Below are 144,179 nucleotides of genomic sequence, written 5' to 3'. Positions count from 1 at the left end.
TAGGATTATCCCAAACTTACATAAATCCTACTATGTATGCATGCATCTGTATAGGCTATATATTACATTCCTACCTAAACTCATTGATTACTTAATGAGGCTACTAGGAGAGGAACTGTACAGAAGATGTTATAGCTAAAACTGTAGGAATGAAAGACAAAATATGGAATTTCTTTGAGTTAATCAGCCTTGTACCTTGTCTTATTGCATTATATATAAAATGCTCAGTGACTGCTAGAGAGAAAAACATTTTTTTTTTTAAACATATTACCTGTAGGCTCAAGTAGCCATTTCTAGAGAGAGCTTTCAAATATAAAGGCAAATGACTGAAGACAACCTCAGAGCTGTTCTCTAGAGCTAAACAGATGAGTACTCATCTGTTTACAGTTACAGAGTAGTAACTCATGAGCAGACTGTGCTCTGGGGTCTGCCCACTTCATCCCCTGAGGGAGGCAGTGTGGACCTGTCTGCCTGCTTGTGCACACCCAGCCACAATGGGTGCATCGTGTAGAGCTGGTCCATGTTCAGTGTTGGGGTTTTGTTACTCATCCTAATGCCTAAGGTCCTCATCATGACGTGCTCCAACAGGTTACACAGCTTCTTACCCCATCACGCTCTACAGCTTAAAGTAACCACAACAGTTACTGCACCCAGGAGCATTTACAGGCTCCTTCTTCTATGCCTAAAGAGAGTTTGGAAGAAGCAGGATTGTGCTGTGGGTGGGTGATTTTTCTTCATCATTTTGTTACGTTCCAGTAGTTAGTCATTGCATCAGTCAAGTAGGTGTAAAATGAAGCTGCACAACCTTAAAGGTGCTGTGGTGCCCAATTCCCTACGAGTATGAGGGGACTTAAACACCGACCTTGAGAAGACAGAGGCTGAAGTGAGGGAACAGGTGATGAAACAGCCTACATTTTGTTATTTTGTTTGTGCTTTGTTTTGTATTTATTCCTCACTTAATGTTAATCTATTTTTTATCTCCATTTTGTTTATTCAGAATGCTCATTTTGATTACATATGATTGTGTATAATTATTCAAGCTGGAATTGTATCTTGGTATTTTGACTTCCAGGTGGCATTGCATTACTACACATGTAAGCTTCCAGGTGCAAAACTGGACACAGTTTTACCAAGATCTGGTCTTAGACGATTGTTTCCCTTCCACCTTTGGTGCCTCCCGAATTGCTCTCTGCCTTATTGTCATCTTATGACTGATAATCTGTCTTTTCTTTCATCTTTATTCTCTCTGGTAATTATTCACTATAACTTGTATTTCAGGATCAATAGCTTTTTGCATGTATCTAAGACATTTTTGAGCTTAATGCCATTTTTGGAGATAACTCTTGGACTAGAACTTTTGAAAAATGTTGGCAAATTTATTTGTGTTCTTTATGCTCCTAAATGCCTTTAAGAGTTTAGCATAAGTTGTTTTGAAAATAAGTTTTTCATTCCTATGTCTTAACGGCTTTGGAATATGATGAATAGAGCTGGAGAGTTTATTAGTTAAATTATACTTGCAAAGACTAGGGAAAAATCACTGTACTTACACAAGCTAAAAATTAATAAGTCAATAGTGAATCAGTTCCTTTGTTTACCAATTTATTGGACCTTCTATCATGAGTATTATGTTGTTATTTACATCCTGGATCATATCCAAGCTTCTTACATAATGCCCTGTTGGTTGTTGAGAAATGGAACAACTGCTGGCACACATCAAAACAGTAAAATCAGGATATCAGGTTCTCCACCTGGTACACATAAACACTGCCTGCATAGGAAAAGCTCTGCGGGTGTTTCGACAAGCACATATAAGAAGATTGGTGCATGACTTTTGATTCAAGGACTGCATGTGAGAATGGCTATTGAGAAAACAATTTGACCCAAATATCCTTCCTTGTGTACACTAATATTGCTTCACAAGGCTTTGAACTAGGGATAGATCATGCCTACAATGGCTTCTGCTCTCTCTCTGGGCTGCCAGAGAGCAGTTTCGTGTGTGAATGAGGCCAGAGTCACGGTTTCTATGGTGACTTCACCCGCTTGTCACCCATCCAGCAGCCCCTCTTCCACAGCCTTTGGCGTGTTTTCAGTGCGATCGCGCCCATGTGGGGGTAGGGAGAGGAGGAGGAAGCGAGGAAGGAGCCTTTCCAAAGAGCAGCCAGGGAAATCACAGTCAGTGCATTACCTTTGCAGGTGCTTTGATAGTCTCAGATGATCTGGAAATGGGAATGAGGGAGCTTGTCACTATGGGACAAGCTGCAGGGGTCTGCTTTTCTTCTCCACTTTTACCCCCTGTAGCAGAAGTGCAGAGAGACAAGGCATCGGTAGCCTGATATTTATTATTCTGAGTCCCAAGAGGGTGATGTTACTCAATGCAGCGCATTTACTCTGGTGTAATTCTTTTAGTGGAGAATTAGCAACCCGGTTCAGTGGCATAGGGGAAGGGCAGCTGAGATTGGCGCCTAGCCACGAGGCTCTGTGTCACATTGGCACAGCGGTGCCTAAATCTGCACAGCTGCCCACAGGGAGTCACAGCACTGTGGGACAGATCTGAGATAATCGTTTATTGATCCAAGGTACTGGAGACCATGATTAAAGTACATGTATACCCTTAAGGATAAGGCAATGCTTGGGCAATGGGTTGAAAAGGATGCTGAGGGGACCTTTCTCTCCCCATCTCCAAGCCTTAACTGGGGGGTTTAGGTTGGTATCTGTCTTAACAAAGCCAGTAATAACTACAAGTTATTAATTAATTAATATTAATTTATTTTATTTTATTATTAATTTAGCCGTTAATAACTCCAAGGTCCATTGCTGATGTCCAAGGAAAGCACAGAAACCTACACTTCTGCAAACTCATGCTTGCTCAGATCCTATAATGCGCTCTTTCCAAACACACCCTCTAGCCCCATGTTCCAGTTTACCTTGTAATTGTAAAAGAGGCATGTGTAGGAAGCAACCAAACCTTGTATTACAAGGATCTTCGACGTTCCCTTAAAATCCTCTGGGATTAAATTCTGGGTCCACTGAGGTCAATAGCAAATCTCACACTGTCATTAAAAAGGCCAGGCCAAGACATTAGGTTTCATTGGCCATTTTACTTATCTCTGGTTAGCTGGCACAGGTTTGTTCACAATGATTTGAATATTAAAAGATTTTATTTATATATATTTTTTTTACTAAATAAGCTTCCATATAGTTAATACATCTTTTCATGTCACTGATTATTTCTCCCATGACTAAAAAAAAAACAAACAATATTCTGTTTACTTGAAATGCTTCATATAACCTAGGAAACTCTACAAATCATAGTAATTAATTGTACTATAAATTCCCAAAATAAGTTTAGAAACAAACTTTATTAAAGCAGCAATTGTCTTTGCTATATTTGCATGTAACAAATTTTTGTATGACAGTAAAAAAAAAAAAAAAAAAAAGGCAAAATAAAACTCACTTAACATGGTAAAGCAGATGTTCCAAATTTTATTATGAAGCTTTTCTTTAAAGATGAAATAATATAGCTACTGGACACAAGAGGCCTCCATACTCACTTGGGACTGCTGAGGCTTTTGCACAGAGCAGAGAAAGGCCTTCTGCTCTCCTGCTGGGTGTACGACACAACTTTGAGTGTCACAGGCTCCTAAAGTCATCATAATATTTGTTACCATCTCTTCCCTTCCTACCCTTGAGATCTAATCCTTGAAAGAGATATGAAAAACAGGTTAATTTAGGGAAGTTAATTCCTTGCTCTCAGACTAAATTGAGTTTTTTGCTTGTTTGTTTAAGTTTTTAAAAGTATTTTTACATACTTTTCTTTTACATATACTTCCCACCAATCCATAATACCAACAACAAAAAAAAGCCACCTGAGTCAAAGCACAATACTGTCTTTCGGTTTATCATACTTTTAATAGCTTGAAATACTGAAACCTCTAGTGCTGAAAGCTTCACTATAATTAAAGACCCCTCCCCCCCCCCCCAAAAAAAAAAAAAGACACATGGAAACTTCTCTTGAACCCAGAATCTCCCTCTTTCAGCAAGGATAATTGGCTTCTTCAGCTACCACTACAGCGATGGTCTCTCTCATTGTAGGATGTTTTGTGAGCCATTGGGAGTCTGAGCACTGAAGCATGAATCTAATTTGATTACATTTATTTTTATAGACTTTCGTCTGCATTTTCTAGGGCATATGTGAGAATTTCATAACTATAATAAAGCAGTTATATTTGTTTGCACATTGGGTACTCTCTGTCTAAGGCAACAGAGATATATCAAAAACAATGTTGCACTCCGGCAAAAAAAGAGAAATTGAGGAGTTATGGAGCAGTCTCATTTTATGACTTCACAGAGTAAGGAAAGTTCCTGCTAGCATCATTCTTGGCATACTGGCAAAATCTAATAGTTTCCCCACATGCACAAAGGAGGGTGTTGATCTCTCCATAAAGCACTTCAATGCACACAAAGAAAACTCTAAGGCAGGTGTGTACTGCTATTGAAGTAATGCTGAAGAAACAGAATATGATGGCCATAAGTTCAGGGAAGCTGTATTTCCTGTCATGGGAAGCTGAAGGTGCGTAGAGGGATTAAGTGCAAAAGTTCATCTGTATATTAAAATAGTCTTGATGAGAATGTGAGTTTAATACACCACAGGTAAAAAAGTCTTGCTGACAGCGAGGGCATCGTACATCAGAACTTCTCCACTATGCACAACAGGTAACAGCTTCTGTTCCTCTGCTACACTCTTATAATCTTATTTATGATCAGGTTCAATTGACAGAGATCAGTATTGCTCTCATGCTCAAGGAGAGCATTACAAAACCCTGTGCTTTAGGAGTGATAATGCTAAAATTCAAGTACTCTTATTGCTACAGATCCCTCTTCTCTTTACAACAACAGCAGCATCCTTCCCAGCTGCTCTGCTGTATCTAATCTCAGAACGTGCATCTTTTCTTTTGAGGTGATTGCCTCAAACAAGATTGCTCCATTATGTTCTGCTGAACTCTACCCAGTATTGGTTTTTAGACACTAAAAATATTTACTTTATTTCATCTCTGTCTTGATTTTAGTTCAGGATTAAGGCTTACAACTCATTTGTTCACTTTCCTTTATTTATTTATTTATTTTTCACTTCTCTACATACAAAAAACATGCACACCTGAATTAAAGACATTACATATTTTGTGACTAAACACATTAGAAGTAGTTAGCAACCATGATGACCTCAGGTAAAAAAAAGCTGAGCAGGTATCCAGGTGATCATAGAAAACCTGAGCAAGGAGTCCCACAGAGAAACCTTCCTCTGGCCCAAACAAAAAGAGGAAACAGCAGAGCCAGCACTTGTAGATTCATGATGTGGAAAAGGAAGATAGCCAGCAAGAACCAGCAGAGTTGGAAAGTTGATGAGAACAAAATATATGTTTTCACGTTTGTGAAAAATTTGACAGCAGCAGTGCCTATGAGAAGTTCTGTCTGGTGTACAATCAAGCAAGTACCATATTAAATCAATATCAAATCCACTTCCAAAGAGATCAGTAGCTCATACAATTCCTCCTTTCTCCCTAGATATCCTGGAAGAACAAGCACACTCTTTGTATGAGGACAATAAAAGAATTTCTGTGGGCTCTTGTAACGAATGTACAGCAGCAGCTATTCACCATAGGCTGATGCTTGTGTGACAGAACAGGGTGCTAGAGTCTGGTTAAAAATATGGAATATTTTGATTTCCTCATATCAGACCTGACATAAAACTGTGAAAGAACACTGTGATTACTAGGTCTTGAATTAATGACATACCATAAGACTTTCATCATATGCAAAGTATTTCTTGTACTGGCACAACTATTTTCTTATGTGTAAAGCAACAGAAAAATGCATATAGATATTGCTGTTTTAATGACTAAACATTGGAAACACTTTCTGTCATTTAACTGTAAAATATCAGTTATGTTAACAAATACTTTTATTAATATTATATTTTAGTTATTAGTATTAATGCATGATTGTTTTCTTTGGTACAGCAAGAGAAGAATGAAGCCATCTGTCAGATGCCATTGTTATTTAGAAGTGGAGGGCTCTTGTGTTATTTGCTCCATCCATCCTTGCTCTGCCAATCAAGAGCTAACCATTGTCACCCAGCTCTCCAACACCTTGGTGAACAAACCTTACACAGCAATGTTGGAGCCATGGTGATGAGCCTGCATGAGCACAGGAAAAGAAATGCAATCCTTGCAGAAGGGCTGGCAAAGCCCAGCACAGCTCTTGCCTACTCCAGGTGTGTTTTCTTCAGTTCTTGCTGGGGGATTTAGAAGCTGAATTCTTCTTCAACCTCCCTCTGTTCCTGGCTGGGGTAAAAACAGCAAAGGAAAAAGGAGATATTATGGAGATTGTCATCTTTGTCACAAAGGGGCAGCACTGAACAGAGGCAGAGGGATCTGGGCAGGAGCAGACTCACTCCTGTCTCCTTTGAGGAGTGGTCTGCAAGGAGCAGGAGAAGGAAGATGGAGCAGGTAATCCTGGAAACAGCACATGACAAGCAGGGTGTAAGGATGCTGCTATCCTTGACATGTTTTTTGGTGTCATTTGAGAACAGTCACTGGGTAAATTATGCAAGCAAAGGAACTGTAATCCAAGTGCATTAGTGTTTTTCAACCTTAAGCAAATGAGCAGATTGGCTAAAAATATTTACACATGATGGAGCAGGTCACCTCTAATAAGGTCACCCAAGACCTCTAATACTCAGTAAGTTCTTTATAAAGTTTGGCTCAGTCACATTCCTGAAAATGATGAATTTGTTGTACATCCATGTAGTGGAAAGAGTTTTTTTGAGCAGTGGCTTGTAAAAGTCTAGAAGGCAAATGAGACTGTTTTTCTGTAGCGCTCACACAAGCAAACAAACAAACAAATAAATAAATAAATAATGTGGTCAGACACCAAGTCTTTTGGAAGCATTTTGCAAATCTTGGTGAAGAACCTTTTAAAGCTATGTCTTGTAATAACTACCAAAGCATTGGAGAATAATCAAAATATTTTTCCAGCAAGTCTAAATCATAGCTCAAGTCCATGTGCCCTCATCAATTAACCTTTCAGTTAGTCTGATTCAGGACATTCAGATAATGGAGACCTTCACCAGTGATGTGAAATGAGTCCATCTATGACGGCAGAGTAATTTTTATGACTGCCTGATGAACACATTAGTGCGCAGGCAATGTCCCCTGAGCAGGGATTTCTGGAAATTGCATAGATCAATACCTCCCTGAGGCAGGGACAGTTGCTAGTCCAGTTCCCAGACAGCAAAATTGGGGATTGTTCCTTTCAGCATTTCTGAAAATGCTGAAAGACTCAGGTGGAGAGGAACTTGTCTGTATCTCTATCTATAATCATCCTGAGACTCAGATTCAGTAACTGGATAGTGCTTAAATGGTGATGCAAAGATGTGGAATGTGTGAAAGACACCACACATACTGTCTACCCTGCAATGTTTCTCTGTCCTCTTCTCCTGTAGCCAAAATCCTCCTATCTTGATTTATAAAGAAATGTATATTTACATTTATATTTCTGTCTATATATTACATAAAAATATATATTTTATATATAATATTTTATAAATATATTATATACAATGTATATAATGTATATAATATATATTATATAATGTATATTATATATATATTATAATATATTTATATTTAAATTTGTATATTTTACATACACTGCTGTGCTCAACTGGAAGTGCAAATCATGCTGTAGACCAGCAGTTGCATAGAGCCTTTTGGACACGCTTTAGGACAAGAGTACAGAAAAGTTGCAGTGTGAATTTGGCCATTAGTTCCTTTCTGGCAATAATAGAATATTTATTAATACCGATCCTGTACACCACCATATTACCCCTGGCAGTACAAGTTTCATCTGGACTAAAGAAAGCTGACTTAGTTGAAGCACGCGATGTTTATGCCAGTTTAAGGATTTTTTTTTCCTGACTGCAGGAGCAAATAACACACCTGATCCAGAGGGGGGAAAAAAAATGCTGAGAAAACTTAATTTTTTAACATTTTTGAAAGAACTTTTGCTGTCAAATGTTTGTTAGAAATTGTTATGTATCACATTGCTACAATATTTCTGATCTGGCACAAGGATCCCTAAAATCAGATGCACCCTCTCATCGCATCCATCTGTTAACAAATGCTAACTGGGAGTGGAATGAGGATATTTTTTACTCAAATGCTAAGATTTTGCTTATGTGCATGTTTACCCGTGTATTAAAACCAAGTTCTATTTCAGTCTTTTTTTTTTTTTTTTTTTTTTTTTTTCCAGTTACTTCTGAAAGTAATGGAGATGGAAAAGTTATATAGCATCATCTAGTGGACATGTGTAAATGTACAGGAGCTTGCAATTCCACTATCATTCACTCAAAATATCTGGCATCAGTACTAACTACAAAGGAAAACGTAAGTTAAATTCATTATTTGCAGCTGTCAGCCTGTAAGAAAAAAAATATAGTATTAGGCTAGAAGCTGTGTCATGCTCACATTGTTACCATTCACAGTTGTAGAACAAGGATATCAAACACCTTGTTGCAAGGGCGTATTTTTTGTTTGTTTGGCAAATGAACTTAAGCCAAAGAATTTTGGTGTGGGGTTTTAGTGTAAGGATGGTAAAAGCCCATGATCAGGGCCTATATTCATTCTAATGTACTCACTTGGCTTTGACAACATAAAATAAAATATTATTGAATTATCTGATTAAAGGTACAGAACCGGGAGAGGAATGCAAGTTTTCTGGCTCCAAGGCTGAGATTTTGCAATTAGATTAATTAGAAGAAAAAGCCACATAAATCCAGGAAGGAGTTGCAGACTTTTTATATTCACTGCTCTGCAACTGTCTTCTGCCTCCTTCTCAAATGATAAAGATTTCAAGGTTTCATGATTGTTTGCATTTGACTGTGTGCTATGTTAGTATGTCCATCCATGTTAGTCTGTAGTGAGGTAAATACCAAGGCCAAAACTAGTGCCCTGGTCTGTCATTTAAATCTTGGTACGATGTGAGACATACACCAGGGTGCAGGATAGTTAGTCTATTGAGGTCACGTTGGGCCTGATGACTATGTCAATGACACTCCTTGCCATCTCTGCCTGGTATTGTCATTCCCCAGGAGCCACAGCCTCTGTCGCTGAGGAGATCAGCAGCTCCCTTTACCACCTGGATGCATGAGGAATTTGGCTCATGGCTTCCTGTATGATGCTGCCGGATGGTTTCCCTCAGCCTGGTACTCACTGTGGGTAAGCTCCATGTAGCTCCTCACAAAGGCCACGGTGCAGGCAGGGAGAGGACAAACTCAGCTGGGACCACAAGTCACAGTGGCAGGAGGACAGAGAGCTGTATGCGAGGCTGAAGAAGAGCCAAATCTTTTATTTTAACAAAGATTATGACAACTAAACATGACAATTAAATATGACTCCAGTTGAATAAGTTCATGTGTCACATTTGTTTCAGGAAATGGCTCTAAGGGGACGCCAAGGATATTTTGGAAGCTCGGCACTTTTCCCTGTGAAGTGAGCAAGTCTGCAGAGGTTCTAGTTTGATAGCACTTTCTGGAGACTAAAATTAATTCTTTTCAAATCAATTTAAAACACAACATCTGTTCCTCTTGTGTTGCTTAGAAAATCCAAGGCCCAATTTTGGGGTCTTGGGCAAAATATGGGCCACTGGATTAGAAAGTCATGTCCTACGACAGTTGCCCATGTGTGTTCCACAGTGTTTTTATTCATTTTCATTATTGTTCCAAGCATGGGGACTTCTGTGGCACTTACATTTATGTTTCCCGTGTAATATAAACAGATACTAGCCAGCTACAGTAAATATCATGGCATTAGTTCTCACAGGGCGGTATGTGTATCAGGTACCTAGCATAGACATGAGTATATTACCTATATTTCACAGGAATCTTTAAGCACTAGACACCTGCTTTATGGAATTGATATCAGTGTATATGAAATCATGACATATGTAGAATCTCAGAAGCAGAGTTCTTGGGAGCATCCAGGTATTGGAGTTTGGGAAGTGATCGAAAAAGAAATGAAAGTGAACTTAAGTGAAAAAAAAAGCATGAAAAGAATGGAGAAAATAAATAATTATAATATTTTCCAGAAAAACATCTGGTTCTAAAATTGTGTGTTCTCTCATCTTTCAACTAGGTGATGTGACGTCACTCCATATACTACCATTTTGTCTCATCTCAGGATAATACTAGTACTGTTGTGCAAATATCTTTCCATACCCTATAATTTCTCACTTTTAATATCTGTCCATGTATATGTTTGCTCCTTACACATCTTTTCTAGGTATTATAATAACATGAGAATGTTTCAGAAATTACTGATTTGATGTAGGAAGTATATATTAAATACACATCTTAATTTAAACAGATTTCAAATTTGTTTCTAGTGAGTTATTCACGCTTCTCTGAACAAGTCTAAAATCTATTTTTCTTGAAAATCACCCTTATTTCCTCTGTCATTGCAAATGAAACAGCAGAGCCAAATTACTGTGTTCTATACCAACACAGAATATCAATTAGAAACAACAAGAGCGTTATTCTTTCACATGAGACAAGTAGAATTAGGCAATAAAGTAAGGATGATTTATACATCATGTCTGTTATTTTACTGCATTTCTTTAGAATTGTCTTGTACCAAAATTTATTTTTCCTGCTTACACAGTAAAACCTAATTTATTTCTTTGAGAAATGTTTTTGCTAGCTCTACTTTCCTTTCTTGCAAGAAAGCTTCTCCCCTCCCCCTCCATTTTTTTTTTTCCTAAGGAAAATGGCTGCAGCTGGAAGAAGATGAATCACAATCCTCTGTAAATTTTCTCTGCAGTCTTTGAGTTTCAAGAGGTGAAAATATCTCCTGATTTAAATTTCTGAATTAATTGTTTACTCCTTCCAACTGGCAAAAAGATAAAAACAGGCTTTGGTCCAAGTTTCTAATTGATTCTGTCATTTTGCATACTTCACATCAGATAGTCTGGGTGCTAACATTTAGCTAAAGATTTACTGCTTTGGATGTTTGTGCCTTTCTTTTAATGAATCTTGCCATTATGCTGATTTTTTCTAATTAGTTATTCCCACTTATTCTCATTTTCATCTAATTAAAATGCCATACTAAAAATATAAGTGAGGATTCAGTTAATTTGTCTTATAAATGGATGCATAATTAATGAAAGATTGAAATAAAGCCAATTCAGAATGTAATTCTGTTACTTTTTCTGCAGTTTGCTTTTTCCCTAGTGATATACAAACAAACCGCCAAAAGATTTCCTTGAGTTTATAAGCAGATTTAGCTCTGCATTTGAGTAACTCTCTCTGGACAACGTAGATATATATTATATTGCCTTTAAATTCACCCTGAAGTTAGTAGGAAGCTTAATTCAAAATTTCCTCTTTTCCTGTTTGTTTGTTGTTATATGTGTATGTATATATGTATGTATGTATGTATGTATATTAACATTGGTCCTGAAAGCAGGCCTTGTATGTAGGCTTGATCCCATATCGTTATTTTTACTTTGCTGGAACTACGCTTTCTTTTAAAATTAGCAATTAGAACACTGGAAATGTTTCATTTACACTATTTTTTGCAAACGCTTACCCAGCCAGCTGTTTACCTAGCCAGCCTCATGGAAAAATGACAGTTTCATCAGGAAAAGATGAACTATGTATGGCACATATCCCACCATAGCTATGAATCTGGTACATATATATATTTTAAGAATTGAAGTGTTTGGCTTAGATTGGGAGCATTATTCATTATAAGTTTATTTTCACTTAATTTTAATTTGTGTATTTGTGTGTTACTGTGTGATCAATTCAGTAGATATCTCCTTTAAAAAGAAAAAGTGATTATTTTATTATGCCAGTACTTCGTCAGCAGAGATTATCAGAGCAACTTAAAGCCTGAATTGTCAGGATCTGCAGTACAGGTTAATTCTTCTGTTGAACTAGGATCAGCAGGTAAGATGAAAAGACTTTTGCAGATGGTAGAACAGGAGAAATAGATAACATAAGAATGATGTTTTCCAAAGGAGGATTTATGGAGGAGCCATGATATGAAGGCACAGCACCTACTGTTTGCTCCACCACACATACGATGCAGCTTCCCCTGGGATTCCTGGTACTCTTAGCACAACTTGTATTGCTGCATTAGTGGTGGAGTCCACCCATGTGGCCATGGGCTTTGGCTGATAATCTTTCCTGGCAGCCACACCCAAGAGAAGTGAAGTAGCAATTTAAAAATCCCCTTTTTTTAGCCCTGTCATGGGGTTTTGCTGGAGGACACTGAAGCTAGAGACATCCTCCTTGCCAAATATTAAAAGTGTGTGACAAAAGGAAATAGAATATCTGTTCAAAGCTGTAACTGCAGACTATAGCAACAGAGACTGGTGAGACTGGTAAACAGACTAAATATATTTACTGCTACAGGTTTACCCGATAAAATATATGAAGAATAACTTCAACTAAAGTGTGGTCTTCTTTTCCTTGGAAGCACTCATAACCACTGGTGCTAGTGTAAGTGCCACGGCAAAGTGTGCCAGGTGACTGCAAGCCTTTTCCCTACTGATATTGCACCTAGAATAAAACTCATTCATCTTCCCCTTAGGATATTTGCCCTAAATGAGAGTGAGTTAACCCTACCTTTCAGTGCTTTCTTCTGTGACTAAAGAATGGTGACATCCCCAGCTCACCTAAAGATTTTCTCACCTGCAAAGCTCTGCATCAGTTCTGAGTTCATTTGAATGAGGGTAATGATGCCTCTTCTTTACTGGCTTGCAAGTTTCTTCCCCAGTGTCCCATCAGGAGTAAGGATTGGGACCAAACATGGACCATAATTTCTTCTTATAGTCCACTTCATTGGAAGATACCCAGAAGAAAGGCTGCTGGACAAAAATCCTGCTGACTGCTCTACTTTGCACTCACTATTTTGATATTTTACAGCCTTCATATGCATGTTTTTTTTTCTGTTTGACACACAAACACAAACATACATACACACACCAAGTACTGTTATAGTCCAAATAGCATACTCTGTAAGAGTAAGAGACAATTTGCTTAACTTTAACTGTTTGTAAAAATAAAATAATTAAAAAAAAAAAAAGACATAACTGTTTAAACTTTATCTGCAGTGAATGCAAAGAGGTTGACATATCCAGAAAGAGATTCTTGTTACATCTCAGGAACCTTTAACAAAATGGGATACATTACCTACTGGAAGTGTTTGTCTCTCTGCATTGACTATACAAGGAACCTATACAACTTAGACATGATTCTTAGCTGTTATGTGACTAACATTAGGATAAGATAAATACCACCATAAATGATGGTATCTTGTTTTATAAGCTTCTTTTCAACAGCTTGGTTTTCTCCATTGACACAGAAATAGTGTAGTAAATACATCACCTCAAGTAATCTATTTTAGTATTGATGCTTATCAGCAGTTCTGCAGTTATCTTGAAGAAAACTCTTCATTCCAGCTGAAAAGTATGTTGTTTTCTCTTGAAAATCTGCTAACAACTACACATCAGTTCAGCATACCACTATCCACAAGATTTTCCAGGTCTTTCTCCTACTGCAGTGTCTGTAAGGGCACAGCCATACCGAGTAACTAGTGGAGTGGTTATTAAAACAATGGTGAATAAAACAGTGATGCCGACATTACCAATAGTCTTCCTTAATATTCCACTCATTTAAAATGCTGACATACCCAAAGTAATGGTTATGATTCAAGACCTGCCAGTGGCACCACTCAGGTCCTGTTGACACCACGTGAATCCTCTCCTCTGCTCAAGGCAGTAAACAAACACGACTGGATTCCAAGCTTGAAATGCCGGTGTGGAGACTTCTCAAAGGCAAGCGGTTGCTCTTAAGGTATTACAAAAACCATTGCAACTTATTTGCCCATGATAGTAAGTGGGAAAATAGTGCAAGATCTATAAAATTAATTGTAATATTTTGCAGGATTTTTTTTTTTCTTTAAATTGAACTCATTAAAGGTCAATTGGATTGTTGAAGTCCTGTTAGCAAAAGACAAAAGGTTCGGACTTTAAAAGATGAAGGAATTCAGCAGAAGTTAGTAGACATATTTGTATTTTACAACTTATATCATGTAGTCTATAACACAAATCTTTATACGTTAGCTCTAAAATTGGCATAAGGCAGGCATTTACGTCATTGATTTACCTTAATTATTTATTATTTATATAATTCTTCATTACTATATTAAGTCTTTTGAGAACTTAAAGTCTTTGCATCCAGATTAATTCATATTTGTATTTCTGCCCTGAATACTGTTAACAGGGACTGCCTTTCTAGATAACAGAGTGGAGGACAGGCTTTGTGCCACAGTAAATGTCCATAGAAATATGGAACAAGTCAATTTGCTACATGCAAATCTGCCATCAGGATATATATATATATGGAATTTCTGTGAAAACTGAAGGCATTTTTTCACATCTCTTTTCCGTAAGCAATGAAACTGAAATCACTTGTGTAGTTCTCACTAGGAGAGCTCAAATTCTCTACTTTGATTGTATAAAGGCATAGAGAATTTAAACTCCCAAATAAGGCACTTTTGTAGTGATGGTAAAAATAATCCCCACCATTAACCAGTCTTTCATATTCCCAATCAAAATTTCTATCCTAGCATGATTATAGCCTTTACACCCTTTATTTCATAGAATCATAGGTTTCCTTTATATATCTTGCACTTCAGATAATGCCTTTCAGCATCCTTGCTTTTCAGGTGAGATCCACTGCTCATTACCTCAGTCAAAGCCATACATATATATATATATAGTGCAGTTCTTGGCATTTACCTTCAAGATTATTTTATAGAATGCTTTTTTTTCAAGAAAAACAACTAAATTTGAAAACATTTCTGAAATTATTACAGAAAATTAAGTAACAACAATATTAATTTCATTTAATATATTTGTTTATGTCTGAAGCTAAGCCTAAATTTCAACTCCTTCTACAGTCAGCCAAGAATAATACACCTCTCAGTGATGTATTTTAAATGAGTAATGTTCTGGACATGCCTGATTCTCTGCTTTGGCCATCAAAGAAGTCTGCATAGTTAGATTAATCCTGAAATGTTCACAATTAGCTGAGATAAATTCACTTCATTTGAATTTAATGAAAGGAAAAGTTGGTTATTTAAAATCTCTATAAGGGATCATGATTAGGCAAAGTGTTCTCAAGTTTATGCTGATCTCTGTTTGGTTGAACACGTCATTTTTCATTGTTTGTTGTTGTTGGTTTTTTTCATTAGTAGAGCCACAAATAAAAATCGACCATTGAAAAAAATTACGCTGTTTTCTAGGAAGCATCCTTAATACATAGAAAAGATGGAAAATGTTTGAACTGAACTTATACATTTCTTTCAAGTCTACTGTTCAAATTTGCAGACAATTTTATCTTGCTCTCATCCATGTTGTGTGTTTAGGGTACTTTAAGCACATAATGACTGACCAAATCACAGAACTGCTTCAAAGAAAGTAAGCATTTGCGATTTTTCTCATGTGAAAGTATGGCTACAGAGATAAGAAATACATTTGTTTGCTGACTACTGTTTTGCAACAGTTCCTTATCTGAGAAAAAGCAGCTGAATATTATACAATCCTAGAAGTAGATGAGGTGAAGGTAGCTTGACAATTTCATTTATGTTGAAGTGTAACTAATTCAAATACCAATTTTATCAGTGGAGGGGTGGCCTTTGTATTGCATTTGGAGTCTGCAAGACCATAGAGATTTAACAGGAGACTTCAGGTCTTTATGGTGATCGTTTTCACACAAAACAAACTAACACTAAAAATACAGGTAGCCAGTTGCTAGACATCAGCTAGGAACTTACAACATTTCACATCGGCCGTGGAAAGTTGTCCCAAGACCAAAATATAAAGATATCAAAGGCAGCACCTGGCTTATGCCACTGCTGCTCCTTGGTGGGCACCCAGACCCTCCTCAAAGCACCTCATTTGGAGTCACTCAACCCTATGTCTGATTTAGGGGTGAGCTCTTTGATACTGCTGCCTGATCTTCATCTGGAGGAACTAGGCAAAGAAAGGGGAAGATGGCAATTAGCAAAAATCACAGGGACAGAAAGTTTCATAATACTACTGTGCAAAGCAGTACTGCAGCATGGCTGTCTTTCAGAAGGGTGGGTATAAATTGTGGGCATACATTTCTTGTCAGGCTGATCCCCCTTAAATGTCTGCTCTTGCACCCCACACCTCACCAAGAGGACAGAGGCAGAAGCATTACTCACAGCTTGCTCACCTGGAAATGCTAGGTCAGGGTCACAGGAAAGAAGGAAGGGAGACAGGAGACCTCTGCAGTCTGAGTCATCCTTTTTGCCCAGCCCTCACCTTTCATGATAAAAGCCCTGCAGCCACAAACACCTGGGTCACAAACCTCCACAATGTGGACCTATGGTGGCATATGTGCTCTTCTTCTCATAACAACTGTTACCCTGAATCCAGCAACTGCTGCAGCAGCACAGAATGACAAAGATGCCACTGGAGAACAGGTCTATCCCCCGCTGTGGGACATTGTCCCTGAAAACCTGCTGAATTTCCAAGTTAAGGGCAACAAAATTGTCATTGATCCTTGGAACTATCGGGAACGACTGGGAGTTTATAAGAACTTGCTAAATTCTTCAGCCAAATATTTTACAAACTTTGGATCCCAAAATTTTGGCAATATTCTCTGGGGACTACCATTGCAGCATGGGTGGCAATTCCGTACAGGTATGAACTGTGTCCTTAAGTGGCTAGAACAGCTAACTGTTTACCAGACCCACTTTGGGGAGGGGGTTGTTTTTTCCCAAGGTTTCTACCTTGCAAGCCTCCTGTAGCATCATATTGTAAATTTTTACATACAGTGCTAATCTGGTGGTTTGAAGGAGAAATTCTTAAAGAAAGCAACCCTTTGCTTTCTTGAGTAATATCTATTGGATTTTCTAATAAGAAAAGATATTATTAAACATAGAACTGATCAGAATCCAGAGGGACTGTGGTTTAGAAACACTAATATCTCAAATGAAGAGGGCAGTACCTCAGGTATCCAGAAATCTTTGAAAACATATTCCCAGTCTTTCAAGCTTGTTGCAGGTAGATATTCAGGTCCGTGCTCTGCAGTACTCTTCATAAATTGTTAACTGATAGGCTTTCTTTGGCTGCTAATGTTATGATCTTTTGCTGGTGGTTTGAGTTTAATATCTAATACATACTGTTGAAAGCCTGCCTCTCCCACCAAGATTTTTTCTCCCTCTTTGCCTTATTTGATCAGATTAGAAGTAGCCTTGATACATTTTAAAATAAATATTTTTTACAAGAAGTAATTTATTTATTTATTTATTTATTTATTTATTTATTTTCAGCGGGTTGATTTTTGGGGCAGTCATTCTTGTTCTCTAGTTGGCCATGCTGGGAAAGCAGAGACAGAAACATGTGTAAAAGGTCCTTTGAGGCTTAAGCTGCAATATCTTATCAAAGGCTTTGTTAATGAACTTGTTCTCCCACGTTGCTTCACAGGCAGTCAGCATGCACCGAAACCTTCCACACAAAGCCGATGTTGGCTTGTTTTGTTCTAGCAACTAGGAAAGGCAGGAAGAAGGGAATACTAGGCAGTGTTGTTTGTAGAAACTGGTGCCTGGTGGTAAATTCTTTCTTGCCATGTGTAAGCAAATGCCTGACTTTTTTTTTTTGTTTTATGGGTTGTGCTCTATAGTTTCTTGGTTTTACTGAAGGTGTATGTTCACCTGGAAGAAAACAGAGGCATTGTAGCTGGTGGTGAAGAAAGGCTGCCAGCATTTAATTGCACTTAATGGAAAATTAACTACTAAGTCAAAATGAGGAAAAAGAGGTAGAGCAAGCAAAATCTGAGCAGGTAACTAGCTGGAAAACAGAGAGCAGCAAGGAGAATTTGGTTGGATTTTAAGCAGAAAAAGAAAGAGAAGATGAAGAGGATGGCTGATGCAGCAGGAGAGTTGATCCAATGAGTGGCAGAGACAAAGGTGCCTGGATGCAGAAGCTACACTTGAGTGGGGAACTGCTGGAAACAATCTAGTTATGTAGTGTGGCCTCATCTGCAAAGTGAAGCTGTGCCTGGTTGCAGTGACAGTTCCCAAATAGAGATGAGGGACAGGGTGGGAGAGAGGAAGATTTGCACCTGGTTACACAGACAGGTAAAGACTTGCTGTCATACAATTGGTCCATAGACAAGGAGATAAATTTTTGAAATTACATGAACAAAAGGAGGGAAAAAATAGTAGGAGAAATATTACACAACTAGAAAGTGGTTTATGGAAAGAAATGTAAGAAGTATAGATGGATTAGGGGAGATTAAAGGTTTAAATTTTGGTGTGTGTAGTAGTAGAGTTACCAAATATTTAAGCCTAATCCAGATAGGCAGCTGGGTGAGATTAGTGAAGAATGACTGAAGGATTTGTATATCAACATAACAAGCTTGGGCAATCAAAAGGAGGAAATAAATTCATGGTGCGGGAGAACAGATTTCCGCAAGAGCCACTAAAATATGTTGCATTAACAATTCTGCCTGGTCATGAAGGTTATATGGCTGAGAAAACATTTTTTATGGATATGGTTCTATATAATCCATAAAGAACAAGTGAAGCTACTACTTTAGTAAGAGTGGTACAAATATTTGTAATGACCATACATGGGCATAAAATGAAATCGTTAATTTGCCCAAGTTTATGGGAGACGCAGTGTTGGCAAGGCAGGATGTCTTGATGGGCAAGCCAAAATAGCTGATAAGAATGAGACTATGGAGACAGAAATCATTACTTTGGAGATGGAGATAAACTGAAAGAGTCCTGCCTACACAAACTGAGGAAATTGGGTACTCCCATTTGAACGAATTGTCATACTGAAGTACAAATCCAGGAGCAAGGATTTTAAGAAAGTTTCAGGTTCTAAAATGTCTGAAGAGCGGGAAAAATACTACCTGTACTGAAGAAGAAGGAAAAACAGCACAAATATTCTTATTCTTACCTTAACAGTAGGTAAGACATTGGAATAAGCATAGAGAAAATAATTTTAAAAAGACATGGAGCTAAATATAAAAATGGATAGATTAGTTTATGCTAATCTAAAATGGATTCTTCTAGACTAACAGGGTATTTTCTTTTATGATATAATTGATGTTTCACCCAAGTCTAGAAATGCATTTCCTTCCTCTATAGAATCAAAACATTGAATGAAAGTTGTTAGTAACACTCTCCAAAATAAAACAGAAAAAGGAAATTGTAAATCTGACAATGGAACACCTAAAGGAGAGTTTAATGATGAGTGTTGCTAAGGGACGTTTACAGCAAAGTGAAGGATACACTCAGAGTTCTTCAGTTATCGTTCTTGAGAACAACTTCTCCTTTATTTTTTTCTGTTAACAATCTTGTTACAAAAAAATAGCAAGGAAATCTTGCTAATGAGAAATCATGCACAAACTTGCTAATGATGTACAGCTGGGAGGCACTGTCAATATACAAAGAAAGATTGGGATAGCTTGGATATACATGAAGACTGAAATAATCATGTTAAACACAAGAAATAAGGGGGAACGAAGAGGACAAACCTGGAGTGTAGACCTGGAAGTGTAGTTAGTGCTTCAAGATACAAACAATTCAGACATATCCCATAATTATCACCAATACTTTCCAGGACTTTCCAGGATTTTTGTCCCAAAATGCCCAGGTTAATTAATGATCTTTGGTAAATTTCATGTATAATTCTTCTGAAACATTTTTTTCCTTTACCTTTGTCTTTCTCCATTCAACTTCTTTGCACACTAGTGAACTACTGATGCCTAGTGATTGCCTGTGTGGAAATATGGCCTTGCCCAAAAGAAATAAAGAAACAAAAGATCAAGTCTTTCTGTAACTCTTAAAAAATAAAAAAATAAAAAAAATCACATTGAACTGCATTCTTCTCCATTGCAAGTTCCTGCTTACTCTTGATGTTCTGCTACTGAAAGGCATGGGCTTCAGTTGCTAGTGTGCCCCAACACACATCCTCTGTCCAGTCAGATGGAGAGGATAATTAGGATAATCTTAATACAGCTGGTTCATGATTCCATTTTCTCTTTGAGCAAAACACATCAGGTACCTAAAAGAAAATTTGTTTTGTCTTTTAAAGAATACGATGAACTTCACTTCTGATCTGACAGAAGTGACAATGTCTGTATTCAGCTGACTTGTCAGAAAGTAAGTGCTTTGCAGGATAGGGGTTGAGAATTTCTGGAATTGCTCATGTCATTGAGGCTGACCATGGCAAGTTCACATCATGTACTTAAAGCAATTTTCCTGACTCCCTATCTGACTACTCAGCACATGAAGTACATATCCAAGTGTTTTAAGGAATTCCTCTATGTCATGTGCTCAAAGTAAAATACACCTTACGTGCTGTCACAGAAAATTGTGAAATGTCTTGCATGTTTGTTATGGTATAGATGCTTGAAAACTCTGCTAATCAGATACAACAATGTTTGCATGCTTAGCTTAACAGGAAGGCAATGTTTGTATGCATCATTAAACTGGAAGGAATTCTGTATCACACAACCCAATTAGGTGACACAATTACTAGCACTTTTAATTTGTGCTATTCTCCTCATTAAACAGCTCTTCTGCACTAGCAGCCTTGCAGCTACTGAAAATGATGCATCAGCTATGCGTGTGTTTATGTCTGTATGCACATTCATATTTATATCTCTATAAAAAATCATTGTGATGTCCTAGTTTCAGACAGTTCCATAAACTCTCAGAATACATTTACAGTGAATTTTACAATGTGAAATGTAAAACATAGTCAAATTACTAGGCATTCTGTGAAATATTGACTGAGAAATTCAAATACTGTACCAACAGTATTTTAAAAAGCAGAACAACAGTAATTGTTCTGCCTCTCTGAGCAAAATTTTGCACGCTTTACTGGTACATTTTTTTTTCCCTCTCAGTGGGATTTCTCATGTAAAAAAGGATGAGAAATATTTGGTGCATTCTTTCATTTTATTCAGGCAGACTAGCAGATCCTTCCAGTGTGACTTCCTGTGGCCATGAAGATGGAGACCTGTGCATATCTGTAAGAAGCTGGTGGTCCTGTAAGTATATGCTATTACACTGTTACTCAAAATATGATTAGTGTCCTAGAAGGCAATTCAGAGTCTTTCTTCCTCTTGGACTTCTCTACTACAAAGTGATTGCAGTGTTACACAGTTCTTCAATGAAAACTTGCAGCAAAATATGAGTGAAAATGTGGGAAACACCATGATGGGTATCTGTGTTTGTAGGCACTTGTAGAAATTACCTTTTTCAATCACTCCTGAGCAGATTTCTTCAGTTTAAATGCTAATTCTTCAAACTAAATCTTAGTGTGAGAATGCCAACCAGGAATCTTTGTGGTTCGGTAGGCTACAGAGAATAAAAGAAAGGGAGATTTTTTGTCCACAGTGTCCAGATAACTTTGCTATCTTCATCACAGTGACAACATTTTTTCCAGTGGACCCTCAAATATCCAGCAAAACCAGTTATCACTTTGATGTGGCATACATAAGCTGCAGGATAATTTCTATTCACTTTAATATTGGCTTTGGACTTCTAGTAGGCTGAAATTGTATTATTATTATTATTTTGTTATTCCAGTAAGTAGAAACAAATTGAAGACAGAGAGAGAAAATGTAAAGATCTGAATTTCCAACATCAATGTCACTGACACTCTCAATGTTTTCCTCAACATGTCTGAAAATGCACATCTAGATTAAAAAAAAAAACCAAACAAACATCCAAAATCCCAGGGTTGTTCTGATAATTCTGTTAATTCATAAGTTGCCCCTGTCAATTCATAGGTTGAACTGAGGAGATCAAGTAATTGTTTTTGATAGTCTGTGGGTTTTTTCTTAGCATGAGACACACAAGAATTTGATTTGTAAAAATATCTGTCATAGGTGTAACTAAAAATGGGTCTTTCCATTGCACCTAAGAAAATATTGGACATAGTAGGAAGCAGTGATGGTGAGATCAAATTATATTTGGAAACACCTTTGTGTAAGGCAATGCCAATAAAAAACAAAGCAACAAATGTTACTGAAGGAATAGCTGTGAGCTAACTCAGCCAAAGTGCTCACTAAATCAGTGGTATTGGCACCTCTATTGGTAGATGTGGCAGAGCACCTTACTTTTATGTGGGATGTAAAGGTAGGTATACTGCATCCTCTGAAAGCATCATGGGAGAAATTATGATGTGTGGCACAGCAAACTGTAACCAGGTATTTAAATAGAAATGAAAGAATAGTTGTATTCATGTCTAGCTAAGAACTTTGCAGAACAGAAAAGGATGTGATCTGCAATGCGTCATGTAAGTCAAAGGTAACCATTTATTGTTCTGTAGGACAGCCCAATGAGTAACACTTTAAGCATTAATAGAAAAGACTCCAATACTACAATGCTCTTTGTCTCAAGTGCAAGTATTGAGAGCAGCCCTGAGGAAAAGGATCTGGGTGTGTTGGTGGATGAGAAGCTCAGTATGAGCCAGTAATGTGTGCTTACAGCCCAGAAAGCCAACCATACCCTGGGCTGCGTCAACTGAAGCATGGCCAGCAGGCCAAGGGAGGTGATTCTCCCCCTCTACTCTGCTCTTGTGAGACCCTGCCTGGAGCACTACATTCAGCCCTGGGTCCCCCAGCACAAGAAGGACATGGACTTATTAGGGCAAGTTCAGAGGAGGGCCGTGAAGATGATCAAGTGACTGGAGTACCTCTTTGATGAAAACAGGCTGAGGGAGTTGGGGTTGTTTGTCTTGGAGAAGAAAAGGTTCCAGGAAGACCTTATGGTGGCCTTCCTGTGCCTAAAGGGGGCCTACAGGAAAGCTGGGGAGGGACTCTTTGTCACTGAGCATGGTGTTAAGACAAGGAGTAAAGGTTTTAAAGCAAAAGAAGGAAGATTTAGCTTAGATATTAGGTAGATATTCTTCACTCAGAGGGTGGTGAGACACTGGAACAGGTTGCCCAGAGAAGCTGTGGATGCCCCATCCCTGGAAATGTTCAAGGCCAGATTGGATGAGACTCTGAGCAACCTGGTCTGGTGGGAGGTGTTCCTGACCCCTGCCAGCGGGGTTGGAGCTAGATCATGTTTAAGGTCTCTTCCAATGCAAAACATTCTATGATTCTAAGTACACATAGAATCATTAATGTTGGAAAAGACCTTCGAGATCATGTGGTCCAACCATCCTCTTATTACCAATGTCACCCACTACACCATGTCCCTAAGTATCACGTTCAACCTTTCCTTAAAACAACCTCAGGGACGGTGACTCCACCACCTCCTTGGGCAACCCATTTCAATGCCTGACTACTCTTTCTGAGAAGAAATTTCTCCTAATTTCCAACCTAAATCTCCCCTGGTACAACTTGAGGCCATTCTCTTTTGTTCTATCACTGGTTATCTGCAAGAAGAGGCCGCATGTGTTATTATTCCCCTCTGCTCTATTTACAGCCAGTGTGCTATGTGGAAATAGAGTTCTCAAAAAATGCATTCACAGATTTTCACAGAGTTGGACTTAAAAGGTAGTTTTTTATGAGCCCATAAAAAAACAAAAAACAACATAACAATTACATTTTCTCATTTGATAAAATAGAAATATTTAAATAACTTGCCTGCACCCAATCTAATATATTCCAAATGGTCTGAATAGAATGATGGTTTTATTTCCATTATAGAAAAGCTGAATTAACACATTCTTTAATAATTTAAGTAATAAAATTTCCTTTTTATCTGATCTGAGTCAAAGACAATAATTTTAAATTTTTTTTTTGTTGTTGTTCTTTTGTTGTTTTTTTTGTTTTTGTTTTTCTAAGACTGGAACTCTGACTCTTGGAAAGATTACCTACTTTTTTTTTTTTTTTCAGAAATGGAACTGGCAGGTAGGACAGAAGGAAAAAAAGAAAATGCCTGACCTATAGCTTATGTATAAACTTAGTCTTGATTTACTATATTGCAACAGCAACACACAATAAGTGTTTCAGACTGCACAGAAATGCCTCTTACTGCTCTGAGGATGTACGTGTTTTTGGTTGGCCTTCAGGGTGACCCTGTCTGGCATGCATAGTCATACCAAGCCAGGAATGAGCTTAAACCAGAAATTTATATTTAATATGCCCCAAGGTGTGTGAGACTGTCCTTGTCACACTGCTACTTAAGCATGAGCAAATGACTTCTCAGCTCAATGGCTCAGAGCTACCCACCCAGGAGGGAAGATATCCAGGCTTTAGCTTGTTCTTCACTGAAAGTCATTAAAATATATTTCTACAGAGAAGGACGCAATTAAGGCAAGAATTTAAAAATTTCTTCCTAAATGAAGGACATCAAATATCTGTATGGGCACTCTCACAGGAGATGTGGTCCAGCACAGGAAGGAACTGAATCTGGGTTTTCTACATACTGGAACTGACTGCTCTAACTTATAGATCAGACCACAGGAAGCCATCATCCTAAAATAAATCATACCAAATCAACTGAGGTCATTTCCAATAAGTTTTCAATGAATGAAATGTCTCTTTTAAAAATAAAATCAGTTTCCAGGAAAATATTGCTAGGACTTGCCTTTTCCTTTTTTATATTCTTAGGATGTATACAGAGTTGTTTTTTTTTATGAAAGCAATACTTGTGATGCCATGTTGGAGGATCTCTTCATCTTTCACCCTGATCATCATTTTCTCTGCTCAGTTTGCAACTAGCATTTCAAAGGCTTTTAATGTTCTATCCATAGTAACCTATAAAGATCTAATTTTACCTTTAGTTTTTCAATTTCTGCAAAGTATAGCACACTGTCAGCTCATGCAAGACTATAAATGGGCAATATATAAATCAATATTGCAAATCATATCAGAATCAATACAGATATTATCACTAGTGCATTTCAGCACAAACTTCTATCTCACTGCTGAACATAGCAATGGCAATTTGAAATGACCACATTTGGTGTTGGAGAGATTCCATTTCTCTGTGTGGGAACTTTTCATTGCTAGTGGGTAGTGCCTCTGCATTTTTAATTATCATTACAGGTATGAATTACTACTTGGCCATCATACCCTTTCTGGGGGCAGTGGAAGCTGGCCTCTTTCGAGAGGTGCCATATGAGATAGAATTACTGCCACCAGAGGAGCGAAGAGATGATTTCTGCTATAGTGTTGCCGACTGCCGTTCTCGCATTCCTGAACTGATGGATAAGTGGAAGGCATATTTTGAAGTAAACAATTTTACTTTTTTACTTTTCATGTTTTGTAAGAGATGATATCAGAATATTACTTTAAAAGTATTATTATTAAGATTTAGGGAGCTTGATTTGCTTTCAATATCAGCTTGATAAAAAAGTAAGAAATAGAAAAGTGGAAAAGCATGACATAGAGTGACACAATTATTTTGGTGTCTGTCCTCAGAGACTGTTTCATTAACAGTTATACTTGTAGTCTTAATATTAGCATGTTAAATTGCTAACATTAGCATTCAAGATAGAACATTACCCTTGAGAAATGGCCTCGCGTTGGTTTTGTAAGGATCATTTATTCTTCTGAACAACTAAACAACTTGAAGTTCTGAAACTTCACTGAGAGGGGTATTTATTTATGCAAGTACATACTCTCTTTCCTCCTTATACAGTTGCTCTCTAATCCCAAAGATATCAGTATTTCTTATTTCATAGATTTAATAATTATTTTTAAAGATAGACTTCTTTATTCAATGTCTTTGTTAGTAGTCAAGTAGTAGATAACAATCAGAAAATTAGAACTGTAAGTTCCTCTTGACAGCTGTGAGCAGAGGGAGAGGTTTTCAGAGCAAGACTGGATTTGTTTTCTTCAGATTCTTTATTGTAAACAGTATGTTTATGAGGTCATTATAAACAATCTACTTCTCAAATAGCCATAATGATAACCATTAATACTCATATTCTTATTTTTTGAAAACCTGCAGCAGTTGCAGCTGAAAGAGTACAAACAATTTTTCAAGGAATCCAGTATTTTAGCATGGAAGCTTCAGATACACAAGTCAGATAGACTCAGATACACAAGTCCACTGAATTCTGACAGAATGCCTATATTATGTGGGAAAAATGATCTATTGAAGTTGAAGAATGGCAAATCCCTTTAACTTCAGTGGGAACATTAATTCACTTTATAAATCTATATTAATCATCCTTTTCTTCCTAGGTCAGATATTACAGTTACTTACAAAGTAGAAGCAACACATGCTAACTACTCAAAAACAGTTTTCCTTATGTTGCAAACTTACTCTTTTGTGTGATCTGTACATAAATCTGAAAAATTTATTGGTTTTGAATCACCTTCTCATTTCTCTGCCTTTTTCCCTCCCTGCTGTTGTAGTATCTGCAGTTTACAGAGCAAAAAGCCATAGGCCCTGAAACGTTCTCCTCTTTCATACTGGATGACGCTCTCCATTACATGTGGAAGGCGCACGTTGCCTCCATTGCCTACGCGCTGCCCAAGTTCCAGGACAGGTATGGGAATCAGAGAGCTGGCCAGGGGACCTTCCCACCCCCATGACTATTTGTAAGGATAATGTCTGAACAAAGACTGTATGAGGTTTTGGGCTTCCACTCTTTAGGCTCTACCCTTCCATGCCCTTGGTGTGCAAGATAATGGGTGAGAGATGATGCCCTTTAGGCTCCGCTCATCCACTCTGTAGGAGTATGGGATATCCAGTGAGACATGAAGCCCCTGTGCCTCAAGCTGCAAAGGGCAGGCAGGCTATGGGCTAACAAAAAGATGGTGATTCCTCTCTGGGAGCCAGGACCTGAGCCAGAAGCAGTGTCTAACCTGACCAGAGGCAGTGATGCCAAGAGAAATTAGGTATAAAGTTCTGAAAGAGACTTTAAGTCACTGTGACACCAAGACCACTCAGGATTTTATAATGAACAAAACACATTTGGGATAAATGATAAACAACTGTGTTCTACGGTGGATTTCAATTATCTGTTACATTTTTATATTGATTTATTTCAGCTTAAGATATCTCCCTGATCCAGAAGCAAATTTTGGTGAAGACTGGGCTAATGCTGTAGATTTCATTGCAGCCACACATTTCTGTACAGATTTACAAACCACAAACAACTTCCAGCTTTTCTTGCCTCAGAGGATGCTTGTTGAAGGGGATGTCTTGCCATCCATCAGTGGCTTCAGTCCACAGCAAAACAGAGTCCTGCTCTCAATGAGAGCACTCCACAAATCAAATCAATTAACAGGTAAGAGCCCCACCTCTCGCACGGTGTCTGTAGTCCATATGCACTTTGTCTTATTCTTTGTTTCAATAGTTTCCTCCACATGAATGCAGTGATTTTCTATATAATATAATCACTTCCTGGAGATAAAACAGTACAGCTAAAAATACAGCCACAAGTAAACAATGCACCAGAGAATAAATGCATCAATGGGATAACACTTATGGTATGTGGTAAGGATTTCACATGAGACAAAGGCATCATATATTGGAGCAGATGACCTTACTTTTTTTTCTCTCTAATTTGCACATGAAGTTTACAAACAAACATTAGCTTGCATTTCATCATTTAAATTTGGAACCATTAAAAATGTAAATGAACTTACTAGATCAGTTGAAGTCATTACAAAAAATGGAGAAAATATCACAAACAACGTTTTGTGTCAGCAAGTGTTCTGTTGTTTTGTTGTTGTTATTTGTTTTATTTTGATTTCCTCTCAATCTTTTGTCTAACAGAAGATACCTCCCCCAGTAAAACAGTTATTCTTAGACAATCGCTTCATCTAAAATAAATTCTGCATCACCATCCAGCGGTGAGACATAGAATTACACTCTTCCGAGGTTTCAATTCATTCGTAGAGACGGCTGGGCTGAACGGTTTCGTTTTGTTTTGTTGTTTGGTTGGTTGGTTTTGGTTTTTGGCCTTTATGAAGGAAAGCTATTTTGAATCTTTAAAGGAAAACGGCATATAAAAATATAATGTAAAGCTAGTATCCAGAGCCATAGCACTTTTTTGAGATCTTTTGTCTATACACTTCAGTGAAAATTTTCTCTCTCTCCATATTTTTAGCTGGAAAAGGCTGTTTGATGAAGCTATTCAGTGTTACAAAAGAGCATCCCAGAGTTTTGCCTTGCATTTAATGTGAGGGTTGCCTCGTAGTTTGAATAAGGAACTTTACAGCTCTGTCCTGTGCCTCGTAGCTTATGTCAGTTCAGGGTTTCTTTACCTATCTCTAGGTCATGTCCCCGCAGTGGGAAGGGAGGAAAGCACAGAAAGTAAAAGCAGGACCAACAGGGCAGGAAGCAGGGAGCAGAGAACCAGGGCAGTGGAGCAGATGAGGGCAGAACTGGAGGGAGAGAGGATAAAAAGCATGGATGCTGAAGGCAGTAGGGAGAAGGAAAGAGAGGGATGAAGATATTTCATGTGGGTGCAGCCATAAACTGGAAAGTATCTGGAGTTACTGGCTGTGCAGGCTGGAGATTTCCCTGACTGTCTTGAAGGAATGGGCTTTGGATTCATCTGAGAGTTAAATGCAAGCTATCTCAACCTGGTGATAGCTTTGCAGATCAGAAGTGGAGCTCTAAACTATATTTAACTATACGTGGGTCTGGATCCACAGTCTCAGAGGGGATCTGAAAAGCTAGACCTTGTTGCTACAGCACCCAGATGACAAAAAATGACATACTGTTGTTTTTGTAGAGACAGATTCTTCAAACTTTTAAATATGTTCTGTGAGAAGTGGAGTACTTTTGTGGTGCTGCAAACTTCAGCACAAGAGAGAAGGTTTCAGTAATTCATAGGATAGGACCCTGTCCAGCACACAGTGAGTTTTGATTTCTTGATTCAGTCTGGCTACCCTTTATTTCCCTTTAGCTGCCTCTCCCAGTTTAGCAGGGAGCCATATGGAAACAGTGTGACGCTGCTATGGTGATTTCATATGAATTGGCAGCTCAGCACCACCATGCTGCTCTCTCATTCCACCTCCTCAAAAGGATAGGAGGAGAAAATATGATGAAAAAAAAAGCTCATAGGTTGAGATAAGGACAGGCAGATCACTCAACAATTATTGTCACAGGTAAAACAGACTCAGAGTAGGAAGATTAATGGAATTTATTGACTACTGATAACAGACTAGAGCAGTGAGAAACCAAAAGCAAACTAAAAATACTTCCCTCTCCATCCACCTCCCTCTTCTGTTACTTCCTCCCAAACAGCACAAGGTAATGGGGGCTGCGGTCAGTCCCTGACACTTCGTCTCCTCTGCTCCTTCACAGTCACTCTCTGCTGGAGCAAACTGCTCTAGCATGGGTCCCCCACAGGCGGCAGGGGAACTGCTGATGTGGTGCCTGGAGCTCCTCCTGCCCTCCTTCCTCATTTGGTGTCTGCAGGGCTGACTCTCTCACATTTTCCAACTCCTCTCTCCCAGCTGCTGTTACACAGCAGGTTTCCACTTTCTTAAATCTGCTCTACTTGACATGCAACAAGTGTCACTGCCTGGCCAGCAGCAGGTCCCTTTTCAAGCTGTCTGGAGCTGGCTCTGAGCTAACATGGGGTAGCTGCTGGGCTCTGCTCTCAGAGGACAACCCTTCTGCTCCATCCCCCTCCCAACCTTGGCAAGTAAACCCAGAACAGCTGCCTGTTAAGTTTATCCACTAACAGACAGTCAGAAGAAGCTTTACTGTTCGTGCTCTGCCCCTCACGGGTATCTGAAGGCAGATGGGCAGCAGCCATGTTAGCTGAGACCTCTCCTGCTCTCCTCACAAGACTACCTGGAGTATGGCAGGATCTCCATGGCTGCCAGGACAGGCAAGAGGACAGACAGGTTGCTTCCTTCTCTTCTTACTTCACCACTTCCCTGATAAAATATGGTGGGAATCCAATTCTTCATGTTTTGCAAGTGAATAAGGAGAATAATTAAACTCCTCATGGTTTTCTTGTAGACTTTTTTTTTTTCTTCCTTCTCTTAGATTTCCCCTCTGGCCCCTGTTTCCATCATAAAGATACTGGTGCTAATGCTGGATGGGTCAGGCACACTTCATGGAGAACAACTGGTTGTTCCCTGGACGAAAATGTTGGGGTCATTTGCTTCTTTAGCTTGAGGCTTAGCTGGGCAGAAGGGCAAAATCTTGGTAGATTTAGAGTGAAAACAGTGATGAGCATGGTTGTAACCACCAGGCCATTGTTTTGTAAGCTATGAAGCTATGTGCAATTGCAGAACAAGACCCTAACATGCATCTTCAATCATTTTGACTTGCAACACTGGTGACAAGGGAACAAGCCAAGTTGTCTATCAATACAAAGGAACCTGAGCTGAATGAATGTCCTGTGTCTCCCTACATAGCTGTAGGCAATTATTACCCCATTGGCGTGTTCCAGCTTTGTCTACATTTCACTATCCACAGGAGAGTGGTAGGTGTTTGTTGCCAGACAGGCACGTCATCCCTTGTGTGCCGTGAGCTGCGTGTGCTCCATGTTAATTTGACAATGTCATGTTTCTTTCCAAGGAGGACTGCTGTTGAAGTTCTGGAAAAAGGCTATGTCTACTGAAGCAGGAAGAAAAATAGGCCGAAAACTGATTGAAGACTTGGCTTCTGGCCAGAATTATGACCCAGTGGGAATATATAATGATTTGAAAAGAGTTGATTTGACAGCACGCAGTTTCCTGAGAAAAAGCAGTTTCAACATTGATTGATTTAATCTTTTAGCAGCTATGTATCTGGTAAACTGGTCTTGGTATTCTTAAAGCAGGATTTCCTGAGTAGCCATGTGCAGATCTCTCTCATATTGAATCAATATTTTTATCCTTAATTTTCCTAATTAGCTCATTTGCTTAACTTGTTTCCTTATAAATAAAATGCCTCACAGAATATCTGACTTTATTACTTTTTTTGACTTCGGAAATAATGTATCATTATTGGAGAAAAAAATAAATAAAGGCAAATTACATTCTGTTTGACTGTTGTTTTTATATTTTTATTTTATTATTATTATTATTATTATTATTAGCAGTATTATTTTTCCCTATATACAGGGATCTCACCAGATATGTAATTACTCAGGCCCTTTGTGGTCTAACAGATGATCACCCAAAACTTTTCTTCGAAGTTATGATCAATGCCTTGACAGTTTCTCACCAAAGTTATTTTACAGACCAGCTGCAAGTAACTTCGAACCTATCAGACTTTTCAGATTAAACACTTGAATGCAAGTGGATTTCCTTGCTATGATGCTATGTAACAAATAAGTGCCTTACCTGGTACTCAGGAGCCAGTCCTGAGAAGTCCTGAATTCAATAGCTTATTCTGCAGAAGTTCTTACATGACCAATAAAGATTTCTGTTATTAGATTTGTTACACTTACCACGAGAAAACATCAATCTATCTACCAATTTATGTAATTATGTAGTCTTTCTGTAGCCACAGGTGGCTTTTCCATTTGTACATTAGATGTGATTATTGAGAAAAAAGGACTGAGTTTGCAGTATGCATTGTCCTGATATCTAGCACACTCAGACCCAGATGCTTTCCCAGTCTTCTGGGTGATAACAGAATACGAAAAAATAATTATAAAAACTTAGTGTCAGAGGTTGAGGAAACTTCATCAGAAGAACAGGCATAGCTGGAGATCCCTTTCAATGACGGAGGGCACAAGATGGTGGCACAGCCACTGCCAGCTGCATCCTTTCAGATTACAGCTTGAACTATATTATAGTTCAAAATAACACGAACCTTAGAATCATGTCAAAATAATGGAAAGCAGCTTTGCTTTGCCACCATTTAGGTCTGCCCTTACTCTTTTGGTAGTACCTAGCATCTTGGTTAGTAACTGTGTCCCACTGGCCTCTCAATACACCCTGACTTGGGGTGAGAAATGCACGTAGCACCCTCTCTTTAGCTTTCTGACACAGGCACAGCAATCAGAAGTTTTCCACGGATCTCAGGAAAGAGAAAAGCTCATCCTTTACCTGAGACGCAAGCTGTACGCCGGGGAGAGAGGAGGATGCTGCAGGTGGAGCCACAGCACACGACATCTCAGCTTGCAAGCATCTCTGGGATGGGGAAGCAGCCCCCAGGGCTCCTGCTGCAGCGTGTCCCCATGCTGCAGGAGCTGTGCCAGGCAGCCTGGAAGCAACACTAAAACCGCAGCATTTCCATACTAAATGGGCACCCGCCCTGCTCCCTCCAGGCACAAGCCCGAGTGTCTCTTTGCACCTGCGCTGCAGCTCCAGAACACCTGAGAAACAGCAGGTTGTGGTATTTCCTGGGAGTCTCTGCACCACAGTGGCAGTCCTGGATTATTTGCTGGATACCGGGTCAATGAGAAAGAAAATATTTGTGTCTTTCTAGGCCACTTTCCCAGTTTGATCAGTTCTTTCTCCCCAAACTTGCATGATATTTGCACTGTAAATTAAGAAATAATCATCAAGACATTGAGTGGTTAAACACTGTTCTGTCCTTTAATGTCCCAGGATAAAGGTTTCAATTATTCATTGTCATTTTATGGATAAACTCTTAATGTACCATCATTAGCTAACAATTTTCAAAGGAAATAAATTAATGAGGTCTAAGAAAATGCAGGAGTTTTTACCTTAATTACCTGGTTCATAGATCAGAGTAATTAGATTTCAACAGACTTTAGGTATAATCTTAAAGTAATTACTGCAGCTGCCAGCTGTTAAAATATTAGGTTAATTGTGCTCCAGAAAAGTTTGAAAACAATTTTCAATCTTTTCTGTGGTTAACTTAGATTTAACCTCAGGTGACTGTTAAGAAAACAAAAATAGCTATTAATACAAATAGAGAAAAGAAACTCACAAACTTGCAAACTTGCTAACTGCTGCACTTGAGGGGATATTGGTAAAACACATGTTTAAAGAGCTAATATTTTACTACCTAAATTCATGACAGCACTGGGAAATATTTTAGTGTTTTGAAAAAGAACCAACTTAATGAAACATCAGGCATTTATGTATTTCAAACACTTTGTGCCTACCAGTCAGGTAAAGTCCTTAGGAATTGGGCAGCAACTGGGTTTCAGAGATTGAAGCACACATAAAAGTTTAGACAAAGCACAGGTTAGTGGGTTTCTACAAGGAGAGCAGATCCAGATAGCTTGAAACAGAACAGATGCACCCTAGTAAGAAAACATACAGGTGTCAGAAAGTAGGGAGAGAGAAAAACAAGAGAAGGCAGTACAGATGTGGTAGGATGTCTCTGGAAGAGGACAGGAGAGGACTGGAAGAGTCTGCTCACTCTTTATGGCTGGCAAAGGCTGACAGGGTTTGCCAAAATAATAATAACAACAAGAAAAAAAAAAAAGAAAAAGAAAACAAACAAACAAACAAACAGGGGTTTGCCCAGCAAGGCAGACTAGCAAAGCTTAGGTGTTCTTGCTCAGCATTAGCCTGGCATTTTCAGCCCTATTCTCATGCTTTTCACATATGTAATCTATTTGCTGAGGGCTGCTTGGCATTAAGCAGGGCCAGTCCCTGTTTCAGAGAGGTGCTAATAGAAAAAACTGCAAACACATCTGGCTGCAGCTCCAGAAAGCCAGGAAGTTCAGCTCCTTTACACACTTGCAAATAACGAGCCTCGGGGGACTGAAACAAAAAATGTTTGGGAGGCAGGGAGGGAAAGGCTAGAAATGGATATCTGCTAAAGAAAGAACTTAGGGAAAAAAAATCCACCAGGAAAGAGCCTTGTCATTCTCAAAGCCTGGTCAGTGGTGCTGAACCCTCCTGCCCTCCCACAGCTGCACGGGGCTAGTGGGAAACTTTCCTCTGGAGTCTGCTTTGCTCACTTGCACTATGCAGGCTCACATTAGGCAGATCAGTTCTGTATTTCCCAGGTACGTGACATTTCCACTGCCTTTCTTACAGGGCTGACCGCATGTCTGAGGGAAGGTCAGAGATGAGGCTGTTGTCCTTACCTAGGTGGTTGCAATTGGGAATACAGCTGGTGCAATTAATCCAGCCACGTAACAGACCTGAGCTTTAAGAAATAGTGTCCCGAGTCATCACATAATGGACATATATAAGAGATGACCTCTTCAACGATCTCCTTTTTTATTTCATGAAGGGAAAGGTTCTTCTCATTATTTAGGATAGGTACTTCTGTCTTCACAGAGCTGTGAGCAGGCACCAGCAGGCACTTTAGCTTTCTTAGTCATTAGGGCATAGAGCTTACAGGGCTCACGTGCAAAGAAGTCATAAGCAAAAATGTAGAAAAACATTTTTTCTTTCAAGCAGGAACTGGATTCTTGATTTTGCCTTTCCCTGTGATCCCTAATCTGTGCAGAATGATTTGGGCTCTCTTCCTTTCCAGCCTATGCTTGCTAATGCATAATTAAGTGCTTTTTGCTAGTGGGAGAAATCTCTCTCCTCTGTTTGCTAGGTATGGAGTGGTGAGAGCAAAAATGTTCTTGCTCAGAGCAGCCTTTAACCTGGCGGCTACTGGGCTCTGCTGGGAGGCAGAGGAGGTCGATTTGGACCCAGACATACAGAATACAGAACTGAACCCTAGTATAAATACTCTGACTGCTGGTGCACAACATAAAGACCTGCATTTTCCCAAAGCAAACTGTTCAGTTACTTTTTCAGACAAGGATGTGTTGACTCCTCCCATTGCAAAGGTATTGCCAGCTGTGGACCTTCAGTTCCTGCTGCCAAAGGGGGTGAAATTGAAGGCGATACACTATTTTTACAACATTTCTCTCACCTTAGCCTCACTGGCTCCAGGAATGACATGTTGCCTTTTTTTGATCTCATGTTGAGCTTTCATATATGAAGTGCAAAGAGCAGGTACCTGTAAAAGTTCTGAAATCTACTTCAGTTTAATTTACAAAGAAAAATCCTGGCTTGATACCACCTCTCCCACTGCCATTTCATTTTTGCAGTAATGCTCGCCATCAGAGCACTTGCTGAGCTTTGTTCTATTTAAGTCTGCAGTGCTTACAGTCCATATCCACAAAGGCATGGACTGGCTCCTCTCACCCAACAGGATGTTTTCAATATGATTTCACAGTGTGAATATGCTTGTAGATCTGAACCTGGACTCATGAATCTTTTCTTCCGTACTACAGAGGAGACGAAATGGGCCATGAGGTGTTTGGAGAATGACTCACTCTGTGTGTGAGGGCTGGGCTGGTGAGGATGCCTGGGAGAGTCTAAGGGCTGCAGAGCTGTCCCACTGCGCTGGCAAAGGGGGATGCTCCAGCTGGGAAGCACAGGCAGCCACTCAAAATGGGGTGCAGAGGGCAAGGAGAGAAGGTAGAACCATGTCAAAATTAGTCATAAGGTCATAAGGTATTTATACCTACTTAAAATGACTGAATTTCTGTAATATGTTCACCTAGAAAAAATAAAACTTTCTTTTTCTTTTTTTTTCTATTTTTTTTTTTCTGTAATTCATCACTAGCCAATGTCTTCAGGTTGAAACTGCAAGGAAAGCAAAACTTTGATGTCTCCTCCTTCCATCTGCAAACCATTTGTGACTGTGGAAGAATTGCAGGAGCTATTTGTGTGAATGTTTGCAGGAAAAGACTGCATCAGGTACAGCTGGACAGATAATGGCTGTATAAGCCAGTCTTGGCAACTGGAGAAAAGCTTAATTTCAGAAAGAAATTCTGCTTCTACCTCTCATTTTGTGCAACATTAGGTCCCCAGGTAGTAACAGACCTAAGGCCTATCTGGTATGGTAACAGTGGATTTGGAGCAGAGTGATAAAGAAAGGGAAATCATGAGCAATCCTCCCTCCTGCGCAGCCTCCAGCAGCTGCCAGCCAGCATGAGCATCAGCCCCTCCTGATTCCTCAGCTTGATCTGCAAAGGGTGTCCTAGGGCATACAGAAACCCAAGGAAAGCAACCACCTGCCACTAATAGGTGAAGCAGAAAAGAGAAAACTCTTTTCTCTTCTGGAACTACTAGTTTTAATATGGCATCAAGAAGCTGTAAATTAGCACAGTACAGGGGCACCAAGGTGAAAAATGTTAGGAAAACACTTGAGTAGACTTAGGAGAGGTAGGAAAAGTACCAGATATGTTAAGTGAAGAGATAGCAACAATATATAGCGGCTTATTGGGAAGAGTGTCGTAGATAAGCATTTGTTTGACACATTGTATTTAAACAAAAGGGTTTTTGGCATTTAAAGGAGAATGCTGAGGGAAGATTCTTCTTATCTTAACAGACACAAAGGCTGGATACATAAAAAGTGTGCATGTTGATCATCCAAACAGAAAATACCATCTCACTAAGGGCTTATGAACACATGGAGTGCTGCAGAAGCAGCTGTTCCTGAGTAGGCCTTCAGTGAGAGCACAGTGGAAATACTCCTTAGTATTAAAAGAGATAAGCCCTTAAGCTAACAGGTCTGTGCAGAAGCTTATGCCAATCTTTTGCAAAGCAAATATCTTATTATTTAAATATACTTGTATTCTCTTCAGGTATAGCGAACACGGTCTGTGTTCAGGTGAAAATGGCTTTTCCCTCTTCAGCGCAGTCTTCCTGAGCAGCAATGTCTGGGAGTGATAACCAGGTCCCTCAAAGATCATGGTGACATTACAGCTTTGTCAAACACGTAATAGCAAACAACATGAAATCACTGCAGTCATCTGTACAGCATAAGGGAATCTCAACACTTACCAAGTCTTAAACATTGAATGCAAGCCTTCTACGACAGTCTTGCCTCGTGCCTCCTCCCTCCCCTGCGTTTTGCCCAGCAAGACAGTGTGTCCTCTACCCGCAGCACAGTACCACAGCCTCTCTTCCACACCACTAACTTCATGCAAGTGCCACTGCCCCTCTGTGTTATGGGAACGGAACAGCCAGGCCTGTTCTCTTTCCTGTGATAAGATACGAAGTTGACTGATGTGCCTGAGGAAGAGATACTGGAGACATCTCTGCTACTAACATATTTACAAGGTTCATGAAATCCACCGCCTTAACTCACATGAACAATACTCGTTGAGCTCAATGAAGTTGAATGTGCAAGACAGGATTGTTGCACATGACAGGGGTGGCAGGATGAGACTCCTTATGTGACAGAATCTATGCAAAGAAAATAAATCATTTCTTTGGAAGCATTTTAAAAGAAAGAAGCTGCAAAAAAAGGGCTGATATGTATTAGTTGTGGGTTTCGTTTTGTTGATTTGTGATTTGGTTTGGTTTGTTGTTGGTTTGTTTTCACAAACTAAGTCCCAAATGCTGTTAAAGAATGTCTGAAAGATCTTCGGTTCGTCAGTAAAGTACCTGCATCTCCCCTTATTCATACCCATCCCAACACCTAGGAAAACTAATGAGAGTTTTTTTGTTTGTTTTCCCTAGGCTCTCTCAGCCTTTTCTTGTATGTCAGGTGATCCAAGCCCCTGATCACCCTCATGGTCCTTTGCTGGACTCCCTCCTGTGTGCCCATGTCTCTCTTGTGCTGGGAAGCTCAGAAGTGGACCCAGTACTCCAGGTGTCTCACCGGTGCTCAACAGAGGGGAAGGATCACCTTCTTCGACTTGCTGGTGACACAATGACTAGTACAGCCCAGGGGGCTGTTTGCTTTTCCCTCTTCATTTCTAGGTACAAAACTCAGGCTTCTGATATTTAAGGGAAAGAAAATTGTGATGGTAATATATTACGTCTTTCAGAAATCTAACAGAAGACATCACATTCAGAAGAGAAAAAAGAAAGAAAGAAAAAAAAAAAAAGAAAAAAAACACAGTAAAGTACACAATAAATGCTTTTTATTCACATACCAGACTATGTTTGCTGGTATTAAATATAAAAAATGGCTGTTTTGAGCTGCTACAATAAGAAATATGGATTTTTGTGCAAAATTCTTCAAAAGTATTTCAAAAACCCACAACTGATAATGTCAGCCAGTTACAAGATCTGTACAAAACTGCAAGCCCCCATAATAGCAAGTGATATTCAAAATGCTGTATGCTACATATGCATAGAATCAAAGCACTCTGAGATATTAATACTTAAATTGCAACAGATTTTAATGAGCACAAGCATTTATCTTGAATAAATTAATGTAAGACAATATTGAGAAATCCTAAATTAATTTGCATTAGTGAAAATGATTCATTCAGTAGAATTTTAATAGGAAATTCTGAAGATACTGTACTGTCTGCTTGAAAAGACTTCTTCTTTAAAGCATATTAAGGCTTTTTTTTTGTGAGCATTTGCTTTTTAACTTATCAGTGGGATGAAAAATATGGTATGTCTAGGCTTTCTAAACATGTTCCCAATCTCCACCCTAAAACTGTCTGGGAAGTTTGACTATTCTGTGCAGCTGTCTGGCATTTCTGGATATGCCACTCTGATCAAGCTGCTGTGAGTCTGGAAACTCTTGGCACATCAACTGTGTATTTACACATCAGTTCTCAGTAATTTTTTCCCTTGAGAGTTAAAGCGTTGCCAGAGGTGTATATGTTTGCCCCAGATCTAACACATCCGGATACACAGCACTCACTATGCATGTGCTGCCCTGTTCTTCTTTTATATGCCATAGGTGGTGGGCATCAGATTCAGTCTACAGGCAACTACACTCCTGTTCTCTGCCAGAACATGAGGATTAGGTCCAATGCCACACAAAAATGTTAATGCTGTACCCATGCAGCTTTGGGGTGATTGCACACAGGGATCTCAGACAGGAATACGACATCTCTAATACCAGCACTGGTTATGTGCTCTCTGCCAAGTGCACAGAGATACTCATCCATGTAAGCAGACTCACTGCTGCTGCTCAGCATTCGCAGGGAGGGGAAGGGGCTCACAGGAAGCTCCCTCCTTATGGGCTCAAGAGTTTTTTTACAGATACCATGTAAGCATTTGGCTCTTGTTTTTATTTTCAGAAGTATAAGCTGAAAGAAAATGCTTTCCTGAAAGCAAAGCCTCTTCTTCCAGGTGCTTCCAGGTGCTTCTGTGGGAATGCAAGATTCCAGAAGGAACAGGAGAAGCTCTTCAGCATTGCTTTTCCCTGACCTCTCAGAGGGTAGAGTCTTCCTTTTTCTTGGTTACAAGCACTGGCATGGACACTACTCCTTCAGTGTCAGCTTCTGTTCTTCCTTCCTGGCCAGGTTTTCAGCAAATTGCTGAACATAATAACAAAATCTACAGATCTAGTGTGATTCTAGAGAACTATGGCTGTGCAAGGAGCCATGGAGATGGTGGTATTGCCTAGTTTAGGGAGTACCAGTCCTACTGAGTAACACTTCCCCCCTGGGAGGACTGGCGTTGCTTTCCAGGGCGAATTACTTGTGTTACATTACTACTTGTGCAATAAAGGATTGCTCATCATCTGAAAGAGTGGAAGAATCTTGCCTTTTGTAGTTTTGAGCCTTAACATGCAGCATATGTGACCCCCTAAAGAAATTTAAATTCACCTTAGACAACCCTTCATTCCCTTTTCTACCTAAAAAGGAAACAACGAAACAACTGTGCAGCTGTTTCAATAAGGAATTTTCCTTTTGCATATGCCCTACAGTAGTTCAGAAAATCAACTGGTATTTCAGGTGCAATAAGAATGAAGGATTGGACTTGGCATCATTACCCAAATTCATGAATAAATATGTACAAGAAGAACTTTGTCCCTTCAAAGGGTCATGAGACATTATCTGGTTTGACTTCTTATTTAGGATGAGTAAGCAGTTTAGTTTCTCAGGAGATTATTATAGTTAAATTATAGCCTCATATGCTCTTCATGAGACAAGGACGCTTTCATGAGCAGCTTTTTCATACAGTCACGGTTGATTTTATTATGTGAAGGATGCAGCTTCCTATTTGTCTCCAGATAATTTCAGAATTATTTTGCTTCAGATGTCTCTGAAAAACAAAACAAAATGACAGGGTGAAACAGGAAACCTTTACATTTGGGTTTAAAAATTACACAGGGAGTGCAGGTGAATGAGCTCTTGAGTCAAATTAGTGGCTGTGAGTTAGGGCTCATCTGTGCCATAAAATGGTTTGTCAGTGCAATTATACCAGTAATCCCAAGACTGCAGCAAAAATAAAGTTAATATATGACTCTAACACAGCTATGCCAGCAACTTAGCCTAAGTGTGCAAAACTCAAACCAGTAAATTTTTCTTTTACTAGCATAGTTTATGCAATTTAGGGAAATATTTGACCTATATGGGTAAAATAGCTCATTTAGTCAATACAAGCTGGGACTCCAGCAAAGATTTTTTTTCAGTGTGTCTCCAATGTGACTATGTTCAATGTGTCCATGTGGTGTTGCTGGTTTAAGAGACATTGGAGTAGAGACACCACCATCTTGGTGAGGACTCCAGAGGCTGTGCTCTGGGCTGGGGTAACATAGCCACAGCTCTGGAGGGAAGTTAATTAAAAACTTCATCACAGAATCATACATGTATAATCACAGAATCACAGAATGGTTTGGGTTGGAATGGACCTTAAAAGACCATCTAATTGCAACCGCCTGCCATGGGCAGGGACACCTTCCAGCAGACCAGGTTGCCCAAAGCCCCATCCAGCCTGGCCTTGAACACCTCCAAGGACGGGGCATCCACAGCTTCTCTGGGCAACCTGTGCAAGGGCCTCATCACTTTGCTGTTAATATTTAACACCCATTGTTAACATTTAACAGCAATATGCCAATGGGCTAAGGCTTCATCAGTGGGCTGCATTCCCAGCTCTCCCACACCACAAAAATGCACATTTTAATCTGTCCTCTGGAGGAATAGCAAGGTCAGTGTGTGTTAGATAAACATCTAGATAATCATGGTAGGTGGCTAGGTCTCCCCTGCCCTTAGGGTCTTTAAACCTACAACTGCTTTGAGATGGGCTTCTTGAAGTCCTGCTGTCTTTGAATTGCAGCTCTCAGAGCAGCACCCTGTTTGTTCCCTGTCAACTCCTTCTTTCTTCTGCAATCAGCATTGATTGTGCCATGGAAAATAATCTTTGGTTCACACATTAAGAAAAACTGAAAACACCAAGCAGAGAGAAATTACCAAAAAACAAAAACTGTCAAAGTAGGTGATGCTCCTAAATCTGCATTGAAAATCACTTAGGAGTAGGAGTACTTTCAAAAGTGTTGAGAACATACTACTCCAGTTATGGATTTGTCATCCTAAAATTCCAATGTCCCCAGTGCTGCAAAGTTTGCCTCAGCCACTCAGCTAAGAGCAAGGGATGCTAGGAAAGGAACAGCTATCTTGGCGGAACACTGGTTTGAAAAGTCCAAATACATGTCAGAGAAAGTCAGTACCAAAGGATTAATGAAGATGCAGTGGGTCAGAAAGGTTGGTTTTAATTTCTAGCACTGACTCTAACCTTCTGCCATACAGGAACCTTCATCTTATCATAATCAATGCAGAAAAAAGTTCCACCTCAATCTGTTTCATACAACTGCTTAAAAATAAAGTAAGTCCAAATTTAAAATAATAATAAAGAAGCTTTGTTTAAACAAAGCCACCTAAATGTTCAGCTTGTGGCAGAAGAAAAACACAGCTGTGTAGATTTTTCATTCCCTGCTGCATTTCTCTCTTTTCTACTTTTTGTCTCCCATTTAAAATGCACCCAGGCTTAGTCAACTGAGACTATTCCTTTTGCAGCACTCGTGTGATGTTCAAGTCCAGAAAGCAACATCCCAAAATAGCCCGATGCCAGTGTACATTTTCAGCTCTCCAGGTGGCTGGACTGTGTTGTTTCTGTCCTTTCCCAGCCACGAGACTACATGCAGCTATCAGCACTGGAGGCAGAAGCTCCCTTCACTTTTTTTTGCTATTCTTTTACATTACTCCATGCCTCCATCTGATTTTGTTTCCAAGAACATGGGATAAGACATTATAGCAGCATCAGCGCTATTCCAGCTCAGTTCAATGAACCTTCTCTCTCTCTTTTTCTCACACCCAACAAAAACAGCTATTAACATTTTTAATGCCTTCTAAAAGACTGCCAAACCAAGGAGTTTCCTTATTAAAACCAAACCAAACAAACAAACAAAAAACCCATGGCAGTAAAAGGAAAAAACTTGTGGTGTCCTTAAAAATAAAGCCACACATTTAAAATTCTTTTTGGGGTTTTCCTACTTTCTCTTGTATCTTTAATGAGAGGGCAAAATATGTTAATGGTGGCTGTTGCTATAGCAAGCTAAGGCATCTGTACTCAAGTCTCTTGCTTAATTGCTAATTGCTCTGGAGTGATGAGGTCATGTTAACATCATTGACCCTCTGGGCACATTCATTCTATCAAAATTAACATAGAAATGACCCAAGGCAAATCCCTGTTCTTTCTTTCTCCTTCTTGCTTAGGGTGAGGACTAGCTCTAACTAGTACCACTCTGGCATTCTTTGGCCCTGACTGTGGAAGAATTTTTTTCTGGCACTGATGAAACACTACAAATAAAAAATACTGATTTTTCTCACAGAATTACCGACTGTTGAAGATTGCTTTTGAATTTCATTAAAACACTTTTTTGTTTGTTTGTTTGTTTTTTTTCTTAATAACTATATACTGTAGTAATTTGGATCACTAGATTTCATTTTGTTACCTCATATATCCAAATCATTAAAAGAAGATATTAATAAATAGCATAAATGTCCTGATAGAGAATGAAACCATGGGTGGGAAATGGCTTACTGCTCAGTTCTTGAAGTAGAACTAACATGCTCAAATATTAGGCATTTGGCAGAGATGCCAGACACAACTAAGTTTTTTGTATTATTTGTCTGTGAGTCCCATAGTAATCTTTTTAATTACACCCTACATAGAGCTGTGTAGCACGCAGCTCAAAAGCTGATTTTTAATGTCCATCAATCATTTTACCTGGCTAGAAGTTTTATAGTCTTTTGCCCACACTAAATGTTAATTTCACATGCCTATGTTAAATCCATATTTCTTAAAATGCTCACAAGTGCAGGTGAGGAAGCCATAATGGAAGATTTCTGATGGTCAGTGGGAGACCAGCAGGCTGGAGATGCTATGTGCTTCTTGGCTAGCTAATGATTTCAGAAGGTAGATAGTTCTGTCATCCACTGAGGACGACAATTTAAGGGACTGCTTCATAATTTAAGACAGATAGTGATCTCTCTCGTAGGCAGCAAAGGTCTTTTCTTTCATGTTTTGCTAGAGCCCTCAAATAAAGCAACTAATAAAGTGAAGCCTCATCTCTCTTGATAGTGAGTTTAAAGGGCAGATGGATAAAGACTTAAAGGAGCTGATTTAACAAGAGTAAGTAGAATAATTACAGGCTGATTTTATAGGCTGGCATTGCTTCTTGAAACTGTACTTCTGCTTTCATGCAAAAGTCCTGACATTCTATAGTCAATAGGACTATTTTAGACAAAAACTTTCATTCTCTCTTTCTCTGTACTACAGACAAAGCTCACATGCTCAGTGGTATGTGGACTGAGGAAGTACGTGAAGCACCCTACTTTGTTTCATTTTTCAGTCTTTCCTGTAATTTTTCAACTTCTTTGGCCGTGAGCAGGAGAAGAATTGGCCACACAAATAAGGTAATTGCCCTGGAAGGCATGAAAGTTACTGGGTAAATCACAAGAAGCTGCAATGTACCACTGCCAGTGCTGGAGGAGGGGGCAGACGTCTCCTGCTCACCCTCCTTCCTACTGATGCATGCAGAGCCTGGGAGAACCTCCACTGCCTTAAGTCCTCATTAAAAGCCACTCTTTGTGCCGAGTTTAGAGGACAATCTTTGTGGGGGAGGGTGAGGAACCAGTGGGATAACTGAGAGAAAATGTAAGAAACCTTCTTTGGGAAATACTGGATGGGGAAATTGAGGGTTTCTATTTGCTTTTGTGTCATATTTCAAGACAATTCCACTTGATTATATATGCTTTCTGTCATGCTCTGGGGGTTTTGAACTTCCCATAAAATAAAATAAAACAAAACAAAACAAAATAAAATAAAATCTTATTTCAGATTCAGTATACTGCCCAACTCAAATGCAATAGAAATGTTGCGGGCCATTTTAAAATAAAAATGAAGTATATTTTGAAATAAAACAAAAACAAAAGATAATAAAATGTTTTTCTAAATCATTAAAACAAATTTCAAACTTTTTGGGGGAATTGTGTTTGGCTGGAAATGATTCTGGAAGTTTTTTAGAAGACAAAGTCCTCTTCATTAGCACTTTAAGTCTTCTGCAAACTGACAGAGCAAAAAAACAAGAACTTAGTGGAAACAGAAATAATTTCCTGGAAGTTTTGAAAGATTGTATTTGTATCAGTATTTGCTGCACCAAACTGACACAAATCAGAAAAAATGACAAGCTTTTTTTTTTTTTTTTTTTTTTCCCAACTATAAACGTTGATCTAATTAAGGTTTTTTCTCCACCTGCAAACCTGATCATGCCTGTGCACTTATATCACCAGAACAACCACAGGTCTAACTTTGACAAAAGGCGACATTGCTAAGAGCAACAGTGGGTCACCAATAGTTGTGTCGACCTCCGAGGTGCACACTGTTTACAGAATATATGTGGCAATGGTGGTGGCTCCCATGGAAAACGTTTCCTCATTGTGAAGTATGATGGCTACTGGTAAGTCTGAAAATCACTCTGAATGCATTTGTTTGCATCCATTTATGATCATAAGGCTCACTCACCTTCTATCTTCAGAGAGTATGTCCTTATTTCTAGTGGTGGTGTCTTGAAATACTTTTCTTATGTTTTCAATTACGTTTTCATCCACATACTCATAGTTGTGCTCTTCTTCCTGTTCCTTTTCACTCTCCCACTTTCCAAGTGGGTTATTTGTTAGACCTGAGTAATCAACAAATAAATAACTGTAAGGAAATGGAAGATACTGCCCTTGCCCAGAAAAATGTACAATTCACACACTCAACCACAAAAGTCAAAAACAAAGGAAGCAGTGTTCACTTTTCACATTTTCACAGAGATCTAAAGAGACTTGCTCAGATTCCCAAACAACATTTGTACCAGATCAAGAATGAAACCCAGATGAGCATTTTAGAAAATTGTCTTCACTCTTCTAAGAATTCCTCTTTCAGATTTTGCAAAATACTTGTGCTTGAAAAATCTGTGGACAAAACAGATAATCTGTTGTCCACTCCCTGATAGCTATCTGTCCACAGACAAATCTAAGGTTTAATAAAATGGTTATAAAGCGCAGTCACTGAGTGTAAAAGCAGACATATAAAACTGTCTTATCATATAAAGAGATGAGTAGTCCACCTATCTCATGCAGCACCTACCAACCCTATTGTAGACTTGCTTCTGTGCTCATGTGTTTCTTTGCCTGAAGAGAAGAATCTGTAGCTAGGAAACTGTGATGTTATTTTGGGATTTTCTAGAACTAAAATCCCTAATTTCTTATTATTCAGAAGGCAATAAAACAAAGAGAGATGAAGGCTTGGAAGTGGTATGAGGTTGAAGTGAAAAGATTTGAAGTAAATTTCTTTGTGTCCACTGAGACCAACCTACAGCAAAACTGAGGACAAACCTTTCAGAAAGTGGTGGTCTTTTCCCACTAGGGCGGAGACCCTCACAGAAGGCCTGTTTGCAGCTCCAGCTCCTGAGTGTGCTCTGCTCTGATTCGTGGCATCGCAGCAGCTTGATGCTATCATTCACATTGATTGAATCCGCTCCCAAAAGGCCCCGTGGTCTCCTGCCTTGCCCATGTGCTCTTATTGCACCCTTGAAACTTAAGGTAATGGCACGGGACACGTGGGACTGTTCATCACACAGAGAAAGACCTTACAAGGATCAGTCATTGAGTGCCCCATGTCCCCTCTCTGGACCCATCTTGTCTCTTGGCATTTGCTGTGGTGGGGAAGAGATGGGTCAAGACAAGAACATGGACAAGAACATGGTCAAGACAAGAGATGGGCAGGACAAGAACAGACCGCACTTTGGGTTTGTCCACATTTAATGGAACTGGGAGGACACTCTTTCAAAAGGAAGAAGTTTCATGTGAAGTGGCAAAACAGTGTGAAAGGCTGCTTCTGGAACAGCTGTTTCTGTCTGGTTAATTTGCTACAACATAACCTGAAACAACCTGCAAATGCGTCAAGCCCTCACAGCCTATCTGACGTATTAGCAAGGCCATGTTTATCAAATATATCCTTCTGTATGGCACTGAGTTTCTCAAACAAGAATTCTCCCAAGCTTGTTCTTGGGACTATGGTGCTCCCCTTCACCAAGAAAATACCTGTATATTCATTCTCTCAGCAATCTCCAGCCCCCACTTGTGTTTGTCCTAAAACTCTCCATTGCCGACGTGTCTCTCCCTGAAAAACTGGGCAGGAGTGATGACTCCTCTTTCTGAAGTTGTGATCCACTCCCTTTTAGAAATTTGAAGGCTAGCAATAACCATTAAGTTCATCAAGTACACAATTTACCATGGACCAGTTTACTCACAAGAACCCCTGCTACCAGATCTTGATATCAAAAGGGGGAGAAGAAAAAAACAAAACCAACAACCACCACCCTGTGATGCAAATTTAATGAAGATCTCACTCAAACATGTGGCCACTCTCTTATAAATAAACATTTCCAGGTTTGCCGTTCATTTGCAGGTTGGCTGTGTTTGATATCAGTAAAAGTAAACTAATGAATAAAACAGGCACCGAAGGAATAAGCTAATCCTTGTGATTCAGCAAGGGAAATATTGTTTGTGCACTTAGACTTGCTAATACGGATATAAAGTACAGGTTGCACACGGATGGCATAGCTAGACTTTCTTCTTTCCCAAACATACACAATCAAAATGATATGCTTCTAAGCAAGACATCTCAAGGAGAAAGGAAATTAATGTCATCAGGCCAGACTAAATCACAGCTGTCCCCAGTCCAAATCAGTGTAGGATGCCTTCTGAAATGTATATATTTACACTTCAATAAAGCATTAAGCAATGAATGGAACAAGCTGAATGATCCCAACGGGATTCTGAACAGTGAAATCAATGCAATTTGCTTCCCTGCTTGAAAAAAATCTATTAGCCTCAACACTGAATTACTGAATCAGATACGCCATCTTAGCCTGCTAAGAAAACAAGGTTTATGTCATCATGCTGTCTATCCATCCATCAATCTTTTCAGTACTTTAATTTTTTTTTTTTTTTTTTTTTTTTTTGCCAATTTCAGTCAAATTTGAAAAGGGGGCATAAGTCACAACGTGGTTATAACAAAGAGAGTTGAATTAGTTCCTCTATTGAAAGAAAGGCATGCAGAACACATCTGTTACACACTCCACTTGGCAGCAGACAGCAGGATAAATCAGCATGTTCGTATTGGTTGGCCACTCAACACAGACATAGCTCCAGACCTGCTCTTTTTCATTTGATAGGAGTGCCATAAGGAGAGTTTTGGTTATTATCAGGGAACGAAGGAAAGGAGCAGTGGGGGACAACAGACCTGAACCCTTATTAAAGCAAATTTCATTAACTCTGCTCTTCCTGGAACAATTTGTATAATTATGTTTGGCTTTATAGTGGAAAGGGAGTACTCTGCAGACAAATAATTTCCATTTATCTCACTCATATCCTCAAGTGGGTAGTTGTTTTGTTTTGTTGATTTTTCTTTTTTCTCTTTCTCTCTCTCTCTCTTTATTTTATTTTTTTTTACCCCCCTCTGAATATAATTATAATTCTTTCACAGACTTCAAGATCACAAATAGTTGTTATAACTCTCCATTCTGGCCTTTTCCAAAATGCAAACAACAGAAGTAACTTAACCTATCAGCCCCACTGCTAGAATGCAATCAGTGCTAAAAACGCAAGTTCATACAAGGCTACACAACTAAATATGCCTTGCTATGACCATAACGCAGTTTTATAGCTGTGGTAAATATCTCAGCCCATGATTTATGCTGCATAAATTAACATTCAGCCACATTAATAACATGTAATGTTTATAGATATGCCTAACCTGAAAACAATAGTTCTGAATAATTATACACAATAATACTGTGAATTAAACAAGGTGGAGCTATGTCCTTATTTCTGAGCATCACTTAAGTGAAAAAGCTCAGAAGTGAAGAGCATATGCATAAGCCAAAGTGTTTTTATGAACAGTAGTTCTTTATTTGCTGTGGGCCTGGTTCCGATGGTCCTCGATGTTAATGAGAGCTAATTCCTTAGGGAGTGCTACTGAAAGCTATTGAGTGATAGCAGAATCAGAGCCAATAAAAGTAATGAACTGTTCCCTGGGCTGGTATCCATCAGTCATTCGTTCATTTGGTGATTTAGCATGTCTTTAAAAACTGTTAAGAATCAAAATATTTCATATGCACTGTAAGGTTAAAATTTAATTTATATTTAATATTTATTATTTAATATTTATTATTTAATATTTATCTGTGCCTGGAACTTAATAGGCCATTGTTTGGAAAAGATAAATCTTAAAGTTTGTTTCTTAATAAAAAATAGACTTCCAGAAAGATACAAATGTTGACTTCTTTCACTGTCCTTTATTTCCAAGTATTCTTCTTTGCCACTGCTTCTCTAGTCTATCCTGCTGAATTTATTGAATCTTTACAGTCACTGATGTCCACTATTCCATTACTGCTTCTTTCTTGTAAAATAAACCCTCAGTATATCAATAACTCAATATATCAACAAATAAATAGATAAGACCTGGACAGGCTATAGAGATGAATAGGAAGAAACCAAATGAGGTTTAATAAGAGCAAGTGTAGAGTCCTGCACCTGGGAAGGAACAGCCACATGTATCAGTACAGGCTGGGGGATGACCTGCTGGAGAGGAGCTCTGAGGAGAAGGACCTGGGGGTCCTGGTGGACGACAGGTTGACCATGAGCCAGCAGTGTGCTCTTGTGGCCAAGAGGGCCAATGGGATCCTGGCGTGCATTAAAAGGAGTGTGGCCAGCAGGTCAAGCTCCCCCTCTACTCTGCCCTGGTCAGGCCTCACCTGGAGTACTGTGTCCATTTCTGGGCTCCCTGGTACAAAAAAAGACAGGGATCTTTTGGAAATAGTCCAGCAGAAGGCCACAAAGATGATACGGGGCCTGGAGCATCTTCCTTATGAGGAAATGCTGAGAGACCTGGGTCTGTTCAGCCTGGAGAAAAGACTGAGAGGGGATCTTACCAATAAATACCTGAGTTGTGGGAGACAGAGGGATTTGGCCAACCTCTTTTCAGTGGTTTGCAGGGACAGGACAAGGGGCAATGGTCACAAGATAGAGCACAGGAAGTTCCACACCAACCTGCAAAACATTTCTTCATGGTGAGGGTGACGGAGCAATGGGACAGGCTGCCCAGGGAGATTGTGGAGTCTCCTTCTCTGGAGATATTTAAGACCTATCTGGATGCCTACCTGGGCAGCCTGCTCTAAGGAAACTACTTTGGCAGGGGGGTTGGCCCCGACGATCTTTCGAGGTCCCTTCCAACCCCTTCAATTCTGTGATTCTGTGAACTCTCACAGATGAGAAACGTTTACCACAGGTTTTAATGAATAGCATGTTTTGGGTGTCATTGTACCTCAGCACAGGAGGGTACAGAGAAGGTCTCAGTGCCCTACCATGCACCCCACCCGCTCTCAGCTGCTGCTCTGCACAGCTGCTTCCTCCCAGGGCTGCTGCAGCTGGAGAAATGCCACAAAACTGGATGGCACAGGCAGAAAGTGGGAGAAGTGACTCATGCAAAGTCCCCCCCCCGGTCACCTGGCATGTAATCTTGCAACAGCTCCTTTTAACTGCTTCTACATGCTTCTGGAGCCTCTGCATATTACTGCAATTAAAATCAGTCAGATCTAATAAATGAGGGAAATACAAAAGGATGCAAAGCACTTTCTGTCCCTGTTGTATGTTAGATTTTAGTGAAGAACAAAACAGATTGAAAATCTTTATACATAATCTACCAAAGTGTACTCACCATCCTATTAAATGATTCAATCTCTTTATTTTAAGTCGTTTTCTTACTTTTTTTTTTTTTTTTGGCTTATCTCAGAAGATGCATCAGCAATGAATATGTTTTTTGATAATGGCTCAAAAAAACAGGGAAAAGAGTACAATTATTTTTCTAAAGATAGTGGAGCCAAAGGATGTAATAACAGTTTTGCCCTAATCAAATATAGAATTAAAGTATAGAAGCTGGAGGGAATTGTCATACATGTACACATGTACACAGTATAGAACTCCTAATTCATATTGCTTATCTTTATACATTAATTCAGAACACTACTGTAGATTTCCTGAGACAATGTGAAAGAAAGAAGAGGTTTTGTTTTTTATTTTGGTTTGTTTTCAAAATAATTCAGAATTCTATGTTTTGCTTAAAGCTTTTGAAAATATTAAGTTCAATTCATTGTATTATTTGTTTTAAAGTATAGCCACATAACCAAATGTATTGCCCTAAATGATAGAACAGCAAGCTACAGCACAGGGGCAGAAATTTCTTAAACCATCTTCATGCCAAAGCTAGTATACATTTTATGTGTACTCTGAACTGCAATCAGAAGCCCCCTTCCTTTTTCTTTTTTTTTTTCCAGCCCACTCGCTTCCAAAATCAAGTGCCTAAAGTCAGAAAAGCATAAATAGCTTCCCTAAAATATCTTGGCATCAATAAACAAAATCAACATAAATATTATTTTTTTTTATTGCAGAATGTAACAACTCCAGAAACCTAAGGCATATGCAAGAAGATTAGGTGATGTTTTTAAGACGCCACTTAGAATAAATTTCAAGGTTAAAGCAAAACAAACTGATATAGCAGATTTCAGATGAGAGTTATGATCCTGGAGAAGTGCTGCTATTTCTAATGAATTCAAACTCAGTCAAATCTAAGAAAATAAGATAATATCTTTAGTGGCCAATTCAAGTTTAACTGCAACACAGGAAAAAAAAAAAAAAAAAAAAAAAGTTCTATTTCTTAGAAACAAAGATAACAAATCCTATCTTCACTAACATGAACTCTGCAAGGAAACACCATAGAGGCGTAGAGGCCTTAAAACTGAAAGAAAAACGTTGCCTTTTCTTTTCAGATCTGGCCTATGGTAAGAAGTAGTAATTGTGCCTGTAAATGTTTTTGGTTTTTTTTGTTTGTTTTTTTTTTTTTGAAAGCACAGATTCATTATCCTTATTAGGAATTTGAAGCAGGTTGGTGCTTTGGAGGGTGGCTTAACATTCACTAGTAGAAGTTTAAAAATTAGTCAGTGAATGGTGCATTTCCTCCCACTCAAAATCCACAGGAGTGTGTCTGTGTTATTAGTCTTGACATATTTTCTAATCCATTATCCTGTGAATTAGCAGAGCAGAGAATACTCTCTGGAACAGACAAGCTTGCTGCACGCAACAGTGGACTCCTGGGGATCTCTTGACTGGCCAGGAAGAACTGCTTTATCATCTAATCCAATCTCCTGTATAATTTTGCAGTTATCTTTGAATTAAGCCCAGTAATTAGGGCTATACTAACACACAGCTTTCAGAAAAACCTTTAGCTTTGATCTGGGTATGTCAGTGTACAATCCATCACAATTCTTTGGTCTAGGTTATTAAATCTGCCTATCTCCAACATTTAACTCACACTATACTCAAATTTAGGTACTTTGAAAAAGGAGGTACTCTAAGGCGGTTAAACAAGAAGCAGTTTCATAGCCTTCTAAAAGAAACTTTATGACTCTTGATTTTCAATGGATGTGCTGCACAGAGGTCCTAAGAGTTTGTTTGAAAACCCTCAGAAACAGAGGCTATTCTTTATCTGATCTTAAGTGAGTAGTCTAAATTAATGTAGTTTATAGGGTGAGCTTAAAAACTAACTGCAAATTTCATGAGGAATAAGGCAACAGATATTTATGTGGTTTGAAATCAGAAGCATGGGTAAGAACTCGGCCAGATGGGAAGAAAGTGATGCAAATCTTTGCAGCACAGGGGCAAGCAAGCCTTCAGCAGCCCTGACACCAATGTTTTCTCTAGTACACTTGGGCATACACCTAGGACTATTTGCAGAGTACAGGTGTCTATCTATAAATTTAGGGAACAGGAAAAGAAAAAATAGAGGTAGGAAATGATTAGGGAAAAAAAAAAAAAAAAAAAAAAAAGAGAGCCTGACTGATACCTGAAGTTTGAAATAAATGTTTCCTACTGGAAGCAGGAAGAATTAAGTCAGTAATCTACCATTGTCTTTTTGTTTGAAACATCAAACATCTGAGCACTATTCTTACAGTTCAAGCACCCCTAAAAGTTGTTTGGAAATGGGCTGGGAAGCCTGCTTGCTGAGGATGAGGAGAGCAACTGGACCTCATTAACCATGCACATCTTAAAGTCAATATGCAAGCCTCAAAGAAAAATGTATCTTTAAATATTTTGAATTGAGATCTCAGATGGTATCTGGTCTGGGGCCATCTCCCTCCTGACGTAGATCTGTTCACTGTACAGAAAGACAAACCAGTTGGGCAGCAGCCGAAGTGATCACAACACCTGACAGTTTTATGGCAATATACAGAAACACAAGCTAGTCCCAACAAAAAGAATGGAAGGAAACGGCCACCTCCAAATGCTGTTGTTGGACAAAAGCCTTAGCAATGGTAACTCCAAACTTCTTTTCTCAGCCAGGGTATCTCAGGTTAGAAACAACTGCATAGTTCCTGTAAGAGGCACAGGAAACAACAGCATGACACTGCTCCTCGCTACAGGAACTGAGCTGCTGAGTTCAGAAAAATCTCTGAAAAATCTTGACTATAAAGGCATTATGTGACTTCAGCCTTTGTGGCTTTTCCAGTCTGTTAGGAGGCTAAACCCACCAAGGTAAAGCACTTTCATGAGCACTGAGACCTACACTTGTGGAGAAGCCTGTCATCATAATCTTTAAGTCTGGCTTACTTCAGTAAGGATGCCTTTGTCATGTTTTCTTCAGATGTGTCCCTCCCCACTTCTTGTGTCTGACTCACCCCACAAAGACCAACCCATGCAAGTGATCCAACTGATCCTTGCATGGACAGAAGTGATATGCAGGTAGTTTCATTGACATTAGAGAGTACATCATTAACCCATCCTGGTAATTACTTTGTTCTAGAGCTTAAACAGAGCATGTCATTCTCTTCAACTGCCAGTGTGAAATCTTCACTATTTACCACTATAAAATCTAATCAGATCATTAAACAGTAACAAAATGGATCTTACAGGGAGATTCTTCAAAGCCACAGAATAACAAATATGTGACTATCTTTCAAAACAGCCAGATACCTAAATACCTTCAGAAAAACGGTCCCCAAATAATCAGCTTCCACAGCAGTACAAATCAATGGATATTCAACGTGCTACAGTAATCTTTCAATATAAAAGTTATGTTGCATTTGTGTAGGTTGACCTTTTTAGGAGTCTCACACACTGAATGAGAAGACAATAAAGAGAAATTTTGTGGGAATTATTCTTACAATGATATCAATTATCATTTAACAAATACTGTGGGAATGAGTATTTGTGCCTTAATCTTCCAAATGTTCCACTGTTGTAATTAATGTGAGGTGTTCATATTTCAGTTATAACCCATGACTGACAGATCAATGAAATCAACTGATTTTTTTGTATTAACTTCAAACTATTTTGTACTTGTCCTCATATCATCTAGCTTCTCAACTTCAATATGTTCTGAAAAAAGGAAAAAGTTGAAAGATAAGTAGAAAACCTAACCAGTTATTGAATAGTCTTGGGAAATCCAAGCAAATGGCAAATTTTAAAGCAATTAATGGTCAAGTAATTTTCTCAACATTATTTTTTCTTCAAAATACAAAAGTATGAGTAGAAGACATCTTCATATACTTAGTGTAAACTGCTTCCTCATCCTTAATACCTGCTAGAATCAGCATTTTTTGTCATAAATGATATAAAGTTTCCCAAAGGAAAAGGAAAGTGCATCTTTCCAAACAAGTCTGTTCCTATAAACTACTGAATATTTATGTTACAGTGTCAAACAGAGTTTAACACTATGCTGCTGTTGAAAGCTTGGATAAATTTGCCCTATAGCATTTATGGAGGAAGAACAGAAATGTTTGCTTTTTATTGGTTTTGACAAATCCACAGATTCCAAATGAAATCACACAAAATAATCCTGCATGCAAATTATTTATTGGGGTTAGGGTTAAGATTTGTTGTATTAATAACTTAAACCATAAATCTTAACTGACCTTTAATCACAGCGGCTTCTACTAATGTAGGTTTCTCAGTCATGTCCTTCACATTGTCATGATGCACCAAATCATTTTGACAACTAACTTGTAATTCTGAAACATCAGCAGCTTGATTTGCACATGATTTCTTGGTGGTGTCTACACAGAAATTCTGAAATTACATAGAAGAACACATTGACTTCACATGTAAATTGTTGCTCCAAACTGAATACTTTCAGAGATGTGACTCATAAAAGCAACATTCTTTGGGCTGCTTTTATGAAATTTAACCACAAATTGTCAAAGCAATTCATTAATCACATTTCCCGTAATGCTTGTCTTTACGACAAATACTTCACAAAATATCATGATTAGAAGACACTCTTGGTGAAGAAATTACCTTTAGAACGTATCTCAAGACTGCCTTTTCTTTATTTGTGTGTATGGACTCATGTAAACACATTTACTTATGCCTTTTGGTTGACACAGGTTTCTTTCTGATTAACTACTTTTATTGTATTGATCTTTCATTTGATGGGTTCTGATATATATTGCATCACAGGTTCATATGAACTCTGACATTTCAATTACATTTATACAGTGGCATTCATAGCATGGTGAGTATAGTTAGATGATAGAAATAGATGATTAAGACATAATTAACTGTAGTATTATAACATTGTAGAAAGTAAGTTATGTGGCAGTAATACTTTACTCCTTGAATTTCATGCCTGATACATATATTTTCATAATTCTGTTTTTTTTTTGTTTTTTTTTTTTTTGTTTTTTTTAATTGTGAGTTATTAGTTATAAATTCTTTCAGTCAGGAAAAATAAAATTACCTGTGCAAATAAGTGTCAATTAAAAGTGTCAAAAAGTGTATCTTCATTGAAGCTATACAGTAGCTGCAGCATTCTTACAGTCCAATTATAATCATTATACTAGAAAGTCTGCATTTATTTTAAATAATAAGCATAGATTTTTCATTCAAAAACATTTGTAGATTTTCCTCAGCAATGATAAAATCATTTCTATTCAGAGACAGAAGGTTGCATTGGTAAAACTGACAGTAGTGACCCAGCAATAGTGTCTGATCTTTTCAGAATCAACCCACAGTTTGTGAAAGCACAACATGAACTCAGTTTTTATGACAATCTGCCCCTTCTGAAAAGATATCAGCTAGCAACAGGAAAGTCTCTGGTAATTGAAATAGAAAATTTGAGATAGCATATTAAGTGGAAGAGCTCAGGATGAAATCTGAAAAATGTATGGACAATTTTCCTCGGTAGGTGAGTCATGACATGACATAATTGGAAGACCATCATTTTTCAGTTAGAAGAACCCAAGGTAGTTATCTCCATTTTCTGAAATAAACACTGAAACCTCAGTCTGCAGGGGCTGACTGAGTTACAGTATTCAATGCAAGTTTGTGCAGCACAGGCTGTACAATGCTGGCTAGCGCTCTTCGTGATTACAAAAGAACCTCTGATACTAAGCAAAGCTTAAAGTAGTGATGTAATTCATGGAAACATCAGGGATTTGTACAAAAAGAAACACAGCTGAGGAATATTTTGCAAAGAGGACAGAAATGTCAGAAGAAGTTCTTAAAAGAAAAATAACCCAATGGAAAAAATGCTGTTCAAACTAGGATGATACTCCAGCGTATTGTAGAACAGCTTCACTGGAGTTACAGGACCTTTGTCTTTCTTCCACCACCGAAGTGTGGCCTTTGTTTTATTTCTGGTTCTTTTCCTGACCATCTGCACCTAAACACACCTATGTGTTGCCAGCCTACCCTGGCAATATGAATACATTTTACAATTACTTAATGAGAAATGTCCTCCTTTTGCTTGAGGAAAATACATTCTTAAGTAACAATTTTTCAAATGCGTCACTGAATTTGTACTGTCCTCTGTATCATTCATATCTGTTTGTCACAAATGAAAGGTCTTGGAAGAGGCAGGGAGATATTTTTATTCATTGGCAGATTGTTCCTGTGTTCAAGTTATTGAGGATACTGGCCACACAGAATGCTTTCACTCAAAAGACAGTTTTCAGGTAACTGGGGGACATTAATTTAAGTACTAGAAATATAAAAATAATGCTTTCAACACGATTTCTCTTTTTTTTTTTTTTTTTTTTCCAGTCAACTCCCTGTTTTTTATATTAATCCTAGCAATCAATATCAGGAATGAGTATGTTCAGATTATTTGTTTTGTGTTACCTTAACTAACTTAAAAACAAGCCATGCTATCAAAATGGAAAGATTCCCTCATTAGGAAGAATGTAACTGAAGTCTGTGCTAACCTTATCAGTCATCAGCAAAACCACACACTGTGATACAATGGTTACCTGGGGCACACTGCAAATAAATTTAAATATGCAGAACTCAAACATTTAAGAACAAACAGGATAACAGAAACTGGACTGTAACTTCATTATATGCTGAAATCTGATATCCCTTCAACATTCTTAATGGAGCTATAGATAACAGTTATACCAGAGACAAACAGAGATAAGATGCTTTTTAAAACTACACGCACACACACACACACACACACAAACAAATTTTTTTAAAAAAAAGGCAGAGCAAAGTCTTACAGTCATCTTCCAAATAAATACTAGGCAGGCTTAACAGTACAGGGTTTTCATCTACTTGGAGTCATTGGTCTGGTGATTTAAAGAAATCAGGATACCAGCCTTGCTTTCAGTACTGTTACTGCCAGAAGAAACACTGAATCAGTTAAAAACTTTATTTTTTCAGTCACTTCTTTTAACAGGCTACACAAGAGGATATCCCAAATCTCAACAACTACAAGTGTGCGAACTAAAAACAAATTACCTCAATAGCTAAGCATTGCCCATTACATCTCTAGGTTCACTCACTGTCCAAGAACACTGTCTCAGAAGACGGAGTCGTAAAGGTAAGGTAGCGTAAGACTTCTCAGGAAACAAGAGGTGTTAATTCAAACAGGATACAACAAAGTGTGAGGCTCATGTGAGAACTAAAGATCTGGGGATGAATCATCCTAGTAAGAACAGAAGTTGCAGCATTCTGCAGAAGCTGTAAATGAGTCCAGAGTTTAACCAAGATACATAAACTGAAAACACTGAAGTAGCAAACTGAGTTTCAGAGCAAACAGTTTGAATGAATTTCCCTTGATTACCTGAAGAGCTTAACACACTACTGCTTGTGTGCATGTGCATGAACTCATATTGTATAACAGTTTCCCTCCCCTTGCCTGCTCCAAAAGCAGTGACATCTGACATCATTCTTGTTCTTATGAACAGCATCAAAGAAATAGCAATGTTTTGCCCATCTACAGCACTTGTCACAAAAAAAAAAAAAAAAAAAAAAAAAGCTTTCAAAAATGTCAATTTCCCCTGAAATTTAAGCATGTTAGCATCTCCTTCTCACAGTTACAAGGTATATTCTGTCTTCAGAAAATCAGGCTATAAATAGTTGCCTCCCTGCAAATATTTCTTTCATTACTATGTGTAATTGTTTTCGAACTCGTTTACGTTTCTGATATCAACATCATGTGGCAATGAGTTTGAAAATTTACTTCTGCATTTCTGCATCTTGTAAATTGTCCTTTATAAAAAAAAACAGTCCTACCAAATAATTTCATGCAGCCATTTTATTCACTCTCTGTTTACCTTCTCACCGCATTCAGGTTTTCACAGACATATTTAACCTCTCTCCAGAGTCTACTCTTGCTCAGGCTGAGGAGCTCTAGTCTATAGCATTTTTCCTCTTAAAGGAGCCAAATTGTAATCCATGATGCAATGGACCCTGAAATATCTGCTTCTTTTCAAGATAGCAGCCTGAAAAACTACTGAAGGCAGTTCAGTATACTGCATATACTGCTGGCAGCACTATTTGGTCACAACTGCTCAGTAAGTCAAGGAAAAATACTCTGGAGGAGAGATCCAGGAAAGCTACTATAACCTCTGAGACAGAATAGAAGAAAGTGAAGCTCTTAAAGTACACAAGGTGAAAAAGCTGTTAAATCTGTTTATAAGGAAAGGAAATTATACATGTGTTCATAATACACATTATTGTTTTGGTTGCTTTTTTTTAAGGGAAAAAAAAAAAAAAAGAAGAAGCCTCAACAGTATCTAGAACATTCAGAGTAAAGAAAGAAAAGCAACATTTGTTTAAAGTGCAGAAAAATGTGGGAGTAAATATGAAACCAACAGCTGTCATAGTCTCTGAAAATGCTGTGAGAGATATAGTGGCATAAACCAGTCTGACAAAACTATGCCTTTCCAGACAGAAAGTCAAGCTGTTATATGATTACAAATGACTCTAGTGAAGAGGAGTACTCATTTGTCGGAGCAATCAGTGCTGGACATGGCACTACACCTTTGGAGTACATTTATTGTGAGTCACCCATGCTAGCAGATACAGATCATAAACCTTTTACTGCAATCTTTAAAGACAGTTTGGAGTGGCACTCTTGCTGCCTTTAGAAAGTCAAGCCAAAGCTATAGACATATATCTTTGCTTTGGCATATCTTCCACTGTTATATTTACTTGTAAAATGCTTAATTGCTGCATGTACCTTTCCAACAGAAAAACAAAACAAAACAAAAAACCTGCATATATAGAAAGAAAGTGTGATAAATGGTTTTGCAGTCAAAATACATTGCACTCTTTCCAGACAAAAAAGACAACTTATCAGAACAACCTACAAACAAACGTTCTACAAGAGAGTCAAACAGCAGAATATTCATGGGGAAGCCCAAATCATGGCAAACAATACTTTAGTTTTTAATATTTTGGAGAGTATTTTAAAGAAATTATGAGAGGGAGGCACAGAGAGACACATCAGTACAAGTATAACAGGGTAGTCATAGTTGCTGATATAGAGAAAACTTGCTGCTATATAGAGAAAACTTCATGAGTTTCAGAGCAACCTACAGAATGAAAACCTACCTACAGCAATACAGATAATCAATAGAGATAAACTTTTTTTATACCTGCATGATTTTCTGTAGAGACAATTAAGAACTGCAGTGAATCAGAGAAGAATCCCAGGTTTTGATTCCCATACTGTACTGATACAGAACCAGGATAAATGCTATCATAATCAGAGCCATAGACAATCCTGAGACAGAGACCAAAATTCTCTCTCAATTTACAAGACCATAAACTGGAGTAACTAAATGTCTTTAAAATTTTTCAATCCAGATTTTCATATTAGTCAAATATTAGTCAAAATAAATAAAATTTCACCAACTATATAAATAGAAGAAGGAATGAGCACTTCCATGTAACAGATGGGAAACACAAAATCAAATAATAGAAATACACAAATGGAAATTGCTGACACCTCTTAAGAAATTTGCATTATTATGTCAGACAGTCAGGACTGATTTATTCCACTTGAAAGGAAATAATTACCTTTAGATTATTACTCATTTGTATCCCAAGGTAGCCTTCTTACATGATCTATTGGTGAGACAACTAATCCTGCAGATCAAAGTAATTTTTGCAAGGGCACAGTGTACCTGTGGTTAAGGGTACTGACAAGGGTCTGTGATTTTGTAGTGAAGAATTTTAACAGCCTTCCCCATTGCACTGATTCCAATACATGATATCAAACCTTCATTTTCCACAGTCCAATGGAGTGTGGAAAAGGAGAAGAGCTAGTTAGAAGACGCTTGAGAAAGGCCACGGGCAATAAAGAGGATCCTCATTTAGCCTCATTAACATACAGGACAGGAACACTTTGGAGAATTATTATTTGCCTCCAGAACTCGTAAGGTACTATAAACTACAGATGAACTATTTTTGCCAAAGAAGGGGTCAAGGTTATATCATTTCAAAGGCAGGAACAAAATTACATTAGTTTGTGAGCTCTTTTCTGCCTAAAAGGCACATGGAACCTCTGGTTAAATTACTGGGTTTTGATCAGGGTTCGGAGCCTTAACTAGTTTCTCCCTCACCAGGTACTTTCTGTATGCACTTACAATATTGCAATTAATTAGATGTTCATTGTCAATAGTCCATGTTTTCCCAAGAGTTACAATGAGGATGTTACATAATAAACCAATGATAGACCATAGGCAGATGCCACTGTAGGCAAATTCTTAGGGTTTAAAATGTGTATTTGAAATGCAGTACTTTCCTGAAAGTAGGGAAAGAATTAGTTTATCCTTGCTCAAAGCATGAATAAGAATGTCTGGATTTCAAAAACAAAACAGAGCAGAAAGTCATGTTTTAGCTATATCCGTTTCTAAATAAATAAAACCAACATATCAGACTGAATGGTCTTCCAGAAATCAATGGCACGTAGAACATGCTGAGCTTGCATGACTATTGCGATGGCATACTAACAAAGAATAAACAGTGAAGGAAAAGACATTTCTGTAAGACGAGAACAAACTCTTCTCTTCTGGTAGGCAAGGAGGGTGCTTGCGGTGGACAGGAGCCTCGGCAGCCGCTAGATGGCTGTATTCCCTGCCTTATGCCAGCCTGGGCACGTCAAACTTTGCAAGGGTTTACATTTCATCGGTAAAACAATAGGTAAAAACTTAGCACACCCTCTCTCGCCTGAGAAAGATTTCTCCTTCTGGTCCACCCGCTTCCCCCCATCTAAAACCAAAAGCAAAACAAATGTCGCAGTTGTATCTGGGGCTGGGCAGAAAGAAAATATTCATCTAATTTGATAATTTATTTTGTAGTGTTATGCATTGAAATGCTAAAACCTGGTAACTAAACAGACTGAGGTTTGATCATTTAGGGGGAGCAGAAAATGGGGAAAAACAAGCGTTCCAGACAACAGGATAACTTTTAAATTAGGGCTGTTGTATGTGCACGGCACAAGCTTTACAAGGAAATCTCATGATGGCTTTGAGAAAGTAATGAAATACTGCTACTCTTCATGGATAGTTCCCACACTTCAGGTAGAAAATTGAGCTAAAATAAATTATTGAGCTAAAATAAATTGTATCATGTTATCAATAAAAAATTTGCAAGTGTGTACCTCTATTACATTCTACTATAATTCTTTGCTTGCTCCAGAATTTCAGAACCCCAAGATTTCTGTTCTTAATCTAATTACTTTCATGCACACATTCAATGTTCTCAATACTTATTTAACCATTTATTGCTGATTAAGATCTTTTTCTTTTCCAGAGTCTGTCCAAGACTGGCACAGAGTATATCTCAAGAGATTTTGAAATGAATCTTTGCTAAAAAAAGGGTCCTTTATGCCTGTGGGTAACTAGAACTGTCAGTCTCATTCCCAGGCATTTTTCTGCTGTTCCATGTGTATATAATAATAATAATAATTAATAATAATAATAATAATAATAATAATAATAATAATAATAATAATAATAATAATAATAATAATAATACAGGGCATCCTTGAAACAGTCTTATATAGTCAGCACAAAATCACCAGGCTTACGTTTTCAGATATTAGTAATACAAATCATAAAGGGTATTTTAAGATCTTTTTTTAGCAATAGTTTAAACGCAAAATACAGAACTCTCTTCATTATCCCCTTCTCATGAAACACATAAAGGGATAAGGAGTTGTTCCCCAGAGCCTCACTGCAGAGAACAGACTTTTCTCATCTTTATGTAATGTATATGATGTCTGCATTACATTTGTTTTTGCAGATACACCTGCTCATCAAGGCCTGCCTTTTTTTTCCAAGCATTTAGTCTTCAGCATCATTAGCAATCAAGTATTATTTTCCACATTTTATATGCTGGCAAAGTGAAACATGCTCTTGTCCACAAAAGCCTCAAAAACTGAGTGGGAACCAGTGATGTCTACCCAGCTGCCTCCTTTCCACCCATCCCACCTCCTTGCCATGCTTTTGGTGCAGGTGGCACTGCCTGCCCACCTTGCCTGTTCATCTTAGCCACAATAGTGAGTGCTCAGATACAAAAAAGAGGCCTCGGTTGTCTGAGGTTGGACAAAGAAATGCAGTTAGCAGCCACCTGTGAAAATTCCGGTTTCCATGACACTCACTGCATGAGAAGGCATCTGTGAGCTGAAGCAAGAACAGGACCCTGTTTTTGTTCAGGTGCCTTAGCCCCAAGGCAGGCTCTGCTCTTCCCCTGGCCAACTCATCCACTGAGCAGTAAACTTCTTGGGAGGAATAAAAAAAATTCTGAAGGTGTAAATTATTAAGATCTGCTACTGTATCACAAATACATCTCACCTCAGCAAATGGAAGTGCTTGTTTGTTCAAAGACTATGAAATGTTGTATGTTGTGAAATCACCACTTAAGCAGAAGATGCGAATTCTTCTCATTTATCTTAATGGGACATTAACTGGAAATTTAATTACAAGGGAGAGCTAATTATCTGCAGGTTTGCCAAACTGCAGATGGAATCTACTCAACAGAACGAAATCTGAATGCTGAAGTCAACGCGAACAGAAGTTCAATTTAATGTGGGAAAATTTGAACTGAAACCAAATGAAAAGAAGAAAAAAAAATCCTGTAACTCCTCTCAGAGAATCTCAAATGAGACACCCCTCACTGCACCATTCTCCTGGCTGCCTCTCCCTCAATCCTCTTATCTTCTTTGCCCTATAAAAAATAAAAAAATAAAAATAAAATAGTAATAATAATAATAATAAACACACTAGTCCAGGTCAAAATACATCTCAGTATCTTTTCTTCACCATTGTCATAAACAGACACAATGGAAGAGCAAGGACAGAGCCAGACTATCTGTTCCCTCCAAACGCATTCTCGGCCTCTAACTATATTCAGCTCAGGGAATTTCCTGAGTTTGATGTGGTTTGTCTATTAGTAACCCTCAAACAGTCTCTCTTCTTAGTTTTTGTCCAGTCTCCCCTTGAACTCCTGATCCACTTCCAGCCTTGTTGTGGCTCCCCTTGGTCTGAATGCATCCTGCCCCATTTCCTCTAATTGTGGCCCTGCCGAGACGGTTGGGGAGAGGGAGCAAGGGTTTTAAAATAAATTGTTTTCAAGTTCTTGCTGCTGTGCTGCCCTCCCTAGCATTAGTCTGCAGGTCCAGCTGCAGAGCTCACACTGTGCTTCCTCTTACTGAATGACAGAAAATGCTGTGTGTGGCAGACAGCAGCCTCAGTGAAGCAGCAGGGCATCGCACTGGTAGGAATTAAATACTTCAGAGCAGATTCTGATCTCAGAGTCTGTGTGTAAATCTGGAGTCGCTCCGTGCAGCTCAGAAGCATTATCCTGGATTTACTTACTCATATGTGAGTTCAGAATCAGGCTTCTTGTTTTTCAAAATCATCTGGTTTCCAGGCCACAGTGGGGAATATAACAGCAGGAGTGCGGGAGAAATGGGTTATTTTATTAGTAAAATGCATTCCTATTCTAACGGGTATTTCTGTAACATTCAAATCCCTTCAAGAATTTACCCTCTCACATACTTACATACATATAAATGTACATAGAGATATAAGTACATAAATGTTTCAGGTTGTCTACTAGAAGCTAAAATGTTTTGTCCGAAAGAAACTATTCTGCCCCATTTCTACTTCCTCATTTACTCTTTGTCATCTGATGTAATTTTAGAGCTCCAAAATGGCATTCACTCACAGCTGTGTTAAACTGCACACTAGTGGTTACCAAATTTGGATAAGTCACTGGGGTTTTGGTTTATTGTTAATATTGAAAAACATACTAGGGAGCAGTTGGATTCCTTCTCATGAGAAAGAAAAGTTTGAATCGTGACATTTCTAATTGTGAGTATTTATAAAATATATTAAAAGGAGACATTTCAGACTCCTGCAAAAAGTGAGCTGTTATCAGTTTGGATTTTGAATTTCCTCATTTCACTCTGGGGAATGAATGTAAGAGGAGAGTAAAGCTTCAAGAGTATGTTGTCTCTGGTATCAAAATGAAACTTTGAGTAACACAAAATGCCCATTTCTGCTTCACACATCCCTCCACAGACCATCCTCCTTCCTGGGCACTGGAGCTGGCTGGTCCTACAGAGGTCCAAGAGCTCTTCCCAGCTCATCTCCATGGCAAAGAGCAGGCCCTGGTCACCAGCTGGCTTCAGAGCCAGGCTGTGGGTTCAAACAATGAGCTGCCTCAGTACCAAGCTGTGAGATAAGAATTACATATTCTCTTGTGCTCATAACAGTTTTCAAGTGTTTTTGTTACATCTGTTCCGTTTCTGTGTTCTCTCCAGAGGGATGGGGTTATAGGACAGACCTGGTGCTCCAGTGATCTTCAGAGCTACACCTCTGAGGCCTTTTAAGCCCATCCAAAAAGCCAGAAGTCAGAAGAGAGGATCTGGACAAACACCAGCCTGTTATTTCTTGCATCGATGTTAAATATTGGCTTGCAGAAAAATAACTGGAAAGCTGTCCTAGTAAGGGTCATGGAAAAAAGTGACGGCAGTACTTTGCTTGTACACTAAGAGATCTAATGGCAGAAAATGTGTCATATTCAGTCACTGTATGACATATCATGAAAAGCCTGTAACACATGTTCATGTTCATATGTAACAGGTTAGTTCATAACTGTTCATAATACATAGATGAACTTGCCATATCACTGACTTCCACCACATCACAACTGTGTTTTACTTCCCTTTTCTTCTTCATGGTTATGTGGCAACTACACATTTTCTTCCCTTGTGATTGTAACTGTGTCCTTGACAGTCTCTTTTGATGCTCCTAAAGGAACCACTCTGGAGATAGTAGTTACTCATTCTCAATGTATTCTGTTTATTTAGGATACTATTAAAAAGATGGAAATAAAAATGTACCCTGTGCCTGTATTGCAGAGCTACGGCTTAAGTTACAGATACAGCTCAGGTGAACTAAAATTTTCCAAGTATTGCCTCTTAAAATTATACTGTCTTTCACACTGAAACTGGAACTAAATCAGATGAAAAAGGATTAAACACAGTTTAAATCTAGAACTTTTCCACAGCTGCAAAAAAAAAAACAAAAAACAAAAAACAACAAAAAAAAAACAATGGAGAAACTATATGGGAGAGTAGAAAGTTAGTTAAATAAGATAAGAGGTTTTTTTTTTGTTGTTGTTTTTGTTTTTTAGTTTGTTTTTTAAACAAAACTCCTCAAAGTTTTTTCACTTTGTGAAACAAATGGTATGTTATTTTAGCGAATGCTCTTGTGGAAACCAAATGTACATATTACCCTTTATTTGGACTTGAATGTTTAAGGGAGCAGAAGAATGACCTCTGAACTGTTCATCTTCTCCTCCTCCTCCCTCTTTCCCATTGCGAATGCTACATATGTATTATATGATGAGTAAACACTATGCCTATCAAGGAAACAGTGTAGATTCTAGTTAGACATGCCACATGCCCTCCCCCAGTAGTGGCACAGAGAACAAACTCTCCAAGATTTTGAGATGTAACCAGTTTTCAGCCTGCATCACTTGATCTTTCAAGACTGACTCAAAACAGTATGTACAGTGGTGGGATGAAAGTGTACCCCATACCATTCAGATGATACAGGTCATCTCCCACACACAACCAAGGATTTTAGACAGACTTAAAGATAAAAGCAATTCATCTTCATTGCTCTGATCTTATGGATGTATCATACAAGACAGGCAAGTATTTACAGTTGAGACAAAAGGCCTGGGTGAATCACGTCCAGGTGAATGTAAAGTCTGTATTTGATGATCTTGGAAATGTCCTTACTCAGCCCTTGGGGAATGTCAATCTTAAAGCTTACAGGAAGGACCGAAAGATCTTTCTTTCATTCTCAGTCCCTGGGGAAATCTATTGCTTACATTCTCAGTTCATGCCATTATCAGGATCCACCTTGTCTCCTGGTGAGCTCTCCCAGCACTGATCACAAAGATGACAAAACTGTGTTCAAATCAGATTTCAGCCAACTAATTGCCACAGACTGTTTTCCTTGTGTAGTCATGCTCCCAGACATCTGTCTTGAGCAGCTGTCTTCTTTATAGTCTACCTACAAAAGGCATTGTTCTTACAACAGCTATGGTAGATTGGCAGTCCATTAAGTAAATATGCATTGAAAGCATAATTAAGGGAATCCTGCTCTTACAGGAGTCCATATCTGGTTTATGGACATAGAAAGATCTATGATAAAATCTTGTAAGGTATTTAAATATTTAGGTTATTTTTAGAACTTTAAGACATTTCTTTTTTTCACAGTCGTACAGCATGTTTGACAAATAGGTCTCCTTTCACTGCTTTTCTCATTCTGATACGGGACAATTCCTTCATTATAGAATGATACTTCAGCTATAATAATGCTTGGGTTAAAAATAGGAGAATCAGGATTTCATTAATCTCACTGAATAGCTTTTTCTCACATTTGTTCATTGAGTGCACTAGCTCAAAAGGAGAGCATGAAACTTCAGCCATGTAAAGTGTGCATTTGTCTTAAAAACTAATTATACCCCAATAATGCCTGAGTTGTTAGTTCCGCCATTCTGCAGATGACACTAGTGATTACACAGCCTTGAAAGTGGATGTTGTTTCTCCCAAGTTCACGTTCATTTGTATTCAGTATATGTCCAACTTTTTGAAATATTGAATTTTGCATATAGCCTCAATGTGCTAAACCAGGCCTTTTAAACAGCTTGCTCAACATCTTTCTGGAAGATCCCATGTGCAGAAAACATTCTAAATGATAAGTATCTGCATATCCTGACCAAAATAATGAAGTAAATAATTATTAAATTAACAAAACCCAAGAAGACATTCACACTGGTATTTTTTTTTAATACTGTTGCAGCTGATCAATGTATTAACACCTGTTGGCATGGACAGTCCTGCTGTGTCCTGTCCTAATGGACACTGCTGTTAAATTTTGAGCTGCCAAGACAACTAATACTTCAGAAGTATTTGCCAAAGTGACCACAGACACATAACAAATGGAAGATTCTTTGACCAAATACCTAATTGCTTGGTGGACAATGCTTGGAAATATTTCTTAACAGGAAAGCACTTTTCAGATTGCTCTGAGGTCAAAGTTGTAGATCTCTCATGAGTTTTATCACATAGAACTGTTTTGGTTTCCTCAGTCAATTGAATTACCTTGGGAATGTAGAAAAAGTTTTATTTCTGCAGCATAAAATTTGATTTCGTTCACTCTTTGAACAAGCTTAATTGTTCATTTTCTTTTCAGTTGAGCAACCATCCTATAATGCTGTTTTCTCCTGAGACTTCATGCTCAACATTCAAATGGTCAGCCAGGTCTTTTTTTTTTTTTTTTTTTTTTTTTTTTTTTTTTTTTTTTTTTTCTGGTGTGAATACTTTTTTCTTAGGAGATGGAAAATGAGATGACCCCACGCAAGCTCACAGATATTTTAGAAAGAGATTATGCCATCAATCATGAATCAGTCTTGAGAAGTAACATTTGTAGTCCTATTACTTACCCAAGTGAGACAACTTTCGCACACTTATCAACAGCAAGTAGTTTGAACATGTAGAACTGACCTTCCCTACGTGATAAGTGTCACAGATTATTAGTAGAGCTTTCATCTGTAACAACTTATGGGCAAGTCCAGATCTGACATATGCACTGATTTTGGCTGGTTTCACTCTCCTGTAGGTAATGAGATTTCATTCAGCTAGTCAAATGCAGCAAGAAGAGGGAAGCCCTGCACCTGGGGAGGAACAACCCCAGGTAACCAGTATATGCTTGGGGCCCCTCACCTGAAAAGCAGTTTTGCAAAAATGTTGAGGGATTTCTTGAAACAGCAAAAATCCCATGGCTTGCTGTAGCTGAGCAAACCAAGCTACCAGGGCAACTATGAGAAGTTCCCATGACAGTGTTCCCACATCGCCCAATTGAGGAATTCAGAAAAATATTGTTACCAGCAGCTGGCTTCAAGGACAAGGTTTATGTGACTGCTAATCACAAGGGGTTGTTTTCTTGCAGGTGGGGTTGTTTTCTTGTAGTTGTTTGTCTGAGTGCTTTTGACCAATAATCTTGTGTGAAACACTGTCCGCCCCTGTTAAATTGAAACACTGTCCGCCCCTGTTAAGTTCACTATAAAAGTTAGGCTATTCGGGCAATAAAATGGAGCATGATCTGACTCTACTGGTGTCTGTCGTGCTTTCGGTCATGCTTCCTGCAACACAAAAAGAACCTAGGAGTCCTGGTGGACACCAAGGCCCCTTGTACAAGAGAGACAGGGATATACTAGAAAGAGTCCAATGTAGGCCCACCAAGACGATGAAGGGACAGGAGCACCTCTCCTATGAGGAGAGTCTGAGAGATGGGACTGTTCAGCCTGGAGAAGAGGAGGCTCAAGGGTGATCTTATCAAAATCTATAAATAACTGAAGGGAGGGTGCAAAGAGGACAGAGCCACGTTCTTTACATTGGTGCCCATTGCCAGGATGAGACAACAAGCATAAACTGGAACACAAAAGTTGTGTCTCAATATCAGGAAGCACTTCTTTACTGTGCAGGTGACTAAGCACTGGCACAGGTTGCCCAAAGAAGTTGTGGGGTCTCCTTGTTGGAGATCTTCAACAGCCATTGGGACATGGTCCTGGGCACCCTGCTCTGGGTGTCCCTGCTTGAGCAGGAGGTTGGACCAGATGGCCTCCAGAAGTCTTTTCCAACCTGAACCATCATGCGATTCTGTAATAGTCTGGGAAGGTTCATTGAGGGACATTCTCGTTTTCAGCTTGATCTAACAAGGACAATCTGAGAAAACAAGCGATGCCAGTACCAGCTAAACTACATATAGAACTAGGTATGGAATTGTCAAGAAGCTATGGAACTGGTATTTTCTGAGCTATTAATACTTTTTCACATTACTTCCACGGCTTCCATTATAAACCCATTTCAGACACTAATGAAGTTTTGCAGTTTTAAAAAAATCTACCTGCAAAACATTTCTTTCTTAAAAGGAGCAATTCATTCACTCTACACAAGCCAAACAGATTTGTGTAAAATACTCTGGAAAAAACAGCAACCCCCAAACCCTGCCATCATCCATCATGCCTAGCATTCTCTGGCAGAGGTGCAAATAAATCACATCACTACAAAACTGACCAAGTGGGACATAATATGCGTGTATTACATGCCAAACCACTGGTCCTGTATGCGTGGAGCATATGCCAGACCATTGGTCCTGATCATCATCTGTCTGTCTCTTTTTCCTGTCACATAAACTGCACAAAAGGTATTCTACCATAATTCACAGTACAGCACAGAAACTCATTAGCACAACTTTAGTGGCAGCAAAACCATATGACTTCTGAAGACCTTGCCTTTTTCAAAGGAGAAAATTGGAATAGGCAAGCACCTCTATGCATTGAGACCAATGTCACAGCTGGAGGGTGTACACATCCTACATTGGCCAGCTCTGAAATCCATCCAGATCCCAGGGGAGTCCATTGACCTATGCTTACTAATCAAGTTGATTAAACTGTATCAAATATTATTGGTGCTGTGTGAGTCTTCTGCTTACCATCAAGCCTTGTTTACTTTTCTCAAGCCGCTGAGGAGCCTGTAGGCAGCATGGTTGTCTACCTGGACCTGGACTGCTCTCCAGGCCCACTGGTTCAGCTCTCAGATGCAGGTCCAGGAGCAAAAAGGACAGCTGTCTGACTGAGCTGGCAGCATTGCAAGCAATGGGACTGTGTTTTCTAAGCTGAAATGAGTGCTGATCTCCAGCATCCCTTCATTTTCTCTGTCTAGATTGCAAAATGGTGGAAGGTAGGAGAGAAGGAGGCTTTCTGGCTGAGGTAGAAGGAATTAATTGTGGCTGTCTCAGGAAACTACCCAGCTCAGCCATCTGTAATCGCTTGCATCAGGAAAGAAAGATTTGCCACAGTCAGACGTGACAAGCAATATCTCTCTCTAGAGCTGCTCTTTGCTGTTTCTTTCACCAAAAATACAGTGTTGTAGATGAGCACAGAATTGAGCAGATGATTGATAGAAAAATACTCCAGTATTGGAAAGGCTGGACTGTCCAAGCTCTGCCTGTGGCTGGCTACAGAGAGCAAATGAAGGCTGCTGTAGATCATGCATGCAAAGAGGTATGTGGCAGAGGTGAAGTTGCCTGAGCTGAAACAAAATGGCAAACCTGAAATGACTCCCACCAAGTCAAAGGGAGATGAGGTGCTTGCTGATTTTTTCGAAACTGTTGAAGAGTGGCTTGCTGCAAGTTTAATGAAAGCAACACACATTCTCTAAAGTACTTGGCTGGTTTGGGCCATTGTATGCTTCTTGCCCCAGTGAGAAACAAATCAATGCAAGAAAAATTCCTAATCGTCTGAAGTAAATTAGTCTGTTAAAATCAGTGTGCATACTAGTATGAGTAAAGCTATGTACATGTGTAAATGCCTACAGGAGCAGAGCCTTAAAGGCTTCAACCCTGCCAACACTTTCACACCTACTTAAGTTTACTACAGAGAATAATCCTATTTGGCAAAGGGAAATTTCACTGTGGTGTTGTACAAGCCTTGGAGCTGGCAAGATCAGGACCTTGGACTCTATGTTTTCTACAGCAAAGCATATTTTTTGGCACTAAGGAAATCATAGAACATAGTTGAATAATCAGATACACAAAACCTATAAGTCTTAAACTGAAAGTACTCAGGGAAGGAACTATATTCTTCACAGATAAAGTTAGTGTTTAATAAATTGTGGGTGCTACAAAAATTCAAATAATAAATAAAGAAAATAACTTGCCATCATTTATTTATTTCCTTCTTTGTGGATTAATGAGAAGGTTGACATGAATAAAAGAAGAATGTACAGCTTTTTATCATTAATTCTGTGGTTTAATAGTATTATATTTACTTAGGTGTAGAAACTTCAAAACTAGCAAACCCATCTATGCTATCTGAGTGCATGGTGACATTTGAAAGAATGTATAAATAATGCAGATCTCAGGTTAGCTTCACCCTCCAACACATACTTCAGCTCCTTGGATAGCTAATAAACTTGACAGCAGGCAGCACTGCATGTGACAATGGCTCCTGAGAAAAAAAAAAAATAAAAAATCTCTAATCTACCTGAAGCTGGGCTAAAATCTCTCATTCATTTTACATGGATCATCAGAGAGCATCTGTGAGATACCAACAGTTTCTGGATAACACAACAGAGCCTGCCAGCAAAAGCCTTCCCTTCAGCATTACTCATTTCCTAAGACAAGCAGTCTCAAATTCAGCATTCTTGACTAAAATCATGGAAACTAAATACTGAGAATTAAAAAGCCGTGTCATGGGCAACCTGAGGATACTTCCAAAGCCTCCTTCCGAGCCAGAATTTATTGGGTCAGCAACTTATGGCTCCTCCTAGCCCATTTGGCCACTTGTATAACCAGCATGTTAGCAACAGGAAAACATACCCCTCTGTGACAGTAAACAGCTCCCATTTTGAGGCCTCTTTTTACTTTGGCATAGCAAAACCAGACTTCATTGCAAATAAGAAGTAGCCCCAGGGAGGAACAAGAAGCCATGCTTGCAGTGTAGAGCTCTTTGAAGCCCTTGAATTTCATTGCACTCTGGTTTTAGCAAACCTTTACAGAAGGTGGTCTGTGTGGTGCTGTGACCCAATTGCTTCATTGTAAGTTTGGGGGCTGGGTGAAAGAAGAAATTTGGGAAGATAATGGGCAAAAGATTCACACATATATTTGTAAGCTTCATGATGTCTTTGCTGAACTGCCTGATTTCTAGTCCAAAACAGAAATGTTCCTGGAATTTTCCAGTAAAATTTCTAAAAGCTTTAATTTTGATCCATCATATATATATGTGAAATTTTAAAAAATGCATTTCAAAACAGTTTTTTTCAATATTTCTAGTAGTCTACAGGTTTTGCAGATTAATTTAGCAAATGTTAAAAAAATATTTCTCACTGCCTTAGAACTGAATATTAGTAAGTCTGCAGTTATAATAGCTTTTTCAGCAAAAATGGTTTGCAGCATTCATATAATGAAAGATAGAAAGCAGAGGCTATAAAATACTCTTCTGATAAAAGCAATATTACTGATAGAAATTTCTAGGTTTAGATAGTCCTCATCATATTTCTCTTACAAACTTAAGAATGTTCTTTATAACAATTTCATAATGTAACTATCTAAAACTTCTCTATTAAACCCTAGATTCAAGCAGGTATTCATTTTTAGTGATTTTACAGACACAATTGGTACATTGCTCCTGGCAGACTGGCAAGATAGCACACAGGAATTATCTCATTTAACTGTAGATCAATGCCATGACTGCAACTATAAAATTGTAGGCAAATTGTACAGTAACTACAAGGTTATTATCAATCACTTTTAGCTCTGCAGTGGCACAGGAGAGAGGACAGATACCATAATAGGCTCTCTGCTGAGTACATTTCATTAATATACTCTGTTTTCTTCCAGAGTCTTGCACATCTCTAGCTCCTGACGGCTACTTTTGTCTTGCTAGTGATAAAAGTAAGGAAATCAAACCAGGTTCAGAGCAGTACAGTAAATACATCAGGATCAGTGATGTTTTTCTTCTTATAGATGAACAACTTTATTTACTTCTATGGTATTTATTAGAAATGCATCACATACGCATTTAATAGAATTAACCAGTATATTTTTGCTTTCACTTAGTAATTATTAGGTCTCTGCTTTAAGCAGAAGGCAAAACCAAAACAAAGCCCCTTTGTGGATTTCCATTTTAGGCAGGTTATTGAATATGGTAGCATTACAGAGGCATAAAATCAAGAGGCTGATTAAACCCCAGTGTTGTTCCTCAACAGTTCATCAGGTTTTAATAGATAATGCACAGGCATAGGAACAGAGCCACATGCTTTGTCACTGCTGTTCATTATAAATGGCTGCAAAGTCATTAGAAGGAAGGGATGCTGCCCAAACTAACCTGGACAAGCTTGAGAAGTCAGACCATGTGAACCTCATGAAGTTTAACAAGGCCAAGTGCAAGGTGCTGTACCTGGGTTGGGACAATCCCAGACAGGAGTACAGGCTGGGCGGAGAAGTCATTGACAGCAGCCCTGCAGAGGAAGACCTGCTGGTTGTGGTGGACAAAAAACTCGACATGAGCCAGCAGTGCATGTTTGTAGCCCAGAAGGGCAACTGCATCCTGGGCTGCATCAATGGGATGCAGCCCTGGGATCAATGGGAGTGGCCAGCAGGTCAAGGGAGGTGATTGTCCCCCTTTGCTCTGCCCTTGTGAGGCCCCACATGGAGTACTGCATCCAGGTCTGGGGCCCCAGCACAAGAAGGATGTGGGACTGTTAGAGTGGGTCCAGAGTAGGGACACAAAAATGATCTGAGGGCTGGAACACCTCTGCTATGAAGAAAGGCTGAGAGAGCTGGGGATGCTCAGCTTAGAGAAGAGGAGGCTCTTGCAAGACCATATTGTAGTGTTTCAGTAGCTAAAGGGGACCTATAAAAAAGATGGAGAGAAAATTTTTACATGAGCAGATATTGATAGGACAAGAAGGAATGGTTTTCAACTAAAAGAGGGGAGATTTAGACTAGATGTTAGAAGGAAATTCTTCACTCAGAGGGTGGTGACGCTCTGGCAAAGGTTGCCTAGAGGAGCTGTGGATACCCCATCCGTGGAGGTGTTCAAGGCCAGGCTGGATGGGGCTTTGAGCAACCTGGTCTGGTGGGAGGTGTCCCTGCCCATGGCAGGGGAGGTGGAACTGGATGGTCTTTAAGGTCCTTTCTAACCCAAACCATTCTATGAGTCTATGAAAGTAATTTAAAAATCTGTCCATGAGGGAGACAAAAATTGATTGATCTGCACTGTTTGCACACAACCAGCGAGCCAACAAATGGGGTGCTGTGGTTGTCTTGCCCCCACCAGCTGCAGACTCTGCACAACACTCCCTAAGTATTCAAGACCTGTTCTTACTCCGCCTGCGAGCCACCTTTTTAGATCTCTTGTGAATGACACCAGTCAGAGAAAGTATCATCATGTGACTCCTGGGCTTCTAATCATGCCATCAGCATCTATCAACCACTTACTCTTTCCAGATTTTGCCGTGCAGTCAAGCTTTAGGCTACCTTAGTGTACTGATAAACTGGACAGATCGAGATTTGAAGCAGCAGTGTAGGACTTTACCCTTTCCCAACATAAATGTTTTCTGCCCATCTCAAATATTTCCTTATAACAGTACCCTGTTAAAAATATTTATTTAATTCCTGACCAAAATCCTTCTTTTCAGGTAAACCTCAGACTTCATTTCTCTCATGGACATGGTAGAACTTAATGTTCTGGAACAGGGACACATTTGTAACACATATTGTCACCAGAGGGTCTCTTGAAGATTTCACTCCAGAGGAAAACTGAATATGGCAATTACTTGCTCCAAGATTTCTTCTTAGCTGCCTGTATTTCATCTTTACACCATGAACAGAGGAGGAGGGGCTTCCTGGATAGTAAAGTGGTAAATTTATTCCACCTATCAGTATAAAGTGGGTGTAATTCACGAAAGAACTGTCTGCTGATGATCCCTAACTACTTTAGAATAATTTCCCAATAGTAATACCTTAGAGTATTTCACAAGGCTGTTCTAACACATAACTTCTTGATAGGCTTTGATGTAGATGTATAGGGACACATTACATCCTCACGACAAATGCATCCTTTCAAGGGCAGCATTAATTTGACCATATAACAAACTCCTGGCTTAGAAATTACACAGTTCTTGTGAATTCAGTGTATAGGGTAATGGTTCAACAAGCTTTGTGTCTGGGATCTGAGTCTATTTTCCTCCCCAAGAACTACAGAGAAAAATTCACATCCAGAGAGTTAGTTCAGGACAAAACAGGTCTGCTAGCCAAGAAACCTAACCACTAACCTGCTGAGTGTCTGCAGGCAAGTCATCTGCTGTCTGTTCTCTCTGCCATGCATTCTCTATCTATGAGGATGTCTGCTGGTACTGCTGTTCACTGCATGTTTCTGCAGGGCTAAAAGACCCTGAGACCCTCCCTCCACATGGTTCTGTAGGTGATAACAATGACTATAAGTATCTATTCCAGGAGGTTTTACCATCACACCATTTCTTAGTGGAATTTCATTTCATCCAAACATCCCACTCTTATTTTCCAGTGATTAGTCAAATCAAGTCCCCAGATGTGAGTAACCCTCCAGCTGCTTAACTGCTGAAGCTTTGGACAGCTGTAATACTATTAAATATGTCCCCAGGATCCTTATAGCTAGCACTAGTCTTTTATTTCCTCTTTTTTTTTTTTTTTTTTTTTTTTCTTATTACCCTTATACAATTGTTTTGTATAGCTGGTGCAAAACCAATATTAAAAATAAACAAACAAAAATGCAACAACAAACACCCATGACTTAGTTCATTTGTCTTTATAAAATAGACACATATGCACACATACATTTATATGTTTATAAAACATACATATTTTAGATATGGAATGCTGGAAACCTTCTAAATGTAATGGAGGTATGAAGTCAGAAAACTTCCAGTAAGATATGCCTAAGGATTTAAAGATGTGTTAATTTAAATATAGTCTGCCAATAAAGAAAACTGTTTAAATTTCTGTGCATACTATTCTATGAATCCTGCCTCCAGCTATCTACTTGTCCATCACCAGTAATCGGTGACCTTGCAGGGGTATGGTTTATCTGAACCCTGAGAAAACCTATATTAGCAACTCTAAGAAAACTTAAAACTGCTTCCTCAAGAACAAACTGTTGGTTTTTTTTTTGAAGGTTCACTGTATATTCTGGTCTCCATGACAATAATTACCAAGCATTTCACAGTGTTATCTGAAACACCACAGGGACCTCACTTACACAAAATAGAAAACAGATTGCAGTACACTGCATTCCACTGGGCTATGGCAGGTAAGTATGGATGAACACCAAGATTAAACGACAGGCACAGAATCAAATACTGGTAAGCAATCGGATCAGTTCATAGCTTGCCCCACTGCCCATAATGTCTTCATAGGACAAATAAGCTTTCTGTTTCAGTTACATCATCTGTAACACTAGCCTTAACTTTGCTATCTTTCTTTCTGCCTATTCTTTTTTTCAGATGGCAAACTCTCAGCAAGGATCACATCTCTTCACTGCTTGTGAGCTAGACAGCCCTGACACATGTTTAGCAGCATTTACATAGTTACATGTCTGTTTTCCTGACTTCAAATTAATTTTGTCAGAAGTATAAGCTAATATGCAAGAATAGCAGCATCATGGCTGGACCAGGGTTACATGGAAACAAGACTCAGACACAGCTAAGACAAATACACCAGCAATTAATGCTGAGGAGAATGGACTGCAGAAAACAGAACACAGCCTTTATGAAATTACCAACATGAGACCTGAAAAGGAGAAGTACTTCACCTGGTGTAATTGCTTGGCTCCTCAGAAATGAAGTGCCCCATTAACAGCTATATGTCCAGTGTGCAGGTGAGACTGTTGTCAAATCTCTTACTATTCAGTCAACAAACCTAGGACAAAATTATGTGTTGTGCAGCAGAAAACTTACAGCTGAGAAATCTTCTTATCATGCAACTTTTAGCTGCCCCAGGAGCTATAACTGACATCAACCACTTTTATGCCCTACTACCTTATTTTTTACCAAGGCCCTTCAGAACAGAGGGAACATTGCAATGAAGTACTTGAGCTACCATGCAAGGATGTATTTATTTCAGTCAGATATAGAGAAGAAGGCATGCTCGACAGAGGAGAGATGGGAGATAGGAGAGAGAACAAAATTAGGGAAGTGAAGAGGAGCTGTTTAAATTAACTCATTGCATCTGTCTTAAGTCATACAAAAAGATATAATTTTACCCAAGAGCAAGCCTTCCAAACGGCAATTTATTTTCTAGAAATAATTTAATGACACACCACTACTTGAGTGCCTGGTACTTTACATACAAATAAAAATGGCAAGTCCCTGCACTTCAGCGTTGTCATCTAAATTAGACTTTTGAGACCAAGTCCTCTGCGGGTATAAATTAGCATAGCTCCACTAACAGTGGAGGAATTATTTATGCCAGCATGCACCAGAAGGGGAATGGTATTGGGAAGAGACATTTTTTGACTGCAAATAGTATGGGGAAAAGGCATTTGTTGACTGTAAAACACTACCCCAGTCCTGACAGTTTTTATTTAAATTATTAATCCTCTGGGCATCTACAGTGAGTCAATGATTTTTCAACATTTGTAGCTCTGAACATCTGTAGATTTGTAGAGATTAATCCATATATAGATTTTAAAAGCCATAGGAACAGACCTTGCAGCTTGCAAAAAGAGGTAAAACAAGCATGAGACTTGTAGAACAAGGGGATTCTATAACCAAGGCTTTTCTGTTGTTTATGTAAAGCACCTGAAACTTTTGCTTTAAAGGCCACGGACATCAATAGGATAAATGGTCATAAAAATTAAATATGCTCACATTTAAAACAAACAAGCAAAAAATCCTGGTGTGTTAATTATTGCCAGAGCCATTGTAGTCTCTGAGCTGTCAGGTAATTTACTAGAGAATATAAATCTTTCTAAAGAGAAGTAACAAGCAGTAGAGAAGGCATGAGCACACTCCTCACATCACTGGTCTGTGCTGTTAATAGTTAGTATCCACAAATGAAGTGTAATCTCCTGTCTGATGGGATATCAGTCATGAAAGCATGGTAAAATGTTAATTTTTGCTGTAATGGAATTTAATGTCTTTTTAAAAAAAAAAAAAAAAAGTATACAAATTACAGCCAGAAGGAATCATGCTTTTAATTCAGTTTAGTGAAGAAAAGTATCCAACATGTTACCCATCATGATCACAGGACTCAATGACATGTCTGCATTCAGGCTTGCCTTGGAGCCAAGACATTTGTAATTTATTGCAACTCGTTATGATTTCATCAAACAGAAGGACTACAACTGGTCAATTCATCTTTCAGTGATACATTGATAGTCCTTCAAAGGTCATACCATATTGCTATATTTTTTTTCTTTTTCTCAGGAGATGTTCAGTAATGGTACTTCTACCTGCTGACATGCATCAAGACAGTTCATTTCTGAAATGTTCCTTGTGAATATTGGGAAGCCAACAACTATGCTCCCATTTTATCACTGCCAATTTCTCTTATTTTAAATATCACTGATGTGTTCCTTCTTATCAAAAAATATATCCAAGTGGACCTACAAGATGCAAATCAGAAAAGCAAGAAGAATTCTTAAAATATATGTTTTAAAATATGTTTTACAACATAAATTTAAAATATTTATTTATATTTATTTAAAATATATGTTTAGTTATTTAAAGAGAAAAATATTTGCAGCAGTAAGAGATGAAATAGTGTTCTGAACAGAAGCACTACCAAATGCTTCCTTCTTTGGACTTGTATTGAATATGCTTTATCAGGAACAGTTCAGTCATCAGTCATGTTCTGCAAGTTGAATGACAGTGATGTTTTCCCAGGCTGATCAATTCATTAATGGGGATTATATATCACCCCATTTATTGTAAAGTGTAAAACAAAGTCTAAGTGGATAAAAAACTTTTTGACAGATGAATATTGCATTTCTTATTTGACTAGGCAGAAGTGAATCAAATTCTAATATGAAAAATGTGCTTTTTCTGGGCTTAGTTTCTTTCTCCACAAAAGTTCTGTTTAAAACAGTAGAGATAGCATCTTTCCTTAACTGAGCAAGCTTTTAAATGAAATGCAATGTTAGGTGTACAAATGTTCTCTTACTGGTGGAATATCAGCAAATAATCCTATCAGGTTTAATAGAGTCTTATACAAGGTTATCTGAGTATATAAGATATGACCATTTCAGGTAAATTGATTAAAAAAAAACACACATAACTTAGTAGGTTTTAAGTGAGGGTTACCAATATGGTGTGGTGTTTTATAAATCATATTTATCTGTAAATTAAATCTATTCATATAAATCTTCCAGATATGAGAAAAATTAATAAAATAAAGATCAGAAAGCACCATGCAAAAGAAATAGATATATTTTATTGCACCTGTTAATGAAAATATGGAACCTGAGTGACTAGAAGCTGGGGACACATTTATTAAATACTGAAGAAAAAATGAGAATTTCAGCATAAAAATATTCTGTTAATGATTTGTTTTATCTACCATTGAAAATTATCTAGGACAGCAATCCTGTACAGTAAGTTATTTGTGTAATGAGCAGGAATTAAATGGATGTATAATATTAAAAAAAAAAATAAGTCCAACTTTTTTTATTTCTGTGGTGCTGTATTTGGCAATATCCAATGAGGAAGTGAGGGAGAGGAGAGGGAGAGGGAGAGGAGAGAGAGAGGAAGAGGAAAAGGGAGAGGGAGAGGAGAGGAGAGGAGAGGAGAGGAGAGGAGAGGAGAGGAGAGGAGAGGAGAGGAGAGGAGAGGAGAGGAGAGGAGAGGAGAGGAGAGGAGAGGAGAGGAGAGGAGAGGAGAGGAGAGGAGAGGAGAGGAGAGGAGAGGAGAGGAGAGGAGAGGAGAGGAGAGGAGAGGAGAGGAGAGGAGAGGAGAGGAGAGGAGAGGAGAGGAGAGGAGAGGAGAGGAGAGATGTGTGCAAACTTTCTGCTTACAGGAATCAAAATTCATGAGAGGAGTACAAACCATAAATGTTTCTTCCAATGTAAATGTTTTTTTCAAATGTAAATTTATGTAATGTCACAACAAATGTATTAAAAGCTTACTAGAGGTCTTTTTATTTTTTTTCTTTTTTCTTTTTTTTTTTTTAACTCAAACTGCTACTTTACTTCTTCAACAGGAGTGAAGATTAAGGTTTCAGAAATCCGTGTAATACTTCTTGTTGTAAGAAAAACACAGGACATCCTATAAGGCTGAACTGTCAAAATAAACACCTTTCATCTTTTCTAATTAATTGTGTGTGGGCACATTCGCAGAGAAAAAGGGCACTCTTCAAGAATTTAAATTATCATGACAATATTTATTTTTATGTAAGAAAAACAAATCTGAGAAACTCAAAATTTTCCCAGCCCTACTATGGAATTCTGCTACATCTACATTTTTGTTGATCATTTTTTCACTTAAATAAGAATGCTATATGCACAGCAGGAGAGCATGAATCCTCAGACCTTTGTTTTGAGGACCTACATGCAAACTAAATAGTGTTTATTCTTGATTCCTTGCAGAAATGAACTTCACCCTTGATATGCAAACTTCCAGACCCCATGAGACTCCTGAACAAGACTGAGACACTAAGACACATGCCACATACCTGGAAGAATGAAAAAGGCAAGGTCCTAGAGCAGTTTGTAGGATAAGTGTGGAAATAATCCTCCAAGAATGTGATTTTCCCACAACAGATGGTGTGTCACAGGTTCCAGGTGGACACATGGACAACTAAGCCTCATCTTCCCCTGCTGAAGCTCTAACTCCTGAACCAGGGGTTCAGCTCATCCCTCAGACCTTGCAGCCATATAGCCCTGCAGTGGCCAAGTCACTGAGCCATGGCCTTGGGGCTTCACTTGGACTGGTTTCAGGCCTCATGAGTATCAGTGATTGTAACATGGCAACCCTTTCTCTAAACAAAGGCACAAATCACAGCTCTGTCATGAAAAAAAAAAAAAAAAAAAAAAAAAAAAAGATAGATTCATAGGATTACATACTGCAACATGGGCAGAGTTCACTCCAGATAAAGGCACACAAAAGTAAATAACTACAAGTACCAATCTACATGCTCCACATGTTCTTGCTTTGACTACAGGCAGGAAACTTCATTAATACATTTAAGAGGTGATTCAGCTAACCACAAAGTGGCTACTTAGCTCTCTAGGCACTGCTGATAGTACAGGACATAATGGGAGCTTACAAATGTAGCGCACACACAGCCACCTCAGAAATGGTGCCTTTGTCTGCAGTGGAGCTGTCCCAGCCCATCAGTCACTGCAACATGCTGGCCCAGCACTGAAGAAACATACATGCCATCTTCCTCTCCAAAAAAAAATAAATAATAAAAATCTTCCGAATTCACACTTGGAAAAACTTTCAATTCCATTAAAACAAATGGAGCTGTATTTGTTTAAACCAAGTCTGCATGTATCCCAGGAGGTCCATCTATCCAAGCATGGACAGACTAAAACAGAACATAAGCGTCAAGATATAGTCACAGCTGAGCAGCTACAAGAACAGCAAAGCAGTCAAAAGGATGCTCATAGTATGGGTTTCAGAACGGAAACAGTTTGGCATGGCCTAATGAACTGTGTCAACTAGAAAAACCAAACCTTCTGACAGGTGTTTTCATACTGGAGTAGAGGTTTCGTTGTGGTTACATCTACATGTTGAAAAAAAAAGCCCTACGCATGACATTTTGGTTAAGGGTGCATACAATATATAAGCACTTCTGAATATATAAAACACTTTTAAAGGATTTTTGAGATCAACAAATGAGTATAGCAGAGTGTCACTGTGCTGTACCTGCCATCAGGTAGAAAATTGTATTAATATTTGAAAAAGTCAAGAAAAATATTCCTAGTGATGTGTCTTTTGAAATTATCTGAAAAGTTCCATTAATTTCAAGTTGTTTGCATGTTCTATTTATGTCATCAGGTATCAAATCTCATTTGTAATTATATAAGAAATCATAACCAAAAAAAAATAATAATAAAGAAAATCTGTTTAGGTGCTCAGGAAAGACAAACTAGTTTAATCTGTTGTCCATATAATTTTTAAAGTTATATACTACTGTTATTGTTTTTCTTTTTGAAAGCTGCTTTGATTTATTACTACTAACATATAGCTACAAATTGAAAGCATAGATTAAAATGTCTCCTACTTGACCTTTTCACAGACATCCCATGAATATAAATTTTAATTTTATGTATTCAACAGCTGCTGGCCAGGTTATATGTTGTAAAAAGTATTATTTGAAATACTATTCCACCATATGAATTACATAGTTCCATGGCAAATGTTATTGGTTTTTTGCTTGTTTGTTTGCTTTATGCTAACAGGCATTTTAGGAAACCATTGGACTACCTCTACAAATTTATGCTACTTGAGTGATTGCAGTTATATAAAAGCTTCTGGTCTATGACTGGATGACCTTGGCACTTCATCAACACAAGAAATACCCTGATATTAACTTTTCCCACAAAACAAATCTTGACTTTATGTATTTAGAGATAAAACATCAGTCAGCTATTCATGCACAAAACTTTGTAAACAGATGCACAACAACAGCAAAAAGCACTTTCTTCTGCTGGAACTTTATTCTTGTTCACATTTGCAGCACTTCCACTCTTAGGCTTGTCCTTACTTCCCTCAGGCACTGCAGTCTCCATAAATTCTAAGTTATCTCTGCTTGGCACAAACACAAGTAAAATATAGTAATGAGCTGTACTGAATGGAGGGGCCACAACCTCCCCAGGCAGAAGGCTATACCCAAAAAGACCTCCCAAGGACTGGACAAGCTGCCCAGACCCTCAGTTGCAAGGAAATCCTGAATCTGGAAGTCCCCCTAGGGCCTGAAGGCAGAGATGGATGTTGTGAGTGCAAGTGTGCCCAGATGGATGGACTTTTTGATCAAGTCATGATGTTGCAAAAGGAGTTCACCAGTCAGTGTAGTATCCAGGATTCTGAGCAAGGGATTGGTACATAATATTGTGCACTGACATGGGCTGAGCGACAGCCCTGCCTTAAGTCCTGGCAATGGGAAGGCAAGCCAGGTTTCAACCTTGAGCTGATGGGCTTGACTGACTGACAAGACAATGGAGACCAGACCCTTGTCTCTCCTTGGAGCCAAAGGAAGAGTCTTCCCCTTGCCCCCAAAGTGCCCCTATGCAACAGATATGATACCCTGGGCCTAGGAAAAAAAAAAAAAGGAGTGCATGAGTCAAGACCTAGGAAAGGTCAACTATATGAAGTTGGACCAACCAACCACCTGTATTAGAACCTGTGCCACCAGTAAAAGTGTGAAGGGCATTAACAAGTGCAGATTCCTCAATGAGAGGCACTGAAGCACCTATTTGTTATCCAGACAAATTCTCTAGAGAGGTTTGCTGCCTGTTGAGGCCTGCATTTATGATGTCATGAAGAGACTACCAGGCCTGGTAAAGCCAGAGTACTACTACCAATTCCAGCTCTTTCTTGTAGGGTCAAAAGAGGCTGCAATGAACAGACTCTAAAGTATCTAAAGGGACTGTGGATATCCCTCAGAAAGATGTTGAAGTGAACGGGAGCGCAAGTAGTGTTTTCCTCTATCCTTCCAGCTTGAGAGTGGGACCCAAGAAGAAGGAAAAGAATGGATCAGGTGAGTAACTGGCTGTGTGGCTGGTTCCATACATAGGGTTTTGGGTTCTGCAATCTCAGATGTACCTTTAAGAAAGCAGGCATGTTGATATCAGATGGGTTGCACCTGAACAGGTTGGGCAACAGATTGGTGTTTGGGAAACAAACTGGCTGGACTCATCAGCAGGGCTTTAAACTAGATTCACCGGGGGAAGGGAAGTGACAGAGAAGAACCAGGAAGCCCTTCAGACAGCAACAGGAAAATACCTGTGAATTGTCCCAGAGGAATTAGGGAGGGCTCCTCTTAAAATTTGATGCAGCTGATAGCCCAGCTGAAGTGCGTCTACACAGATGAATGCAGCATGGTAAACAAGCAGAAAAAGTCGGTGCACATAGAAAACTATGACCTAATTGTTATCACAGAAATGTGGTGGGATGAATCACACAGCTGGAAAACTGAAGTTGAGGGCTACAAGATTTTCAGAAGTCATGGAAGGAAGAGTGGGTGTGTTGCTTTCTATGTTAAGAAATGTATAGGTTGCAAAGAGCTGCCTCTCAGAAACAGCCACAAACAGATTGAGCTTGTGGGTAAAAGAGCAATAAAGGACCAGACCAATAAAGAACACCTTGTGGTTGGGGTCTACTACAGACCACCTGATCAAGGGAAGCCTGTAGACAAGGCCTTGCTTCAGCTACAAGAATCATTGTTCTCACACGTTCTCATCCTATTGGGGGATTTCAACCACCCGGATGTCCACTGGGAAAAAAACACGGCAGGCCGTAAGCAATCCAGGAGACCCCTGGAGTGCATCAAGGATAAATTCCTGGTCCAGGTATTGACAATCAACCATAGGAGAAGTGTTACTGGACCTCCTGCTCACCAGTGTGGACAAACTCATTAAAGAGGTTACAATTGGAGGCAGTCTGGGCTGCAATGACCATGCTTTGGTTGAGTTTGTGATCTTGAGAAATATGGGCTTGGCAAAGAGCACAGTCATGACCCCACAGAAGAGAGAATTTTCATCTGTTTAAAGAGTTAATGGATGAGATCCCCAGGGACACTGACCTTAGAGACAGAAGAACTGACCAGAGCTGGCAACTCTTTAAGGATCCTTTTCTTAGAGCACCATAATTCTCCATCTCCCTGTGTAAGAAAGTGAGCAAGGATGGCAGGAAATCAGGATGGCTGTGCAAGGACCTGCTGGGCAAACTGGGGCATAAGAAGGAAATGCAGGGGCACTGGAAGCAGGTACATGTGGCCTGGGCAGAGTACAGGGATGCCATCTGGATATGCAGGGATGGGATCAGGAAAGCCAAGGCACAGATGGAACTGAGCTTGGCAAGAGATGCAAAAAAATAATAAGAAGGGATTCTATAGATACATTAGCCAGAAAAGAAAGATCAAGGAGAGTGTACCCCCTCTAATAAATTAGAAGGAAAAACTAGTAACAACAGACATGGAGAAGGCTGAGGTACTCAACAGCTTCTTTGCCTCAGTCTTCACTGCAAGTCAGGCTTCCCACATCTCTAATTTCCCTGAATCTGTAGATGAGGGCTGGGGGAAAAAAGTCCCTCACGCTATAAGCAAAGAGCAGGTTCAAGAGCACCTGATGGAACTGAAGAGGTACAGGCCTAGGGGGCCTGGTGACATGCATCCCAGGGTCCTGAGGGAACTGGCTGATGGAGTTGCCAGGCTTCTCTCTATTAGTTAACCTATCAGACACATGCCTGCCCAAAATGAGAGCCTCATAAAGACTTGCCAGACTTTACACCAGCTGTGCCAACTTCTCATCAGTTCTTTTGCCTCTCTTTACTTTCTATTGAAGCAGATTGATGTTTTTTGTTTGTTTGTTTGTTTGTTTTTGTTTGTTTGTTTTGTTTTCTGAATTCTATTTTTCCTTGGAATCAGTTACATCGAAACTACATCTTCAAGCCCCCCTATGATTTCCTGTAGTGATGTTTCCTATCATATCCATAAACAACAAATTTCTTTCCTGGTTCACAACAATTTTCTGATCTTTACACAGGCCCGATAACATCAGAATATTGTTTGCAACTCATCCAACAAGACAGTGGGAAAAAAATTGTACCTCCTTGTTTGCTAGCTTTTTACTATGCTGTGAAGTGCTACTTTAAGTTCCTGTTTATTGTAACCACAATGGTACATTAGTAAACAAGAACACTTTCTGGGAATTATCATTTCAGCTGTCCCAGAGAAGTTTATTTTTTAAATTTAGACTAAGTTACACTTACTATGCGTCCTTAATGAACTGTCACCTCCATGGAAATAAGTCACCTCCCTCTTTTACACCCATGGAATAGGGGCCTTCAACACACCATTTACATATTTTGCCAACTGAATCTTTTCTAAATTACACTTATTTGAGGTGCTTTCCAAAGTGTTGTCAGTTTCAGCTTGAATATTTGTTTGTCTTTAAAATTTCTCATCTATTTTTCTGTCTTTGGCCTTGTTTATAAAGGTTGTACTTATAAAGACAGTGAGAGTAGGGGCATATAGTTTCTTGCCATGAACTCTTTGTAAATATTCCTATAGAACATTCAACTGCCATGGTTTGAGGCAACTTAATCCTTTCTCAATACCATGTAAAATATTTAATACTTTCTGCATACTGAGTGTCCACAAAAAAGCAACAAATTGAAGAAAAACAAATTAAATTTAAATTCACAGCCAGCACACTTCAAGCCATCTATTTCAGTTAATTCTTTGCAACTGAGTTTTAGTGATGATATGCCAGTAACCCCCAGAAAAGGTTTCATTTTCTTATCTTGCTTTCACTTTCACTGTCTTGACTCTGGAGCTGGTACCTCAGTGAGAGAACCTTATTACAGTAACGACCAAATGTGACACACAGCAAGGATTAAAATGTTATCCAACTTGTACATGCATAAGCAGGCTCCCTGGAAATAGAATTCAGAATGATATTTTCATTTGTGAACCTGTATTTTCCTGCATCTGAGCAGTCAATGGAGCATCTTCTTTTCTAAGTAAGATCCAATTATAATGAGAACTTAGATTGACAGAAAACATCATTATAACTGAATGAGCTGTCAAATCCATGATTAATAAGGTTCTTCATTTAGGTTCAACAATAGCAGCATCAGGCCACTGCCATATTATTATTATTCAATAACTTCTAACATTTATAAGAAGATTTACTTTCCATTTTGGAGGGTAGAAGGAGGTCTCTCACATTCAAATGTTCACATGGGGCAGAAGTGGTTTCAATATTTCATGAGAGGATTTTATCTCCATGTTTTTTGAAGATGAACACTAACAGTAAGCATTATGCAAAGCCTAAGCCTGCTGTTTAAGGAGTTAGCTTCTGTTTTCCTCCTAGCTTTTGTATTTTGCATCCATTTTCTTACTGCCTGAACCATGACAGCAGAGCAGGAACATCAGCAGTGTTAGAGGCTTGTGGCCTGGGTGTCCACAAGGTCAGATGTTGACTGACTGTACGGAGTACAACTAAGAGGCAAATCAAAACCACTCTGGTCCTTCTCTATTCAGTGAGGCTCAGAGCTGCAGATAAAAAGCAGACATTTCATGCTCGCTACAGTGTGTGTAAGCATTTTTAAATCATTTTATGTCGTTTAAGCAGATTTTTTTTTCTGTACACTACTTTTTCTTTTGTTACATATGGAGTGGTAATTCGTGTCGAGAAAATGGTTGATATTAATAAAGAAGGGGGAGATGTGGGAGTGTGGCCATGGGGATCAGAAAGCCCCGTGTTTAATGATAACATCAGACTGTTAACGATGAGGCCATCAGGAATGCAAAAGAGTTTAGAGGGAACAAAGAAGGGTGATTCAGGAGACTCCATGCAGTCTCAGGTTGCTTGTTCTCCAGCCGTTAAGGCAAGGAAGTTTCTGGGTGTTTGCTATTGCTGTTATATGCAAAGTTGTTTGACCAATGAAAAGTTGTTTTGAAAAGAACTGCTGTGGGGAGAAGGGTATAAGTGGGGAGCCTGCCCTCAAGATTAAAAAAAAAAAAAAAAAAAAAAAAGGCAACACCATATAATGAAGCTATGTCATCAATAAAGAAGCAGAAAGAAGGAATGAAAAGGAACAGGCTAGCAGAACGGAGAGCAGGACGGGAACAGGCACACTGATCGCCTCATGAAAATACATTCAGCCAGACTCAGCAAACTGCTCAAAGAAGCTCGTACAGAAAGTCTCTGGAAATAGGCACACCGGAGCTGGAAAGGAGCTCGAGCTGAGAGAAGCGGAGCCGTGCACACAACTGCCTCTCGCTGGTAAGCAGTTGCGCATTATGGGGAATCATACGTCCTTGGAAACAAAGACTGTCCTGGTAACCTTGCAGCTTATTCTCCTTCTTAACAATCAGACAGTTTAGATCCTGAAATATGGGACCAAATTGAGGTCAAGGTGTGGGACTCTGCAACTAAAAATGACAAGGTGGCAGTGGGATTGCTCAGCACCTGGCTAGCAGTCTCTGAGGCCTTAAAGAGCCCTGTGGGACCACAGTCAGAAACGTGTGGTTTGCCAGACAGTGAGGGAGCTGCGGGCTCCTTTACTGATCCTTCTGCTACGCCATCGGTCCCTCTGCTGCTACAGCCATCGAAGGCCTTTGCTGTTCGCGCCCTGGTGACCTGGACGTGCCTTTTGATCCAGACTCTATTGGCCTCGAAAAGGAGACGGATATGTTTTTCTTCGATTCGGGAAGAACGGGATACATAAGGCCCACAGACCGAGTTGCTTGACAACTTAAAGCCAGACATATTGTTCAAAAGGAATGGAAAATGGAGACTTGTTTGTAATCAAGAAAAGGAATGGAAAGTGGAGACTGTTAAGTCATGGAACTTAAAGGATTGTTTGTTACCTTTTCTGATTGTATAGGAATACTCGGGTTTAGTATGTAAAGCAATGTTCTGTATATTTAGAATGTTTGATGTTCGTGTGTGCGTGTTGGCGCAACATAGACTCCCTGCACACCCAGCGCTGTTTACTTGCCTTTTATACCTTTTATAAATATTCCTTTTATAAATATTACTAAATTCAGATTGAGTTGAGACTTCATATATAACACTTTTTATGTGAGAAACAATGAGGTCAGAATAGTTATAAATTAGGATATTCACAAGGACAAAGTGTCATATCTAGAAAGAAAAATCTTCCAAAAAAAAAAAAAATCGTGTAACGAAAATGCAATTCTCTCCATCCTATATAAATTCTGCCTTCCCATCCCGTTTCACAATTTGATAGAAGATAATTGGACATCCCATTTTTGTTTAACCGGTTCTCAATTTCACATTCCTAGCATACTTCCTTAATCCTCTCTTCCATCCTAATGGGGGTGCTGCTCCATCACTACAGGCAGTATAAATGATTTGGCTGTAAAAGCTATGTGTGAGGGTTGACTTGGAAAAATGGCCTTTTGGGTCAGCATTCATTTATACATCATCAGTTATGTTCTACTACTTTTTATCCAAATATGATCCATCAATAAAAAATACATATATAACCCACACTGTAGCAATCTCTTTCCTCATTTTCTGTCTTTGCTGACACCTTGTATGCTTACACAAACTAACCTTTAACATGCAACTTTTAGTTTAATGCTATCATCTGTCAAAGTCCTACAGACTGGGGAAATTTAAGGAGGCATTCTGAGAAGTGTCTCAATTTCTATCCATAACCTTTCACGTATCTAAAACTCGCTGCTACATTCTGTAAGCCACCAGGTGAAGACACGGCTTAAGATGCTAGATATGCAACAGAAGGTGCAAACAGGCAAGCACAAAGGCTCATGTCTACCATAAGAATAAACTTTGAAGTGGTTAACAAAAGATCAAGCTTAAAATGTGCTAGTGAGCTTCAAGGTTAACACCTTGCAAAGTTATATGGGACAAGTTCACACCTCTCTTCTTTCTTGTTTCTTCCTCTTTCAAATATCCACACTTGTCCTAGACGACAGCCAGTTTCATTTTGCACCTGTTCAGTAAATTAACTTTCAGTTGAAAACTTTTAAGTAAGGTTAAAACATGTCTGGGTATTTCATTGTCACTATTTTTCTGTTGTTACTGAGGTTCCTTTTGTGGTTGCCAATGAATAAAAAAAAAAAGGAAAATAAAAAAGCTTTGTATATATATATACGCATAAATGATGCCTGTCTCTATAAAATACCCCAGAAAATGGGAAAATGAAGCGTTATGTCCCATTTCATAGAGAAGACAGCTACATGAACAAGTTGCTACAAAGTAAATGAGTGTGGATTTACAGCTCATTAACTACTCCATGGCAACTGTCTGGGTGGTTAAGGCTCCAGAGTAAATGTGAGGTAGCTCTGACCCTTACAGGAGGGAGGGAATGTATCTTGCATTTACCTGAGATTTAAGTATCCATATAGAGTAACTAATGAGCTGGAAATCCACACCCTCGCTTCACACATGGCAGTTCCTTCATGTATCTTGAGGCAATGATAGTTATGCTATTTGCCTCCTGTCACAGAAGGGGCATCTAAAAGACAAAGTAATGTAACCCAGATCTGAGGAGCTTCTGCCAACCCCACTCCTCACATGGCCAGAATTTTCTTGTAGAGCTGCTGTTCAACTGCTTGGAACATCTTCCTTCAAATGAGATCACTTCACAAGCAAACTCAGCTACTCTTTTCCTTGTTCATACTGCAGAACAAGAACATACCACTTCTTATGTAAAACAGGTGGATCAGTAAAAGTATCTGTAGATACAATTCTTCATTTCACATATAGAATATTATTATTATAATTATATCATATATCTGTATATGATATAATAATAATAAAAAGATGATTTGGGAGAAGCTTTATTCTGCTTTATGCATCAGATTTCAACCTCTTCATGTCAGATAGTGTCATTCCTGGTCTTTTGGAGCTAATCTGGACTCCAATCTTCTATACTCTAAGCATTCTTTAGCCACAGTGCTGCCCATCAGGGTAGTGCATGGCACGTCACAAACTAACAAAGAGGCTTTTTTTTTTTTTTCCCCTTCAGTGTTTCCTGCCAAGTGATATTCTGATAAGACTCATCATGCTCTTTCAAGTGAATCACTGATACAGGCTACTGTCTACAGCCATTGTAAGCCTGAGAGCCATGCTCTGATTTTTCTGTTGCACCACTGGAATGACAATAGCTATAACTACAGAATGACTTGTGTCTCCTCAAACCCCTTGTTGCTATGTACATATATATATATATATATATATATATATATATATATATATATACATATATATAAGAACTAATGGGAGGAAAATTTGAACCACAGCTTTGCAAGACATTGCCATTTAAAATATTTACCAGTAAAATTATTTAATGTCTTAGGATAGAACAACAAAATAATGATGTTAAATACTTCGACAAAGTTCTGTCTAAATTGTACATCTCCATCCACAGAGAAAAGAAATTCATTTTCTCAGTACAGTCATTGAACACATGATTTTCAGCCTTTATAAACTCTCCTATAGTAATTGATAAGCCTCACTATTAATTTTATTATCATTCTACTTCTAATATTGTCTATGTACTAACATATTCAAAAAGCCCAGAGCTGGGATTGTCTTTCCAGGTTTTAATGGATTTGATGAGTCTCTCCCTGGCATTCTCCATTTCCTCATAATCATTGAATTCCTCATTGTGAGAACTCTGGAAAATGTGAGTCATGCCTACAGATACTTTGGGCTTTGACCCTGCTGTCACGCTGACAGCAAGTTTCTCATTTCATTTCATAGGGCAATGTATTTCAAAGCATAATCCCAACCTGTAGGGATACTTCCAGTTCTGGGATGTCTGGCTATGACAATACTGAAAAAGCCTGAATTTCATGAAGAAAAGCATAATGTGAATGGGAAATGTCAGTACTTTCTTTTACACTGACTGTATTCAACAGTGCAGTGACTCTGATGTACATCCTTGATGTACATACTTCTTTTTTTTTTTTTTTTAAAAAAAAAAAAAAAGCTGCTAACAGATTGGGAACCTGCATATTTGCCCCTGCATGTCACTAGAGTATATTGCTCTCCTACTGGGTTATCCTTATCCTCAAGTAAAGCATCCAGAGAATAATTATTTTAACAGAAGATCCCATGGCTGACTGTTAAACTGCTCAACACAGTCTCATTTGTGCTACTCCACAGTAAGTGCCTGTGCACGCCCAGTAGAGAATGAAGTTTTCAGAAACTGGACTCTGGTCCTTCCTATTTCAAGTCTCATCAGTCACCCTGTAAGGCTCAGGACCCTTGCACTGCCCAAGCAGCAAACAGGGCTACATCAATGCTGCCTGATTGAACAGGTTGGTGCCTGTAAGCATTCGTGGGCTCCGCTTCAACCTGTGCCAACAAGCTATTTCTCAAACTGCTCCTGGGTACAATCTGGGCATTCAAACACCCCAGGGCCCACTCCAGAATGCAGTTTGCAAGCAGCCAAAGCTGGAGACTGAAAGAGTTACTAGCAGAGACATCAGGCACTTTATGCCAGTTGGTCCTCAGAGCCCAGAAAAGTCCCTGAATGTGTTTAAGCAGGCATGTGATAAGTGGCACTTCAGCAGCCAGCTATCTGCAGGCTTGATTTTCTGACCTTCTTGCTATGAAGAGAAGGGCAAATTAAGGCAGTGCAGACTGGATAACAGTGACATTGGAAGTCAGATGGCAAGGAACCCGGGCTGGAAAAAGCATTTCAGATCCCCCCAAGTTATATTTTTTTGGGAGATTTATTCTGCTGCAGAGCAACAGACTTTTTTTTTTAAAAAAAAAAAAAAAAAAAAAACAAACTTTCTTGTCCAACTTCATATTATACAAATATATGATTTTATGTTGTTCGCTTTCTGCATGAGAGAAAAAAAAACATTCCAGCCAATTCTGCTCCTACTGACATTAATGGTTGTTGGCTTAAACACCCTGTCCAGTATTTTCCTTCTTATCAAGGGTGCCGTATTTTTCTGCGGTTGATATGTATATTTTTCTTCTAGGCATCCCTTTTATTTTGATATTTCTTATCTCTTTATTCTCCAAGACATTCACTTTTAGCTCTAAATTATGCAATTTGCTTTTAACCAGTTGGCATTTACGTCAGTCAGCATATCCAAATGTTCATCTGTATTTCCTTAATTTCATATACTGTATCAGCAATTCCTGCAGCAGTAATGGCTTTCTGCAATGAGACTTACACCTCAGATTGCCCTGCTAGTTTTTCAGGCAATTATCTACTGCCTGTCCTTCTGGCAGGCACATTGCTATCTTCCCCATTTTATTTTGGTTTTGAGAATAACATCAATCTACAGTAAGTGCCTACTACAGACTTGATGCTTCTCTGTGGAAATTTTAAGCTTTTCATATTATTTAAAAGAGAAAAGGATCTTAATACCAGTTCTTCATACTGAGAAAATTGGAAAATCTCCAGACCTTTTTTAGCTGGGGCTTCAGGGTTTCCTACACCTTTAACTCCTTCCTCCTAATTCATACAAAGTCTATCAGTGGTCCCAATCCTCCATCATCCAGATCAGAGCCATCATTGCCTGGTCTAGTTTTCACAGAGACCTGGGACACAAAAGGGGATGGCACGCATGCAGGCCTCAGCCCAATGTGGTATCAAGATGCATAAAGGGTTGCCAGGAAATGGTCATGGTCCCTCATGTATAGATGTAGCTATAATGGTCTCTGGAACAGGTCACCAATACAAAGTCCTTCAGCTGGGACTCTTCAGCCTACAAGAAAGCACAAAGTGGCTTGACACTAGTCAGCACCTACAGCCCGCTCCAGTTTTACTCCTAAAAACCTGGCTGAAGATCAATGCTCTGCTAAGGTTTGGAACATGTGCTGCTGGGGAAGGAGATGAAAACCCATGTGTAACTTAGGATGTTCCTGTAGCTCCTGTCTGACAATGGCTGTGGCCTTGGCTTCAGCTCGCTGCAGGACTGAAGAGCAAAAGGAGGAGGATGTTTTGGAAGAAACAAGGAAAAGGAAAAGCCAAGCTTCTCTGAAAGCTTGACATTTCCTTGGGGAACCAAGGACACAGAGGTCTGGGGGGAGCTGAAGGGCACTGACAAATGCAGTGTTGGGGGACTCAAGGCACGTAGGTCTGGGGAAAATCAGGCATGTGTCAAAGGATGGGTGTTAGGAGGAGAAGAACCCTGCAGCACATTGTGTGGTGCTTGGAAGAATGAGAATCTGCGGCATGGGGGAGTGTGGAGGATTTGGAGCCTGACTCACCAGGCAAGGCCACAGTGGGGATGAGGTTTTGACAGATTTCAAGAACTGGTCCACAATGACAAGGTGGGGTGGTCATAAGCATTAAGGGCTGTTCTTCCAGCCTTCCCATCCTATTTATGAGGGATTTACAAAGCTACTGGAAAGTAACATGGAGAAATTACATGGGATATGTGGAGAGAGAGGGTCGAAGGTTGCAGATCAAGGGTCGAGGACTCCAGGGAGAGGAGAGCTTTTTTTTCAGTGGGGATAGAGATGGAGGAAGAGGAAGCACAGCTGCAGCCTCAGGAACCACAGCACTACACTTGTCAGAGAGAAACCCTCCTTACGCTTGCACATGCATTTTTGCATCTGCTAATGAACTACATTTCCCTACCTCATTTCTAGTGCCAGAGGATTATTAATTCCTGAAGTCTGTTCATATCTGTTCCTTTCTGGCTTTTCTGCATGCATTTCCTAATATGTATTTATTTAAAAAGGTTAGTAATTTGCTGCACAGAAGAAATATTTGTATTAAACCTGCTGTATAAAGGCCCCAAAACCATGAAAAATGCTCTGGAAGCAGAAAAGAAATAGTTAGGAGGAAGGAAAGAAGGCACTGCAGGAAAACTCATTTGCTGAAAAATGCAGCTTATGTCTTATCAATTTAATTCCAGATAAGTCTTCATTTTGCTGTGAAGACAGATGCGATAAATATGTTAATGGCAGATTTCGGTAGTTCAGTTTGTAGAACTGTAAAGCCAGATGGAAGTGATAATTTTTCTTTCATTTTAATTTTGAAATAAAAAGCAAGAAAGCAAAAAAGTTCCTGATATCGTAACACTGTAATGACTTTTTGAAGGATAATGGACCTTAGCATTGAATGACGATTAACTATCATGCCCTGATACTTACTATTTTATTAAATTCCAGTTTCCCTTGCTGGAATTCTCTCAGCTTTCTTGCTAGAGCTGAGCAGATTACTGCCTGTGACTGACTTTTCCAGTTCCACATTCATAAAGGTATTTAGCAGCAATCCCAGCTTGAAGCTTGTGAGTATTTCACTGATACTAATGTGCCTTAGGCTAAATACATGCCTAAGCAGACCACTGAAAATAGCCCTGGTTGGAGCTAACCTCTCTTATTGTTAATCAGAAGCCAAATGCTGATTTTACTTATTTATTTATTATTGTTCCTTAGGAAGTGCATTTAGTGCCTTTGAAGAGCATCAGGAATAAACTGTGGTTTTCCACAAATTGATTACGATTCCCCCAGTACTAACATTCATTTTTGAATGAATATTCACTCATATTTGGTGAGATGTATTTTTTCAGTTAAAATAGTAATAATAATAAAATCTACTTGGGGGACATGGCTCAAGTAAGGAAATGTGGATTTCCTTTGTGTGCTTTATCACAAGTTTTGCCATTCAACAAAGGGTACAATCATTCTTTCATCACCATCCTGGACTGGTGGTAGAAAGCTGGTAGGGTTTGTGAGTAGAGGTGGCTAGAGATAGCATTGTTTATTAGAGTTTAATCATTCTTAAATACCACATTCGTTCTGTAGTTCAGTGCATGCTGTTTATTTCATTTATTTAGTTTGCATGAATTTTCTTGGGGGTTTCTTTTCTTTATTCAATTAGCAACTAATGCAAAACAGCAAACATATGTGGGCTAGATGTTTCTTAACCAAATAAAATGACGAGATGAGAGGGAAAAGCAAGGTCTACAGTGCCTTGTAGAGGGGAGAGCAGGGATCCCCAGGCTCTGGAATTGAAAGCTGCGTCAGCAGGAGCTGAGCCAACTTAATTAGCCTTGTGAAGAGAGTGGGCAGAGGGTTTGGTTAATGCAGCTATATTACATTTGAGAATTCATCTGATGTCTCTGGACTTTGCTGTACTGTGCAGACATACCTGTTTCTGTAGTACTGCACCTTGCACACAAGCTGAGGCAGTTTGTGCACTCATCTGAGGTCACAGTCCATACTTGCTGCCAGTTTCATACAATTCGGTGACTAACATGACCAAAGACACACAGGGAAATGTGGGCTGTATAGTCCTGTTCATGGCCCTAGTGTTCCTGTAACCAAGGCCAGGGAACAGCATGCAGAGACAGCTGGAGCTTCTCTACAACTCACAACCTTTCTGGAAGAGCTAAAAAGTGATCAAAGCAGAAGCCATAGCTAGAGGTGACCCCTCCCTGGCAGAGCATCCTTCAGCATTGACATAAAACAGCCAGATCTTGGTCCTTTGTGGACTCACGCAGCAGCAGCATTTAATCTTGGAGCACCAGGCCAAGCAGAGCTTCCCAACCAGTGAGCAAGGAAGCCAATCACCACCCTCCATCACACAGGCAAGCAGGGAGCTGCTTGCAAGAGGAGCCATGGCAATTCATGCATCACTAAAGCTTATTCCAGGCTGCCACTTGTCAGGCTTAAGTTCAGCTCATTAGGACACTTGTCTGTTATTTATGCAAATAAGTCTACACAGAGTCACAAAATATGCAAAGTGTGCCATTTATCAGTTTGGCACCATCTCCAACTTTCTGAACCCTCAGACATCCCTGTTATATTTAGAAGAAAATGCAGTCTGCCCTACCACTGTTGCTGGCAGAGAGGCCAAGGCAGAGCTTATCAGCTATGATCCACGTCCTCTCAGAGGACTTGCTGTGCTTGGGATAGAACAGATAACACATTCTCTCTGACTCTAAACCTATTACATTAACACTCAGGATGTTTAATCTTATGAATAAGGAATCTCTACTTGTTTAGTCTTTCGAGGGAGATTTATGAATCTGCATAACTCAAAGCATTCCGACTGCAATTTATGACTTATTTATAACAAGCATGTGACAAAATATGTCCTCTGGAGCAGTCTGCTTAAATGTGCTTCTTTGTTTGGACAGTTGCTGTCTAAGGTTGCACTCAATGAATGTGCAAAGGAACCTCAGCCCATCCCTCCCTTGTGCTTACTGCTCTCTCCTTGCTTCAGGAAAACAGTATTTTCTGCACGAGTCTAGTCTAGAGCCAACATCTACCTGTTGCTCCCTACACAGAGACACCAGTCACAGCAGGAAGTCTGAGTCCCCCTGACCATACAGCTCTACCAGAAACATAGCAATTAGGGAATTCCTCCCCAGCTCTGTACCACAAGCCAGTGCCAGGTTGAAGGCCCTGTTAGCCCCAGGGCTTAGCTTCTCATCAGTCCTCCCTAGTCTAGCAGAATGGCTTATTTAAGCTGCTACAGGCTTCACTGTATGCAGCGTTTTGCTGTATTACCCTTATCTGAGGGACCCACCCTACCCCTTCACTTCTTCTACAGTCTGTTGCAATCACCTCCCAGGACCTCTGTGGAGCTGAGGACCTGCATGGGCTGTTGGAACTGGCATGATGGGACAGACACTTCCAGCAGCGAAGGAAGGGAACTCATAAAATATCCCCTTTCAGGACTGCTAGAGTTGGAACTTAGTTTGATGGCAACATTAAAAAACAAACAAACAAACAAAAACAAAACACAAACAAACAAAAAAACACCACCTTACCCTGCACCACCACCCTCCACCCAAATACAATGCCATGAGTTATATCACTTTTAAAGCACAGCACAATCACTCTGCAGTCTCATTACTAGGCCTCAGCCAATGCCTGAAAGCATTTCCAATGTATGCCTGTCTCCCTCCACAGGAAATTTGCATTTGCATGAGACAGAGAAACTGACCTAAAATATTGTACCTACTGGACACTCTTTCACTGAAGTTCATCAAACTGCCTTTCTTTAATTCTTTCAATTTATGCAAGAAAACTATCGTGGGTTGAACCCAACAAGCAGCTGAGCACTCACCCAGCCGTTTGTTCACTCCATCTCTGACATCAGGACAGGGAAGAGAAAAAAAGAAAAATAATGAGTGGATGTAAAAATAAACTTTTAAGTGAAAGAAAGGAAGAACAAGTGACGTCACTCAGCACCTCCCACAAGCAGGCTGATGCCCTGCCAGTTTCTGCACTATGGCCACCCTCCCAGAACAACCGCTCTGCTCCATTTTCTTGCTGGATGGACAGACTGGGAAAGAAAAGGTCTTGATGCTGTGCATATACTGCTCAACAACAGTCAAAACACTGGTGTGCTATCAACGCTGTTTTGGTTACAAATTCAAAACACAGTATCTCACAGGCTGCTGTGAAGAAAATAAACTCCATCTCAGCCAGACCCAATATAAAAATTAATGAGCAAACGCATTTTCTTAGATTAATCACTAAGAAAATTGTCCTAGAAGGGGCACTTAACTTTCTTAACATCAAAAGTTATTCTAAAAAAGCTGCCCTTTTTATTCCAGATCTATTTGCCACTTGGGTATGTGCAAAAACATGTACTCAAAAATATCTATACAACCTGACTTTCTGTGAATTTAATTTGGCTGTTTCCAGCTGAGCAAAATTCTCTTAACAAATATCATGAAAACATATGCTAACCCTTAATAAACATTTAAATATACCCACTTCAAGTCTCTCCCTTCACTTCTGCATTGGTGCAATTAAGGACTATCTGTCCTAAATTATAAGGCCAAGCTTTCTGCTGTGAGTCGGCATGGTTCCATTGTTTTTCACGGATCAATTAGCACACACTGGAGATTTTAACCATTGTTGTCTATAATGGCTAATTTGCCTATTACAGGGAACTGGGAGCCATCTGTATACAGTACTATAAGGATACACCAGTGAAATGGAGATTATGAACCTACAGAAAAAAACTTATGATTGTAAGAGATTCAAAGACATAGACATGGTGCAATACCTTACCTTTGTAGCCTGTAGTACATCAGATATAACTTGCTTAGATACTGTAGAAACAGGTTTTGGTGCAAGTGCTGCTGGCTTTTTGGGTGGCCTGGGAGGTGGATGTAGGGTTTGGTTTTCAAATCTTCGTACCATATAGTATTCCTCTTCGCTGATCTCTTCCACTGTTGTCTTAGTCATGGGAGGTAAGACTGTCTGGACATCCTTGCTGAGCAAATGGACTGACATGTTTAAGCGATACACAGGAATCTCCCAGCTCTCTACTGGACTGCTGGCACTACTGATCAGCAAATAAGAGTCTGTGATTTCTTCTTCAAGCTGCAGACCAGGTACAGCAGCCAAGACATCCTCCTTAATGGAAAGGTCCCTCACGGACACTTTGACATTAAAAGGCAAACGAAATTCTTTGCAAATCTCAGAAAGCTGGTACTGCTTCTTGTCATGAATCACTTCCACAAAGCCACCTTCCATATACATAGGCAGGAGCACTTCCTTATATGTATCACTTAGTATTTGTTCACAAGCTAAAACATCTATGACTTTCTTTCTTCCCTCGTACAGAACTTCACTAGTCTGACGTTGCTGAACTAGAAATTGATCTCCAACTGAAACAGAAAAGAGCTCTGCATGAGGAGAATCAAAAGCTTTAGTTGCTACGACATGAAGCTGTTCCCTTTCACTTCTTGCTATCTCTAAGTCATAGGCAGTTGGAAATTCCCGAGGTCTTCTCTTGAACTTTCCTTTGTAGGTCATAGGGATTAAAAAATGTCTTTTGGGGGAGTCACTTCTGATCTCGGAGGCTAGGACTCTTGTAGCCTGGTACTTTTTGTAGATGACAATCTCTTTCCCTATATGCAATAAATTATAAGGTTTCTGTCTTCCTAAAGGCCCCTCCATTACCTCAGCAACCATGGGAAATTCCTTAGTTGTTCTCTCAAATACATCTTCCAAAGACAGTGGCTGAAGGAAAGAGCTAATATCGTAACAGTCTGTTATATCCTTGACCTCAACATCCAGATCAGAGAGGATATGAACTATGTCCTTCCGAACTGAAAACAAAAAGAAATACATTCATTTTTTTTGTTTGTTTGTTTGTTTTCAAACTGATATTGGAATAAAATATACATGTCATGTTAGCCAGATACAAAAATTACCTTCCCAGTGTGTGCAACTCCATATATGCCTGTACAATTGACTGAGCCAGTCAAAGTCTAACTGTTTTAATTTGATATGTATGGCTATCAGATATGCAGCAGACCTCAGAAAGGAAGAGAGAAATGAAATGAGATAACATGAAAATAATGTATGCAAATATACAAAGTTTAAGAAAAAGGAAGAGGAAAAATCCAGTTTGCTATCTTTCTTACAGCACCTCTAAGTTTTTAGTTATCTATTCCTCTTACCAAACACTTTTAATTGAGTACAAGATGCATTTCTATTCTTTTGTTTCATAGTAATTTGTGTTTTCTTCTAACAAATGGGTGGGGAAACACTTTTAATTAAGAAGAATGTTTGAACCCATTAACACAAGAGGTTGTTATGGCAAATCTGGGACAAATAACTTTTTTATATTTGTAAGAATAAAAAAAGCATCAATAATTATTACAAAATAATATGACTTTTCTTAAAAGGGAAAAACGCTTATATAACAAAGTCTAAGTTTACTATTACCGAATGAGGAAATTTCCACTATAATGGTCCTCTGTGGATCTCTTGCATTTTTTTCTGAGGCACCTGGTTTTATTTACTATCAGAACTAAGCCATTGTCTTTAAGAGTCTGACAGGGAACAGCAACACTTTTATCACAACTGAACTTGCAAAATTTTGGATGTAAAATTTCCAAGCTCAAAACTGACTATGCAATTAAGGTTTGTTGAAGAATTTGGCTCCAGATCAGTGGTACCACAGATCGCTGACCAAGGCAGTAAAATTTAACAAGCAAATATTATTTAATGGCTCTCTTCATTAAGACTTACGCTGCATAGACATACACACATGTATAGTATATGCTGGTCCCACACTTCCTTGTAGCAGAACATACTAATATTTTATACCTAAGAGTTAGTATCAGACATGTATTTTACATGACAGACTTCTATGAGAGTGATTCAGGATTTGTTTACTCCCACTCTACTTTTCTCATATTAAAACACTCAGGTGACAAATATCCTGACCACCACAAAGAAAAGTCAATGAAGGAGGAACAATTAGAGAAAATGAAAGAGAAAATGAGCAACTCAGGGAGTTCCAGACACAAAATTTTGTTCATTATGAAGAATGAATAAAAGTACTGAGGATTCCTGCTCACAGCCTGTGAAAATGTAATCTGCTATCCCTCTTATCAGGAGTCCTTTTTATTTAATTTTGGATAGTATTTCTCATACTTTATCTTATGTCTATTTATAGTTCTAAAAATGGTGCAAATGCATTTTTCATGGTCCACAAGAAAGTAGTTAATCTTGTACCATAAAACCTACTTTTGAGGTTTGTATTAAATAGTTACTTAGGGCATATTTAATGCTTCTTAAATGCTGAGCACACTATGAAAAATAAACAGGCACACAAATAAAATCTACAAATAAAACTCTCACTGGAATATCTGATTGGAAGACAACTGAATACGAAACATTTCTAAATCTTCTAGAAGTTTTTTAGAAAGATTAAATTCTTACTGATCCTGAATACATCTCTAAATGGTCATAGTAATATACTTAAGTGAATCCAGCTGGAGGAGAGGGGCAAGATCCCTGAATATAGCTAGAGCTGCAGGAAACTAAATATTTTATCTTGTGAAGATATACTTTCCAAACTCACACATTAAACCACATAGCAAACACCGTGGATATCTCATGAAAAGCATTTAGCAACTATTGTGATAGCAGTCTCTGCTCACTTTTATTTCTTTCTCATGTATTTTATCTCTTTACTTATGCCATTCCCCAGAAAAACTTTCACTGTGAAACTTTCCTGCTTACTATCCTCCTGAGTGACGTATTTCTCTCAGTATTCCATTTCTGTGGAGTTTAGTGGTATGCTTCCAGTAGAAGAAACAGGCAGCAAAACCTTCCCAAAAACTAAGCTCCTGTCCTCCAAACTCTAACAGGGTGGGTGCATCAAAACAAAGAACTGCAGAAATTGTCTAAGTGTTTGGTGCTGTCCTCAGGCAAGGTCGAACATTTTAGTTTAAGCTGATTTTTAGCTTATGTAGGAACCTCAGTTCAGAGAGGGTATGCTATGCGAGTATACATGGGTCATTGCTATAGCTCAGCTATTCAAGTGACAGTAACTCAGGCACATTTCACTGTGCACTTATACCTTCAAATTTTATTTCCACAAATAATTTCAATAACAGGTTTAAACTAAGACCGTTGGTAAGAACAGAACCCAACACTTTTAGTGCCACTTTTAAGTGGAACAACTAGAACAGTATTGACTTAAAGATATTGGATTTCTAATTCTTTCCTATTTCCTAAAACCCAGAGGTTTAAGAAATTATCTGTTTATATTCTATCAAAATTTCTTTCCACAGTAGAGTAAAGTAATAATGGTGTGCATTCTGCAGAATCCTCAATCTCAAAAACACAGTGCAGTTCCTAAATTGTAGTTGAGTGTGCTATAAAACATACATCTATATATTTTTTCTTTCTCTAGCCAGGGCCATAAAAGATCAAGTGGCTTTGCCATGGCTTCTCCATGAGATACAAACAAACAAAATCTGAGAATTTGATTTCCTAAGCTCTGCTTTTCACTATGCAATGTATAACCATTTGAAAGATTATTTAATTGTAGTGAACAGTAAAATGGCAACAGAAAAAAAAATAAGGAAACTATCTGAATTAATATCTGATAAAGGAATAAAAATGGCAATATTATTTTTATCTTTCTGCAACTTGAAACCAGCATTGGTGGCAAATATGAGTAAGGAATTCTCAACCAAACTCAATTCTTTCTGCCTATTTTGAGCAACTTAAGTGTGATTCATTGTACTCTGTTATACAAATAAAACAGATCATTGACTTTAATCTCTACTTACATTTCATTACTGCCTGCACTTCATAGACAGGTGTTAGAATCAAGCAGCCATCAAAGTTATCTGGCAGTGGATTAGAGGAGTCCCACGAATGTAAAGTGTTGGAAAGTTTGACAATCCGGTTTCTGCACCTAGGGATTTTCCATTCTGCAATCTCTTTCAGAGTGTATATTTGATCATCTTCGCATTCATAGAATGTTCCTTCTTGTGAAAGGGGCAAAGTAAAGGAATGAGACTGGTTGTTTCTGACCACACCACAGTTGACAGCCATTGTTCCATTTACCTCTTCCACAGAGTTGAAGTTGATCTGCTCACCTTGTTTGATAGTGAGGTTTGCCAATTTTATATCCTCAGAGCTGTAGAAGCATGGATGGCCAAATCTTGTTGACCCAATAGCAACTTTTCTTGTAATTTCTTCAATGCTGATATATGGAGTTTTATCTGCCACAACCTTATAAAGACCTAAGAACAGAAAACTTGCATTACAAAAAGGAAATGTACAAAACAGGCTGTGCCAAATTTTAGACTGCGCAATAAAAATGAGGAGCAAAGCATATCAAAGAGTTCATGGCTGATAGTTCAGTTGCTAGAAATGTAATTCTACACAGATAACATCAACAATGTGATATAAAGCATAGGGAGCTGGAATTAGCCCTCTCCACTCTGCAGCTACTGTATTTCTTACATCCAGCATTTTTACATTTGTGATTCAAAAATAAAATTAAAAAAAAAAAAAAAAAAACAACAGTTTTTTTTTCTTTCTTTCTTGCTTCAGAAACAAAAGATGTGTTATCTTAAGTTCTTATCTTTCTTCCCAGGAAACCAGCCTTTAAGAAATAATTGCAGACAAGATATAAGGAAGAGCAACAGAAATGTGATCAGTGAAACACAGGTTGAAGTTTCTCTCTAAACATCAGTATCACATATTCTTCTACATGCAGACTGAGGATTCCAAGACCAAGTATGTTTCAAGAAATAGCACCAACGAAAAGAAGCATGTAATGATAAGAATGAGCAAGGGAAATTGATCTTAGCATCTGCGATAGCCCAGACCATCAAACGGAGTGATTCACAGTTTGGGTGCTGGAGCACTGTGGCACAAGGCAATTAAAGTGCTGAAGTACTGCGAGGCAGGAGATGCATCTGAGCTTCCTTAGCCCCCAGGGACATTATTATTTCATGTTAGTCATGCCCCTTGGAGCTGTCTCATTAGGAGTTCACATCAGAAGAAAAATGTGTACGTTTTTATATTTGTGTGAGTGTTTTCACAGAGGAAGATGAAGTGGACAGTTTAGAGGACTAAACAGTAGGGTTTAGCCGAGCTGTATGATTAAGCTCTCTTCTTCCCAAGATGCAGCAGTGTGAATGTTGCCTCATGTCACAGCAACTTTTAAGTTGCAGCTACAGCTACAGTGACAAAGAAGCAAAGCTCCCAAGAGGATGCTGTGCCTTTTTTCCTGTGTCCCTCCAAAAACAAAAAGCAGAAACCCCATGACCCCATTGCTCCACATTTTTGCATCCTTTGGACCATACAAAGGGCACTGTATCCTTGTGGTAAAGGAATACTCCCACCTTTGCAGTTATGAAGGAGGAATGTGATGGGGACTCAAGGAATGCTGCTAGAGATATTTTCATGGCAGTTCTACATCTCATAAGTGGTTCACATCATGTAAAAGGGTTTAAGTGCCCCCTTTGCCTCCCTCATCATTTAGCCTGGGAACTAGGACAACACTGACTACTAATCCCTTTCTGTGGTGAAGGAAAGGATGCCCCAGCAGATACCTGAATCTCAACCAGGCATGACACTGCCAGAACACAGTTTCTGCTAGATGCTGGGAAGATACTCACTCACTCCTATCTCCAGACTTTCCCTTGATTGCAGGTTTGTTTAACAACTTAGATCCAGGGACTGCTTCATTTAAAAATAATCTCCTTTTTTATTTATTTCTCCCACACCTTTTTCCCTACTAAGCTTATCTCCATAAATACATGATCAACAAAATTGTGGAGCCTGTGTGGAAGCAGGGGCAGCACCTTAGGATATTCTTCAAAAATGACTTTTTTTTTTTTTTTTCTCCTTCCCTCACAGAATTGCTGTGCTTCTGGCTTCACTGTAATAAAAACCGCTACCTTTACATCATAGCTTTAGTACCCTTCTTGTTAAAGACACAAAAAATCTGTTTGGTGAATAGCTTTCATTTGATTTATCACCAGATTGGGCATGTTTGGTTCTAGGTGTCCCATGAGACCACTAGTAACTGTGGCAACTAACAGCACTGAGCACTTGTCAGCAGCCTAAACAGCAATAGTCTATTTGATTTACTGCAGAAATAGTCACTAATTGTGCCTATGTAACTGTTGTCTGCAAATCTGTGCCTTCACACTTGTCTGTATGACAGTTAGCTTTTTCTGTGTGAAATTAGTACCCTTGTGGAAATACATCTGCTACATATCGGTCCTCAATGTAACACTATGGGAAAGTATTCTGACTTATTTTCCAGCCTGTAAGGAAGCCACATCCATGAACGCAACTGCACAGATAAAACCTTAGCACATTTCTTTCTCAATGATATTTTTGAAGTTTCCCATAGGTGTTTTTTTATACAATTATTAATAAACAAGTTAGCTACCCCAGTACTAATCACTATTGAAGCTGCCAGTACAGACTGAGACAAATTGATTCATCAGCATTTAGAAAATATCACAGTGACAAGGCACCAATGACAAACTGCAATTGTGGAAAAGACAGCATTCCCAAACAGTGTTCCAATGTCATGCTTTGCAAGCATAGGATGGGCATCATCTCTTGATAATGCTGAGAGGAAGGAAATAGGAATATTCTTCATTAAAAGTGCATTCAAAGTACATATGATGTATCTAAAAGGCAATAACTATGTTTACTCATCTGTGATATAGGTGCATGCCTATTGCCCATAGAAAGCATCCAGAATTACATTAAAATCCTCCATAAACTATGCTAAAAACATTTCCAGTTGAAAGTGTCTGGCAATACATAGCCACAAGAAACCTCCCTCTCCTCTGTAAGTTTGACTCTAAACTCAGGCTTTAGTAATTTCCTTGGGACAATGGAGCTATTTGGAAGACAGCTATTTCAGCAGCAAGCTGATGAACATGCTGGATTGTAAAGCAGTTTTCATATGGAATCAGAATCATCAGTTATCATTCAAAACAGATAACTGATTACCCCTAAGGCCCAGGCAGACTGACTGTCAGGGCTGGGAGCAGAAAAATCTTCATCATCTATTCTGCTGGTTTTCTTAATTTCAATAACAGAATGTCTGCATAGACAAATAAAGAACCATGTGGACTTGCATACTTAGCTTCTGTACTGATGGGGCTCATGAGTTAGAGGCCCCTAATAACCACCTGTTTATGTTTATGAGCATGTAAAGTTCCATATGTTTCTATCTCTATAGAAAAGAGGTGAATATATAAGAAGTTATTCTGGTGTGATGGGGGAAACCACTGTGGTCCCCATCTAACTGCCATAATCTGTCACAGTATCTTCTCATAAATGTTGTCCTTGCTATGACATATTTATTCATTTTTCATGGGGAAATGTGCTTTAAAAAATGTTATTTGGAACTATTCGGAACCTCATTAAAAACATTATGAATCAAATTACAAAACCAAATGTTTTCCAAACCTAACTTAGCGAAGAATTCTCCAGAGTAGGAGACATATGGCAAGTTTGAGATGCTAAAGTTTGGACATTTTGAGGTCAAAATAATATTTTTGTACTCTTCCATAAATCATAAAATGACTGAATCAAATTCACTTAGACTTCCCTGAGAGAGCTTGGTGGACTATTAGGGGGATAGGCAGATGGAAATAGTGGATCTGGAAAGAAGTCCAGCTGGTTTATTGAGAGCTGGCATTGTTGCTCATATAGATCTATCTTCTAAATAATCTGAGATATGACCAAAACACACTGATCCCCATTAGTTGGGGGAAAATTACAGATAGAGACAAGAGTCACTACACATACATAGTAACTACAGGAATGCATAACCATTGTCACACACCATGAATCCATATCACCTGGTAGCATTTCACTAGGTGAAGTGCCTGTCTAGCTATAATATCATAATTAGCAAGCCTCAAATCTAATTGCCCCATAATTTTCAAGAAAAATTTTAAGCACTGACTTATGCATACAGGAGTCTGAGAGAATGATTTTTACCGGTATTGGAGAGAAAGGAAGGCTCATAGATCACTTGTTTTGTTCTGTGGGAAAGTATGTTTTTACAGAAGAATGTTTTTACCACCTTTTTACAGAACAATATATGCAGCTCCCTTTTACTGGCTACATAGTGATAAAGCATACCCCTCTGTAGTTTTATAGGCTTCCTGTTTTCAGTCCTAATTAGATTCCTGAAGAAAAGGAATATCCTTTTTATTCTCTCTTTTTCTTCTTGCCCAACAGAAAACTGAAAAAAAAAAAATCAGGCTCACCTAATAGAGCAGCGAGTAGTCTTCAAGTTAAAACTAACAGAAAGACCTTCTGTCCTAGACTACCAGTCTCTGTTCCCCAAGGTAATGCAGAAGGGGATCATTTCAGTTCCCAACTTCTCTGGAGCTGACTTGGTTATCATTCCTCCACCATCCACACTTCCACCTCCTCTGCTCCAGTGCCCTCTTCACATCCTGCCCCAAAGCCAAACCACCACTCTCATCTCACATCTGCTGCTTTTTTTTTCCCTCTACCAAGGATGGTGGGGTTTTCCTTCTCACCACCTTCCCAGTCTGTGCCAACCACGTTGACAGTCACAGTAAGACCTCCAGCAGGTTGTCAGTCTATGTTCAGCATCACCACTGGAGAGCCATGTGTTAGCAACCACTCTAGCACAGATTCTGGGGATTGATTTTCTCATCATTCCTGTTTTGCAGGGCATTCACTTCGCTAAATGGAAGTCCTTCAGACTGATAGCACTTCAACTCCTATCAGTGCCCAACCTCAGCTTTTTCACACATGCATGGCCACAGGCAAGTCTCCTGCTTTGTGGCTTGTGAAGGCTGAGAGCTCAAAGGGGTGCTTGTGCTCAGCTATGTCTGTCAGGTCCTGTAGGAATGAGCAGCAGCAGCTGTCACAGACCTCCTGAAAACAGGGAGAGCTCAGCAATATTTTTGCAGAAGAAGGAATATAACAGAACAAAATGAAATCATTTGTGCTGGCACACAGTTCAGGTGTTGTGTAAATTACCTGTCTCTGCTAACTTGTTAGTAGTGAAAATTGTAGTTCAAAATGCTGTTAGATGTAGCAATCGAAGTGTCTAGAGGAAGAGCAGATTTTTTCTTATTTTTATTTTTCAATGTATGAGTACAAAGAATAGCCTGGCCCTCTGAGGCATGAAAAAGAGCAAATTAGAATGAGGAGAAAATGAAATAACATAGATAGCAAACTTGCAGTTGCAGCGTTTTTTCTAATGCAAAGGCCAGATTAGGACTTTATCAAGAATCTGATTTGCCAGAGCAGAAAAAAAAAATCTGTAGACTGCAAATACATTCAGGAAGACAAAGAGCAAGGATCGTTGAGAGCCAATGAGCCTGGTTCTTCTCTCAGAGAGACATTATTCCCAGAGTAACCTAAACAGGCACATGGCTTGCTTATGCCAGTGTGCATACAGTGAAAAGACATATGGTCCCATCACAGGCAAATGATAACTCACAACAAAGGAAATGGAATATAACATCAAAAAAGAAGGTTTCTTTACATCAGCACTAGCAAGAGAGCCCTGTAAGTACAGTGTAAATACAGCGTCAGAGTCTAGAGACCTGTGGATGTTTTTACTGAAGTAATTCAACAGCAGTGTAAAAAATATCATTCATAATCCAGTTCTGTGCTTTGTTGTGGAAATGGGGCAAGCCAGAAATATTCTTAGACTAGCATCGTATAGTTCAGTTGGAAGGGACCTGCAAAGATCATCAAGTCCAACTGTCCCATTCAGAGTGTAGCATGTGTACATAATAAGTGACCGCTTCATAAAAGGTTAAGGGTCAAGAAGAAGAGACTGGGACAACTTGACTTTGTAAAGCAGACTCATTCTTCAGTGAAGAAATAAACCAAACATATGACAAATCTGCCTCTTACCAAAAAGCTCTTGAATGCACAAGGATACATATACAGAAGGAAACGAGAGAAGTGCTCCCTGTTGGGCTAATAAGAAGCGTCATTATTCCCCTCTTCAGCATCACTGTTCAGTACCACCCATCATGTGGTGGATAACAATGAAAAGTTTCAGCAAAAGGAACACTGAATTTATATTTCTGGTGAAATAACTCAGTTTTCTAGAATACCAGTTGGGAGATTACATAAATATATATGTAAATTGTAGTGATTATACTGAATTTTAAAATATTCTCAACAGGGTAACAACATCCAAATGCCACGTTGTAAAACTGATCACTTAAATGCAAACAAATCCAAATTCACCAAGTTCAAGCATTTGAAATCACAGGCGGTTCTGTTCTAAAAATCATGAGATTCAAAATTAATAAATATAGAATTACTTTTATCACTCAGTTGTGTTGGATATTTTAGGATTCAAATGTTCAAACTCATCTGTCAAACAAAATTTAGAATATAACTTCCTATATGTATGTATATTTTAATGATGATTGTAGAAATGATAATAATAGTAAAGAAACTTGGAATACAAGTAAAAATGCAAGGTATCTTGTGAGTTCACAGTATAGCAGTGCTTCAATATCTCTAGATAGCCACAAATAATTAAGATGTCTTTGATGATTACATTTGGGCCCTACCAGTACATGAAAATGACATTTAAAAAAAATCTTTTAATAAGTGGTCATACAAATGGTTCTGATTCAAAGAATAAGAAAAACATGAAAGTAAATTGAGGATCCACTAGGGAAAAGAAAATGATATATAGGACTACTTCAGAGAGAAATCTGTATTGTGGAGATGGAAAATGAAGGCACAGCAGAAGATACTTTCCTGTGGAATTCAGATGAAACATTACATTCTCATCTGTTTTTACATTTTATTTGCTTCAAGAAGTGTGTCTTGTCTCCCGCTGAAGAAAAAGCAAATGCCAGTTTGGGTGCTGGCATGACCTAAACAGTATATATTCACGTGCACACAATCTCACGTGCACTGCAATACAGTAGAGGAACATCAGTGATGTTACTAAGTCACATACTGGAAAATATCCACATTACACTTCCTTTAGCAGCATCAGCTTAGCCTCCCACATGGTCGCAGTACAATACAATTTAAATTAAATGCTTATATGCTATTTTTCTCTATAAAACTACAGCTCATTTTATAGATTAGCTAGATTGCTGGCCCAAAGTGAATTCTGGATGTGATCTCAGGCTCTTGAGGACTGTGGTACTATCATATGTGCTCTGTCCCCACATCTCTCACTCTCAGGTGTCCCATTACTTCTGTCCCAGGCACACATGGGCTCCCTCCTGCACATACCACTTCCTCTTCACACTGCTCGCTGCTTTCCAGCCTCTTCAACTCCTCTGCTGCTACTACCTCTGCTGCCTTCAAGACTCCCAGCATATGAAATGCCCTACATATCTATACTTGTTGGGTTGTGGTCCTCATCTGACGGACCAACTGACTCTCAGCTCCAGTGCCTGTTCCTCATATATCAAATCTTTACCCTTCTCTTATACTCCTAAGTACAACATTTTTCTACAAGTTTCCCAACCTGATTTGCCCCCTTCCCACACACATATAACCAATACTTCCCCCACTGCATTTCAGTCACTTCCCTATTTAACACAGCTGGGCCCTTAAAGCAGGTGAATTGAGATGAAAGCTGAATTGAATAATGAATTAGCACGACATGTGATGAACTAAGTAGTCCAGGTGCAGTATTGTCCATTTCTCCCTGACAGGCCACATGATCGGAGGATGATATTTTCATTTCGAATATGAAGTCAGTATGAGATGCAAAATATCTTTAGTCCATGCTCCAAAATGTAGGTATTTGGGTAATTCTTTATATATTTTCCTCTAATATTGTTTCCAGGCATGTAGCAGCCACTTTGGCCACTGGAATTATAATGACTAATAATAATTAAATAAATAAAAGCATAAGAAAGTATTTGTAATCTTTTCAATTCAAAATAATAAAATAATTATACACTAAAAATAATGGAATTATATTCTGTACACAAGGCAATGAAAATAGCTCAAAGTTTGGCAAAGTCACAAATAACTGGGAAGACAGCTTTGTAATGATTCTGACACTGGGTGACCTCAAGTATAGAAAGCATTCTTACTGAACAGTATAACATTAATAATTTCTATCCAGGCACAAAAGAGAACTCTAAGGGTGGAAATTTAAAAATGAGTGGATTGTGTCTTGTGCCATCTGATAAAATTGTATCCTTGACAGATGAGATGTAACCTCAAACAAATATCAATCAAGGCAGCAAATCAATAAAATGCACAAAGGTGATTATTCAGGGTTATAATTCCTCAAAAACATATTCATGAAATACTATACCAGGAAAATTTAGAGGTAATTCCACTTTGGCAGAAAACTGGCTGTCTTCATTATTCTCACAGATACTTGCTATGAGCTTATTAATTTTGAAACCAGTAACTTTAATCACTTCTCCTGTTGACAGGCAGCATTCATTTCCAAACATCTCATAGATGGAACCTGAAAAGCAAATCAAAAGAAAAGAAAAGAAAAGTGTTCAACATTTTATCACTTTTTCAAGTATCTTTCTCTCTTTGAATGAAAGTAAAAGCACTTAAAATAAGTTATATGAAATATTCTTATCCTACAGTAACTAGTCAAATCTTCACTTTCTCCCCTAAAGATTATAAGAAAATTCATCTTGTGACTTTAGTGATCTTGGAAGTGATCTTCACTGATCTAGTATGCACTGTCCTTAGATGTGTGTAAGGACGTTAAGGTTTGAAGAACATGCATTTCAAAGTTATAAAACCAAAACGTAATGAGGCTGAGCATAGACTGCCTGGGTCATAAGGAGCTGCCTCATGAAATCAGCAGGTGGTGGAATCTAGGCAGGAAAGGTGCCTCTGCACAGCACAGGACACACCATAGAAAACAATAGACTGCAACAGAAGACAAAAACTATAGATCCTACAAGATACCCAGGGAGAGGCCAGGAGACATCAAAGTGAAATCAACATTTGAGATTTCCATAGTAACAGGAAATCTGAAGAAAGTGAAAGAAAATTGAAGGCTGGTAAATTAACAGTGGTAATCCCTGCCCCATGCTGAAACAAGCCTATTGATTCTTTCCTGGCAGAAAAGGAAAAAAAAATAATCCTTTTTTCTTGTGATGTTCAGAAGACTGAGTTCAGGAACAAAGCAATCCAACTAAGCATCTCAGAGATTCCTCAACACAATCTGGAACTGCCACTTGCCCTGCCAAAAACACCCTCCGTTTTCCATACTAGCTGTGGTTCATCTTTGATGTTTCAGAAGTACATGTGTGTTGGGGGTGTGGAGGGTGAGGGGAATAATAAAGCAAAATCATAACAAAAGCCAAGTTATGCAGAAGAAGGAAAATTCTTCCTGGTCCCTGCAGGAGATTAGCAGAAGCTTTGAGGCACAGGATTAATTAATTATATATGAAGGCAGTGCAGCAAACACATGGCGATTAAGTCTTGTTTCAGCTACATTTGTAGATAGCATTACTTTGAACAAAAAAGCCTCTCATCAGAAATATTAACTTTAATGCTAACTTCTATTCTTCTGACGCAGTGCATTTCCTTCTATGAACTTATCAAGCTCTATCCTGAACTGATGTGGAAGTGTGGTGCTTGGAATCCCATCTCAGAATTTCATTTCCCTCATGGTGAGAAACCTTATTCTCATTCCACTCCTAATTTGTTGGTGACTGTATTCCTTTGCTCTGCTACTAACGTTGTACTGCTATTTAAAATATTTCTGTTTTACTCATTTCCATTTCTCTTTTTCCCAAAGTGCTTCCAAGGTTAATTTTACCCTGTTCCTAGTCACATTTTTAACAAAAATCTAAAAGAAACAAATTCTCTTCATCTCCTCTGACAAGACAAATTTTTGTTCCCACAATCCTCTGTGGAGAACAATCAGACTTGTTAGCATCACTGATAAGCACCAGCCTTGGGCAAAGGGGAATTGAGCAGCTTGCTCTTATTTATCTCTTAGACAAACTTTGTGGGTGGAGATCTGCAAGCTTGGTATGAGAGGTTGCTGAGGAGGGGAGTCTTGTGTTGGTGGGATAGCCCTGTTTTGGCAGCAGAACAGAATCTTGAGGGCCATGGTGCCCAAGTGAAACCTTTTGCTTCATTATGTGTAAAATGAAGTTAACACCCTGAATATGCTAATGAGCTTAATGAATTATATGCTAAACATATATGACTATAGTGTTTGACTCTTCACCCAAATCATGTTAAATGTCACCCCTGGGGAGGGAATGGATAAGGTTAGGATATAATAGAGTGCTAAGAGAAAAAAAAAAAAAGGAAAAAAAAAAAAAGAGAGAGAGAGCAAGGAAAAAAGAGCTGCTGGGGAGGAAGAACATGCATTTGGAAACCTAGTAGGGGCAGCTGATGGGCTGTGCTCCTTCTTCACCAAAACAGGGACACTTTCTTGGTAAGTTCTGTGCCTTCACCCTTTGGTGAGGAATACCTGGGATAGCATTTTGCCAGCACTGTTATCATATATTAGTACTATTGCAATAAGTGTGTTTATCAACAGCAATTACCAATCTGTTACGTCTGTCACCTTATTAAATTCAACATTGTGAAGCTCGTTCAAAGCCTTTAGCAGGGCTTTGAAATAAACAAGTGTTTTACTCTCATAAATCCTCCTTTAATGCAACAGCTTCTAATAGCCCTTTCTTGCATCTTGTTCAGTTGAAACTCCTGTCTTTTTCTTTCATGCCTTTTAACCTAGGTAGCAAGAATGGTCTCAGGCAATGACGGATATTTAAAATCTGACCTCTGGTTATATATAGCAATCAATAATTTAGATAGCCTGTACTGAAATATTGCCATTGCCTCCAGAACTTACTTCCCACAGAAAGTAACAATCTCTACTCTACAGCTTTCCTTATAGGTGGGGGAGGGAAAAAAAAAAAGAGGCTTTTTTTTTTTTTTTTCCTAAGTGTAATATCAAAAATGCAACTATTAACCCAACAATTTTCCTAAGGCTTACTCAATATCAGTTCCAGTCACTCTGAGTATAAGACATATTTATCAACTTTGCTACAGTGCTTTCAGGCAACAAGCACTTGGCCACCACCTTGACCTCACTGGAAGACCAACCTGAGCAAAAGTCACCTTCATATTAGCCTAAATCTCAAAGCCTGAGAAGAGCACCACAAACTAACAGGTTTGTGTCAGCACAGGAGAACAAGAGTAACATGAAGCAACCAATGGAGTTCACTCCATCAGGAAAATACGCCCAGGAAAACCTGCAAACCTTTCTGTTGCTTGTGCTATCCTCTCGCAATTGAGATGGACACCAGGGAATCTCCAGCTGCTCCCCTGAAGAAGACATATAAATGTAGTTTTTAACCCTATGCAGAAGGAACCTAAGCAAAAAATCCAAATAAAAATTAAATATATATATATAAAAATACAAATAAAAATAAAAGCATGTGGCAGATGCTTTCAGAAGACTGGATGTACAACATTGCCTGATTTCCCTTCCAACTGGTGAGGCCACACCTTGAGTACTGTGTTCAGTTTTGGGCCCCTCACTACAAGAAGGACATCAAAGTGCTCGAGCGAGTCCAGAGAAGGGCAACAAAGCTGGTGAGGAGTCTGGAGAACAAGTCTTATGAGGAGCTGCTGAGGAAGCTGGGATTGTTCAGCCTGGAGAAAAGGAGGCTCGGGATGACCTTATCACACTCTATAGGTACTTTAAAGGAGGCTGTAGAAAGGTGGGGGTTGGTCTGTTCTCCCATGTGCCTGGTGACAGGATGAGGGGGAATAGGCTAAAGTTGCAAAAGGGGAGGTTTAAGTTAGTATTAGGAAGAACTTTACTGAAAGGGTTGTTAGGCATTGGAGTAGGTTGCCCAGGGAAGTGGTTGAGTCACCATCCCTGGAGGTCTTTAAAAGACGTTTAGATGTAGAGCTTAGGGATATGGTTTAGTGGAGGACTTGTTAGGTCAGAGGTTGGACTAGGTGATCTTGGAGGTCTCTTCCAACCTAGATGATTCTGTGTAATATAGGACGAAGGGGACCACTGTACTCAGACTCTAAACTTCCCCAGAAGGCTACTTCCTTTTGCACACCAGGATGGCAATTAGCACATAGTTCTGGATTACAGTGCCACACAAATACTAACTACAGCCAAGTGAAAGAACATGCTGTTTATGCATTCTTTCAACCAGTCTAGTACCAACCAGAAGATCGAGAGAGTTGCTGCCCTTTAACTATAAAACAACAATCTAGTTTTCTTATTGTAAAGATACTGCATAGTTGTTTTCTCTCCCCTTAGCCCCTGAGCAATTCAACACCGACTAACCCAGCTTTCTCTGCTAGATATTGTTACACTTACTATCAGCAGCCTAGCTGCTGCTCTAATAAACACATGAGGAATTATCATAGCTCTCTTGCTTTAGCTGAGCTCTCTAGGATATTTTATGACAGTCAGAAAAGAGTTTGTGCAATACTTATTACATGTGAGAGGGAGAGAAAATTGAGCAGCCTCAAAGACAGTGGTATTCCTTTTGTGCTGAACCACCTCACTCCTCACATAAAACGCAGCAGAAATCACAAACAACCATGATATTTTGAGGTACGGGGAATCCCAAAGGACCCTGCATGATGAGCTCTGCATTACAGAAACATCAAAAAATGAGCAAAGAATTCCAATATTCTCACTCTTGAACAAATATTTGCAAAAAAATGTTCAAAATGGGAGCTCATGGCTTCCAGAGGCTTTTTTTTTTTTTTTTTTTTTTTTTAATTCAGCGCAGATTTAGACACAGTGTCTCCAGACTACCTCACTTGAAAATAGACCCCAAGAAACCATTTAGCATATTGAAAGTATCTCCACTGTCTAATTACAGGCTTCGGGCACATTTACTTTCATCTCTGCTAGTCAGCCTTCGCAAGCACTGCCTTCGATCCACCTGGGATCCGCTGTGCACCCACACGCTGGCGGTGCTACTCTGTAAGAGCACAGGCATTGAGCGGTGAGGGTTTGGTGGCCTCGCTGCCTTGGGGAGATTAGTAAATAATATGGTAGATGGAGTAAAGCAAACCAAGTAACTGCTGTGAGGGGAAGAACGGAAGAGTTAAGAGGCTGATCCTCTCCAGAAAATGCTGTGATTGATGAAGATTTAACCACTACTTCAGCCTGTATCTGCAGCAGAGTGGAAAATAAAGAAGGGAGGCAGTGGAGGGTCCTGCTTCTGGTTATGGCTGGTTCTAAGGGACTTACTACTTTCATCAGGTTTGCTTTTCCTCAGGCACACTATCTTTACTACAGATTGTACTGCAGAGAGTTTAAGAAGTACAGCCCCCTCCACCACACAATAGAAAGTATAAGCAGAGCTTGCAAAAAAGTGAAAACACTTTTAAGTTATTGGTGAGTCCGAGGTTTCAGAACCAATCTAACAGGATCCATGAGAAGAGACTAGATACACCAAACACTCAAAAACAGATGACTGAATGGCCCAAAAATTTGCCTTTGACAAAGCAAGAAAAAATTGCCAAACATGAGAAATGCAAATAACAACATACAAGGGGTGAACAACAGTCTGGCACTGTAGAGATGGCAGAAAGTCTAAAAGAGTACAAGAAAAGGGTAAAATACACAAGAAAGGAAAATCTGCACTTATAAAAGAGACAAAATACCTGAGGCAGACAAGCATATGGAGTTCAAGCTGTAGTCTACAAAAAGCATTACATGGAGCTGCAGGCTCAGTTTGAAACATCAAGGGCCAAGATAATGCATTCAGAAAAAGATGGATTATAAACATCAGACTGCAAACCACCAAGGAAAGTGCACAGAATAGACACACAGGGCTGTCACAGCACCTTAACTCCCAAGGTCTTTCATCTGAGCAAAAATGTAATGCTGGGGAAAACAAATGGATTGACATTCTAAAAGCACCAGTTCTAGGGAAAAAGTGGAGAAGAGAAGAGAAAGAGAAAGAGAAGAAGAGAAGAGAAGAGAAGCGAAGCGAAGCGAAGCGAAGCGAAGCAGAGGAGCTGGTTATCAGAGAAATAAACTGTTACATGGGTACATAATTCGCTGGTAAATCTAATGCCTAGTAATAATAACAAGGAAAGTGAACCCATTATTGTTTTAAATAAAAGAGGAACAAAGGAAAGACATATTTTTGGCATCATTAAGAAGGGAAAGGGAATTAAGCAGATAGGAAGCGTGATTTAAATCTTCCAGAACAGAGAAACGCTTTTAGCGGAGCAGATGGAGAGAGTGCCCAAGTATCCCAGGACTCGTAGGTGCAGGACAGGTACCTTTCATCCCAGAAGAGAGGCTGGATATAATGCTTGTACAGCCACCAGTGGAAGTGTGTTATAGCATTTTCCACCAATTAAGGAAGTCAGAGGTCCACCTTCAGTAGTGAAGCTTGTCAGTAGTGATACAAGAATAGACTGACAGATAGATATGACAGTAGATAAGTATATAGATGGGTATCTATCTATATGACCATTTTCATGGGCAGTTTGTAGGACTTCAATTACCTCCTCCTTTAGCAAATTAATTTGAAATATACCAAGAGGTTGAAAGACTCTTCAGGTGAGAGGTTGGGAAAAGGATGTCTAATGGACCTAGACTGTCATTGTAAAAGCCTCCTTTTTAATAATACCAGAATTAAAAAATAAAACATAACATTTAAAATAAATAATAATAATAATAATAATTAAAAAATAAAAAATAAAAAAATGAAACTCTGCCATCCATACAAGATCAGATCCACTTTGAGGGGGTGCAGTTGTACATACAGTATTGATTGTAATTACATATTTCTCTGCAACTAGATTGCCTTAGTCCTGATTTTAGCCCTTGCTTGGCGGTTTGCCTGGAATAGTACAATGAAGATTACATTCAGACAAGAAAAATGTTACCTATGTGATTTGTCATATAGGCATTTACAGCAAATATTTGTGCTGATAAAAGGAAGGGAGGGAAACTGCACGGTTTTCAAAAGGGAAAATAAAAATACTTTTTCCTTTAAAAGCCACAATAATTAGTCTTAAAACACTATGAAAATACCTGCTGTGTGACAACATGACCCTGAAAGAATTTATTCAGTCTGTGTGATGTTGACCCCCCCAAAAAAATATACTAAAAAAAAAGAAAAATTAAAACTAAAATGGACTTTTTAGTGCATTTATTTGCTGTTGCACATAAAAGTCACTGTGTTTTTCCCATTCAAGTCACAAAGCAAGTATAAGACATTGAAAAGTAAATCCAGTAAACTTAAGGATTGAATCTTTTTGATTTGAGAAAAATGTATGCAGTAGAGTGCAAAAAAAAAATAAAAAGCATTTTAACAGAACCCAGAATAAAGCAGTTTATTTACAGTGATCAAACAATGCCCCTGAAGGCTGTAATTAAAGAACTTGTTGCCTTTGAAACCACCTTTTCTGGATTGCTACTTTGTTCAATAAAAAACACATTTATATCCTTTCATAAACTCATCTCTAGTTTGACAATCTGTATTAGCAACTGCTGTGATCACATCAAAGCAACCATAACAATTGATTCAGCATCTTTCTCCTCCATCTTCCCTAAAATGTTAAGCAGCCACACCAGCATCGTCCCTATCATGAGCCCTTTATCTGAGTTATTTCCTATTAAATGTACAAGAAGAGTCTTTTCATATTAAAAACAACAAGATAAAATTTAAATATAGCTAATGTATGAGATGGATCATGTCATTCTTCATGTCAGGGCATGTGACAGTACTACTGAGAGAAAAACCTTGTAATACAAGTTAGAACAACAGCACAGCAACCATCTCAGTAATATTTCTCTTTTGCTTTCCAGTAGCTTAGAGCCCCATTCGGTGACTGCTCTAGGAGTGAATGCTTCAGTGATCCTTATAGGGAGTGTTGCTCAAAATCAGATCCATGACTAAACAGCAATAATACATCACTTCTACATAACTCCCTTTAGTCACACAAGTCTGGGTGCTTCAGTGAGGAGGGCTGGGGAGAGCGATGCACACCAGACAAAAGACCTGACCGCAGGGGCACAGAGGGCCATTCAGCAGGGCTGGAGCTCAAGTCCAGGCTGGCCGACTCCCAGTCCGACAGCCTGTCTGCTACAGGGTGCTGCTAAGCACTTCCAAATACCCGCTATTCTGTTTTTCAACAAAGGCCACACTTTTCTACTAATGCAACCAAGTAACTTTGCAGGCAGAACAGTAGGCATTGACTCCCTAGCCCCATGAGTTTGCATCCTTGAAGGAAAGAATTCGCCCTTTTCATCTCTCAGTAGCACCCACTGAATTCATTGTAGCTGGCAGGCTGAGATGTCTTTGAAAGAAGATCCAAAGAACCAGGAGCCTGGCTGCTTTGCGAGGAGATGACAGATCTCCTGACAAGTCTTGAAAGAGGAGAACTTTGTCCCAGCGTCCTTCTCCGAATGTTTCTTTCTCCACTATTATGTTGTCATCGGTTGCCCATATGGGTGCTGTCTTCCCAGATCAGAGGTGCCTGTGTTTCAGTGGCTGCTAAAATGATTCTGCTTTCACAGAAAGGCACAACACTCCGGTGTAGCCATTCCACTGGAACTGCAATAGCCTGCTCTCTGCTGTGACATAGCTTGGTTAAAATCAGTTTTATTAAGGCTGCTGCAGGCTCTCAAAGTAATATGAAGGGCATAATGCATCTATAATTAGAGTCAGTAAAAAAGATATCATTCTTTATGGGCATTATGTGGGGGTTAGTCAATTGTCCAGAGTTTATGCTCTTTAGCAAGAAGTGAGATATATTTTAAAGTTGCAGGGAGGAGAGTTTTGCTTAATAGCATTAATGGTATTACACTCTGCTGAAGCAGAAGGGAAAAGCAACCAGTTTCTGACAAGAGAAAGTTACGTGTCTTTTTCAGTCAAGTATTTCCCAACCACTTTAGAGGATAATCAGCATGATGGACTTTCCCCATTGAACCCCACAAACTCACAGCTTCTGGGGAAAATACAAAGGCTGAAAATCATATACACAATGGCAGGCAAAGAATGAAGCATGCCCCAGCTTCTCTCTCCAAACCCAAGCTGTGAGAGTAGCTGCAAACCACATGAAGCTTTCATCCGCCCCTTCCTTCCTACCCCTGGAAGGTGTGCCTACTGAGAGTGGGTGATCACAGCTCCCCCGTGTTCCATCCCACACGATGCTCCAGAGGCCCAGGGTTTGTGGTTGTCATGAAGGTGGCATGAGTTTGTGTACCCAGTCCCCTATCAAGTCACCCTATCAAGTGACTGAGTGACTTACTGGGTTTTCTAACAGGTCTTCTCTTTCTAAAGTGTCCTAAGCAACAAAAATCTGTACATTTGATCAGTCTGGGACAAAAATCCTCCAAGGAGCTCCATGGCTAAATTGCCATGAAGGTAAACTCCCTTCAAAAGGCTCTTTGAAAACAGGGCATCCTATCTTGATCTTATCTACTTAGGCTGCAGAGGGTCTGATTTTTGCCAGCACAAAACCATCAAAAAACAAAAGCTGTAAGATTTATCTTTAGCCATATAAAGTCAAACTTTAAATGTCAAGTGCTTTAAGCCATTTCAATCATAATGGAATTTAAAAAAAAAAAAAATTACTTCTGCAGTTTCTGATTTATTTCTTTCCTGATGGGTTTATGGCTTTCTTTTTTCCTTTTTTTTTTTCTGATTCTCATCTACCCGGAGGGCTGTGTGGAAGCACAGCTTTTGTGCATGCAGTACCCACTATAATGGAAAGAGCAGGTGAAACCACAGCTCCAAATGCAACATCTTTGACCTTTTGTTAGTTTTACCCCCACCAGTTGGAATTAATGTAGTAACAAAAAGAATGTCAAAAGCTTCTTCTGAAATCACTGCTGTTTTAACAGTTTGTGATTTATTTAGTCTTATTCATTTGCTTTGCAGCATTAATTTGACTTAAGGTATGCTTATTGAAGTAGATATTTTGCAGCACATGTACTTTGTTGGACTGGGTTTAAGAAGGCTGCTTAAATTGAGTTGCAAGATCAGGCCAGAGTGTGGAGCATCACAGATGGAGCCCCAAAATGGCAACAAGTTTAAGCACCTTCCCCCACTGAGTCCACTGCATGTTGCCCCTTGACCCATTACTGTCTGCCCAAGGGAGCTAACCAGAAACTGTGAACCTGGGCAAAGGCCACATCCCTTCACACATAAATCATGGCTGGAAGAAAAGTTATTGTAGAAAAAAATACCCCCCACTAAAGACCTGAAACTCATCAACAGGCATGGTCATGGACTTGTGTACCACAAGAAGTTTATACCAGGACCTTCCTACCCCTCCCATTTGCTGTAGTTGTCCCCTTACCTCCCCAGAGCCCAGGTTTGTGAAGGTCACTGCAGTATTTTTACAGGACAGCAGGCTGGTGCTCAGGGAAGCATGGCTACTCCTGCTGCACACCTTCTCTTTTCAGCCCTGGAGGCCACCCCCAACAAGAACATCTGGGGAGCCTGTTCCCTTGCAGGAAATCAGCACATTCCAGGCACCTGCAGCATGTCAGGGAAGATCCTCACATCAAAATAAGCCAGGTATTTTGGATATCCTACCCATCTGTGGTGCCATCCACAGACAGGCCCAGAGCTGAATCTCACATGAAGAAAATGTCCATGATCCTCAAAAAGTCTTTGCCTCTCAATGCCAGCTACTGTGGGTCAGGTTTTTCGCACTCTGTCTGGATGAGTCATCCCATTGAGGGCAGCAGCATGGATAAAATGAGCAATATCTGACCCATAAAAATCAGGTTTCGTTCGAATGCAATACTGTATTCATTGAAAGGCAGTTTCCCTCTTGTTTGGAATAAAATATGTTTTTGAAGCAGTCTGAACAAGTATAGGAGAGTTTCAGTGGTACATATTAATAGAGAAAATTTACTAACATCCTCTGACTACTGACCACAAAAGAGAATTCAAACAATCTGTTGTTACTGCTGTACCCAGGGATCTCACTCCTAACTGCTGAATCAAGAGGAAAGGAAATAACTATGTTCAAGGGAAGAAACCCTTTCATTTTCACAGACAGATTTGGCTTCTATCTCTGCAAAAACGAAGCAAATCAGCAAGCACAAGGACTGTACCACAAAGTAAGTTCTACAGTTTCTCATGCAATTCTCCCCTTGACCCTTTCACTTGAAGAAGACTCCACCCTGTGAAAACACAGGTCATTTTTATTATCTTCCACCTCTAAGAAGTACAGCCCCGATTATCTTCATCAAAGCTGTTCAAAGTTGTCCACAATTTTTCCTCTGTTTAAACAGTGTGGGCTTTGTTGTTGCTTTATTTTTATTTTTCATTGGTTGGTTGTTGTTTTTTAAATAGAAAGTGCCTTTATTAATCATGAAGAGGAAGCTTTCTTGATTTATTCATGGGTATTAAATACTACATATCCTAGTTTTCATTGACTCTGGCTTCTTACACTAAGCCAGTAGGGTTTGTTTCCTCTAGGTTGCCTTAAAAGGATTAAAAATCATTCCATCCTACATGATTGTTTTCTGTTAGTGTTGAGCATGATTTCTTGCACAAATAAGACTTGGGGCAACAGAAATGATGTACGAGGATTCCTCTTTTATCCAGTTTGCCTAGATGCAGTTCCAGGGTTAACAGGACTTTTTGTAATTGGTTGCAGTGCTCTGCTGATGGCTGGCTGAACCCATGGCTCTCCTGCAAGGCTCACAGAAGCACGCTCTGGAAAGATGCTGCTTCCCAGTAACAGAAGCAGAAAGGGTGAAATTGAAACTGCAGAGGCAGAGAACGGGCATGGATATGCAGATAGCCAAGAGTAACCATGAGCCTGAGTATGCTCATGTTCTTCATGGTTCACCAAAAAGCATTTGTGAATGGAGCTGTTCGCATTCACCAAAGAAGGAACATGTCCCTGTGGGATTTGTTTGGCATTACCCCTTGCAGCTTTCAAAGAGCACCAAACAGTTGCCTGGGGCTGGGGGATGCACACCTGGCAATCTTGAGCATCTTTTAGACCTGCAAGGGCATCAGCCATGGGTATGCATGCGACCCCACAGCTATCTCTTCCCACTGCTTACTCCCTGCACCGAGAGACCTGGAATTTTCCAGCCCCCCAGCAGTGGGAGCAGAGCAGAGCACTGCATTTGCAGCCTGGTGCTTTACTGCACCCCAGACCTGTGGAGTTGGAGGCTGCTGCCTTGAAGATCTCTTTTCCCCATAGAAAGGGTGTACAGCATAAACTTTCCCAATGATTTTCATGAGTCCATCATAAAGAGACATTCTGGCATTGCAATTTACACAGCAAGTGCTGCTTTGGAGCAGCTCAACTATGTTGAGGAACTACCAAGTTTCTCCATACTGTAACAAATCCCAATTCTTGGGGTCCTAATCCCATAGCTGAAGTGTGCTTTAGGGGAATAAAAAATGCAACACAGTATTTCTATTTATATTGAGTAAAAACTGGGAATGCTGTGGGTAGGGAATATGGCTAGTGGCAAGAAACACAATAGGTGCCTCGAGCAACGCAATTCCACATCTTTCACAATTAAAGTTTGACACTTTTTACTATTCTGCCAGTGGTTAAATTAAGCCTGCAGAATATTAAATTCAATTACCCATAAAATAATTATATCAGTATTAAAACAGACATAATTTTTGCAACATAAAGATGAAAGCTCATACTTTCATGCTATCTGTAAAAAATCAGTGGCCATACAATACTTAGCTCAATAAGCATCAATATTTACTAAAATGTTCAAAGAAAGATATTCAATCAATCACATCAGTTTCTAATGGAGTTTTGGCAGTTTAATTTGTTAATAGCATATTTTAATGAGCTATTAAATTGTCATGTACTTCAGACTGCACCGTAGTTCCTTTCTAATCAGTGCTGATTACTAAGATATTTGTATGTGACAAATTTGCTTTCAGCTTATACTCAGCCTTCCTATTTCCCTTAGCAGTCCGGTTTCTGCAGAGGTGCTATTATGACAAGGACGGTGAACTTCAGAGTCCCAAACAGCTGCCTTAAGAGGTATCCCTGGGGCTGGCAGTACCGTGCTCTTCTCTCAACTGTGTTTCTGTTTGTAGACCAGGGATGACAATAATTTTCCTACTTCTATATGGCCCATCGAGTATGATAAATGAAAAGCACTTCAGAAGAAGTCAAGGCTGTTACTAAAAACTCATCTTCCTGACACTGCATAGCGCCAGACAGCCACAGAGAGTGACTGCAGGCTGGGACTCTGAGCATACAGCCACACACTTGTAGAAGGGAAGGTCACGAAGAACATGGGAACTTGAGTCAGCCCCTCAAACCTTGACCTTCCAGCCAAAGGCAAGCTGGCTGGGGCTTCAGATCACCCCAAAGTCCAGGTATGGCATGAAAAACATTGTAACTGCTGCTGCTCTCATACTGCTAATGTAAAACTTTACAGGAAACCCAACCCTCTGGTTCAAGCCAAGAACAGAAAAGGGAACTGTTCCGCAGAGAGGAGTCTATATTGTAGCATTCATCACCAACCACAAAATTTCAAATGCCTTTAGCTAAGGGGTCTATATACATGTAGGCTTGTCCCTTTGCAGTTTTGGAAGGTACAGTTGTAGTGGGTTTATGTGGCAAGGTTTTGGTAACAGGGGGCCATAGGGGTGGTTTCTGTGAGAAGGCACTAGAAGCTGCCCCATGTTTGGTAAGGGCCCCACTGCTGACCAGAGCTGAGCCAACAAGCGATTTTGTTTTGCACCTCTGTGTGTGCGTATTTAAGACAGGGAAAAAAACGCTGCGCCACACAGCAGCTGGGAGAGGAGTGAGGAAGAAGCCTTGCAGGCGCCAACGTCAGTGAAGAAGGAGGGGGAGAGGTGCTCCAGGTGTTGGAGCAGAAGTCTCCTGCAGCCTGTGGAGAGGACCATGGTGAATCACGCTGTCCCCTTGCAGCCCATGGAGTACCACGGTGGAGCAGAGTTCCACTCTGCAGCCCATGGAGGAGACCAGGGTGGAGCAGGTGGACCTGCACTGATGGAGGCTGCCACCTGTGGAAGACCCCTGCCGGAGCAGATTCCGGGCCGGACCTGTAGCCCGTGGAGAGGAGACCACGCAGGAGCAGGTGACCTGGCAGGAGCTGCTGCCCGTAGGGGACCCAGGTTGGAGCAGTTTGCTCCTGAGGGATGGACCCCGTGGTACGGACCCATATCTGGAGCAGCTCTGGAAGAGCTGCTGCCTGTGGGAAGCCCACGCCGGATCAGTTCATCAAGGACTGCATCCCGTGGGTGGGACCCCACAGCACAGGGGAAGAGAATGACTGAGAAGGAGCGGCAGAGAAGTGCTGTAGACTGACCATAACCCCTATTCCCCCGTTCCCCTGCACCGCTCAGGGGGAGGAGGTGGAAGAGGGTGGATGGGGGGGGAGGTGCTTTTGGTTTCTTTCCTTTGTTTCTCACTTCTCTAGCTTGTTAGTAATAAGCAATAAATCTTACTGTCTCCCTACACCGAGTCTGTTTTGCCCATTACAATAACTACTGTGTGATCTCCTTGTCCTTATCTCAACCTTTGAGCCCTTTTCATCATATTTTCTCCCTGTTCCTCTTTGAGGAGGGGGAGTGAGAGAGTGGTTGTGGTGGAGCTCGTCTGCCCACTCGAGAGGAATCACCACAACAGTTAAATAAATCACAATTCCATTAATATCAGCTGGGACATAATTTGTATGGGCCAGTAGAGAAATTTATGGCAAAATGGGTACATACAGCATGTTTCCAATATTCTCCACCTGGTGCTGTAGCAGGTAGGCTTGCATCTAAAAGGAAAGACCTAGACTGTATTTGGTGCTACATGGTATGAAGGAAGGCAGAATGATGGAACTTTTTTTTTTTTTTTTTTTTTTTTTTTAAGGGCTGTTACCTTGTTCAAGGGCAATCAAATTCCCACTCTCTTGCCCCAAAGCCTGACTTTGCAGCTTCTAATAAAAACATTTCACTGCATGGACAAAAATACACAGACCCTTACATTACAAAGATGTATAGCATTATGTTTTCCTTATGCTTCCAGAGGTACTGAAACTCTGTCAAGAGCAGTTACGCAAATTTGCAAGTCATATATTTTTAATATCATTTAGACATAAGTGCATTTTGTGCAAAATGTTGCTTCCAGATTGAGTAAATGAAGATTTTCATCCCCACAGCACATCAGTGCACCACAGAAAACCAGAGCATGAATTAAACTCCACCGTCTCTTTACCAGATATATGGTTACAACCTTCATTGGCTGCCTGCTGCAGCTTTGATCTGACAGCTCTTAATGGATTTAGTAAATCATTATTTATTCCACTTGCCATTCTGTGTAACTGTTTAAACTGGCATTAAGAGACCGTGCTGTATGTTTGTTTTTTGTTGTTGCTGTTTTATTTTTGTTTCTCAGCATGTACACTTCTCACTATTGTACACTAGTACAATATTCTCACTAGTGTACAAGTTCTCACTATTTTAAATTCTTATGTCATGAAATTATTCATCCTTTGCTACTGACCAGTTTCAAACAATCTCAGCAGTGTGATGATTTAAAATACATCTTTTCTCTTACTATCTAAATGTTGTACTGAGAAAGGTTTAAGATTCTTACAAAACCCAGCTCCATAAATCAGCTAATCCAGGTGGGAATCAGCTGACCAAGCTGCCTGTAGCAGGTTGGCAGCTACTAAAATCATGGCATGAATGCTGTGATTTGGTCCCTGCAACCACAGCAATAAACCCACATTGCTGTCAATAGGCGAGGCGTGACATTACCAACACCACGATTGCTCACGTACTGCATGCACCAGTACGTGTGTCAGTGGAGCACCTAGCCTGCTGGTGGGGAGGCACAGAGCCAAGATGAGAGGAAACCACCGGGAACAGAGGGCAGGAAGAGGAGGTGCTGCTGGCAGCTTAAGGAGAACCAGAGCAGCACGCCACCTGGTAGGCTGGACAGCCCTTGTCTTAAAGACAGTTGCCAGTTAAGAGCCTTTTCCTCACATGAGAGAGCACTGCTACAGTGTGGCTGTGCCTCCACCGATGCCTTCTCCTCATGCTCCAGGGTCTACACAGCAAATGGAAGCCTGTGCTGAAATACACCCTGCTCTGAGGGTGTAGAGCTTTGCCACCCACCAGCAGCAGGATGCAAACTGGAGGGACCCAGAAACCTGCTGACAGAAGGGCTGTTGTAGTTTTATTTTAGTGTTTTGCATCAATGTATGTACCTCACAGCATTATGTGTGTGTATACACACATATATATGCATATAAATTTACATCTTCTATTTATGTTACCTCTGCTTTCTAGCTGTATGCAGAGAGGCAGTTATGGTGGCTACTCCAACTTAAAAAAGTGATTTTTTTAATTTAAAATCATCACCTAGGTAGCAGCCTCCTCATCAAGATTTTCATTCATTTCAAGCTGGAATCAAGTTCTTGGGCCATTTTACACAGTACAATTTGAGCAGGCCACAAGAGAGGCCTGCTCAGAAAATCATATTTTCAAAATTTTCTGGTAATTTTGGCCAAGTTAATCTCCTAGAATACCTTTTTGCACTTCAGCACTATTCACAGGCCCTGGGCAGTCTCCAAGCAGCTAGTCTGGGCAGTCAGGACAACACGGCTGCCTACCATGGTTGTGGCAGAAGTGTGCCCTTCCCATCCTCCCACCTGCCCAAGAGCAGAAGGAAGGATCACCCCCACCAGCCCCAGCTCCAGGAGGGCAGTGCAGATTTTCCACGGCCACAGCTCCTCTTTCCTCCTACTGTGGGGCAGCGTGGGGATTTTTAGAATGACGTAAATGTAAATATTGTGGATCCTGAAGCTTGAGATCATATCATAAAGCACCCTCTGTTTTATGTAGCGTGAGCCTAAGTTTACCCTCCTTCTCCCCTGGCTGCCAGGAATTTGTAAAATCTGCATGGTCCAGCTAAGACATTTATTTACATCAGGTCCTCACTTAATCCCTCTGCAAACCATTGATCTGCAGTGACAAGCAGGTAACCTACTTTTCCTAGACTGATACACAGGCTTGACATGGTGTTTTCACTGTTATTAAATGCAGTCTTATGCCCTGACCAAGTGCGGAACTTCTCCCTCCAGAGCAAGCCTCTTTACCATCCTTCCACTCTACTTTGTGTACAAGCACAGCCCAACAATAATAAATACAGCATTAAAACAAACAAGCAAACAAAAGCTAATGCAGAAAAACAGAGCAAAATATGGCCCCTGTGCTACTCCTATCTGGCTTATACCCATCCCTTCGTATTAGCGTGCAACTAAAGCACCCTCAAAAGCAGCTCAGAACTTCAGGAAAAAGTTTTTCCTTATTATCCTTCATGGTCACTTTCCAGACTGTTTCTTTACTTTGAAGACAGAGATTATTGCTCCATGCCAATGCCAGGACTAGCATTAATCGATTAACTGCCGCAAGGTGATTCACCATTTCTGGACTGATTTCTGAGCCAGTGCAAGGCAAATTCGTGACTCATTCCAGTACTATTTCCAGGATATGATGAGCACTAATGACTTCACCTTCCTCAAAGCCTGTTAGAAGACCAGATGCACACCATTCCAAAGACTCTTCCCAACAGCATCCTTACACTGTTTTATTCAAAGGGGGTAAAAAAACTGGAGGGAAGCTGCCAGGAGACAAGTCTGTCAACATCCTCCCTCCACCTCCACCCCCAACCCCTCACAGGGAGGACCTGGTGTCCAAGAAGGACTTGCAAGACCTTGCCAAAAGCACGCGCTGCTCACCTTGGAAATAGATGCCTGACTGGATTTGGAGGACCCTGGGAAGGGCTCTGGGGTCCAAAGAATGAATGAACTTCTCAAGGGTACATGCCATGGTCCACCACGAGGCAGCATGTGTGTCTGGCACCTAACGGCTGGTGAGAAGTTCTGGAGCATTCAAGGCTTGCAGCCCAGCTTGTGCTGCACCCCGAGAGCTGCAGGGCTCCGAGGTGGGGAGGAGCAGCACAGGAAGGTACTTCTGCTTCCTCGCCTCGCTGGCCGCTTCCTCCCACGGCTGCAGACGAGTGGAGTGAGAAGAGGGGATGCCGAGCATGGGTACCTGGCCCCACCAAGAGGTGCAGGCACCGCTGTGGGGACCAAACTTTGGAGTTGTCGGGGGCATCTGCCATAAAACTCCATCTCATTGTTTACTGATTCAGTGCCTGGAAATACTGACCCCCGCAGAAAGAGGACATCCAGCATCTTCCCTGCATAAAGTGATGAAAAAACACCATATTTGGGTGGGTTTGTTTGTTTTGTTGGAGCATGGCAAAATAACTTGGTGTTTGTTCTCTTCAAAACCACAAAGAACCTTTGAAAAGAAGAAATGAAACCATTTTGTTCTGATGCTTTTTGCTCCATTAAGTATTGTAGCTGGATTTGAGATATAAAAAGGCAGTACAAATAACTTTGACATGTAAATGGACATTAAAGCACAGTGCTGCTATGCAAAATGGCCAAGATGTTTTAATGTCATCAGTGACTTGTGGGGATATGAATTCGAGATGCTACAACTGGGAATGAATTTTTAGAGGCTACTGCCCAGTACCATGTGCAAATCTGACTGCACTAAAGGCAACATCCCAGCATTGGTCTCAGACCAATTCGGAACTTTATTGAGAGCTGTTACTGCATCAGCACTCCTCAGAACATCAAGACTATGTAGCAAATAAGGGGTAGAATCAGATCACCAGGAAAGCTGAAATGCCTGATTTCATGCTCCCTCACACCATTCTCGCACTGCTCTGAAGTGTCAGAGAAAGCAGGAAGCATGATGTTATGACAAAATGGAAAGCCAATAATTTATTTTAAAAAAATCTCTGTAGCTGCATTTCATCTTTATGTAATAATTCACAGGACACAATATAAGATTCCTCATATTTAAAAAACAAAAACAAAAAAAACAAAACACAACATGTTTAAAGGGAGTGCTCAGGTTTTTGAGGTGCAAGGCTGTGGCATATGAAGAGTTTGTTAACTTGGTCTTAAGAATTGTTGCTGTAGAGCATGTGAAAGAGGGTTTAGAAGCAGGGAGGCTGCAGGTGCAGAGCTCGCTGTCACCAGTTGTTAACACTGCAGGTGCTGCAGGCAAAATGAGTAACAGCTTTGGGTCTAGGAGGTACAGGTGTTAGTAAAACCAAGCTAGAAAGCTAGAGTATATGCACAGCCAACCACTCATCCACTTGTAACACACAGGAGTCCTCCCCCTCCTTCCCAACAATACACATGGAATTAATCAAACAGCACTGATCTGGGGAAATCACACACATTCAGTGGCAATCAAAAGGTTGATGATGAAAAGCTGATTTTTGCAGGGTCCAGAACACTGAAATATGTAAGTAGTTTCAGTTATTTAGGTAGGATGTCTTTATAAGATTAAAAATTGTGTCTAACTCTAATGTATCAAAGCCAATTTTCCTAAGGTACCTGCTCTCAAGATTCTCAGGGATTGTGTCAGTGCCAGAATATGGGCTTTACCTGTCCACATTGTTTTGGTCTATAGATAAAGAGCCCCTAGGGCCACTTTTACTGTTCCTGAATACACTTGTATTTGGCTCTTCAATTTGCTAAGAACACCACCACACAAAAAAGAAAAAAAAATATATATATATATAAAAAAAACAAACAAACAAACATGAATTGCAAACACACATAAAAATTAATAACTGGCTTTGAAACCAGTTGGTTCTAGCAAAGCAAGCATACAAACAGGAATGGATTTCGTGCAAGACAAACCAGCACAAAAACAGTTGTAGTCTGCCAAACTCCGAAGCCCAACAGCAGCAAGGCTGCTGCAGATCCATGTCCCCAGGACCAACCAGCTGTATGTGTCCACACATGTGTATACGTGCACACACACACACACAGAGCACATCTATACATGAATATAGCAATACAGCACTGGCCGCATAGGTAAAGACAGAAACCACAGTGCTCACACAAGCCCCAACAGCCTTGTCCCTGTCCCCTCTCTGTCTGATCTGGCTGATGGCTCATCAGTGGGAAATACTGACATACAGTTGCAGTGCAGGAGCTGGGCTGGTCACTGGCCTTGGACCCTTGGTCTCCCAGCTGCTGGCAGCAGGGCAGGTGAGCAGCCCTGGAGGCCACTGCCCGCCCTGAAGGCCAGAACCCCATGCCAGCAGCTGGCTCAGGCCCCTTTACAAATGAGGCCTAACTCTGAGGCTTAGCCCCTTCAGTTGAGGTGCCCTCAAGAGCTTTTTCCCTTATCTCCTCCTGTGATGCCCTGATGGGGTCTGGGCAGGATCTCTTTTTTTCTGATGGGTTATTTAGGTTCCCAGCTGCTCAGTGCCTCCCTGTTTCCTTCTGTGGGCAGCTGGACTGATGACTTTCCTTCTCTGGGCCCTCAGAGGACTGATGGCTCTCCTGTAGTGTGACTGGGAATACCCTGAGCAGGGCACCTCTGGGGTTCCCCTGCCTGCCATAGCTCTTCTCTGCTCTTTTGTGTGCACAGAGACCAGCTCTTTGTTCAGCAACATAACAAAACTAACGGGAGGTGCCATGTATATACATTCTTCCGAAACTACAATCCAAATCAGAAGTACTACTTACCACTCATGCGTTATCAAAGGAACCTTAATTTCTGACAGCACCTAGAGTGGTAAAGGATCTGTTCTCCATAATGCTCTGCAGGAGCTTTTTCCATCCTGCTGTGCAATGCAAAGTGTAGAGAAAAATCATTTGCCATCTCCAAAACATTCTTCATCCCAGAATGGAAGATTACCACATCATCATCAAAGGCTGTTCTTAAAAAGGGATTTTTTGGGCAGGTTAGCATATAGAAGATTAAATACTCAGCAATATCTTGACTTGGAAAATTTTATTCTGCTTCATCCAAGTCTCAATACTGAAGATAAAGACAAGCTGGAGAAAAATACAGGTAAAGTGTACTGAGTGGAGACGAAATCTGGGCCCGTTTTTCCCATAGAAAGAACTGAGTCATAAACTTCTCCTTACCACACCTCCATCTCTGAGTTATTGCATTCTGCAAATAGAGCTTATAGGGACCTCCATGTTACCTGTATACTCTGGGAATCTGTAGGCAGCATTTGGTTTGGCCACGCTATCCCCACGATTCCCCAGTGGGATATTCTTCCAGCATGCTGATGAACACTCATTTGTTTTACTTCCTCATTTCCAGGAAGCCAATGCAATCTTTGAAGTTTCTGAATAGAATCATTTCCGAATCCATGAAGGTGGTTTGTTGTTGTTGTTGTTGTTTGTTTTTGTTTAAACTCAGACCAAACTCCTGATAAATGCAGCCATTAGTTGAGCTTGTTGAAGGGACTCTAAAATGGTCCAGTAAATATGAAACCAAGCATTATGTCCACAGGAAGATATGCCCTACTTACTGAGTTTATAAACACAAGGGAAATGTATTTGCAATTTGAGCTGGAAGGGCTATAATTCCAAAGAGGAAGATGCTTTAGGGAAACTGGGAACAGCCAAGACCTGAAAGGCAGATGTGCATGAGAGCTATATTGAATGGTTATGCTATCCTTTGAATCAAACTCAAGGTACTGCAGAAAGTTCAGTATGCTTATGTATTTATTCCAGTGAAAGGTAGAAACTCCACCTGTCTTTAAAAATAAAGTCAGACTAAACTGTAGGGAATTCTCCCTGACACAAGTGCATTGGGCTGTGAAATAATCTCCGAAGGGAACAAATGTACACTTGGGACATTTAGGCCTCAACTAAATACAGGACTAAAAGACCCTATTAGGGACTGTTCTGTTAAACACAGGGAAACAAGCGATCTGTTCCTATAGGTGAGGATCAAGCTGCACTTTTTTCCTTCATTTATAGGAGTCTTCTGGCTCGATAGCTTGGTGGGGTGAACAATATTACACTGAAACTTCTTCAGAGGCAAACCCAGCATGAAAAGAAGCCACAGAGACTTCAGGATCTGGCATCTTCCTCCCCCTATCAACAGCAGTTCTGGTAGGACCATTCAGGTTCCCTGCAGGCACCCCTAAGAAGCACCTGACTCAGATGACAGCCAGGTCTTTTCGATGGCCCTTGTGGTGTACATTGGTGGTGTCAGTAGCTTCTTGCCTCATCATACACAAAAAATCTAGCCCCTACAGTAGTGTCCCCAGATTTGTCCCAGACAGACAGGAACAAATTGGCTGAAAATCTAATTGCCAGTGGAGCATTACAATGTGACCTTTGTGTACATTTTTTTTTCCCACTGATTCTGTATGCATAGATAGATGGGCCAGTAAAACCAAAATGATCGTACCTGAAACATTGAAGTCTTCCTTCCAAAGAAACACAGCTCTGATAGGCTAACATTTATGTAACATCCTCCCACATCCGCAACAATTTCTTCTAATTTCACTTTCAAATGTAAAGCATTCATTGCATGGCATATTTCAATGACCAAAGATATATATGTGTACATCTTTTAACATTCCCACTTCCACGTGCAGTCTCTGCACATAGTCTCCATAGGATGAGTCAGTTTGGGTAGAGGACTTTTAAATTCTGCAAAGGCATAGCAAGATCCTGCTGAAATTTGAAATAAAGATCTTTGTTAAAAAGCAAAGATGATTAACCACAGAAACGTATACTATTTCACTATCAGCTGAAGCACATAGATAAAAATAAAATTTGACCTTCTACAGATATTATCTCGCTCTGCTCCAAGCTGTTGGACTAGGTACAAAAATGACTGGGTGAAAAATCCTAACGCCTTCACAAAGCAGGCAGTCACCCCAATGAATTGCAATGGCTCCTGGCTTTAAAATCCTGGAACATTTTAATGCACTGTGATTGTATTGTGAACTTTCCTTTATGTTTTCAGGAACTACACTTTGGGTTCTTTGACATTTCTTTGCAGCTCGGCAGAGAGATCTTAGACGTGTTCTTCATATGAAATTTAAATGGCTTAGCAGGTGTGAACAAAAGCCTGTTAGTAAAAGCTCCTGAGCCCAGAGGGTTGTTTGCCAATGTTTGACTCCAGCGAACAGCCTATTGAAGAACTGGGATCCCCCAGTGCTTTTAAAAGTACTGAAGCACATGTACACACATTACATTTCGAAAAACAGTAAGTTTTTGGCTGACTGTTTTTATGGACTGAACAATAATAACCTGTGGGTATTTTCTACATTTTATTGAGCGATTCTGTACCTACTGGAGCCAGAAAGGTCTTTCCATTGATTTTAATACTGGTTAGCGCAGATTCTTAATAAGGAAGAGTTATGGCTTTCAGTTGGTTGTGGCTTCCCATAAAAACACCTTGCTGATAATACTATTTTAAGTTACAGTCTTGCAAAGAATATTGACATCCATTTTTCCAAAGTTTCTTCAGCAAAGAGTAATTGTTCTGTATACATCTATGAACTATAGGAAATATGTCTCCAGAGCTCTGTCCCCATCTGTAGGTAAGTGTTATTAGCACCATGGTCTTACTATATTAAAAGTTTTAGCACTATGCATGAATTTGACACTCAAAACCCTGAAATGTTCAAGTGCTACATAGGCAGGCAGTGCTACAAATGTATTGTACAACCACACAAAGAAGGGTGTGATCTGAGATTTGTAACCTCTGCACTTCTGTGGACTCAAAATCTAAAGCCAAACATTCCCTCATTGACAGGCAGGTATTAATTAATGCTACCTTCCTTTATACAAATGTTAAGAGGGTTAATTTGTAAGTGTTTATAAATTACACTGAAGATAAAGTAGACTGCAGATGTTTAGTACAATAGGAGTTCCAATACAAAGAGAAACCTGTCAAAATGGGTAATGTTTACACAAAATGGGCCATACAGGTGACTTCCAATTAGTGTTACTACTTTGTAGTTAATAATGCAGCATGGAAACTCAGTATTCCCATGGGAATATTCATATGTCTATACAGGGCATCACAATGTAAAAAACTATTAAAAAACCTAATCCTCAGTATCCCAATAATTGTAAAGCAAATATTTAGCATTTTTGGCCTCTATCTTCCATTTTCTCTTTCTCTTATAATTAAAAAAAAAAAAAAAAAAAAGGAAGAAATGAATAAAAACACAAAAGACAAATAACAACAAAGCCTAGGGGAAAAAATAAAATCAAAGCCACATATCTTTGCAGATTTCAATAAATGTCTGTTTTCTGTGGATTGCTGGTTCAGGGAGGGGGAGGGCAGAACAAAAAGGAAGGGAGGGATCTAAAAAAGAATGACATTATTTTTAGGGAAAAGTACAGGTCCATTAAAGATTTACTTTGGGAGGAAAAAATACTTGAAATATCTTCAAATTACAAAAAGTGTTTTGAAATATATTTGGCTTATCTTCAATGTATTTTTTGACAGCTGGAGACATGTTGGAGAAATTTTTTGCATTAATTTTAAATATCACTCTCTCCCTTTGTGATTTCTTCAGTGGGGTATGCTGTAATTTATTTTTAAAGAGGCAACATAGGTTTCTAGATGCCATTAAAGGAATCCAAAATAATTTTTTGCACCCTGCCACTGTTCAAAGAAAAGGACACTGCATTCATTTAAATATATTTGTGAAAGATTGAGTCCCCCAATGGAATTTACACATTTACTTTCACTAATTATTCCTGAAGTTTCACCTATCAACTGACAATTTTCTACAGACGGGAAGCAAAACAGTTTGACTCTTCCTGACAGCAAAGAGCTTAGCAGAAGCAGAATGAAAACTGGCATCTCACACTTCTTACCTCTCAAATGTCTACATTACAGGAAGAAAGAGCACTAACAACCCCCTTTTATGTGAGCGTTGGAACCCAGAGTTTAGTCTACACATAGAGGAAAAGAAAGCAGAAAAACATGTATTTTAATAATGGTTAGTTGTTTTTTTTTTGTCATCCTTAATATTTATCTTAAATGACGTTCTTGTTGTCTGACTTTCAAATTAATGATAAAGTGGTGGCACTGAATACGTTTACGTGTTTTTATTGGAACTGAAATATCAGATGCCATTCTAAAATGCTATAAAAACAAACATTTCTCTCTCTCTTCTCTCCCCCCTCCCACTTTTTTTTTTTTTTTTCTCTTCACCATCAATAGGAACCTTCTTAAAGAAGGCACACAGAAAGACAAAGTCTTTCAAGCACACAATGTTATTGGCCTGATTTTGGAAACAGCTTTGGAAAGTTGGAGTACAATCTTAATTGCAATTACTTCCGCTCTGTTTATGATGTTGAGTCTAAAAACAAATTGTTTCTGCAGCAAAATTGGGTGTTCATCAAAGAATCAAGGCTGCATATAAAATGCAGTTAACACTTGCCAATGTATCAGTTAAATTGATTCTGATTTTCTACCGTTTTCAAGGCATTGATGTTACCCTGCTGCAAGGCATTTTGGCTATCAGTATTTTACACTATGAAAGCTCAGCTGCATTTGCTGCTTAACTAGTCTGCAACAATGGCCTTGTTCCAGGTGTTCCTCACTCTTTCTTAAGAATCTGTCCAAAGGTTTCATTAATTGGTGGACCTATTTCATTTTGTTGTGTTTTTGTTGTTGCTATTGCTGTTTGTCTTTTGAAATACATAGGAGAATGGAACATAGATGAGGGCATTTGAAAAAGTCCAAGAAAGCTGTGCGTGAACTAAGATCTGTAATAAAGAAAGTCTAAAGTGTGATTTTATTGGAAGAGGCAGCCAGACTCCCAGGCTGGAACCTGCAAGAGTTTCAGCCCATAGAAGAGAGGACCCAGGGCATTTTCCATCTGCCCTCAGTGCTCCTCAACCTTGGGGACAGCAGGGTTGGAGACCAGGACATGCGTTTATTTTCTTAAAGACACAGACATAACTAGTGCCCTGTTGTGTAGTTTGTGTCTTTTGTTGCTGTTGTTGTTTTGTTTTTTACTTTCCAATTACAAAGAATTCTGGTTTCAGGTATGGGTTATAGTGCAATTAAATATGTGGGAATAGAAATGTTGTTTTTGCAGAGTTACATTGTTTAGAAGGAGGGAATGTGGTACTGAGATATGCTTACAGTGTTAAGAAAGTTTAGCAGGAGACCTAGTAAAATGCAGACAACCAGACTCCTTAGGACAATTAGGTGAAAATCACGGTGTCAAGTCAAGTCAGATAAGTGAAGAAACATTACCACTTCAAGCAGTAAAAATGTCAAAAGAAATTTGAAATTTAGCAGGCCGGCAACTGAAGGCCATGCATTGTTTGTGAAGCATCAGATAGATTGTGAACCTGGATTACCCACTCAGTGGGGAAACAGGGGAGGGTCCTGCCATCAAAAGGTATATAAACTGTGTTTTGGAACTAGTAGATGCGCTCTCTCCTGCTTGTGGGGCGCCCGCCATTGCAATCGCGAATAAATTACTACTTCACTGAGATCCTCACCTGAGCCTAAGTCATTGGCTACAGAGTGTTTCTCACAAATAGATAATGTTTTTTAAAGAATAGAGAATAAGGTACACCATCTGGACATTAAAATAATAAATAATAATAAAAAAAAATGGGTCCAACATAAGCTACATTTGTTTATTTGCTTCACATTAGGTAGAGCACGCCCCTCTTTTCCTCTTACAGAGGAAAATTTCCTCTATTTTTCTCATCCCTAGAGCAGTGTTGTCTTCTCCACTGTGCCTGGTACCATTAACATAAATAGAGCCATCACCAAAAGCACCTTAATGTCCTCAGGGATGGCATACATCCCATCCTCTATTTCACACAAGAGGGGAGCACAGTACTTTTAATGGCTGCTGGCCAGTTTTTCCAGTACTGCCTAATCTTTCACCATCTTTGTGTCGCAAGCTACAATAAACAGGGAGATCACAAACAGCACACAGAACACTTTTCCACTCTGAAAAGTTAAGCCTTTAGAGCTGGAAAACAAATGTATTTCCTTGTTGAATTGGTCACTGAGCCTGTCTTTCTAGTTGTGGAGTAGGAAAGAGTACAGGGATTCTTCTCCAAATTAACCTGTAAAAAGACTGTTTTTTTTTTTTTTCTTCTTTTTTTTTTTTTTTTTCTCTTCAAGAATGCATAGATAGTATTTATTCTAACTTTTCTAGAAGAACTTTTCCAACTTCTCTCATGTTTTAGCACTTTCCTATTAAGATACTCACTCCAGAAGCTTCACCATGTATTTTCTTACCTGTCTTGTCTGCCTTTCCAACACTAAACAAACCTCATTATTTCTCATCTAGAGTGGTAGCTTACTGAGTAGCATACACTGCATCCATTTCCAGACAGCCTTGCAATATGGAACATATGCTACAATCCAGCCAAGGCCATTTTACCTTATACTTCTCCACAAATTTCACTTAAATTATCTAAGATTTCAAACAGTCTGTAAGGAAATGTCCTGGGGCTCTCACTTTGGACTTTAAGTCTTTCTGCCAGCCCCTCATCTTGTTTTCAGTTTGTTGCATATACATTTCTTTGACATCCAAGAGCATTTGTGACCCTTGGGCATCTCCTTCAATGTGTTCCGAGCACATGTTCTCCTGGGTGAAACATACAGCACAGCAGTTGGACCCATCGCCTTACTTCTCCGCACCATAATGCTAGAGCCGCCAAGCCAGGGGGTGCTGAGAGCCTGTGGGGCACTACAGCATCCTGGACCTTCTGGTGCTGACCACATTGTGAGCTCTAACAAACAGCCGGCATGAATACATAGATTCATTTTGAAAAATGAAAGACTACAGCTCCCTTCACATTTATCTGAGGAATATATTTATAAATGTTCTTATAGCATTATGTCAACAAAGTAATTCAAACAGACTTCCCGTGGCTAGAGGATGAAATCTGAAATCTGGAAAGCTATCATCTACACCAAAGTCCATTTTATGAACAACATATTTTGCTCGTTTCTTTTTCTGCATTCTGTTCTCTGCTCACCTACAAAATCTACCAACACAGTACAGCCATAGACAAGCTTGTCAAGGAAGATCTAATATAGAATATAAGAGAAAGTACTTAAAAAGAGGGAAAAAATCATCCAATCCAAACACTCAAACTCTGTGGAAGAGAGAATAAAATAAAATCAAAGCAAGCAGAGTTACAGCAAAAAACAGGCCAAAGGTTGAACAAATACAGCTGAGAAAATTTGCTAATTCCTATTTTTATTTTTATTTATTTTTTTTTTAACACAGAATTGAGGATTCTGTACAGCTTCCTGAAACTAGCAGGTAATCAGATCCCCGTGTTCATCCAAGCCTGCCCTACCGTGGGTACTCATCAGTATGGCACACCCTGGAGTCATCCTTTCTCCTTGCTCGGACAGTAGTGAAAAGAGCAATCAACTTAAGAGACACTTGCAAGAGAGGGTGCCTCACCTCATTTTGAACAGTTGTGGTCTTCCCAGACCACTGCATTTCTGAATTCTGTCCAAGGACCCTGTGTTTTAACTCAGCGCTATGGCAAAGAGATGAGAGCACACCTCTCCTCTCCCCTGTGAACACCAGCTAAAGTAACATTACTGGAAGCGAGTGTGTGGAAATTGACTTTTACCACAATCCCTTCACTGGTTAATGTTTATTTTAAATTCACCTAACTTCAGCACGTTTCAGCTACTGCTACGAGAGAAAAGTTGACTATACAGTGCAGACCAGAGTGCATGCGGCCAGATATTCATATTTCCTGTCCCTTAACCTAGGATCTTTAATCATTTTAACCAATCCTTCCCATAAATTTCTGGGTTATTTTTTTTTCTTTAAGTCAAACACATCTAGGCACATCGCTAAGCAAACCTTTTCCTGTGCAGGTTCACATTGCTTTTAAGGCCCACAGACCATTAAAAAATTGGAAAAGAGCAGGCTTTTCCACTGCCTCTCCACTCAAACAGTACTCAAAGGAACAAAAGAGCAGTTGCAGTTGTCCCACTTTGTAATTAAGTTCTTGTTATCATGCTTAACACACTCACCAGACTCTAAATGACAAACAGCAAGAAGCTTGCTTTCAGAGGTGCCAAATGATCTTGCCTAATATAAGAGCATGGGGGTGTTTTGTGTCTAGCTATTTACTGTTAATTTGAAACTACTTGAAATCTTTTCTGCTGAAAAATTGAAATGCATTGTGGAGGGAATGCTATGTCCCATCCCTGCCTGATAAGCTTTGGCTTGTGTTAAGAGCCAAAGATATAAAGAATGAGCAGAAGAGGAAAAAACATCAGAGAAAACAAAAATTGGAGAAACAAAATTAAGCAAATTATATTTTCAAATAGGCAGTATCCAGTTACTGGATCCTAGTCGTACTAAAACCACTGAAGGGAGAGCAAAACCAACTAGGTATGAGAAGTTATATGTAGGGTCTAGTTTGAACAACACAAAGTCTTGAAAAGAAATGAGTATCTGTCCTCCTCCTCCTTAAATGTTTGTGTGGCTTTTGACAATTACAAAATAGACACCTCCTTGGAAAACTCACAGGAAAGAGCAAGCGCGGCACATCATGATACTGAGATGAGTCTTTGCATGACCAAGTAGGTGTTACATAAAGACCTAATAGTGGAGATACAGAAAACACAGTTTATATTATCAAGTAATTGTCAGGTTTTATTCTCTTCGCAGGGCCATCTGCTTCTTCAGTTTTTACTTTGGTGTGCTGGACTGTAAACACAGATAAACAACTTGCAAGGGCATGTGGCCCTCCCGCACTCAATTTTTGCTATTTTCCCCAGACACTAAGCGGTGTAGGACTCTGAAGCTATTTCATTTATGAAACTTGCTTCTGTTTCCAAGACACTCAGAATTCCTCTCATCTTTGAAACCTTCCTTTACAGTGAGTGGCTCCCCTGAGGCCATAGTCAAGCAGCTGTCTCTCAGCAAGCTCTCCCCAAATGCTTCCCCCTCACCCACAGTTTCTAATTCTGTTTTTCTCAGTATAAATTTTCTTTTTCAAAGAAAGGAAAAACAAAACCAAGCTATAATTACATTAAGAAATGAGAATCGGAAACAACCCTGAGACGTCACATTTGGGTCTTGATTAAGAGGGAAGAAAGGGATGAGAAATCACGTGCTTGAGCTATAACTTACTGTCAAATTTACTTTACTTCTCATCTGTTGCTTGCCCTCAAAGCTAAGATAAGAAATATCTGAATAATAATGCCCAGCTTCACAAAAATGTTCTCCTCTTTTTCTTGATCTACTATGACAACAATGGTATCACAAAAATTGCACCTTGTGGGCTTCAAGGCACTCAGCTGAGTTCAGACACCAAACAGAGGTTGTTGGTAATAAAATGAGTTGTGCAAAATAATCTCCAAGCCTTTTGTCTCTACTAAGCCTGTTTTGGGGGAAAGTTTTTCTTTAATGACATGTACTCCTTCCTATCTCTCCTTTCTTGAAGGAGATGCTCACATAAACTGCCCATTTCTTTTCTTGCTATTGTCCCTTACTCAACATCTTTCATCCTCAGTGTCCTGAGCCATTTGTTCAACCTTACTTGATTATAGGCATACCATACACTCAACATTTGAAACTTTTTCACTGACTGGGGAGCTGGGGGGTTCTTTTTTTTTTTTTTTTTTTTTTTCTTCCATCTATTTCATAAGTAGTCTTCTAGGGAAGCCCCCATTTGTTCTAGATTTTTATACTCTCCATCCTGCCTACACTTACAAATACTTCATATACTGTTGCTCAGATAAGATAACTGGGGAACAAAATTCATATCCTCATGCAGGTCCCAGACAGTTCACTGTTTTTTCTCTTTCTCTTGCACAAAGATTATAAAACCCTTATGAAAAAGTAAAAGGGTTATTTTTGGGGCCTCCGCCCATTGCAGTCCCTCCCTGAATGCACTAAGGAATCTATCATATCTGTACATGCTCCCTTTATTCCATATACTAACAGCTTACTTGTATTCAAGGACAGAGACTGCTATAGCCTGTGACTCTGACTACTTAAAGGACTTACATCCTACAAAGGGTCTACTTTAAGCAAGGTTATTATTTGAAGTAAACAAGAACCTGAAAGGAAGGCATGCTGAAATAGAAACAAAGACTGCACTTCTTCCCTCTTTTCATTTTTTTTTTTAAAGAAAATTTTAAAAGCCTTTGCCACAGACAAAACCACACAGCTATTTTCTCACAGCTGTAATTACAGCTCACTGTCACACTAGCTGAACCAGCTCATCTTGCTGGAGGAGAAATATTAGATGAACCTATACTATCCCTGGTGCTTTTATGTTCCATTTTTATCCTCATCCCTGAAGTTGTCTGACCTGTGGGAAGTACCGCTCGAACACTGCTGTATTTCTTAATGCAAGGTAAGCTGGAAACCTTGATCATTTCCGAAGATGAAACTAAGCAGCAACCTATTTAACAGTTTAAACTGCATCAAGTGAAGCTTCAATGATACAATTTTGTGCAACAGAAAAGATTGCAGCACTGCCACAGCCTCCTAAGTCTATGATTTCTACCTAACTCAAAATGAATGCATACACCCCTTCAGCAGGTGGTTTCAAGCGTTTTCAGTAAATAGAGGCAATTTTGTGTTTCTATTCTGTATCATCAGCAAGTTTCATAACAACTTCATCCTGAAACTGGGGAAAAAGGCTAAAGCACCTGATTCTGTCCTACAGATAGCTCAGAGTGTTGGTCTGGATGGGCTATCTAGTTATTGTGCCTGCTCATGGGTACAGCCAACGGATCAGAAATGCTAATGAAACATGACTAGTAAGACTTACATCCTTGACTGTAAATGAACTGGGATTTCGCCTGTTGGGACTGAAGTACACAAGCACAATTTCTAGCACAACAACAAACAACTTTTAAAACTTTTCTGAAACTTCTCATAGTTTGTCTTTATGTCTGCTACAGAAAACAACTCAATCTGGTTATCTCGGGAGATAAACTCTAAAAATACTATTATCTCCAGTTTCATGTTTGCTATTGGAGTGCAAAAGACAATAACTTTCCTCAAAATTTTGGGATTCGGCAGAATACTGTGTCATTTCAGTTACTGTTCGACAAGCAATCAGATACAGATAAGAAAGACCAAAGTTTTCCACCATGAAACGGAAAGAGCTCACATTGCTTTGCACCTGGCAGAAAAATATGCACATCTTATCACAATCTGGAGGTCCTGTGTTTTGCCAGATGACATTTTGTGCTGATTACCAAAAAAGCTCCAGAATACTCTAAAGCTTGGGGAAAAAAAAAAAAAAAAAAAAAAAAGGTTTGGTTCCAGGTTCAGAAGAGGTATTTCATTGCTGTTCCTTTAATGTAGGTTTATTTTTTTTTTCTGCTTACTTAGTGGGTTTGTGAATCTCTGAACATATGGGGTTTTCAAATTTATCTTGATGTAATTCATGAAGTCAGAACTATTTTCTGATCCAGATGGAAACTAGGAAGAGTTACAAAGGTCTGTTGAAATCAAGCTTTTGCATCTCAACAAGGCACAAAACCACCTGTTCTTTGGTGGCCAAGCCACAGTTAATAACCATTATTACCAGGTAAGCATCCTTTTGCGCCTGTCATCGTACATGTCAATCTCTGCATAAATTAGGAATTTAAACCCCAGAGTAGGGAAATAACTAATTTCTGAGGAAAGCTGGGCAAACTAATGAGTATGCCTGTCAACCATCACCATTCTCTCACATTATTCTTTTACTCAAGTTTGAAGAAAAAACATCATCAAGCTTAAAATAATTCAGAAACACTCCTCTATTGCACCACAAATCTTGTTCGAATTGAGCTTTTAGTTAAATAATAATAGTAATAAAGAAAAGGTTTTGGTGCATTTAGCTGAGGGAAACTTACAGGGCTAAACCTCTGCATATTCTGAAAGTCACCCTCAGTATATAGAAGCTGATGCAAACAATTATTCAAGTCCAAAAGGTAAAAACAGAAGTGAATATTCACAGATATCCTTGACTATCCTGGCTCTGCAGAGGCTACAAGACCTTTGTCTGTTTAACAAAGGAAGAGCACCAGCAATAAACCACCACAAAAGCTCCTTTGTGAGATTAGGATCACTTAACTCAATTCAGACCTCTACGTGACACAGGAAAGTACAGCAGAAAATGAGTTACTTTTCTTTTCAGTACAGAGCAGGGCACTATAAAAGCAGCTTTTACATTTATTTCAAGATCTCAGGGTTTCTTCTGACACAGCAGCAGAATGAAGCTTTAAAAAGGCCCTTTATACAGTCATTTGTCAGTCCAGGTGGCCTGGCCATGCAATGAGTCTGCAACATTTTTTCTCAGGCTTCCCCTTTCTTGTCCTTTAACATTTCAATTCACTTTGGAGGCTCAATGACATAGCACTTGCCTACCATTGCTTTCTTCGTTGGCTTTATTAGACCTTAGATTTTGGAAATTGTTAACCCATTTGAAATAGCAGACTCCTGCAACAGCTTTTACTTTCTTATTTTTCCAAAGAATATTGTGTTTTTAATGTAATATCCTGGGCAAGGCAAAGACTTACCATAAACAATATAATTCTATTACCTGAGTGACCTCTTGAATAAAATAAATTGCAGTAACTGCTTGCATACACTGGGCATTCTAGCTTCAAACTTACTTATTCCTTGTGACAGTTATCCAGGAAGGCACATTCTCTTTAAATACTGTAGTTTCTTGTTGACAGCATTTACCCAGAAAGTAGGAAATATAAATGCTAGGATCTCATCAACCAGCTGGAGACTGATCTTTCAGTACCTTGATAAACGCTCAGCAACTGGGTCCCTTCACAACTGCTTCTGCTGGAGGTGGGTCACTACGAACAGGAAAGACAGATTCAGAAGGCAAAAAAAGTAAAAAAAGTCTCTCTCATGCTTATTTT

At 39.4% G+C, this 144,179-nt stretch overlaps 2 protein-coding genes and 2 long non-coding RNA genes across 6 annotated transcripts; 3 read left to right on the top strand and 1 right to left on the bottom strand.

Moving 5' to 3' along the window:
• Nucleotides 1-6,028: 6,028 nt before the first annotated feature.
• LOC140002011 (uncharacterized) lies at nt 6,029-11,226 on the top strand. The gene is made up of 3 exons (XR_011807859.1): nt 6,029-6,271; nt 8,311-8,444; nt 9,149-11,226. It is a non-coding gene; the product is annotated as an uncharacterized lncRNA (long non-coding RNA).
• A 5,228-nt stretch (nt 11,227-16,454) lies between these two features.
• C3H6orf58 (chromosome 3 C6orf58 homolog) lies at nt 16,455-31,022 on the top strand. Its single transcript, XM_005009614.6, has 6 exons — nt 16,455-16,794; nt 21,080-21,163; nt 25,121-25,305; nt 26,438-26,571; nt 27,077-27,315; nt 30,576-31,022. The coding sequence occupies exons 1-6, from the start codon at nt 16,467-16,469 to the stop codon at nt 30,761-30,763; spliced, it is 1,158 nt and encodes a 385-aa protein (XP_005009671.3). The 5' UTR covers nt 16,455-16,466; the 3' UTR covers nt 30,764-31,022.
• A 6,758-nt stretch (nt 31,023-37,780) lies between these two features.
• THEMIS (thymocyte selection associated) lies at nt 37,781-128,422 on the bottom strand. Of its 3 annotated transcripts, XM_005009586.6 has the most exons (7): nt 128,198-128,419; nt 110,798-110,956; nt 102,291-102,749; nt 98,260-99,305; nt 54,141-54,294; nt 44,648-44,804; nt 37,781-39,886 (listed from the first exon to the last, which is right to left on the bottom strand). In XM_005009586.6, exons 1-7 carry the CDS (start codon nt 128,286-128,288, stop codon nt 39,877-39,879), a joined length of 2,076 nt encoding a protein of 691 aa, XP_005009643.2. In that variant the 5' UTR covers nt 128,289-128,419; the 3' UTR covers nt 37,781-39,876. The 3 variants fall into 3 exon arrangements, with proteins under 3 accessions (XP_005009643.2, XP_012952311.2, XP_038033427.1); XM_013096857.5 differs by lacking the exons at nt 37,781-39,886; nt 54,141-54,294 and having other exon boundaries at nt 44,667-44,804; nt 128,198-128,421; XM_038177499.2 differs by lacking the exons at nt 37,781-39,886; nt 44,648-44,804; nt 54,141-54,294 and adding an exon at nt 92,143-92,981 and having other exon boundaries at nt 128,198-128,422.
• Nucleotides 112,753-113,934, top strand: LOC113843236 (uncharacterized). The gene is made up of 2 exons (XR_003496461.3): nt 112,753-112,906; nt 113,527-113,934. It is a non-coding gene; the product is annotated as an uncharacterized lncRNA (long non-coding RNA).
• Nucleotides 128,423-144,179: the final 15,757 nt, after the last annotated feature.

This window comes from Anas platyrhynchos, chromosome 3, assembly GCF_047663525.1.
Source record: "Anas platyrhynchos isolate ZD024472 breed Pekin duck chromosome 3, IASCAAS_PekinDuck_T2T, whole genome shotgun sequence".
Lineage (NCBI taxonomy): Eukaryota > Metazoa > Chordata > Aves > Anseriformes > Anatidae > Anas > Anas platyrhynchos.
This window is presented reverse-complemented; position numbering and strand designations above follow the sequence as displayed.

What these genes read in the sequence shown, in the direction of transcription:
- C3H6orf58 (XM_005009614.6), top strand. Translation starts at nt 16,467, where the DNA reads ATGTGGACCTATGGTGGCATATGTGCTCTTCTTCTCATAACAACTGTT. An exon ending in TGGGTGGCAATTCCGTACAG is followed by an intron (nt 16,795 to 21,079) that starts GTATGAACTGTG and finishes CATTTTATTCAG; the next exon opens with GCAGACTAGCAGATCCTTCC. An exon ending in TGTAAGAAGCTGGTGGTCCT is followed by an intron (nt 21,164 to 25,120) that starts GTAAGTATATGC and finishes TTATCATTACAG; the next exon opens with GTATGAATTACTACTTGGCC.
- THEMIS (XM_005009586.6), bottom strand. Translation starts at nt 128,288, where the DNA reads ATGGCATGTACCCTTGAGAAGTTCATTCATTCTTTGGACCCCAGAGCC. An exon ending in AGTGCAGGCAGTAATGAAAT is followed by an intron (nt 99,306 to 102,290) that starts GTAAGTAGAGAT and finishes TTTTGTTTTCAG; the next exon opens with TTCGGAAGGACATAGTTCAT. An exon ending in ATGTACTACAGGCTACAAAG is followed by an intron (nt 54,295 to 98,259) that starts GTAAGGTATTGC and finishes ATGTAATTTCAG; the next exon opens with AATTTCTGTGTAGACACCAC.